Source organism: Chiloscyllium punctatum, unplaced genomic scaffold (assembly GCF_047496795.1).
Source record: "Chiloscyllium punctatum isolate Juve2018m unplaced genomic scaffold, sChiPun1.3 scaffold_191, whole genome shotgun sequence".
NCBI lineage: Eukaryota > Metazoa > Chordata > Chondrichthyes > Orectolobiformes > Hemiscylliidae > Chiloscyllium > Chiloscyllium punctatum.
In genome coordinates, this window is record NW_027309925.1 from 15,504 (window position 1) to 159,682 (window position 144,179).

A 144,179-nucleotide genomic window follows, 5' to 3' on the forward strand; every position below is an offset into this window, starting at 1 on the left:
CAACCTCACACTTGGCAGGGTTGAACTCCATCTGCCACTCCTCAGCCCAGCTCTGCATCATATATAAGTCCCTCTGCAGCCGATAACAGCCCTCCTCACTGTCCACAACTCCACCTATCTTTGTATCATCTGCAAATTTACTGACCCACCCTTCGACTCCCTCATCTAAGTCATTAATAAAAATTACAAACAGCAGAGGACCCAGAACTGATCCCTGCGGAACTCCACTTGTAACTGGACTCCATGCTGAATATTTACCATCTACCACCACTCTCTGACTTCGACCGGTTAGCCAGTTTTCTATCCAATTGGCCAAATTTCCCTCTATCCCATGCCTGCTGACTTTCCGCATAAGCCTACCATGGGGAACCTTATCAAATGCCTTACAAAAATCCATGTACACTACATCCACTGCTCTACCCTCATCCACATGCTTGGTCACCTCCTCGAAGAATTAGGACTGTGTACAACACCCCAGTACATTGATCTGTAAACCAGGAGCTGTTACCCTCCCAGCATGTAGGACTGTGTACATCACCCCAGTGCATTGATCTGTGACCCAGGATCAGTTACCCTCCCAGATGTAGGACTGTGTACCTCTCTCCAGTGCATTGATCAGTATCCCAGGAGCAGTTACCCTCCTAGCATATAGGACTGTGTACACCAACCCGGTACATTGATCTGTAACCCAGGGGCAGTTAACCTCCCAGCATGCAGGACTGTGTACACCACCCCGGTACATTGATCTGTAACCCAGGAGCAGTTACCCTCCCAGCATGCAGGTCAGTGTAAACCTCCCCAGTGCATTGATCTGTAACCCAGGAGCAGTTACCCTCCCAGCATGTAGGACTGTGTACCCCACCTCAGTGCTTTGATCTGTAACCCAGGAGCAGTTCTCCTCCCAGCATGTAGGACTGTGTACCCCACCCCAGTGCATTCATCTGTAACCAAGGAGCAGTTACCCTCCCAGCATGTAGGACTGTGTACACCACCCCAGTACATTGATCTGTGACCCAGGAGCAGTTACCCTCCCAGCATGTAGGACTGCGTACATCTCCCCAGTGCATTGATCTTTATCCCAGTAGCAGTTACCCTCCTAGCATGTAGGCCTGTGTACACCACCCCAGTACATTGATCTGTAAACCAGGAGCAGTTACCCTCCGAGCATGTCGGACAGTGTACACCACCCCAGCGCATTGATCTGTAACCGTGGAACAGTTACCCTCCCAGCTTGTAGGAATGTGTACATCTCCCCAGTGCATTGATCTGTAAACCAGGAGCAGTTACCCCCCCGGCATGTAGGACTGTGTACCCCACCCCAGTGCATTGAACTGTTACCCAGGAGCAGTTACCCTCCAAGCATGTAAGACTGTGCACACCACCCCAGTGCATTGATCTGTAACCCAGGAGCAGTTACCCTCCCAGCATGTAGGACTGTGTACACCAAACCCGGTACATTGATCTGTAACCGAGGAGCAGTTAACCTCCCAGCATGTAGGACTGTGTACACCAAACTCGGAACATTGATCTGTAACCCATGAGCAGTTACCCTCCCAGCATGTAGGACTGTGTACATCAAACCCGGTACATTGATCTGTAACCCAGGAGCAGTTACCCTCCCAGCATGTAGGACTGTGTACACCAAACTCGGAACATTGATCTGTAACCCAGGAGCAGTTACCCTTCCAGCATGTAGGACTGTGTACACCAAACCCGGTACATTGATCGGTAACACAGGAGCAGTTACCCCCCCCCCCCCCAGCATGTAGGACTGTGTACCCCACCCCAGTACATTGATCTGTAATCCAGGAGCAGTTACCCTCCCAGCATTTAGGACCGTGTACTCCCCAGTGCATTGATCTGTAACCCTGTAACAGTTACCCTCCCAGCATGTAGGACTGTGTACATCTCCCCAGTGCATTGATCTGTAAACCAGGAGCAGTTACCCCCCGGCATGTAGGACTGTGTACCCCACCCCAGTGCATTGATCTGTAACCCAGGAGCTGTTACCCTCCAAGCATGTAAGACTGTGAACACCACCCCAGTGCATTGATCTGTTAACCAGGACCAGTTACCCTCCCAGCATGTAGGACTGTGTACACCACCCCAGCAAATTGATCTGTAACCCAGGAGCAGTTACCCTCCCAGCATGTCGGATTGTATTCCCCACCCCAGTGCATTGATCTGTGATCCAGGACCAGTTACCCTCCCACGATGTAGGACTGTGTCCACCACTCCAGTGCATTGATCTGTAACCCAGGAGCAGTTACCCTCCCAGCATGTAGGACTGTGTCCACCACCCCAGTGCTTTGATCTGTGACCCAGGACCAGTTACCCTCCCAGCATGTAGGACTGTGTTCACCACCCCAGTGCATTGATCCGTAACCCAGGAGCAGTTACCCTCCCAGCATGTAGGACTGTGTACACCACCCCAGTGCATTGATCTGCATCCCAGGAGTAGGTACCCATCTATCATGTAGGACTGTGTACACTACCTCTGTACAGTGATCTGTAACCATGGAGCAGTTACCCCCCTCCCCCCCACTTCCAGCATGTAGGACAGCGTACACCACCCCAGTGCATTGATCTGTAACCCAGGAGCAGTTACACTCCCAGCATGTAGGACTGTGTACATCACCCCAGTGCATTGATCTGTAACCCTGGAACAGTTACCCTCCCAGCATGTGGGACTGCATACACCGCCCCAGTGCATTGATCTGTAACCCAGGAGCAGTTACCCTCCCAGCATGTAAGACTGTGTACACCACCCCAGTGCATTGATCTGTGACCCAGGACCAGTTACCCTCCCAGAATGTAGGACTGTGGACATCTCCCCAGTGCATTGATCTGTATCCCAGGAGCAGTTACCCATCTAGCATGTAGGACTGTGTACACAACCTCTGTACATTGGTCTGTAACCCAGGAGCAGTTACCCCCCCGCCCCCCAGCATGCAGGACTGTGTACACCACCCCAGTGCATTGATCTGTAGCCCAGGAGCAGTTACCCTCCCAGCATTTGGACTGTGTACATCACACCAGTGCATTGATCTGTAACCCAGGAGGAGTTACACTCCCAGCATGTAAGACTGTGTACACGACCACAGTGCATTGATCGGAAACCCAGGTGCAGTTACCCTTCCAGCATGTAGGACTTGTACATAAGCCCAGGACATTGATCTGTAAAACAGGAGCAGTTACCTTCCCAGCATGGAGGACTGTGTACCCGACCCTAGTGCATTTGACTGTAACCCAGGAGCAGTTACCCTCCCAGCATGTAGGACTGTGTACACCACACCAGTGCATTATTCTGTAATGCTGAAACAGTTACCTTCCCAGCATGTAAGACTGTGTACACCACCCCAGTACATTGATCTGAAACCCAGGAGAAGTTACCCTCCCACCCTGTAAGACGTTGTACATCACCCCAGTACATTGATCTGAAACCCAGGAGCAGGTCCCTCCCAGCATGTCGGACTGTGTACCCCACCCCAGTGCATTGATCTGTAACCCAGGATCAGTTACCCTCCAAGCATGTAGGGCTGCGTACACCACCCCAGTACATTGATCTGTAATCCAGGAGCAGTTACCCTCCCAGCATGTAGGACCGTGTACTCCCCAGTGCATTTATCTGTAACCCTGGAACAGTTACCCTCCCAGCATGTAGGACTGTGTACATCTCCCCAGTGCATTGATCTGTAAACCAGGAGCAGTTACCCCCCGGCATGTAGGACTGTGTACCCCACTCCAGTGCATTCATCTGTAACCCAGGAGCTGTTACCCTCCAAGCATGTAAGACTGTGAACACCACCCCAGTGCATTGATCTGTAAACCAGGACCAGTTACCCTCCCAGCATGTAGGACTGTGAACACCACCCAAGTAAATTGATCGGTAACCCAGGAGCAGTTACCCTCCCAGCATGTAGGACTGTATACCCCACCCCAGTGCATTGATCTGTGACCCAGGACCAGTTACCCTCCCACGATGTAGGACTGTGTCCACCACCACAGTGCATTGATCCGTAACCCAGGAGCAGTTACCCTCCCAGCATGTAGGACTGTGTACACCACCCCAGTGCATTGATCTGCATCCCAGGAGCAGGTACCCATCTATCATGTAGGACTGTGTACACTACCTCTGTACAGTGATCTGTAACCATGGAGCAGTTACCCCCCCCCCCCCCCCACTTCCAGCATGTAGGACAGTGTACACCACCCCAGTGCATTGATCTGTAACCCAGGAGCAGTTATACTCCCAGCATGTAGGACTGTGTACACCACCCCAGTGCATTGATCTGTAACCCTGGAACAGTTACCCTCCCAGCATGTGGGACTGCATACAACGCCCCAGTGCATTGATCTGTAACCCAGGAGCAGGTACCCATCTATCATGTAGGACTGTGTACACTACCTCTGTACAGTGATCTGTAACCATGGAGCAGTTACCCCCGCCCCCCCCCCCCACTTCCAGCATGTAAGACTGTGTACACCACCCCAGTACATTGATCTGAAAACCAGGAGCAGATACCCTCCCATCATGTAGGACTGTGTACATCACCCCAGTGCAATGATCTGTAACCCAGGAGAGTTACTCTCCCAGCATGTAGGACTGTGGGCCCCACCCCAGTGCATTGATCTGTGACCCAGGACCAGTTACCCTTCCAGAATGTAGGACTGTGGACATCTCCCCAGTGCATTGATCTGTATCCCAGGAGCAGTTACCCATCTAGCATGTAGGACTGTGTACACTACCTCTGTACATTGGTCTGTAACCCAGGAGCAGTTACCCCCCCGCCCCCCAGCATGTAGGACTGTGTACACCACCCCAGTGCATTGATCTGTAGCCCAGGAGCAGTTACCCTCCCAGCATTTGGACTGTGTACATCTCCCCTGTGCATTGATCTGTAACCCAGGAGCAGTTACCACCCTTGCACGTAGGACAGTGTACACCACCCAAGTACATTGATCTGTAATCCAGGAGCAGTTACCCTCCCAGCATGTAGGACCGTGTACTCCCCAGTGCATTGATCTGTAACCCTGGAACAGTTACCCTCCCAGCATGTAGGACTGTGTACATCTCCCCAGTGCATTGATCTGTAAACCAGGAGCAGTTACCCCCCGGCATGTAGGACTGTGTACCCCACCCCAGTGCATTGATCTGTAACCCAGGAGCTGTTACCCTCCAAGCATGTAAGACTGTGAACACCACCCCAGTGCATTGATCTGTAAACCAGGACCAGTTACCCTCCCAGCATGTAGGACTGTGAACACCACCCCAGTAAATTGATCGGTAACCCAGGAGCAGTTACCCTCCCAGCATGTAGGACTGTATACCCCACCCCAGTGCATTGATCTGTGACCCAGGACCAGTTACCCTCCCACGATGTAGGACTGTGTCCACCACCCCAGTGCATTGATCCGTAACCCAGGAGCAGTTACCCTCCCAGCATGTAGGACTGTGTACACCACCCCAGTGCATTGAACTGCATCCCAGGAGCAGGTACCCATCTATCATGTAGGACTGTGTACACTACCTCTGTACAGTGATCTGTAACCATGGAGCAGTTACCCCCCCCCCCCCACTTCCAGCATGTAGGACAGTGTACACCACCCCAGTGCATTGATCTGTAACCCAGGAGCAGTTATACTCCCAGCATGTAGGACTGTGTACACCACCCCAGTGCATTGATCTGTAACCCTGGAACAGTTACCCTCCCAGCATGTGGGACTGCATACAACGCCCCAGTGCATTGATCTGTAACCCAGGAGCAGGTACCCATCTATCATGTAGGACTGTGTACACTACCTCTGTACAGTGATCTGTAACCATGGAGCAGTTACCCCCCCCCCCCCCCCGCACTTCCAGCATGTAAGACTGTGTACACCACCCCAGTACATTGATCTGAAAACCAGGAGCAGATACCCTCCCATCATGTAGGACTGTGTACATCACCCCAGTGCATTGATCTGTAACCCAGGAGAGTTACTCTCCCAGCATGTAGGACTGTGGGCCCCACCCCAGTGCATTGATCTGTGACCCAGGACCAGTTACCCTTCCAGAATGTAGGACTGTGGACATCTCCCCAGTGCATTGATCTGTATCCCAGGAGCAGTTACCCATCTAGCATGTAGGACTGTGTACACTACCTCTGTACATTGGTCTGTAACCCAGGAGCAGTTACCCCCCCGCCCCCCAGCATGTAGGACTGTGTACACCACCCCAGTGCATTGATCTGTAGCCCAGGAGCAGTTACCCTCCCAGCATTTGGACTGTGTACATCTCCCCTGTGCATTGATCTGTAACCCAGGAGCAGTTACCACCCTTGCACGTAGGACAGTGTACACCACCCAAGTGCATTGATGTGTAACCCAGGAGCAGTTACCCTCCCGGCATGTAGGAGTGTGTACACCTCCCCAGTGCATTGATGTGTAACCCAGGAACAGTTACCCTCCCAGCATGGAGGACTGTGTATCCCACCCCAGTACATTGATCTGTAACCCAGGAGCAGTTACGCTCCCAGCATGGAGGACTGTGTACACCATCCCAGTGCATTGATCTGTAACCCAGGAGCAGTTACCCTCCTAGCATGTAGGACTGTGTACACCACCCCAGTGCATTGATCTGTAACCCAGGGTAAGTTACCCTCCCAGCATGTCGCACAGTGTACACCACCCCAGTGCATTGATCTGTAACGCTGGAGCAGTTACCCTCCCAGCATGTAAGACTGCGTACACCACCCTAGTACATTCATCTGAAAGCCAAGAGAAGTTACCCTCCCAGCATGTACGACGTTGTACATCACCCCAGTACATTGATCCGTAACCCAGGAGCAGTTACCCTCCCAGCACTTCAGACTGTGTACCCCACCCCAGTGCATTGATCTGTAACCCAGGATCAGTTACCCTCCCAGCATTTAGGACTGCGTGGCCAACCCCAGTGCATTGATATGTAACACAGTAGAAGTTACCCTCACAGCATGTAGGACTGTATACCCCACCCCAGTACATAGATCTGCAACCCAGGAGCAGTAAGCCTCCAAGCATGTACGACTGTGTATACCACCCCAGTACATTGATCTGTAAACCTGGAGCAGGTCCCCTCCCAGCATGTAGGACTGTGTACCCCTCCCAAGTGCATTGATCTGTAACACAGAGACACTTACCCTCCCAGCATGATGCACTGTGTACCCCACCCCAGTGCATTGATCTGTATCCCATGAGCAGTTACCCTCCCGGCATGTAGGACTGTGTACACCACCCCAGTGCATTGATCTGTAAATAAGGAGCAGTTACGCTCCCAGCATGTAAGACTGTGTACACCACCCCAGTGCATTGATCTGTAGAAAAGGAGCAGTTACCTTCCCAACATCTAGGACTTCGTATCTCACCCCAGTGCATTGATCTGTAACACAGGAGCAGATACCCCACCCCAGCATGTAGGGCTGTGTACACCACCGTAGTGCATTGAACTGTTAACCAGGAGAAGTTACCCCGCCCAGCATGTTGGACTGTGTACCCCACCCCAGTGCATTGATCTGTGACCCAGGAGCAGTTACCTTCCCAGCATGTAGGACTGTTTACCCCACCCCAGTGCTTTGATCTGTAACCCAGGAGCAGATACCCCCCCCCCCCCCCCAGCATGTAGGACTGTTTGCCCAACCGCAGTGCATTGATATGTAACCCAGGAGAAGTTACACTCACAGCATGTAGGACTGTATACTCCACCCCAGTACATTGATCTGTAACCCAGGAGCAGGAAGCCTCCAAGCATGTACGACTGTGTACACCACCCCAGTACATTGATCTGTAACCCAGGAGAAGTTACCCCCCGAGCATGTAGGACTGTGTTCCCCACACCAGTGCATTGATCTTTATCCCAGAAACATTAAACTCACAGCTTGAAGGACTGTGTACCACACCCCAGTGCATTGATCTGCAACCCAGGAGTAGTTACCCTCCCAGCATGTCGGACAGTGTACACCACCCCAGTGCATTGATCTGTAACGCTGGAGCAGTTACCCTCCCAGCATGTAAGACTGCGTACACCACCCTAGTACATTCATCTGAAAGCCAAGAGAAGTTACCCTCCCAGCATGTACGACGTTGTACATCACCCCAGTACATTGATCCGTAACCCAGGAGCAGTTACCCACCCAGCACTTCAGACTGTGTACCCCACCCCAGTGCATTGATCTGTAACCCAGGATCAGTTACCCTCCCAGCATTTAGGACTGCGTGGCCAACCCCAGTGCATTGATATGTAACCCCGGAGCGGTAAGCCTCCAAGCATGTAGGACTGTGTACAACACCCCAGTGCATTGATCTGTAAGCCAGGAGCAGTTAACCTCCCAGAATGTAGGACTGTGTACATCTCCCCTGTGCATTGATCTGTAACCCAGGAGCTGTTACCACCCTTGCATGTAGGACAGTGTACACCACCCAAGTGCATTGATGTGTAACCCAGGGGCAGTTACACTCCCGGCATGTAGGAGTGTGTACACCTCCCGAGTACATTGATCCGGAACCCAGGAGCAGTTACACTCCCAGCATTTCAGACTGTGTACCCCACCCCAGTGCATTGATCTGTAACCCAGGATCAGTAACCCTCCAAGCATGTAGGGCTTTGTACACCACCCCAGTGCATTGAACTGCAAACCAGGAGCAGTTACCCTCCCAGCATTTAGGACTGCGTGGCCAACATCAGTGCATTGATATGTAACCCAGGAGAAGTAACCCTCACAGCATGTAGGACTGTATACGCCACCCCAGTACATAGATCTGCAACCCAGGAACAGGAAGCCTCCAAGCATGTAGGACTGTGTACACCACCCCAGTACATTGATCTGTAACGCAGGAGCAGTTACCGCCCCAGCATTAAGGACTGTGTACCCCTCCCCAGTGCATTGATCTGTAACCCAGAAACAGTTACCCTCACAGCATGTAGGACTGTGTACCCCACCCCAGTGCATTGATCTGCAACCCATGAGCAGTTACCCTACCGGCATGTAGGACTGTGTACACCACCCCAGTGCATTGATCTGTAACCAAGGAGAAGTTACCCTCCCAGCATGTAGGGCTGTGTACACCTCCCCAGTGCATTTACCTGTTATCCATGAGCAGTTAACATCCCAGCATGTAGGACTGTGTACCCCACCCCAGCGCATTGATCTGTATCCCAGGAGCAGTTACCGTCATAGCATGTAGGACTGTGTACACCACCCCGGTACGTTGATCTGTAACCCAGGAGCAGTTACCCTCCCGGCATGTAGGACTGTGTACACCACCCCAGTGCATTGATCTGTAACGCTGGAGCAGTTACCCTCCCAGCATGTAAGACTGCATACACCACCCTAGTACATTCATCTGAAAGCCAAGAGAAGTTACCCTCCCAGCATGTACGACGTTGTACATCACCCCAGTACATTGATCCGTAACCCAGGAGCAGTTACCCTCCCAGCACTTCAGACTGTGTACCCCACCCCAGTGCATTGATCTGTAACCCAGGATCAGTTACCCTCCCAGCATTTAGGACTGCGTGGCCAACCCCAGTGCATTGATATGTAACCCAGTAGAAGTTACCCTCACAGCATGTAGGACTGTATACCCCACCCCAGTACATAGATCTGCAACCCAGGAGCAGTAAGCCTCCAAGCATGTACGACTGTGTATACCACCCCAGTACATTGAACTGTAAACCTGGAGCAGGTCCCCTCCCAGCATGTAGGACTGTGTACCCCTCCCCAGTGCATTGATCTGTAACACAGAAACAGTTACCCTCACAGCATGATGGACTGTGTACCCCACCCCAGTGCATTGATCTGTATCCCATGAGCAGTTACCCTCCCGACTTGTAGGACTGTGTACACCACCCCAGTGCATTGATCTGTAACCCAGGAGCAGTTACCCTCCCAGCATGTAAGACTGTGTACACCACCCCAGTGCATTGATCTGTAGAAAAGGAACAGTTACCTTACCAACATCTAGGACTTCGTATCTCACCCCAGTGCATTGATCTGTAACACAGGAGCAGATACCCCCCCAGCATGTAGGGCTGTGTACACCACCCGAGTGCATTGATCTGTTAACCAGGAGCAGTTAACCTCCGAACATGTAGGACTGTGTACACCACCCCAGTGCATTGATCTGTAACCCAGGAGCAGTTACCCTCCCAGCAAGTAGGACTGTGTACATCTCCCCAGTGCTTTGATCTGTATCCCAGGAGCAGTTACCGTCATAGCATGTAGGACTGTGTACACCACCCCGGTACATTGATCTGTAACCCAGGAGAAGTTACCCCGCCCAGCATGTTGGACTGTGTACCCCACCCCAGTGCATTGATCTGTGACCCAGGAGCAGTTACCTTCCCAGCATGTAGGACTTTGTACATCAGCCCAGTACATTGATCTGTAAAACAGGAGCAGTTACCCTCCCAACATGTAGGACTGTTTACCCCACCCCAGTGCTTTGATCTGTAACCCAGGAGCAGATACCCCCCCCCGCCCCAAGCATGTAGGACTGTTTGCCCAACCGCAGTGCATTGATATGTAACCCAGGAGAAGTTACACTCACAGCATGTAGGACTGTATACTCCACCCCAGTACATTGATCTGTAACCCAGGAGCAGGAAGCCTCTGAGCATGTACGACTGTGTACACCACCCCAGTACATTGATCTGTAACCCAGGAGAAGTTACCCCCCGAGCATGTAGGGCTGTGTTCGCCACACCAGTGCATTGATCTGTATCCCAGAAACATTTAACTCACAGCTTGAAGGACTGTGTACCACACCCCAGTGCATTGATCTGCAACCCAGGAGTAGTTACCCTCCCAACATGTAGGAATGTGTACACCAACCCAGTGCATTGATCAGTAAACCAGGAGCAGTTACCCTCCCAGCATGGAGGACTGTGTACACCACCCCATTACATTGATCTGAAAGCCAGGAGAAGTTACCCTCCCAGCATGTAGGACTGTGTACACCACCCCTGTGCATTGATCTGTATCCCAGGAGCAGTAACCCTCCTAGCATGTAGGACTGTGTACACCACCCCGGTACATTGATCTGTAACCCAGGAGCAGTAACCCTCCCAGCATGTAGTACAATGTACAGGACCCCAGTGCATTCATTTGTAACCCAGGAGCGTTACCCTCCCAGCATGTAGGACTGTGTACACCACCCCAGTGTATTGATCTATATACCAGGAGCAGTTACCTTCCGAACATCTAGGACATTGTATCTCAACCCAGTGCATTGATCTGTAACCCAGGAGCAGGTACCCTCCCAAAATGTAAGACTGTGTACACCACCCCGGTACATTGATCTGTAACCCAGGAGCAGTTACCCCGCCCAGCATGTAGGACTGTGTACACCACCCCAGTACATTGATCTGTAATCCAGGAGCAGTTACCCTCCCATCATGTAGGACTGAGTACCCCACCCCAGTACATAGATGTGTAAACCAGGAGCAGTTACCCTCCCAGCATGTAGGACTGCATACACCACCCCAGTACATTGATCTGCAACACAGGAGCAGTTACCCTCCCAGCATGTAGGACTGTGTACCCCACCCCAGTGCATTTGTCTGTAACCCAGCAGCAATTACCCTTCCAGCATGTAGGACTGTGTACACCACCCCAGTGCATTGATCTGTAACGCTGGAGCAGTTACCCTCCCAGCCTGTGGGACTGTGTACACCACCCAAGTTCATTGATCTGTAACCCAGGAGCAGTTACCCTCCCAGAATGTAAGACTGTGTACACCACCCAAGTACTTTGATCTGAAAGTCAGGAGAAGTTACCCTCCCAGCCTGTAGGACGTTGTACATCACCCGAGTACATTGATCCGTAACCCAGGAGCAGTTACCCTCCCAGCATTTCAGACTGTGTACCCAACCCCAGTGCATTGATCTGTATCCCAGGATCAGTAACCCTCCAAGCATGTAGGGCTTTGTACACCACCCCAGTGCATTGATCTGCAAAGCAGGAGCAGTTACCCTCCCAGCATTTAGGACTGCGTGGCCAACATCAGTGCATTGATATGTAACCCAGGAGAAGTTACCCTCACAGCATGTAGGACTGTATACCCCACCCCAGGACATAGAACTGCAACCCAGGAGCAGGAAGCCTCCAAGCATGTAGGACTGTGTACACCACCCCAGTACATTGATCTGTAACGCAGGAGCAGTTACCGCCCCAGCATTAAGGACTGTGTACCCCTCCCCAGTGCATTGATCTGTAACCCAGAAACAGTTACCCTCACAGCATGTAGGACTGTGTACCCCACCCCAGTGCATTGATCTGTAACCCATGAGCAGTTACCCTACCGGCATGTAGGACTGTGTTCACCACCACAGTGCATTGATCTGTAACAAAGGAGAAGTTACCCTCCCAGCATGTAGGGCTGTGTATACCTCCCCAGTGCATTTACCTGTTATCCATGAGCAGTTAACATCCCAGCATGTAGGACTGTGTACCCCACCCCAGTGCATTGTTCTGTATCCCAGGAGCAGTTACCGTCATAGCATGTAGGACTGTGTACACCCCCCCGGTACGTTGATCTGTAACCCAGGAGCAGTTACCCTCCCGGCATGTAGGACTGTGTACACCACCCCAGTGCATTGATTTGTAACCCAGGAGCAGTTAACCTCCCAGCATGTAAGACTGCGTACACCACCCTAGTACATTCATCTGAAAGCCAAGAGAAGTTACCCTCCCAGCATGTACGACGTTGTACATCACCCCAGTACATTGATCCGTAACCCAGGAGCAGTTACCCTCCCAGCACTTCAGACTGTGTACCCCACCCCGGTGCATTGATCTGTAACCCAGGATCAGTTACCCTCCCAGCATTTAGGACTGGGTGGCCAACCCCATTGCAGTGATATTTAACCCAGTAGAAGTTACCCTCACAGCATGTAGGACTGTATACCCCACCCCAGTACATAGATTTGCAACCCAGGAGCAGTAAGCCTCCAAGCATGTACGACTGTGTATACCACCCCGGTACATTGATCTGTAAACCTGGAGCAGGTCCCCTCCCAGCATGTAGGACTGTGTACCCCTCCCCAGTGCATTGATCTGTAACACAGAAACAGTTACCCTCCCAGCATGATGGACTGTGTACCCCACCCCAGGGCATTGATCTGTATCCCATGAGCAGTTATCCTCCCGGCATGTAGGACTGTGTACACCACCCCAGTGCATTGATCTGTAACCCAGGAGCAGTTACCCTCCCAGCATGTAGGACTGGGTACACCACCCCAGTACATTGATCTGTAACGCAGGAGCAGTTACCGCCCCAGCATTAAGGACTGTGTACCCCTCCCAAGTGCATTGATCTGTAACCCAGAAACAGTTACCCTCACAGCATGTAGGACTGTGTACCCCACCCCAGTGCATTGATCTGTAACCCATGAGCAGTTACCCTACCGGCATGTAGGACTGTGTACACCTCCCCAGTGCATTTACCTGTTATCCAAGAGCAGTTAACATCCCAGCATGTAGGACTGTGTACCCCACCTCAGTGCATTGATCTGTATCCCAGGAGCAGTTACCGTCATAGCATGTAGGACTGTGTACACCACCCCGGTACGTTGATCTGTTACCCAGGAGCAGTTACCCTCCCGGCATGTAGGACAGTGTACACCACCCCAGTGCATTGATCTGTAACCCAGGAGCAGTTACCCTCCCAGCATGTAAGACTGCGTACACCACCCTAGTACATTCATCTGAAAGCCAAGAGAAGTTACCCTCCCAGCATGTACGACGTTGTACATCACCCCAGTACATTGATCCGTAACCCAGGAGCAGTTACCCTCCCAGCACTTCAGACTGTGTACCCCACCCCAGTGCATTGATCTGTAACCCAGGATCAGTTACCCTCCCAGCATTTAGGACTGCGTGGCCAACCCCAGTGCATTGATATTTAACCCAGTAGAAGTTACCCTCACAGCATGTACGACTGTATACCCCACCCCAGTACATAGATTTGCAACCCAGGAGCAGTAAGCCTCCAAGCATGTACGACTGTGTATACCACCCCAGTACATTGATCTGTAAACCTGGAGCAGGTCCCCTCCCAGCATGTAGGACTGTGTACCCCTCCCCAGTGCATTGATCTGTAACACAGAAACAGTTACACTCCCAGCATGATGGACTGTGTACCCCACCCCAGTGCATTGATCTGTATCCCATGAGCAGTTACCCTCCCGGCATGTAGGACTGTGTACACCACCCCAGTGCATTGATCTGTAACCCAGGAGCAGTTACCCTCCCAGCATGTAGGACTGGGTACACCACCCCAGTGCATTGATCTGTAAATAAGGATCAGTTACGCTCCCAGCATGTAAGACTGTGTACACCACCCCAGTGCATTGATCTGTAGAAAAGGAGCAGTTACCTTCCCAACATCTAGGACTTTGTATCTCACCCCAGTGCATTGATCTGTAACACAGGAGCAGATACCCCCCGAGCATGTAGGGCTGTGTACACCACCCGAGTGCATTGATCTGTTAACCAGGAGCAGTTAACCTCCGAACATGTAGGACTGTGTACACCACCCCAGTGCATTGATCTGTAACCCAAGGAGCAGTTACCCTCCCAGCATTTAGGACTGTGTACATCTCCCCAGTGCATTGATCTGTATCCCAGGAGCAGTTACCGTCATAGCATGTAGGACTGTGTACACCACCCCGGTACATTGATCTGTAACCCAGGAGCAGTTACCCTCCCAGCATGTAGGACTGTGTACACCACCCCAGTACATTCATCTGTAACCCAGGAGCATTTACCCTCCCAGCATGTAGGACTGTGTACACCACCCCGGTACATTGATCTGTAACCCAGGAGCAGTTACCCTCCCAGCATGTAGGACTGTGTACAGGACCCCAGTGCGTTGATCTGTAACCCAGGAGCATTACCCTCCCAGCATGTAGGACTGTGTACACCACCCCAGTGTATTGATCTATATACCAGGAGCAGTTACCTTCCGAACATAGAGGACTTTGTATCTCAACCCAGTGCATTGATCTGTAACCCAGGAGCAGATACCCTCCCAGCATGTAAGACTGTGTACACCACCCCAGTACATTGATCTGTAATCCAGGAGCAGTTACCCTCCCATCATGTAGGACAGAGTACCCCACCCCAGTATATAGATGTGTAAACCAGGAGCAGTTACCCTCCCAGCATGTAGGACTGCATACACCACCCCAGTATATTGATCTGCAACCCAGGAGCAGTTACCCTCCCAGCATGTAGGACTGTGTACCCCACCCCAGTGTATTTGTCTGTAACCCAGCAGCAATTACCCTTCCAGCATGTAGGACTGTGTACACCACCCCAGTGCATTGATCTGTAACGCTGGAGCAGTTACCCTCCCAGCCTGTAGGACTGTGTACACCACCCCAGTTCATTGATCTGTAACCCAGGAGCAGTTAACCTCCCACCATGTAAGACTGTGTACACCACCCCAGTACTTTGATCTGAAAGCCAGGAGAAGTTACCCTCCCAGCCTGTAGGACGTTGTACATCACCCGAGTACATTGATCCGTAACCCAGGAGCAGTTACCCTCCCAGCATTTCAGACTGTGTACCCCATCCCAGTGCATTGATCTGTAACCCAGGATCAGTAACCCTCCAAGCATGTAGGGCTTTGTACACCACCCCAGTGCATTGATCTGCAAAGCAGGAGCAGTTACCCTCCCAGCATTTAGGACTGCGTGGCCAACATCAGTGCATTGATATGTAACCCAGGAGAAGTTACCCTCACAGCATGTAGGACTGTATACCCCACCCCATTACATAGATCTGCAAACCAGGAGCAGGAAGCCTCCAAGCATGTAGGACTGTGTACACCACCCCAGTACATTGATCTGTAACGCAGGAGCAGTTACCGCCCCAGCATTAAGGACTGTGTACCCCTCCCCAGTGCATTGATCTGTAACCCAGAAACAGTTACCCTCACAGCATGAAGGATTGTGTACCCCACCCCAGTGCATTGATCTGTAACCCATGAGCAGTTACTCTACCGGCATGTAGGAAAGTGTACACCACCCCAGTGCATTGATCTGTAACCAAGGAGAAGTTACCCTCCTAGCATGTAGGGCTGTGTACACCTCCCCAGTGCATTTACCTGTTATCCATGAGCAGTTAGCATCCCAGCATGTAGGACTGTGTACCCCACCCCAGTGCATTGATCTGTATCCCAGGAGCAGTTACCGTCATAGCATGTAGGACTGTGTACACCACCCCGGTACGTTGATCTGTAACCCAGGAGCAGTTACCCTCCCGGCATGTAGGACTGTGTACACCACCCCAGTGCATTGATCTGTAACCCAGGAGCAGTCACCCTCCCAGCATGTAGGGCTGTGTACCCCCCCCCCCCCGCCCAGTGCATTGATCTGTAACCCAGGAGCAGTTACCCTCCCAGCATGTAGGGCTGTGTACACCACCCAAGTGCATTGACCTGTTAACCATGAGCAGTTAACCTCCCAGAATTTCAGACTGTCTACCCCACCCCAGTGCAATGATCTGTAACCCAGGATCAGTAACCCTCCAAGCATGTAGGGCTTTGTACACCACCCCAGTGCATTGATCTGCAAACCAGGAGCAGTTACCCTCCCAGCATTTAGGACTGCGTGGCCAACATCAGTGCATTGATCTGTAACGCAGGAGCAGTTACCGCCCCAGCATTAAGGACTGTGTACCCCTCCCCAGTGCATTGATCTGTAACCCAGAAACAGTTACCCTCACAGCATGTAGGACTGTGTACCCCACCCCAGTGCATTGATCTGTAACCCATGAGCAGTTACCCTACCGGCATGTAGGACTGTGAAACCCTCCCAGTGCATTGATTTGTAACCAAGGAGAAGTTACCCTCCCAGCATGTAGGACTGTGTACCCCACCCCAGTGCATTGATCTGTATCCCAGGAGCAGCTACCGTCATAGCATGTAGGACTGTGTACACCACCCCGGTACGTTGATCTGTAACCGAGGAGCAGTTAACCTCCCGGCATGTAGGACTGTGTACACCACCCCAGTGCATTGATCTGTAACCCAGGAGCAGTTACCCTCCCAGCATGTAGGACTGTGTACACCACCCCGGTACGTTGATCTGTAACCCAGGAGCAGTTACCCCTCCCAGCATGTAGGGCTGTGTACACCACCCAAGTGCATTGACCTGTTAACCATGTGCAGTTAACCTTCCAGCATGTCGGACTGTGTACACCAACCCAGTACATTGATCTGTAACCCAGGAGCAGTTACCCTCCCAGCATGTAGGACTGTGTACGCCTCCCCAGTACATTGATCTGTAACCCAGGAGCAGTTACCCTCCTAGCATGTAGGACTGTGTACACCACCCCAGTACATGGATCTGTAACCCAGCAGCAGTTACCCTCCCAGCATGTAGGACTGTGTACGCCTCCCCAGTACATTGATCTGTAACCCAGGAGCAGTTACCCTCCTAGCATGTAGTACTGTGTACACAACCCCAGTGCATTGATCTGTAACCAAGGAGAAGTTACCCTCGAAGCATGTAGGGCTGTGTACACCTCCCCAGTGCATTGACCTGTTAACCATGAGCAGTTAACCTCCCAGCATGTAGGACTGTGTACCCCAACCCAGTGCATTGATCTGTATCCCAGGAGCAGTTACCCTCCCAGCATGTAGGACTGTGTACATGACCCCAGTGCATTGATCTGTAACCCAGGAGCAGTTACCATCCCAGCATGTAGGAATGTGAACACCACCCCCGTGTCTTGATCTATAGACCAGGAGCAGTTTCCTTCCTAACATCTCGGACTTTGTATCTCAAACCAGTGCATTGATCTGTAACCCAGGAGCAGATACCCTCCCAGCATGTAGGACTACGTACCCCACCCCAGTGCATTGATCTGTAACCCAGGAGCAGTTACCCTCCCAGCATGAAGGACTGTGTCCATCTCCCCAGAACATTGATCTGTAACCCAGGAGCAGTTACCCTCCCAGCATGTAGGACTGTGTACACCACCCCGGTACATTGATCTGTAACCCAGGAGCACTTACCCCGCCCAGCATGTAGGACGGTGTACACCACCCCAGTGCATTGATCTGTAACCCAGGAGCAGTTACGCTTCCAGCATGTAGGACTGTGTACACCACCCCAGTACATTGATCTGTAACCCAGGATCAGTTACCCTCCAAGCATGTAGGGCTGTGTACACAACCACAGTGCATTGATCTGCAAACCAGGAGCAGTTACCCTCCCAGCATTTAGGACTGTGTGGCCAACCCCAGTGCATTGATATGTAACCCAGGAGAAGTTACCCTCACAGCATGTAGGACTGTATACCCCACCCCAGTGCATTGATCTGTAAACCAGGAGCTGGTCCCCTCCCAGCATGTAGGACTGTGTACACCACCCCAGTACATTGATCTGTAACCCAGGAGCAGTTACTGCCCCAGCATGTAGGACTGTGTACCCCTCCCCAGTGCATTGATCTGTAACCCATGAGCAGTTACCCTCGCAGCATGTAAGACTGTGTACACCACCCTAGTGCATTGATCTGTAAACCAGGAGCAGTTACCTCCCAGCATGTAGGGCTGTGTACACCACCCCAGTGCATTGATCTGTTAACCAGGAGCAGTTAACCTCCGAACATGTAGGACTGTGTACACCACCCCAGTGCATTGATCTGTATCCCAGGAGCAGTTAACCTCCGAACATGTAGGACTGTGTACACCACCCCAGTGCATTGATCTGTTAACCAGGAGCAGTTAACCTCCGAACATGTAGGACTGTGTACACCACCCCAGTGCATTGATCTGTATCCCAGGAGCAGTTACCCTCCCAACATGTAGGACTGTGTACCGCACCCCAGTGCTTTGATCTGTAACCCAAGACCAGTTACCCTCCCAGCATGTAGGACTGTGTACATCTCCCCAGTGCATTGATCTGTATCCCAGGAGCAGTTACCCTCCTAGCATGTAGGACTGTGTACACCACCCCGGTACATGGATCTGTAACCCAGGAGCAGTTACCCCCCCCCCCCTCCACCAGCATGTAGGATTGTGTGCCCAACCGCAGTGCATTGATATGTAACCCAGGAGCAGTTACCCCCCAGCATGTAGGACTGGGTACACCACCCCAGTACATTGATCTGTTACCCAGGAGCAGTTACCCTCCCAGCATTTAGGACTGTGTACATGCCCCAGTGGATTGATCTGTAACCCAGCAGCAGTTACCCTCCCAGAATGTAGGACTTTATACACCACCCCAGTGTCTTGATCTATGGACGAGGAGCAGTTACCTTCCTAACATTTCGGTCTTTGTATCTCACCCAGTGCATTGATCTATAACCCAGGAGCAGATACCCTCCAAGCATGTACGACTGTGTACCCCTCCCCAGTGCATTGATCTGTAACCCAGAAACAGTTGCCCTCACAGCATGTAGGACTGTGTACCCCACCCCAGTGCATTGATCTGTAACCCATGAGCAGTTACCCTACCAGCATGTAGAACTGTGTACACCACCCCAGTGCATTGATCTGTAACCAAGGAGAAGTTACCCTCCCAGCATGTAGGGCTGTGTACACCTCCCCAGTGCATTGACCTGTTAACGATGAGCAGTTAACCTCCCAGCATGTAGGACTGTGTACCCAAACCCAGTGCATTGATCTGTATCCCAGAACAGTTACCGTCATAGCATGTAGGAATGTGTACATCAGCCCAGTACATTGATCTGTAACCCAGGAGCAGTTACCCTCCCAGCATGTAGGACTGTGTACACCACCCCAGTGCATTGATCTGTAACGCTGGAGCAGTTACCCTCCCAGCCTGTAGGACTGTGTACACCACTCAAGTTCATTGATCTGTAACCCAGGAGAAGTTACCCTCCCAGAATGTAAGACTGTGTACACCACCCCAGTACTTTGATCTGAAAGCCAGGAGAAGTTACCCTCCCAGCCTGTAGGACGTTGTACATCACCCGAGTACATTGATCCGTAACCCAGGAGCAGTTACCCTCCCAGCATTTCAGACTGTGTACCCAACCCCAGTGCATTGATCTGTATCCCAGGATCAGTAACCCTCCAAGCATGTAGGGCTTTGTACACCACCCCAGTGCATTGATCTGCAAAGCAGGAGCAGTTACCCTCCAGGCATTTAGGACTGCGTGGCCAACATCAGTCCATTGATATGTAACCCAGGAGAAGTTACCCTCACAGCATGTAGGACTGTGTACACCACCCCAGTACGTTGATCTGTAACGCAGGAGCAGTTACCGCCCCATATTAAGGACTGTTTACATCAGCCCAGTACATTGATCTGTAAAACAGGAGCAGTTACCCTCCCAACATGTAGGACTGTGCACCGCACCCCAGTGCTTTGATCTGTAACCCAAGACCAGTTACCCTCCCTGCATGTAGGACTGTGTACATCTCCCCAGTGCATTGATCTGTATCCCAGGAGCAGTTACCCTCCTAGCATGTAGGACTGTGTACACCACCCCGGTACATGGATCTGTAACCCAGGAGCAGTTACCCCCCGCTCCCACCACCAGCATGTAGGATTGTGTGCCCAACCGCAGTGCATTGATATGTAACCCAGGAGCAGTTACCCCCCAGCATGTAGGTCTGGGTACACCACCCCAGTACATTGATCTGTTACCCAGGAGCAGTTACCCTCCCAGCATGTAGGACTGTGTACACCCCCCCGGTACGTTGATCTGTAACCCAGCAGCAGTTACCCTCCCAGAATGTAGGACTTTATACACCACCCCAGTGTCTTGATCTATGGACGAGGAGCAGTTACCTTCCTAACATTTCGGACTTTGTATCTCACCCAGTGCATTGATCTATAACCCAGGAGCAGATACCCTCCAAGCTTGTACGACTGTGTACCCCTCCCCAGTGCATTGATCTGTAACCCAGAAACAGTTACCCTCACAGCATGTAGGACTGTGTACCCCACCCCAGTGCATTGATCTGTAACCCATGAGCAGTTACCCTACCAGCATGTAGAACTGTGTACACCACCCCAGTGCATTGATCTGTAACCAAGGAGAAGTTACCCTCCCAGCATGTAGGGCTGTGTACACCTCCCCAGTGCATTGACCTGTTAACCATGAGCAGTTAACCTCCCAGCATGTAGGACTGTGTACCCAAACCCAGTGCATTGATCTGTATCCCAGGAGCAGTTACCGTCATAGCATGTAGGAATGTGTACATCAGCCCAGTACATTGATCTGTAACCCAGGAGCAGTTACCCTCCCAGCATGTAGGACTGTGTACCCCACCCCAGTGCATTTGTCTGTAACCCAGCAGCAATTACCCTTCCAAGCATGTAGGACTGTGTACACCACCCCAGGACGTTGATCTGCAAAGCAGGAGCAGTTACCCTCCCAGCATTTAGGACTGCGTGGCCAACATCAGTGCATTGATATGTAACCCAGGAGAAGTAACCCTCACAGCATGTAGGACTGTATACCCCACCCCAGTACATAGAACTGCAACCCAGGAGCAGGAAGCCTCCAAGCATGTAGGACTGTGTACACCACCCCAGAACGTTGATCTGTAACGCAGGAGCAGTTACCGCCCCAGCATTAAGGACTGTGTACCCCTCCCCAGTGCATTGATCTGTAACCCAGAAACAGTTACCCTCACAGCATGTAGGACTGTGTACCCCACCCCAGTGCATTGATCTGTAACCCATGAGCAGTTACCCTACCGGCATGTAGGACTGTGTACACCACCCCAGTGCATTGATCTGTATCCCAGGAGCAGTTACCCTCCCAACATGTAGGACTGTGTATCCCACCCCAGTGCTTTGATCTGTAACCCAGGAGCATTTACCCTCCCAGCATGTAGAACTGTGTACATCTCCCCAGAGCATTGATCTGTAACCCAGGAGCAGTTACCCTCCCAGCATGTAGGACTGTGTACACCACCCCGGTACATTGATCTGTAACCCAGGAGCACTTTCCCCGCCCAGCATGTAGGACTGTGTACACCACCCCAGTGCATTGATATGTAATCCAGGAGAAGTTACACTCACAGCATGTAGGAGTATATACTCCACCCCAGTACATTGATCTGTAACCCAGGAGCAGGAAGCCTCCAAGCATGTACGACTGTGTATACCACCCCAGTACATTGATCTGTAAACCAGGAGCAGTTACCCTCCCAGCATGTAGGACTGTGTACACCACCCCAGTACATTGATCTGTAACGCAGGTGAAGTTACACCCCGAGCATGTAGGATTGTGTTCCCCACCCCAGTGCATTGATCTGTATCCCAGAAACATTTAACTCACAGCATGAAGGACTGTGTACATGACCCCAGTGCATTGATCTGTAACCCAGGAGCAGTTACCATCCCAGCATGTAGGAATGTGAACACCACCCCCGTGTCTTGATCTATAGACCAGGAGCAGTTTCCTTCCTAACATCTCGGACTTTGTATCTCAATCCAGTGCATTGATCTGTAACCCAGGAGCAGATACCCTCCCAGCATGTAGGACTACGTACCCCACCCCAGTGCATTGATCTGTAACCCAGGAGCAGTTACCCTCCCAGCATGTAGGACTGTGTCCATCTCCCCAGAACATTGATCTGTAACCCAGGAGCAGTTACCCTCCCAGCATGTAGGACTGTGTACACCACCCCGGTACATTGATCTGTAACCCAGGAGCACTTACCCCGCCCAGCATGTAGGACTGTGTACACCACCCCAGTGCATTGATCTGTAACCCAGGAGCAGTTACGCTTCCAGCATGTAGGACTGTGTACACCACCCCAGTACATTGATCTGTAACCCAGGATCAGTTACCCTCCAAGCATGTAGGGCTGTGTACACAACCACAGTGCATTGATCTGCAAACCAGGAGCAGTTACCCTCCCAGCATTTAGGACTGTGTGGCCAACCCCAGTGCATTGATATGTAACCCAGGAGAAGTTACCCTCACAGCATGTAGTACTGTATACCCCACCCCAGTGCATTGATCTGTAAACCAGGAGCTGGTCCCCTCCCAACATGTAGGACTGTGTACACCACCCCAGTACATTGATCTGTAACCCAGGAGCAGTTACTGCCCCAGCATGTAGGACTGTGTACCCCTCCCCAGTGCATTGATCTGTAACCCATGAGCAGTTACCCTCGCGGCATGTAGGACTGTGTACACCACCCCAGTGCATTGATCTGTAAACCAGGAGCAGTTACCCTCCCAGTATGTCGGACTACGTAACCACCCCAGTACATTGATCTGTAGACAAGGAGCAGTTACCTTCCCAACATCTAGGACTTTGTATCTCACCCCAGTGCATTGATCTGTAACACAGGAGCAGATACCCTCCCAGCATGTAGGGCTGTGTACACCACCCCAGTGCATTGATCTGTTAACCAGGAGCAGTTAACCTCCGAACATGTAGGACTGTGTACACCACCCCAGTGCATTGATCTGTATCCCAGAAACATTTAACTCACAGCATGAAGGACTGTGTACCCCACCCCAGTGCATTGATCTGCAAAACAGGAGCAGTTACCCTCCCAGCATGTAGGACTGTGTACATGACCCCAGTGCATGGATCTGTAACCCAGGAGCAGTTACTCTCCCAGCATGTAGGAATGTGTACACCACCCCCGTGTCTTGATCTATAGACCAGGAGCAGTTATCTTCCTAACTTCTCGGACATTGTATCTCAACCCAGTGCATTGATCTGTAACCCAGGAGCAGATACCCTCCCAGCATGTTGGACTACGTACCCCACCCCAGTGCATTGATCTGTAACCCTGGAGCAGTTACCCTCCCAGCATGTAGGACTGTGTACATCTCCCCAGAGCATTGATCTGTAACCCAGGAGCAGTTACCCTCCCAGCATGTAGGAATGTGTACACCACCCCGGTACATTGATCTGTACCTAGGAGCACTTACCCCACCCAGCATGTAGGACTGTGTACACCACCCCAGTGCATTGATCTGTAAACCAGGAGCAGTTACCACCCCAGCATGTAGGACTGTGTACACCATCCCAGTGCATTGATCTGTAACCCAGTAGCAGTTACCCTCCCGGCATGTAGGACTGTGTACACCACCCCAGTGCATTGATCTGTAAACCAGGAGCAGTTACGCTCCCAGCATGTAGGACTGTGTACACCACCCCAGTACATTGATCTGTAACCCAGGATCAGTTACCCTCCAAGCATGTAGGGCTGTGTGCACCACCCCAGTGCATTGATCTGGAAACCAGGAGCAGTTACCCTCCCAGCATTTAGGACTGTGTGGCCAACCCCAGTGCATTGATATGTAACCCAGGAGAAGTTACCCTCCCAGCATGTAGGACTGTATACCCCACCCCAGTACATTGATCTGTAACACCGGAGCAGTAAGCCTCCATGCATGTACGACTGTGTATACCACCCCAGTACATTGATCTGTAAACCAGGAGCTGGTCCCCTCCCAGCATGTAGGACTGTGTACACCACCCCAGTACATTGATCTGTAACCCAGGAGCAGTTACCGCCCCAGCATGTAGGACTGTGTACCCCTCCCCAGTGCATTGATCTGTAACCCAGAAACAGTTACCCTCACAGCATGTAGGACTGTGTACCCCACCCCAGTGCATTGATCTGTAACCCATGAGCAGTTACCCTCACGGCATGTAGGACTGTGTACACTACTCCAGTGCATTGATCTGTAAAACAGGAGCAGTTACCCTCCCAGCATGTCGGACTACGTACACCACCCCAGTACATTGATCTGTAGACAAGGAGCAGTTACCATCCCAACATCTAGGACTTTGTATCTCACCCCAGTGCATTGATCTGTAACACAGGAGCAGATACCCTCCCAGCATGTAGGGCTGTGTACACCACCCCAGTGCATTGATCTGTTAACCAGGAGCAGATAACCTGCGAACATGTAGGACTGTGTACACCACCCCAGTGCATTGATCTGTATCCCAGGAGCAGTTAACCGCCCAGCATGTAGGACTGTGTACATCAGCCCAGTACATTGATCTGTAAAACAGGAGCAGTTACCCTCCCAACATGTAGGACTGTGTACCGCACCCCAGTGCTTTGATCAGTAACCCAAGACCAGTTACCCTCCCAGCATGTAGGACTGTGTACATCTCCCCAGTGCATTGATCTGTATCCCAGGAGCAGTTACCCTCCTAGCATGTACGACTGCGTATACCACCCCAGTACATTGATCTGTTACCCAGGAGCAGTTACCCTCCCAGCAAGTAGGACTGTGTACATGCCCCAGTGGATTGTTCTGTAACCCAGGAGCAGTTACCCGCCCAGAATGTAGGACTTTATACACCACCCCAGTGTCTTGATCTATAGACCAGGAGCATTTACCTTCCTAACATCTCGGACTTTGTATCTCAACCCAGTGTTTTGATCTGTAACCCAGGAGCAGATACCTTCCCAGCATGTACGACTGTATGTACCACCCCAGTGCATTGATCTGTAACCCAGAAACAGTTACCCTCACAGCATGTAGGACTGTGTACCCCACCCCAGTGCATTGATCTGTAACCCAGGAGAAGTTACCCTCCCAGCATGTAGGGCTGTGTACACCTCCCCAGTGCATTGACCTGTTAACCATGAGCAGTTAACCTCCCAGCATGTAGGACTGTGTGCCCAACCGCAGTGCATTGATATGTAACCCAGGAGAAGTTAAGCTCCCAGCATGTAGGACTGTGTACATCAGCCCAGTACACTGATCTGTAAAACAGGAGCAGTTACCCTCCCAACATGTAGGAATGTTTACCCCACCCCAGTGCTTTGATCTGTAACTCAAGACCAGTTACCCTCCCAGCATGTAGGACTGTGTACATCTCCCCAGTGCATTGATCTGTATCCCAGGAGCAGGAAGCCTCCAAGCATGCACGACTGTGTATCCCACCCCAGTACATTGATTTGTAAGCCAGGAGCAGTTACCCCCCAGCATGTAGGACTGCGTACACCACCCCAGTACATTGATCTGTAACCCTGGAGCAGTTACCCTCCCAGCATGTAGGACTGTGTACATGCCCCAGTGGATTGATCTGTAACCCAGGAGCAGTTACCCTCCCAGAATGTAGGACTGTGTACACCACCCTAGTGTCTTGATCTATAGACCAGGAGCAGTTACCTTCCTAACATCTCGGACTTTGTCTCTCAACCCAGTGCATTGTTCTGTAACCCAGGAGCAGTTACCCTCACAGCATGTAGGACTGTGTACATCTCCCCAGAGCATTGATCTGTAACCCAGGAGCAGTTACCCCGCCCAGCATGTAGGACTGTGTACACCACCCCAGTTCATTGATATGTTAACCATGAGCAGTTAACCTCCCAGCATGTAGGACTGTGTACCCCACCCCAGTGCATTGATCTGTGACCCAGGAGCAGTTACCTTCCCAGCATGTAGGACTGTGTACACGACCCCAGTGCTTTGATCTGTAACCCAGGAGCAGTTACCCTCCCAGCATGTAGGACTACGTACACCACCCCAGTTCTTTGATCTGTAACCCAGGAGCAGATACCTTCCCAGCATGTAGGACTGTGTACACCACCCCAGTGCATTGATCTGTAACCCTGGAACAGTTACCCTCCTGGCATGTAGGACTGTGTACCCCACCCCGGTACATTGATCTGTAACCCAGGAGCAGTTACCCCCCAAGCTTGTAGGACTGTGTTCACACACCAGTGCATTGATCTGTAACCCAGGAGCAGTTACCCTCCCAGCATGTAGGTCTGTGTACCCCACCCCAGTGCATTGATCTGTAACCCAGGGGCCGTTACCCTCCCAGCATGTAGGACTGTGTACATCAGCCCAGTACATTGATCTGTAAAACAGGAGCAGTTACCCTCCCAGCATGTAGGACTGTGTACCCCACCCCAGTGCATTGATGTGTAACCCAGGAGCAGTTACCCTCCCAGTATGTAGGACTGTGTACACCACCCCAGTGCATTGATCTGTAACCCAGGAGCAGTTCCCCTCCCAGCATGTAGGACTGTGGACACCACCCCAGTGCATTGATCTGTAACCCTGGAACAGTTAACCTCCCAGCATGTAGGACTGCATACACCACCCCAGTGCATTGATCTGCAACCCAGGAGCAGTTACCGTCCCAGCACGTAAGACTGTGTACACCACCACAGTACATTGATCTGTATCCCAGGAGCAGTTACCCTCACAGCATGAAGGACTGTGTACACCACACCAGTGCATTGATGTGCAACCCAGGAGCAGTTACCCCCCCCCCGCCCCCCAGCATGTAGGACTGTGTACACCACCCCAGTGCATTGATATGTAACCCAGAAACAGTTACCCTCACAGCATGTAGGACTGTGTACATCACCCCAGTGCATTGATCTGTAACCCAGGAGCAGTCTGTCTCCAAGCATGTACGACTGTGTATACCACCGCAGTACATTGATCTGTAACCCAGGAGCTGTTAACCTCCCACCATGTCGGACTGTGAACATCACCCCAGTGCATTGATTCGTAACCCAGGAGTAGTAAGCCCCCAGCATGTAGGACTGAGTACACCACCTCGGTACATTGATCTGTAACCCAGGAGCAGTTACCCCCGACAGCATGTAGAACTGCGTACACCACCCCAGTGCATTGATCTGTAACCCAGGAGAAGTTTCCCTCCCGGCATGTAGGACTGTGTACATTACCCCAGTACATTGATCTGTAACCCAGGAGCAGTTACCCTCCCGGCATTTAGGACTGTGTACCCCACCACAGTGCATTCATCTGTAACCCAGGAGCAGTTACCCTCCCAGCATGTAGGACTGCGTACACCACCCCAGTACATTGATCTGTAACCCACGAGCAGTTACACTCCCAGACTGTAGACTGTGTACACCACCCCGGTACATTGATGTGTAACCCAGAAGCAGTTACCCCCCCCCACCCCCCCACCCCCCCCCCCGCAGCATGGAGGACTGTGTACCCCACCCCAGTGCATTGATCTGTCACCCAGGAGCAGTTACCCTCCCGGCATGTAGGTCTGTGGACACCACCCCAGTGCATTTATCCGTAACCCAGGAGCAATTACCCTCCCAGCATGTAGGACTGTGTACATTACCCCATGACATTGATCTGTAAACCAGGAGCAGTTACTCCCCCAGCATGTAAGACCGTGTACACCACCACAGTACATTGATCTGTAACCCGGGAGCAGTTTCCCTCCCGGCATGTAGGACTGTGTACCCCACCCTAGTGCATTGATCTGTAAACCAGGAGCAGTTACCCCGCAGCATGTAGGACTGTGTACCCCACCCCAGTGCTATGCTCTGTAACCCAGGAGCAGTTATCCCCCCAGCATGTAGGATTGTGTACACCACCCCAGTGCATTGATCTGTTACCCTGGAGCAGTTACCCTCCCAGCATGTAGGACTGTGTACACCACTCCTGTACATTGATCTGTAACCCAGGAGCAGTTACCCTCCCAGCATGTAGGACTAAGTACACCACCCCGGTACATTGATCTGTAACCCAGGAGCAGTTACCACCCGCAACATATAGGACTGTGTACCCCACCCCGGTACATTGATGTGTGACCCAGGGGTAGGTACCCTCCCAGCATGTAGGACTGTGTTCATCTCCCCAGTGCATTGATCTGTAACCCAGGAGCAGTTACCCTCCCAGCCTGTAGGACTGTGTACACCACTCCTGTACATTGATCTGTAACCCCGGAGCAGTTACCCTCCCAGCATGTAGGACTGAGTACAACACCCCGGTACATTGATCTGTAACCCAGGAGCAGTTACCACCCGCAAAATATAGGACTGTGTACACCACCCCAGTGCATTGATCTGTAACCCAGGAGCAGTTACCCTCCCAGCATGTAGGACGACGTACACCACCCCAGTACATTGATCTGTAAACCAGGAGCAGTTACCCTCCCAGCCTGTAGACTGTGTACACCACCCCAGTACATTGATGTGTAACCCAGGAGCAGCTACCCACCCAGCCTGTAGGACTGTGTACCCCACCCCAGTGCATTGATCTGTAACCCAGGAACAGTTAACCTCCCGGCATGTAGGACTGTGTACCCCACCCCAGTGCATTGATCTGTAACCCAGGAGAAATTACCCTCCCAGCATGTAGGACTGTGTACATTACCCCAGTACATTGATCTGTAAACTAGCAGCAGTTACTCGCCCATCATGTAGGACCGTGTACACGACCCCAGTACACTGATCTGTAACCCAGGAGCAGTTACCCTCCCGGCATGTAGGACTGTGTACCCCACCCCAGTGCATTGATCTGTAACCCAGGAGCAGTTACCCTCCCAGCATGTAGGACTGTGTACACGACCCCAGTACATTGATGTGTAACCCAGGAGCAGTTACCCCCCCGCCCCCAGCATGTAGGACTGTGTACCCCACCCCAGAGCATTGATCTGTAACCCAGGAGCAGTTACCCTCGCGGCATGTAGGACTGTGTACACCGCCCCAGTGCATTGATCTGTATCCCAGGAGCAATTACACTCCCAGCATGTAGGACTGTGTACCCCACCCCAGAGCATTGATCTGTAACCCAGGAGCAGTTACCCTCCCGGCATGTAGGACTGTGTACCCCACCCCAGTGCATTGATCTGTAACCCAGGAGCAGTTACCCTCCCAGCATGTAGGACTGTGTACACGACCCCAGTACATTGATGTGTAACCCAGGAGCAGTTACCCCCCCGCCCCCAGCATGTACGACTGTGTATACCACCCCAGTACATTGATCTGTAAACCAGGAGCTGGTCCCCTCCCAGCATGTAGGACTGTGTACATTACCTCAGTACATTGATCTGTAACCCAGGAGCAGTTACCCTCCCAGCATGTAGGACTTTGTGCACCACCCCTGTGCATTGATGTGTAACCCAGGAGCAGTTACACTCCCAGCATGGAGGACTGTGTACCCCAAACCCAGTGCATTGATTTGTAACCCAGGAGTCGTTACTCTCCCAGCATGTTGGTCTGTGTTCATCTCCCCAGTGCATTGATCTGTAACCCAGGAGCAGTTACACTCCCAGCATGTAGGACTGTGTACCCCACCCCAGTGCATTGATGGGTAACCCAGGAGTCGTTACCCTCCCAGCATGTTGGTCTGTGTTCATCTCCCCAATGCATTGATCTGTAACCCAGGAGCAGTTACCCTCCCAGCATGTAGGACTGTGTACCCCACCCCAGTGCATTGATCTGTAACCCAGGTGCAGTTACTCTCCCAGCTTGTAGGACTGTGTACACCACCCCAGTACATTGATCTGTAACCCAGGAGCAGTTAACCTCCCAGCATGTAGGACTGTGTGCACCACCCCGGTACATTGATCTATAACCCAGGAGCAGTTACCCTCGCAGTATGTAGGACTGTGTACACCACCCCAGTGCATTGATGTGTAACCCAGGAGCAGTTACACTCCCAGCATGTAGGACTGTGTACACCACTCCGGTACATTGATCTGTAACCCAGGAGCAGTTACCCTCCTAGCATGTAGGACTGTGTACACCACCCCAGTGCATTGATCTGTAACCCAGGAGCAGTTACCCTCCTAGCATGTAGGACTGTGTACACCACCCCAGTGCATTGATCTGTAACCCAGGAGCAGTTACCCTCCTAGCATGTAGGACTGTGTACACCCCCCCGGTACATTGATCTGTAACCCAGGAGCAGTTACCCTCCTAGCATGTAGGACTGTGTACACCACCCCGGTACATTGATCTGCAACCCAGGAGCAGTTCCCCTCCCAGCATGTAGGACTGTGTACATCTCCCCAGTGCATTGATCTGTAACCCAGGAGCAGTTAACCTCCCACCATGTAGGACTGTGTACACCACCCCAGTGCATTGATCTGTAACCCAGGAGCAGTTACCCTCCTAGCATGTAGGACTGTGTACACCACCCCGGTACATTGATCTGTAACCCAGGAGCAGTTCCCCTCCCAGCATGTAGGACTGTGTACATCTCCCCAGTGCATTGATCTGTAACCCAGGAGCAGTTAACCTCCCACCATGTAGGACTGTGTACACCACCCCAGTGCATTGATCTGTAACCCAGGAGCAGTTACCCTCCCACCATGTAGGACTGTGTACGCCACCCCAGTGCATTGTTCAGTAACACTGTGTTAGATCCATGCCCAGCGTGGGAAATCTGGCAGCCCATGCTGGAAGTGTCAGGATGTGCAGCTCCCACCCATTTACGGCTCCATCTCTCCATTGTTGCCCTGACAAGGGGCTGATGTGGGTCAGAACATCACTGCCAGAGAGAGATGGCAGGGGATTCAGTTTAATATCATCACATGGGAGGGTTTTGGGGTCTGGACAGAGAGGGGGAGACTGAGAGATCGTGTCATTGAAAGATGTGTTCCGAGGTTTCAGAATGGTGAAATGTAGAAACTTCGATAGCATCCTGTAATATGAGTCAGTTTTCCCAGGAAAGATGGGAAAAAGGGATTTTGGTGTGAAGTCAGTTGATCATTTGTTCTGCGCATTTGTAACTGGGAGTAGGGTCAGTATAGTCTTCAACTCATTGGTCTGAATCATACAATAATTTGTCGCAGTGCCATTTTCTTTGAGTGTGGCAGAGGGATTGTCTGTACGAGGCTGAGCTAGTTTACTGGTGCTATCTTATCGAACTCACCTCATTAACTACCCACCCCACCTCATGGTCTTCCTCTCATTCAATACTAGCCCGATTCTCCCACCCATTATTTTCCAATGTACTTTCAGGAAGTGAATCTCCCGTGCTTTCCTGGACTGGCCTCAAAGTGACTCCAGAAACATAGACATGTGATAAACTCTTCAATGGTCTCTGAAATGGCAAAGCAAGATCCTCAATTGTATCAAACTCTTCCGATGTCTTCAAGGATAAAACCAGACAGAACACCCAGCACCAGTTTCGGTATCGGAAAAGGGAATGGTAAACACAATCCTGTCGCCCCTGCAGAGACCTCCTTCCTTACTTCTGAGAGTTTGTGACAATTTTCCCACAGATTACACACAAACACCAGTAAAGAAGGAGAAACATCCACAGAAGAATCCATACACTAAACAAACAGTTTTTCCTAGCCATATCGGAAATTAAAGACAGTAAGTACCAAAAACTTTCATGTACTTTCTCCCACACGCTGGGTTCCTCAACTGTTCCAGAAATGGACCCAAAGAAGGAGGTCATACAACATATTGTGCCTCCCCCATTCTAGTTCATGTTCAAACATCTCCTCAATGCACTTATCGCATGAAATGAATATATCCGTTAATGTGAGTAACCTTGGAAAACTATAAATAGGAAGTACAGTAGTCCCTTTGGCCCATCGAGTTTGCTACCCAATTCAGTATAATGATGGCTGGCCTTTCATTTCCACACTGTACTCTTGCTCTCACCTCATCCGTTTAGTGCCTCTAAATCCTTATTTAAATTCAGTGCCTTGGCTTCTGGTGTGAGCGAATTCCCCAGGTGCCCCAGTCTCTGAGTGCAGATATTTATTCTCATCTCAATGCACAGAGTCCTGCCTGTACCCTTGTTTTAGACATATCAGCCAGGGGAATTACCATCCCTGATTCAATACTGTCACACCCTGTTAGAGTTTTATATATCTCACTGAGATCACCACTCATTTTCATAAAGTCCATGGAATACAGTCCCTGTCGCCCCAAACTCTGCTCCCACAACAAGCCTGTCATCCCAGAGAATCAGTCTGGTTATCCTTTGCTGCTCTCCCTCAATGTCAGGTTTGTCCTTTATTAGGTAAGGGGACCAAAACTGCACACAACACTGCACAGTGTTCAAGATGGGGTCCCAACTAAGCCCTGTACAGCTGCAGTAAGTCACCCTTACTCCTGGGCTCAAATCCTGAAGTGAAGGTCAATGCATCGTTTATCTTCCTAACTCCTTTCTGTTTCTGCAATATTGCTTTCAGTGACTGGTGTACAAGGAGATTCAGATCCTTTTCAATGTTACAGCTCCCCCCTTGGAGGGTCTATGTACAATGGTCAGCATGACAATGCCATTCCCAGTATTGACCTCTGGGTTGAGAACTCTCTGTGCTTCAGGGACCTTGGAGCGCTGCTCAGAAGGAAACAACAAAAAGGAGCAGACATCGCTTTATAGATCAACATGTTTCAAATATAAGCTGACAATCTATTCTTCCCACCAAAGGGCACACCGTCACCTCTACCCACCTTGTTCTCCATCTGCTACATATTTGCCCATTCACTCCACTTGTCTCAGTTACCTTGGCACTTTTTAACATCCTCCCCACCCACTCACAATCCCACATCCTTTAGAGCTTTCAAAAGGCTGGGATATATTGTATTTGATTCCTGCAATCAAATGTTTAATTGGTATTGCGAACAGCTGGGGCCTGAGCACCGATCCCTGCGGTACCTCAGCAACCTTCCTGTTAATTTTAATTTTCCAATTTATTTATTTCGTCAATCTGGGTGTCACTGGCTGGGCCAGAATTTATTTCCTGTCCCTAGTTCCCCTTGATAAGGCGGTGATGAGCTGTCTTGTTGAATTACTGCAGTCCACTTGCTGTGGATGAATGGTAACTGAATTGCTGAGGACCACTGGAGAAGGCTGAGATGGATCATCCACTCAGCATTTCTGACTGAAGATTGTTGCGAATGCATCAGCCTTATCTTAGACACTGAAGTGCTGGGCTCTTCCATCATGGAGGAAGCGGTTATTTGTGGAATCTCTTTATCCAGTGAATTGTTTAATTATCCCCAGCGTTTCTCGGCGAGAAGTGGAAGGACTGCAGAGATTACATCTGATCCGTTGCTTGTGGGATCACTTAGCTCTGTCTATCACTTATTGCTTCTGCTGTTTGGCACACATGTAGTCCTGTTTCATGCTTCACCAGGCTGACATCTCAATGTCAAGTGTGCCCGGTGCTGTTCCTGCCCTCCTGCACACTCTATTGAACCAAGGTTGATCCTCTGGCTTGATGGTAATTGTTGTGAGGGGGACATGCCAGGCCATGACGTTGTGTGGGAGTACAATTCTGCTGCTACTGATGACCCACAATACCTTATGGAAACCCAGACTTGAGCTGCTAGATCTGTTCGAAGTCTGTCTTATTTAGCACGTGGATAGTTCCACTCAAACTGATGGAGGTTATTCTCAATGTGAAGGTGTGACTTGTCTCCACAATGACTATGCCGTAGTCACTCTTACCAATATTGTCATGGGCAGATAGTTCTGCAATTGGCTGAATAAGGATGTGGTCAAGTATGTATTTTCCTCTAGTTGGTTCCTTCACCGCCTGCCACCGACCTAGTCTAGCTGTTATCTCCTTTAGGACCCGGCCCGCTCGATCAGTAATGCTGTAGCTGAGATACTCTTGGAGGTGGACATTGGAATCCCCCACCCAGAGTACATCTTGCATCCTTACCAGCGTCAGTGTTTCCTCCAAGTGTTGTTCAGCATGGAGGAATATTGATTCTTCAGTTGAGAGAGGCTGGTATGTGGTTATCAGCAGGAGGTTTCCTTTCCCATGTCTAAACTACACCGTGAGACTTCATGGGATACAGAGTCACTATTGAGGACTGTATCTCACTCTGCCGTCACATCTGCTGTGTCTGTCCTGCTTGTGAGACAGGAGATCTCCGGGGAAGGTGATGGGGTGTCTGGGACAGAGTCATACTCACAGAATCATACCTTAAATACAATGTCAGGCTGTTGCTTCACAAGTCTGTTTATTCCTATTCACTGTTTGCTGCCAGCTGTCCCATTCTAGAAACATGGCCATATATTAGCCCCAATCCACTAAGATTTAATTTTGCAAACTAGGCTTGGCGCTTTACCAAAGTTTTTTTCTGAAAATCTAAATGTATTACATTCATTGTTTCTCTTTCATTTGTCTTCCTGTCTGTTTCACAATCATAATTCCCATTTCTTAAATCAATTTTAAAGTTGTCTATGACCATTATTTTCAGTCCCAATAATTTCTCCTAATCCATTTACTTACTATGTTCTCTGTTCCGTGTACTATGTCATTTTCCCACACCAGACTTGGTTTTCCTAGTATTGTTAGAAAGTTCTGTGAAGACAGAACTGAAGTAGTGACTTCATCGTTCTGCCATTTCACTGTTTCCCATTGCCTATTCTCTGGTTTCAGGAAGCTGAACTTACTTTCTCCTACCTCTCACATTGACATGATTAAACAAGCTATTACAGTTCACTTTTCAGAAACCGATCAATTCGTGCATTCAGCTGCTCAATAATTGACCTTGCACACCATACACTCTCAGTACTATAGACTATGTGCCAACAGAAATACAGCACGATCTATATTAGTCCCATTTTCCAACATCAGGTCCATAGCCGGGAATGCCATGACACTTCCAAGTTCTCGTCCAAGCACTTTTTAACGGTTGTGAGGTTACCCATGATAACTCCCCTTTCAGCAAGTGCATTCCAGACCACAACACCTTCTGGGTGAGAAAAAAAATTAAATTCTCTCTGTACCTCAAACTCCTCACTGTAAAATTGTGCTCCCTTGTTCTTGACCCTCTGACTAAAAGAAACAACTGTTGTCTATCCACCCTGTCTATGTCCCTCATTATCTTATCCTTCTGAATCACATCCCCCTCAGCCTTCTCTGCTCCAAAGTAAACAACCCGAGCTTATCCAGTCTCTCTCCATAGCTGAAATGGTCCATCCCAGGGAACATCCTGGTGAATCTCCTCTGCACACCCTCCAGTACAATCACATCCTTCCTGTAATGTTGCTCCCAGAACTCCACACAGTATTCCATCTTGGCCTAACGAAAGCACTGTATAGCTCTTATAATCTACACACTGATTAACAAATGCTGCACCCAAGGTCCAATTCTTAACTAGCCCATTATCCTGTCCAGTCACATTCAGGGATGTGTGGAGGTGCATAGTCTAAGCTTCCCGTGCGCTGCCATTCATTGAGTACTCTCCTATCTGGTTCCTTCTTCCAAAGTGCATCTCCTCATACTTACCAGGTTTACATTCCATCTGTCAATGATCCAACCGTCTGACAATTCCTTCTGTATCTTCCTGCAAAATAAAGCCTTCCTCCTCACTGCCAACCACCCGGCCAATCATTGTATCAAACGCAAACTTACTTATCACAACTCCCACCTCCTCTACCCACCTCCCTGCAGATTCACATCTACACTTATGAGTACCACAAAAAATAAGGGACACAGCACTGATCCCTGTGGTACACCAGGGGACACTGGTCTCCAGTCACACAAACAGCCTTCTCCCACCACCCTCTGTCTCCTGACACTACGACAACTTTTGTTATAACTTGTCAAGTTATTCTTGATACTGTGAGAATACTTTATTTCTCAGTTTCTCATGTGGAACTTTGTCAAAGACCTTGCTACAAAACTAAATAAGCGACTTCCTCAAACTAATTAAATCAAATTCATTAAATGTGACTTCCCTCTGATAAAGTCATGATGATTATCGCTGATCACCCTTGCCACTCTGATTAGAGTTCGATTTTTTTCCTTCCCTGTTTTCTCCAGTAATTTTCCTATCAATGATCTAGCACTCACTTGTCTATAGTTCCCTGATCTATCTCTAACACCCTTACCATGAAGTGGAATCACATTAGCTGTTCTCCAGTCCTCTGGCACCTCCCCTATGGTCAGATTCTAATTACAATTTTCAGTCAGGGTCTTTCCTCCTTTGACCCTGACAGCAGCCTGTGATGCAACTCATCCAGACCGGGGATTGGTCCAATTTTATACCGGTCAAAGCCTCAAATTCCTGCTCATATTTTACGTAAATCTGTTCGAGAGCTTTTCAGTCCATCTTCTCGAATTCTCTACCTGACTCCTCCTTCTCCCAAGTAAAACAGATGCGAAGGTCTCATGTAACAACCTATCAATGCTCACCAGCTTCTCACACAGATTGCCCCCCTTTGGTTTCTAATGGACACTAACTGTTGGCTGATTATTCTATTCTACTTGTACATGTCGAATATCGTGGGATTCTCGCTAATCTCGCCTGTTTGCACTTCTCCATGTCCCTCTGTTATTCAGTCCCCTCGATATTTCTAAGTTTCACTGTAATCAAATTATGAAAAGCAAGATCACAAGGTGAGTTTCCCCATCAGACAATCTTGCAATTTTATGGATTAATCTGGATAATACCTTTTGCATTTCCTCTTAGTCAGTATATTATATCTTAGATTGGGACTCCAAACGGTACACAATACTTTAAGTTTAGTCTCACTAACACTCTATGCAACTGGTGCACGACATGTTCTACGTTGCAATTACATTCACATGAATGTAAACCTAATTTTAACTGTCCCGTTTGCATATATCTTTCCCAATACCTTGCGCTTTATTTTTTTCTTATGAGCTTACTGTGTGAGTTCTCAAAATATTGCTCTTGAATATCCAACTATACGTTATCCATTGGTTCCTCATTGCTTATGTCTACAAGAATCATCTTTCAAACCATTCCAAAAAGTGTTTGCTACTTATGGCTTTCATTTCGTTGATGCGTTATCATACTTCCCGGTTTTGCCATTACCTTCTATATATCTAGCAGCACGTTCTTTGTAATTGAGTCCAACAGACACCCGACTGCGGATGACAAGTTAACTGGTCTGTAGTTCACCGCTCTCTATCTTCATCCTTTCTTAAACTGTCGGATAATATTTATAAACTTCACCTTATTCAGATTAGCTAAAATGCCTTTCAGTAATGTGTAGGAAAATAACATGAAAATCCGCAATGCAATCAATATGTCCCTTGCTGCTTCATTTGAAATACTTGTATGTACTACATCTGGTCTGTCAGATTTATCAATACTCAATCTGGCTGTCTGTTCAATGAAGACCTCATCACTGACATGAATGATCTTTGACTTTACTTACACAAATCCCATGGTCTCTTGGTATTTCTGGGAGAATTTCTGGATATTCTTCCTTGAAGATGGACACAAAAATAACTGCTTCATTTCCCTGTGATTTTTCTGTTCTCTACAATAAATGATCCTGTCTGCACACTCACTGTCCCACATTTGAGCGTGTTTTTGATTTTGTTTCATACATTGACAGAAGCTTTTTAGCAGGCTTTTGCTTTTCTTTCGTTTGCATGCTTTACGTTTTTGATTTTCTTCTCAGTTTCTTGGCCATCCTTTACTGGGCCTTACAGCTCTCTGAATCCACTGGCCGACTACAACACTTGGCATTTTCCTAAGCTGCCTCCTTTGATTTAATAATTAGATGAAGGTGGGGCTGATGGGATGGCAGGTAGACACATAGGAACGTTCAAAATGGCAGTGCTGAGTTGCAAGTTTGGACTGGGATGAGATGGGGTTTGAGGAAGTGGGGAAACTGGTGAAATCCACCATGATCCCTTGTGGTTGGAGGATCCCAAGTCGGAAGATGAGGCTTTCTTCCTCCAGGCTTGTGGTGGTTAGGGAGTGGCGATGGAGCAGGCCCAGAACCCTCATGTCCTTGGCAGAGTGGGAAGGAGAGTTAAAGTGTTCAGCCACAAGACGGTGGAGTTGGTCAATGTGGCTGTCCCAGTGATATTCTCTGAAATGATCCACAAGTTGGCGTCCTGTCTCTCCAATGTAGGGAAGACTACATTGGGTGTAATGGATGCATTCGATTAGGCTTTTTGTCTCCGTTCATCACCTATCACTTTCAACCCCACGTTCATCTTCCTATCGCATTCCCAGCTACCTCCCTTTTGCCACACCCACTTCTCATTTATCCCTCAGCCCCCTTGGCCCACAAGCCTCATTCCTGATGAAAGGCTTATGCTCAAACATCTATACTCCTGCTCTTAGTATTCTGCCTGTCTATGCTTTTCCAGTACCATACTCTTCTACTCTGATCTCCAGCATCTGTAGTCTCCACTTCCTCCTCACATCTTCATGGCTTGCATGACTTAGATTTATAACGGTTACTTCAAATAAAACAAAAATTGTCGTGGACTCAATCATCATAAACGAAAACCAATGCATTATTGTCACTGGTCCCAAAAGGTCATTTACAGCAAAGTTTTCAATTAGGTCTTCTGATCATCCAACTCCAATTCCTAATTAACCTGATCTCGAGCTCGGTGCTAGACATAATATTAATACAAGCCATCTCAAACATGCTCATGAAATCCATTTTTCTCAGCATTAGCATTCAGTTTGGTTAATGCAGCTTAGATCTAATTTAAACAGTACATTATTCCTGCAGTAGCCACAAACGTGTATATCTCATTTTCCTATTTTATAACATACCCAGTATTTGTATTGCAGCTTTCACTTTGATATATAATTCCCATCAATGTTTGCTCCTCCTTGCTGTTTCTGAGCTCCACCTTATTAGATTCTGTAGAACCTGAGCGAAGTGGGCTCTGGGTAAATTAATGTTGGAGATCACCTCGCCACATCATTTATGTTCTTCTTCAGATCTCCTGTTATGCTGGTGGGGTAGAGAAGGACAATGGTCTTTCAACAATGCTGTGTATTTGCCCAGCCAGCTGAGACTGCTGTAACCTGAGTGGGGACCTTACAGCAGGCTTGTAAAGTGTTGCTGCTGCTGAACAGGGTCTTAGTGAGATCACATCTGGAGTAGTGTGTACAGATTTAATCTCCTCAATGAGGAACGGATATTGTTTCATTCGAAGCAGCTCAGAGATAGTTCCTTCAATTGATTCCTGTTATGAAGTGTTAAACTATAAGGAAAGGATGATCAGGTTGTGTTTAGAAGACCGAAAGATGACCGTATTTTTACATCGGACACCGGAAGGAGTCAGCAATCGAAGTCAATTACACAATAAATGGAGGAATCCATTCCACTTCTCCAGCTTGTTGCACAGGAACAGCAGAAGGATATTCATACCTTCGACCCTTTTACACCAGAACAGGACAAGGGTATTCAGTCCCGGAGCCTGATGTAAGGTTACAGGAGGAGGCCAATCAGCCCCTCGAGTCAAAACACTGGACCCAATGTAGGCCACGCTGCACCAGTATCCTGTTACACAGCAACAGGATCAGTCCATTCAGCATCTTCAAGTCTGTAACACAGGAACTGGAAGAGGCCACACAATGACTGGAGATTTGCTACACTGAGATAACAGGAGGTCAGTCAGCCCCTCCGATCCTTTGTAGGGGAATTGGATAAGGATACAAAGTATCAGATACTTTTTTAAAATAAGAAAGTTGGAGGTAATTCAGACACGTGTCTGTTGTGTGAGAACAGGACAAGACCAATCACTCCCTCAGTCCCATCTCAGGGAACAATCAGGAGACTGTTCAGTATCTCCAGCCTGTTATGCAAGAAAAAGAGACGACCCATCATCCCCTCAAAATGTTACACAGCAACAGGAAGATTCCATAATCCCCCAACCCTCTAACACATCAACAGGAGGAGGTCATTCTGGCCATAGAGATTAGAATATCATAAAACCAGAAAGACATCAGCTCATCGATTTTGTACACCACCAGGATGATGAATCCATGCAACCACACATACCTCTTACACAGCAATTGGAGCAGATCCTTTAAAAACTTTTGCACGTTAAACAGGAATTCAAAGAAAACGTAAAGGTTTTCAAAACGGAAGAACTTACAATAACTGTATACATTGCATTAAAACAAATCGATAAAACTATCGCAATTTACGGCAAATTATTAGAATCCGTTGTTGAGGACATTTGCAAAAGTCAAACCACAATCCATCAGAGTCAACACGGTTTTACGAAGGATCAACTGAGTATGAATTGTTTGCGTGAGTTACTTAAGGATGTAGCAAGCAAGTTAGATAGTAGGATTCTTGGAGATGGAATGTATCTGGTCTTCCTGAAGGCATCGGATATGTTGTTTATCCAAAGAGTAAGTGGTAAGATCAGAGAACATGGGTTTAGGAGTAAATTATTAGCTTGGATGGAGGATTGGTTAACCAACAAAATGCAGTCAGATGAAATAAATGTGTCATTTTCTTTTGGTAAATGCAATTTGTGGAGTACCGTAGATTTCAGTACTTATGCCTCAACTATTTGCGTTCGATATTATTACTCGGTTGATGAGATAGAAAATACTATTTTCAGAGGACACTAAGTTTGTGAGAAGATTTGTAACTCAGTGCAGGTTGCTGTGGTTCTGTTCGCCGAGCTGGGAATTTGTGTTGCAGATGTTTCGTCCCCTGTCTAGGTGACATCCTCAGTGCTTGGGAGCCTCCTGTGAAGCGCTTCTGTGATCTTTCCTCCGGCATTTGTAGTGGTTTGTATCTGCCGCTTCCGGTTGTCAGTTCCAGCTGTCCGTTGTAGTGATTGGTATATTAGGTCGAGGTCGATGTTCTTATTGATTGAATCTGTGGATGAGTGCCATGCCTCTAGGAATTCCCTGGCTGTTCTCTGTTTGGCTTGTCCTATAATATTAGTGTTTCTAATATTATTTGCTCCATCCCTGATCGTCTGCTCTTGACGCTCCAAGTGACGCCATTGCTCTCCGTACACATGTTGTGATTGGTTAGTGGTGGGATGATGTTTTGAAATGTGTATCAAGGGGACAGCCTTTATCCAAGATAAACTCATTCCTTTCGACATCGGGACCAGAAGACGATGGGAATGGTTGCCTGCCTTTGAATGAAGGAACTGTGGCTGCTGTCAGGACATGATGTACTGTGCATGGACACACGGTAACATTAACAGAGAGAGAGCTCCTTCAGTTCCTCTACCTCTCCTCATTGATATGGATACTCTGAAGATGCCATGTACACCATCGGGAATCCCACTATACTGGGAAAATAAGGATACACTCGATAGCTCCCTGCTGTGGGAGAAACAATCTATTTACCTCATCCACTATATACACCCTCCGGCACCGAATGGTGACATTGATATTGAGATAGTGGCGAATGATGGAAATGTCACCAGCTCATGCCTGGAAAGTTCCGGATCATAGAAGCTGAATGAAACTGTAACCCTAATAGCCACTGGCAGGACTGCCCTACCCCCTGGAATGAAGCTTCAGGTCGTGTCGAAGGAGGTGACACCACTCTGTGACAAGCTGTTTGTTCAGTCACGATCCCCTCACGCGTTGCTCCTCCCATAAATGGAGCTTTGGAAGCTGTTCCTGGAAAACCCGGGGTGGATACAGTAGTTCCCTTTCCCCACACACACTCACTGCCTGGTTTCAGAGCTTCCTCTCTCTGCAGCTTCTGCTCCATTTGTTGTTCATGTTACAGACCCAGATGTTGTAACCACAGTCCCCATGCTCCAGCCAGAGTTGGGTCACCAAATCCTCAGGTCTCCCTGAATGTCTGAGGCAACTTACAGCACAACCTCCAGCAAACCATCCCCAGCCACTCCACTAAATTTTCCATTACAGGCATCAGTCAATAACCTCTCGGCTACAAATGTTGTGGACCAGTCCAGATCCCACCAAAACGTTTTAAGAAGTCCGTTTATATCCAAACCTTTCCTTATTTTGAATATAGATGGGAAGTGAGCATTCCAGATACGTTGTGACTGGTCAAACCACTCGACATTAAGCAAAGTATGATCTATTAAAATGCTTTCGTTAAAATACACTCAAAGAAAAGAACATTTTGGGGCAGCTTATATGTTGGAACTCTTACACAAACATTAGATACTGTACCTTCTTGGTTTACACCGCTTGGCACAAAGATATTTTCAAATACAGATCCTTACAGCAGTTTTCCAATCCAGGAGGAAACAACATCAACAAAGATCTCAGAGAGAAAAGCAGCAGGGGATCATGTATTGAAACTTGCAACCCTTCTGGGATCCCCAGCAGCTTCTGAATGCTGCAGCTAAAATCAAAACGAGGAAACCTGGTCTGGGAGAGCTGGCCACTGCCCTTCCATTGTTACCACCGTTTTAATGAAACCTAAAGGCTTTCTCAGTTATTTATTTAAACTGTTTTCAGACAGGAGTTCTGCACCTCTGCCTTGAAAACCGCTCTTCAAAAAAACCCAAGAGAAAATAACCTTTTTACAGTGATAGTATCTTCGCGACTCCACCTTTAATAGAATTATCCATCAATATACAAAGATAGATTCATTTTAGACCTCCTTATCTACCTCTATTAGTAGACTGAAATGCATATATATTACACTGACTCTGAGCATACAAATGTTCATAACTAGATTCGATTTCAGTCATTTTACTCCTGCCACAGAATGCTTTGTCTTTCTTCATCCAAGTCTCCACAACGTGTCAAAACTTAGGTTTTCTCGCCCTGTAACCTGTATAATTTCAAATTGAATGGCAGCAATAATAAGCTCAATCGAAACAGACTGGTATTTTTCTCCTAAAACTTCTCCAAAAACTTTCAGGGGCCACGATCAGTGATAAAGATTTGTCTCATGTACGTTATTCAAAATTTAAATGCTGAAATGTTGTAACGCCAATGCCAAGCTCAAGGCCTCCTTCCCCATTGTAGAATAAATCTTTTGATGTTTCCACTGGACACTCCAACCACAAGTTACATAATGGAGCACTTCTCATCTCTCCAATAGTCCCTCTGAATGACATAGCTCCTCATGACTCAGCATAAAAGAATTATATACTTCTGTACATCTTAATGCTCTAACCTCTTTACCTGCTACTCCTGGCCTATGCCAATAAACCTTACTCTCACAGGTAAATGTTTTAAGAAGGTCTCGCAATTCTTCTCAATCTCTCACAGAAAACAAACTTTAATTTCTGAACTTAATCATCATCATCAGCAGCCATTTCAGCTTCTAACCTTGCCATTGTAACTCTCTGCTCTTGCACACGAGTTCACACGACTGCAGGAAGTGAATTGTTGAACTTCTCCAAAATAAAATTCTCTCTAAGATTGCCATAGGTTTGCTCTGATTTAATACCCTAACCCACCTTTCAAAATTGCTTTGTTTAATCCTTTCTCACAGACAAACCCAACCCCAACTCCAGCTTGTCTATCAATTCCTACAGCTTTGCCTTCAATACCTTGTATAAAACCCCAACTTCACTTCTTCCACACCCAGAGAACTCTTAGTGACTGAAAGAATCCTTATACACAACACACTGTTTAAACCAACCGAATTCAACATCTGGAACCAAAGACACTAACAGCTACCATACGCGAACATTGAACCCAATAGCCTCCTGGTGCATACTCTCCAGTGTCTGCATGAGGTTATTCTGGATTCTCTGGTTTCTTCCCACAACTCAAAGATGTGCATGTCAGATGTATTGGCCATGCTAAATTGTTTGTAGTTTTCAGGGATGTGTGGGTTAGGACCCTTTGTCGGGGTAAATGTGTAATAATAGGGTAGAGGAATGGGTCTGGGTAGGTTACTCCTCAGAGGGTTGGTGTGGACTTGTTGGGTCGAATGGCCTGTTTGTACACTGTAGGGATTGTAATTCGAAACCCAATTTGGTATTATCGATATAGAACCTGACAAGAGTCCCCAATTTACTATAGACCAACCAGACTGACTCAAACTAGTTTAAGAAGGTAGCTTGGATGCCAAACCTTTCTTATTTCAAAGGCAAATGGGAAGTGGGTGTTCCAAATGTGATTCTACTAGTCAAACCACTCAGCATTATGCAAAACACAATACATTTAAACACTCTAATGAAAATCCATACAAAATGACGAGGAATTTAGAATAACTTAACTATTGGAAACCTTAACTGAATGATGGATACAGTACCTTCTACAAATGAACTGTTCCAATTTATAAACATCAACTAAACACAGGGCAGCACCGTGGGTGGCACGGTGGCACATTGGTCAGCACTGCTGCCTCACAGCACCAGAGACCCAGGTTCAGTTCCCACCTCAGGCGACTGACTGTGTAGAGTTTGCACATACCCCCGTGTCCGTGTTGATTTCCTCTGGGTCCTCCCACAGTCCAAAACTGTGTAGGTTAGGTGAATTGGCCATGCTAAATTTCCCTTAGTGTTAGGTGAAGGGGTAAATGTAGGGGAATGGGTGTGGGTGGGTTGTTATTCGGCGGGTACTTGTTGGGCCGAAGGGCCTGTTTCCACGCTGTAAGTAATCCAATTTAATCTGACCACCCCACCCCTCCTTGGCAAAAAGGAACATTCAGACATATATTCTTGCATACAGTTCTCCAGTCCAGGAGGCAACAGTATTAAGTGATGTTTCAGAGAGAATAGCATCGAGCAATAATTTACTAAAACTTCCAACCCTTCTGGGACCCCAAGCACCTGGTAACTGTAACATCTACAAGAAAAACACTTGCCTGTGCGAGCTGGCCATTGTTACTACTATTTATTCAAAACACTAAAAAACTCATGAGTTGTTTACTTGAGCCATTTTCAGTAGGCAGTTTGACCTTTAACATCGCTTTCTAAAAAACAGGAGAAAGAAGTGACAGCATTATCATACAATTTAGATGCCTGGTCCTTTACTTAAGGGGCTACCTCGGGTTACTGATAGCAAGGTCACCTGAGATGGACAAATCCAGGTACAGACCAAGTTACAAGGATGTTTCTCATAACTTCTGTTCGCCGAGCTGGGACTTTGTGTTGCAGACGTTTCGTCCCCTGTCTAGGTGACATCCTCAGTGCTTGGGATCCTCCTGTGAAGCGCTTCTGTGATGTTTCCTCCGGCATTTATAGTGGCCTGTCTCTGCCGCTTCTGGTTGTCAGTTCCACCTGTCCATTGTAGTGATCAGAATATTGGGTCCAGGTCGATGTGCTTATTGATTGAATCTGTGGACGAGTGCCATGCCTCTAGGAATTCCCTGGCTGTTCTCTGTTTGGCTTGTCCTATAATATTAGTGTTGCCCCAGTCGAACACCAACTAGCCACGAAACGACACGACCAGCTATCCTTAGGAGCCACACACGCAGATGACAACCAACATGATTTCGATTGGGACAACAGATTCAATCAATAAGCATATCACAGAAGTGCTTCCCAGGAGGGTCCCAAGCCCTGAGGATGTCACCTACACAGAGGACGAAACGTCTGCAACACAAATTCCCAGCTCAGCGAACAGAACCACAACAGAGGACACTAACATTGGTGGGAAATTACTTTGGAATGAAGATGGAAGAGATATCAAAATAAACATGGATAGTTTGGTTGAATGGCCATAATTTGGCAATGAAAATTAAATTGGATAAGTATGGGTTATTCAAGTTGGCCAGCATCATCGGAAGGAAAATTATTAGCAAAATGTACAGAAACTTCAAAGTGGTTAGGAGCAGAGGGATATCGGTGTCCACTTACATTTCACAGGAACCCTGCATACAGGTACTGCAAGCAATGAGAAATACAAGCATAATTTCAAAGTTTATTTGGACAATGCCAGACGAGAAGGTTAGGGTTTGTGACTGTAGCTATGCAAGGCTTTCGCGAGGCTGCAAATGGAGTACAGTTTAGATGCCCTGTCTTGTGGACGGGTCCACTTATATTGGAGTTAATTCAGAAGAGTATCATTAGATTGATTCCAGAGATGAAACGGTTGTCTAATGAAGAGAAATTGAGCAGTTAAGGATGATATTCTCAAGTTTATAAGAATGAAAGGAGATCTCAATGAGATCTGCAAACTGTTAAGACTAATTGTGAATGTAGATGTGGAATGGATATTTTTTTCATGTGGTGCATTCTACAGCAAGAGCCCAGCGTATTAGGATTGAGAGATGGCAGTAAAGTGGAACAGAGGCCACAATGACACCTGCCATGCTACTATTCAATGGCGGAGCAGAGAGGACATCAGCCATGTTTGTATTCTGGGGTGGAGCAGAGATGACATCAGCCATTATTGTATTCAGTGGTGGAGCAGAGATGACATCAGCCATGATTGTATTCAATGGTGGAGCAGGGATGAAATCAGCCATGATTGTATTCAATGGCAGAGCAGGGGTGACATCAGCCATGATTGTATTCAATGGTGGAGCAGAGAGGACATCAGCCATGATTGTATTCAATGGTGGAGCAGAGATGACATCAGCCATGATTGTATTCAGTGGTGGAGCAGAGATGACATCAGCAAAGATTGTATTCAGTGGTGGAGCAGAGATGACATCAGCCATGATTGTATTCAGTGGTGGAGCAGAGATGACATCAGCCATGATTGTACTCAATGGTGGAGCAGAGATGACATCGGCCATGATTGTATTCAGTGGTGGAGCAGAGATGACATCAGCAATTATTGTATTCAATGGTGGAGCAGAGATGACATCAGCCATGATTGTATTCAATGGCGGAGCAGAGATGACATCAGCCATGATTGTATTCAATGGTGGAGCAGAGATGACATCAGCCATGATTGTATTCAGTGGTGGAGCAGAGATGACATCAGCCATGATTGTATTCTTTGGTGGAGCAGAGATGACATCAGCCATGATTGTATTCAATGGTGAAGCAGAGATGACATCAGCCATTATTGTATTCAATGGTGGAGCAGAGATGACATCAGCCATGATTGTATTCAATGGTGGAGCAGGGATGACATCAGCTATTATTGTATTCAATGGTGGAACAGAGATGACATCAGCCATTATTGTATTCAATCGTGGAGCAGAGATGACATCAGCCATTATTGTATTCAATCGTGCAGCAGAGATGACATCAGCCATGATTGTATTCAATGGTGGAGCAGAGATGACATCAGCCATGATTGTATTCAATGGTGGAGCAGGGATGACATCAGCCATTATAGTATTCACTGGTGGAGCTGAGATGACATCAGCCATTATTGTATTCAATGGTGGAGCAGGGATGACATCAGCTATTATTGTATTCAATGGTGGAGCAGAGATGACATCAGCCATTATTGTATTCAATCGTGGAGCAGGGATGACATCAGCCATGATTGTATTCAATGGCGGAGCAGAGATGACATCAGCCATGATTGTATTCAATGGTGGAGCAGAGATGACATCAGCCATTATTGTATTCAGTGGTGGAGCAGAGATGACATCAGCCATGATTGTATTCTTTGGTGGAGCAGAGATGACATCAGCCATGATTGTATTCAAAGGTGGAGCAGAGATGACATCAGCCATTATTGTATTCAATGGTGGAGCAGAGATGACATCAGCCATGATTGTATTCAATGGTGGAGCAGGGATGACATCAGCTATTATTGTATTCAATGGTGGAGCAGAGATGTCATCAGCCATTATTGTATTCAATCGTGGAGCAGAGATGACATCATCCATTATTGTATTCAATCGTGGAGCAGAGATGACATCAGCCATGATTGTATTCAATGGTGGAGCAGAGATGACATCAGCCATGATTGTATTCAATGGTGGAGCAGGGATGACATCAGCCATTATTGTATTCACTGGTGGAGCAGAGATGACATCAGCCATGATTGTATTCAATGGTGGAGCAGAGATGACATTAGCCATGATTGTATTCAGTGTTGGAGCTGGGATGACATCAGATATTATTGCATACAATGGTGGAGCAGAGATGAGATCAGCAATTATTGTATTCGATGGTGGAGCAGAGATGACATCAGCCATGATTGTATTCAGTGGTGGAGCAGGGATGACATCAGCTATTAATGTATTCAATGGTGCAGCAGAGATGACATCAGCTATTATTGTATTCAGTGGTGGAGCAGAGATGACATCACACATTATTTTATTCAATGGTGGAGCAGGGATGACATCAGCTATTATTGTATTTAATGTTGGAGCAGGGATGACATCAGCCATTATTGTATTCAATCGCGGAGCAGAGATGACATCAGCCATGCTTCTATTCAATGGAGGAGCAGAGATGACATCCGCCATGATTGTATTTAATGGTGGAGCAGGGATGACATCAGCTATTCTTGTATTCAATGGCGGAGCAGGAAAGACATCAGCCATGATTGCATTCAATGGTGGAGCAGGGATGATATCCGCCTTGATTGTATTCAATGGTGGAGCAGGAATGAAATCAGCATATATTGTATTCAATGGCGGAGCAGGGATGACATCAGCCATGATTGTATTCAGTGGTGGAGCAGAGATGACGTCAGCCATGATTGTATTCAGTAGTGGAGCAGGGATGACATCAGCCATTATTGTATTCAATTGTGGAGCAGGAATGACATCAGCCATAATTGCATTCATTGGTGGAGCAGAGATGATATCAGCCATGATTGAATTCAATGGTGGAGCAGGGATGACATCAGCCATGATTGTATTCAATGGGGGGCAGGGATGACATCAGCCTTGATTGTATTCAATGGTGGAGCAGAGATGACATCAGCCATTATTGTATTCAGTGGTGGAGCAGAGATGACATCAGCCATGATTGTATTCAGTGGTGGATAAGAGATGACATCAGCCATGATTGTATTCAATGGTGGAGCAGAGATGACATCCGCCATGATTGTATTCAATGGTGGAGCAGAGATGACATCGGCCATGATTGTATTCAGTGGTGGAGGAGAGGTGACATCAGCAATTATTGTATTCAATGGTGGAGCAGAGATGACATCAGCCATGATTGTATTCAATGGCGGAGCAGAGATGACATCAGCCATGATTGTCTTCAATGGTGGAGCAGAGATGACATCAGCCATGATTGTATTCAGTGGTGGAGCAGAGATGACATCAGCCATGATTGTATTATTTGGTAGAGCAGAGATGACATCAGCCATTATTGTATTCAATGGTGGAGCAGAGATGACATCAGCCATGATTGTATTCAATGGTGGAGCAGAGATGACATCAGCCATTATTGTATTCAATGTTGGAGCAGAGATGACATCAGCCAGAAATGTATTCAATGGTGGAGCAGGGATGACATCAGCTATTATTGTATTCAATGGTGGAGAAGAGATGACATCAGCCATTATTGTCTTCAATCGTGGAGCAGAGATGGCATCAGCCATGATTGTATTCAATGGTGGAGCAGAGATGACATCAGCCATAATTGTATTCAATGGTGGAGCAGAGATGACATCAGCCATTATTGTATTCAATGGTGGAGCAGAGATGACATCAGCAATTATTGTATTCAATGGTGTAACAGGGATGACATCAGCTATTATTGTATTCAATGGTGGAGCAGAGATGACATTAGCCATGATTGTATTCAGTGTTGGAGCAGGGATGACATCGGATATTATTGCATACAATGGTGGAGCAGAGATGAGATCAGCAATTATTGTATTCGATGGTGGAGCAGAGATGACATCAGCCATGATTGTATTCAGTGGTGGAGCAGAGATGACATCAGCTTTTAATGTATTCAATGGTGCAGCAGAGATGACATCAACTATTATTGTATTCAGTGGTGGAGCAGAGATGACATCACCCATTATTGTATTCAATGGTGGAGCAGGGATGACATCAGCTATTATTGTATTTAATGTTGGAGCAGGGATGACATCAGCCATTATTGTATTCAATCTTGGAGCAGAGATGACATCAGCCATGCTTCTATTCAATGGAGGAGCAGAGATGACATCAGCCATGATTGTAGTCAATGGTGGAGCAGGGATGTCATCAGCTATTATTGTATTCAATGGTGGAGCAGGGATGATATCAGCCATTATTGTATTCAATGGCGGAGCAGAGATGACATCAGCAATTATTTTATTCAGGGGTGGAGCAGGGATGACATCAGCTATTATTGTACTCAATGGTGGAGCAGGGATGACATCAGCCATGATTGTATTCAATGGTGGAGCAGAGATGACATCAGCTATTATTGTATTCAATGGCGGAGCAGGGATGACATCAGCCATGATTGTATTCAGTGGTGGAGCAGAGATGACATCAGCCATGATTGTATTCAATGGTGGAGCAGAGATGACATCAGCTATTACTGTATTCAATGGTGGAGCAGGAAAGACATCAGCCATGCTTCTATTCAATGGAGGAGCAGAGATGACATCAGCCATGATTGTAGTCAATGGTGGAGCAGGGATGACATCAGCTATTATTGTACTCAGTAGCGGAGCAGGAATGACATCAGCCATAATTGCATTCATTTGTGGAGCAGAGATGTCATCAGCCATGATTGAATTCAATGGTGGAGCAGGAATGACATCAGCTTTTATTGAATTCAAAGGTGGGGCAGGGATGACATCAGCCATGATTGTATTCAATGGTGGAGCAGAGATGACATCAGCCATTATTGTATTCAGTGGTGGAGCAGAGATGACATCAGCCATGATTGTATTCAGTGGTGGAGCAGAGATGACATCAGCCATGATTGTATTCAGTGGTGGAGCAGAGATGACATCAGCCATGATTGTATTCAATGGTGTAGCAGAGATGACATCGGCCATGATTGTATTCAGTGGTGGAGGAGAGATGACATCAGTCATTATTGTATTCAATGGTGGAGCAGAGATGACATCAACCATGATTGTATTCAATGGTGGAGCAGAGATGACATCAGCCATGATTGTATTCAATGGTGGAGCAGAGATGACATCAGCCATGATTGTATTCAATGGTGGAGCAGAGATGACATCGGCCATGATTGTATTCAGTGGTGGAGGAGAGATGACATCAGCAATTATTGTATTCAATGGTGGAGCAGAGATGACATCAGCCATGATTGTATTCAATGGCGGAGCAGAGATGACATCAGCCATGATTGTCTTCAATGGTGGAGCAGAGATGACATCAACCATGATTGTATTCAGTGGTGGAGCAGAGGTAACATCAGCCATGATTGTATTATTTGGTAGAGCAGAGATGACATCAGCCATTATTGTATTCAATGGTGGAGCAGAGATGACATCAGCCATTATTGTATTCAATGGTGGAGCAGAGATGACATCAGCCATTATTGTATTCAATGTTGGAGCAGAGATGACATCAGCCAGAATTGTATTCAATGGTGGAGCAGGGATGACATCAGCTATTATTGTATTCAATGGTGGAGAAGAGATGACATCAGCCATTATTGTCTTCAATCGTGGAGCAGAGATGGCATCAGCCATGATTGTATTCAATGGTGGAGCAGAGATGACATCAGCCATAATTGTATTCAATGGTGGAGCAGGGACGACATCAGCCATTATTGTATTCAATGGTGGAGCAGAGATGACATCAGTCATTATTGTATTCAATGGTGTAGCAGGGATGATAGCAGCTATTATTGTATTCAATGGTGGAACAGAGATGACATTAGCCATGATTGTATTCAGTGTTGGAGCAGGGATGACATCAGATATTATTGCATACAATGGTGGAGCAGAGATGAGATCAGCAATTATTGTATTCGATGGTGGAGCAGAGATGACATCAGCCATGATTGTATTCAGTGGTGGAGCAGAGATGACATCAGCTATTAATGTATTCAATGGTGCAGCAGAGATGACATCAACTATTATTGTATTCAGTGGTGGAGCAGAGATGACATCACCCATTATTGTATTCAATGGTGGAGCAGGGATGACATCAGCTATTATTGTATTTAATGTTGGAGCAGGGATGACATCAGCCATTATTGTATTCAATCGTGGAGCAGAGATGACATCAGCCATGATTGTAGTCAATGGTGGAGCAGGGATGTCATCAGCTATTATTGTATTCAATGGTGGAGCAGGGATGATATCAGCCATTATTGTATTCAATGGCGGAGCAGAGATGACATTAGCAATTATTTTATTCAGGGGTGGAGCAGGGATGACATCAGCTATTATTGTACTCAATGGTGGAGCAGGGATGACATCAGCCATGATTGTATTCAATGGTGGAGCAGAGATGACATCAGCTATTATTGTATTCAATGGCGGAGCAGAGATGACATCAGCCATGATTGTATTCAGTGGTGGAGCAGAGATGACATCAGCCATGATTGTATTCAATGGTGGAGCAGAGATGACATCAGCTATTATTGTATTCAATGGCGGAGCAGGAAAGACATCAGCCATGATTGCATTCAATGCTGGAGCAGGGATGATATCCGCCATGATTGTATTCAATGGTGGAGCAGGGATGAAATCAGCCATTATTGTATTCAATGGCGGAGCAGGGATGACATCAGCCATGATTGTATTCAGTGGTGGAGCAGAGATGACGTCAGCCATGATTGTATTCAGTAGTGGAGCAGGGATGACATCAGCCATTATTGTATTCAATTGTGGAGCAGGAATGACATCAGCAATGATTGTATTCAATGGTGGAGCAGGGATGACATCAGCCATTATTGTATTCAATCGTGGAGCAGAGATGACATCAGCCATGCTTCTATTCAATGGAGGAGCAGAGATGACATCAGCCATGATTGTAGTCAATGGTGGAGCAGGGATGACATCAGCCAATATTGTACTCAGTAGCGGAGCAGGAATGACATCAGCCATAATTGCATTCATTTGTGGAGCAGTGATGTCATCAGCCTTGATTGAATTCAATGGTGGAGCAGGGATGACATCAGCTTTTATTGAATTCAATGGTGGGGCAGGGATGACATCAGCCTTGATTGTATTCAATGGTGGAGCAGAGATGACATCAGCCATTATTGTATTCAGTGGTGGAGCAGAGATGACATCAGCCATGATTGTATTCAGTGGTGGAGCAGAGATGACATCAGCCATGATTGTATTCAGTGGTGGAGCAGAGATGACATCGGCCATGATTGTATTCAATGGTGGAGCAGAGATGACATCAACCATGATTGTATTCAATGGCGGAGCAGAGATGACATCAGCCATGATTGTATTCAATGGTGGAGCAGAGATGACATCAGCCATGATTGTATTCAGTGGTGGAGCAGAGATGACATCAGCCATGATTGTATTCTTTGGTGGAGCAGAGATGACATCAGTCATTATTGTATTCAATGGTGGAGCAGAGATGACATCAGCCATGATTGTATTCAATGGTGGAGCAGAGATGACATCAGCCATTATTGTATTCAATGGTGGAGCAGAGATGTCATCAGCCATGATTGTATTCAATGTTGGAGCAGAGATGACATCAGCCAGAATTGTATTCAATGGTGGAGCAGGGATGACATCAGCTATTATTGTATTCAATGGTGGAGAAGACATGACATCAGCCATTATTGTCTTCAATTGTGGAGCAGAGATGGCATCAGCCATGATTGTATTCAATGGTGGAGCAGAGATGACATCAGCCATAATTGTATTCAATGGTGGAGCAGGGATGACATCAGCCATTATTGTATTCAATGGTGGAGCAGAGATGACATCAGCCATTATTGTATTCAATGGTGTAGCAGGGATGACATCAGCTATTATTGTATTCAATGGTGGAGCAGAGATGACATTAGCCATGATTGTATTCAGTGTTGGAGCAGGGATGACATGAGATATTATTGCATACAATGGTGGAGCAGAGATGAGATCAGCAATTATTGTATTCGATGGTGAAGCAGAGATGACATCAGCCATGATTGTATTCAGTGGTGGAGCAGAGATAACATCAGCTATTAATGTATTCAAAGGTGCAGCAGAGATGACATCAACTATTATTGTATTCAGTGGTGGAGCAGAGATGACATCACCCATTATTGTATTCAATGGTGGAGCAGGGATGACATCAGCTAATATTGTATTTAATGTTGGAGCAGGGATGACATCAGCCATTATTTTATTCAATCGTGGAGCAGAGATGACATCAGCCATGCTTCTATTCAATGGAGGAGCAGAGATGACATCTGCCATGATTGTAGTCAATGGTGGAGCAGGGATGTCATCAGCTATTATTGTATTCAATGGTGGAGCAGGGATGATATCAGCCATTATTGTATTCAATGGCGGAGCAGAGATGACATCAGCAATTATTTTATTCAGGGGTGGAGCAGGGATGACATCAGCTATTATTGTACTCAATGGTGGAGCAGAGATGACATCAGCCATGATTGTATTCAATGGTGGAGCAGAGATGACATCAGCCATTATTGTATTCAATGGTGGAGCAGAGATGACATCAGCCATGATTGTATTCAATGTTGGAGCAGAGATGAGATCAGCCAGAATTGTATTCAATGGTGGAGCAGGGATGACATCAGCTATTATTGTATTCAATGGTGGAGAAGAGATGACATCAGCCATTATTGTCTTCAATCGTGGAGCAGAGATGGCATCAGCCATGATTGTATTCAATGGTGGAGCAGAGATGACATCAGCCATAATTGTATTCAATGGTGGAGCAGGGATGACATCAGCCATTATTGTATTCAATGGTGGAGCAGAGATGACATCAGCCATTATTGTATTCAATGGTGTAGCAGGGATGACATCAGCTTTTATTGTATTCAATGGTGGAGCAGAGATGACATTAGCCATGATTGTATTCAGTGTTGGAGCAGGGATGACATCAGATATTATTGCATACAATGGTGGAGCAGAGATGAGATCAGCAATTATTGTATTCGATGGTGGAGCAGAGATAACATCAGCCATGATTGTATTCAGTGGTGGAGCAGAGATGACATCAGCTATTAATGTATTCAATGGTGCAGCAGAGATGACATCAACTATTATTGTATTCAGTGGTGGAGCAGAGATGACATCACCCATTATTGTATTCAATGGTGGAGCAGGGATGACATCAGCTATTATTGTATTTAATGTTGGAGCAGGGATGACATCAGCCATTATTGTATTCAATCGTGGAGCAGAGATGACATCAGCCATGCTTCTATTCAATGGAGGAGCAGAGATGACATCAGCCATGATTGTAGTCAATGGTGGAGCAGGGATGTCATCAGCTATTATTGTATTCAATGGTGGAGCAGGGATGATATCAGCCATTGTTGTATTCAATGGCGGAGCAGAGATGACATCAGCAATTATTTTATTCAGGGGTGGAGCAGGGATGACATCAGCTATTATTGTACTCAATGTTGGAGCAGGGATGACATCAGCCATGATTGTATTCAATGGTGGAGCAGAGATGACATCAGCTATTATTGTATTCAATGGCGGAGCAGGGATGACATCAGCCATGATTGTATTCAGTGGTGGAGCAGAGATGACATCAGCCATGATTGTATTCAATGGTGGAGCAGAGATGACATCAGCTATTATTGTATTCAATGGCGGAGCAGGAAAGACATCAGCCATGATTGCATTCAATGGTGGAGCAGGGATGATATCCGCCATGATTGTATTCAATGGTGGAGCAGGGATGAAATCAGCCATTATTGTATTCAATCGTGGAGCAGAGATGACATCAGCCATGCTTCTATTCAATGGAGGAGCAGAGATGACATCAGCCATGCTTCTATTCAATGGAGGAGCAGAGATGACATCAGCCATGATTGTATTCAATGGTGGAGCAGGGATGACATCAGTTATTATTGTATTCAATGGTGGAGCAGAGATGATATCAGTCGTTATTGTATTCAATGGCGGAGCAGAGATGACATCAGCAATTATTTTATTCAGGGGTGGAGCAGGGATGACATCAGCTATTATTGTATTCATTGGTGGAGCAGGGATGACATCAGCCATGATTGTATTCAATGGTGGAGCAGAGATGACATCAGCTATTATTGTATTCAATGGTGGAACAGGGATGACATCAGCCATGATTGCATTCAGTGGTGGAGCAGAGATGACATTAGCCATGGTTGTATTCAATGGTGGAGCAGGGATGACATCAGCTATTATTGTATTTAATGTTGGAGCAGGAATGACATCAGCCATTATTGTGAATAGAATAGATAGATTGCCTACAGTCTGTAAACAGGCCCTTCGGCCCAACAAGTCCACACCGCCCCGCCGAAGATTAACCCACAATACTCCTACATCTGCCTCTTAATTAACACTACGGGCAATTTAGCATGGCCAATTCACCTGACATGCACATCTTTGGACTGTGGTAGGAAACCGGAGCACCCGGAGGAAACCCACGCAGTCACTGGGAGAACGTGCAAACTCCACACAGTCAGTCGCCTGAGGCGGGAAATGAACCCGGGTCTCCAGCGCTGTGAGGCAGCAGTGCTAACCACTGTGCCACCGTGCCGCCCACCATTATATTCAATGGTGGAGCAGAGATGACATCATCCATGATTGCATTCAATGGTGGAGCAGGGATGACATCAGCCATGATTGTATTCAATGGTGGAGCAGGGATGGCATCAGCCATTATTGTATTCAATGGTGGAGCAGTGATGACATCAGCCATTATTGTATTCAATGGTGGAGCAGGGATGACATCAGCCATGATTGTATTCAATGGTGGAGCATGGATGACATCAGCCATTATTGTATTCAATGGTGGAGCAGGGATGACATCAGCCATTTTTGTATTCAATGGTGGAGCAGGGATGACATCAGCCATTATTGAATTCAGTCGGGGAGCAGGGATGACATCAGCCATGATTGTATTCAATGGTGGAGCAGGGATGACATCAGCCATTATTGTATTCAATGGTGGAGCAGGGATGACATCAGCCATTATTGTATTCAATTGTGGAGCAGGGATGACATCAGCCATTATTGTATTCAGTCGGGGAGCAGGGATGACATCAGCCATGATTGTATTCAGTGGTGGAGCAGGCTCGAGGGGGTAAATAGACGACTGATGCCCCTTGTTCTTATTCAGCCCCTCGAATGTGTTACACAGGAATGGGGGAGGACTGGCTATCAAACAGGAAACAGGCAGTCCGGATAAATAAGTCTTAATCAGTTGGACTGATCATAAAATGTTGAGTCATATAGCGACCACCGTTGGGTCCTCAACTATTTACAATCCATATCAACGATCGGTGGGATTGAATACATGTACTGAGTTTGGCGATGTCGCGGTGATAAGGAGGAAATTACATTATCAAGAGAGGATGGAGAGCCTGCAAATAGATACAGAGTGGTAAAAACAATGGATAGTCGTTTGGCAGGTGGAATATAACTTGATATATTCTGTCATTTCATTTACAGGACTAATGGAAGGCAGTATGTTACTGAAATGAGGAGGGATTACAGGACTTAATGATACTGTGTAGTGGGGGGTTCACTCAGATCCGTTCAGACGTAGAAGCTTTTTCTCCATCCCTGATCGTCTGCTCCTTGACGCTCCAAGTGACGCCATTGCTCTCCGTACACATTTTGTGGTTGGTTAGTGGTGGGATGATGTTTTGAAATGTGTATCAAGGGGACAGCCTTTATCCAAGATAAATTCATTCCTTTCTACATGGAGACCAGAAGACAATGGGAATGGCTGCCTGCCTTTGAATGAAGGAACTGTGGCTGCTGTCAGGACATGATGTACTGTGCATGGACACACGGTAACATTAACAGAGAGAGAGCTCCTTCAGTTCCTCTACCTCTCCCCATTGATATGGGTACTCTGAAGATGCCATGTACACCATCGGGAATCCCACTGTACTGGGAAAATAAGGATACACTTGATAGCTCCCTGCTGTGGGAGAAACAATCTATTTACCTCATCCACCATATACATCCTCCTTTACCGAATGATGACATTGATATTGAGATAGTGGCGAATGATGGAAATGTCACCAGCTCATGCCTGGAAAGTTCCGGATCATAGAAGCTGAATGAAACTGTAACCCTAACAGCCACTGGCAGGACTGCCCTACCCCCTGGAATGAAGCTTCAGGTCGTGTTGAAGGAGGTGACACCACTCTGTGACCAGCTGTTTGTTCAGTCAGGATCCCCTCACGCATTGCTCCTCCCATAAATGGAGCTTTGGAAGCTGTTCCTGGAAAACCCGGGGTGGATACAGTAGTTCCCTTTCCCCCCACACACACTCACTGCCTGGTTTCAGAGCTTCCCCCCTCTGCAGCCTCTGCTCCATTTGTTGTTCATGTTACAGACCCAGATGCTGTAGCTACAGTCCCCATGCTCCATCCAGAGTTGGGTCACCAAATCCTCAGGTCTCCCTGAATGTCTGAGGAAGCTTACCCCACAACCTCCAGCAAACCATCCCCAGCCTTATCACTGAATTTTCAATTACAGGTGTCAGTCACAATCCCCTCGGCTACAAGTGTTGTTGACCAGACCAGATCCCTGAAAAATATTTTAAGAAGGCCGCTTAGACCTAAACCTTTCCTTATTTTGAATATCGATGGGAAGTGTGTGTTCCAGATATGTTGTGACTGGTCAGACCACTCAACATTAAGCAAATAAAATCTATTCAAATGCTTTAGTTAAAATACAATCAAAGAAAATACTATTTTTGGATAGCTTATATATTGGAATACTTGCACAAACAATAGATACCGTATCTTCTTGGTTTACACCGCTTGGCACAAAGATATTTTCAAATACAGATCCTTACAGCAGTTTTCCAATCCAGGGGGAAACAACATCAACAGAGATCTCAGAGAGAAAAGCAGCTGGGGATCATGTATTGAAACTACCAACCCTTCTGGGATCCCAGTAGCTTCTGAATGCTACAGCTAAAAACAAAACGAGGAAACCTGGTCTGGGAGAGCTGGCCACTGCCCTTCGATTGTTACAACCGTTTTAATTAAAACTAAAGCCTATTTCTGTTTTTTGCTTAAACTGTTTTCAGACAGGAGTTCTGCACCTCTGTCTTTAAAACCTCTCTTCAAAATAAATCGAAGAGAAAATAACCTTTATACAGTGATAGTATCCTGAGGCTCCATCTATAATAAAATAATCCATCAAAATACAAGGGTGAATTCATTTTAGACGTCCTAGTCTTCCTGTGTTAGTAGTCTGCAAAGCATATATATATTTCATTGACTGAGCATACAATTGTTCACAACTAGTTTCGATTTCAGTCATTTTAATCCTGCCGCAAAATGCCTTTGTCTTTCTTCATTCAAGTCTCCACAACATGTTAAAACTTACGTGTTCTCGCCCTGTAACCTGTATAATTTCAAATTGAATGGCAGAAATAATAAGCTCAATCGGAACAGACTGTTATTTCTCTCCCTAAACTTCTCCAAAAACATTAAGGGACCACGATCAGTGAAAAAGACTTGGCTCATGTATGTTATTTGCAATTTAAATGCTGAAATGTTGCAACACCAACCTCAAGGCCTCCTTCCCCATTGTAGAATAAATCTGTTGGTGTTTCCACTGGACACTCCAACCACACGTTACATATGGAGCACTTCTCATCTCTCCAATAGTCTTTCTGAATGGCATAGCTCCTCATGTCTCAGCATAAAAGAATTGCATGCTCATGTACCTCTTAATGCTATAACCTATTTACCTGATACTCCTGGCCTATGCCAGTAAACCTTACTTTCACAGATATATGTTTTAAGATCTCACACATTTTTCTCAATCTCTCACAGATACCAAACTTTGATTTCTGAACTCAATCATCATCACCATCAGCCATTTCAGCTTCTAATATTGCCATTGTAACTCTCTGCTCTTCCACACGAGTTCTCACGACTGCAGGAATTGTTGAGCTTCTCCAAAATAAGAATCTCTCTAACGGTGTCATAGGTTTGCTCTGTTTTTAATACCCTTACCCACCTTTCAAAATTACTTTGTTTGATCCCTTCAAACTCAATGTGCGTTTAACCAGGGACCCTTTTTTAGATTCCTGAAACACTGTTTGTCGGCTTCTGACACAACCTCATATATACTTCAGATGGCTTTCTTTGTCTCCTCATACTAGCCAGATACCTCCTCCAATAAGGATGCAAATACCTATCAGCTTGGTTTGGATCAACTAAATCCACATGGTCACTGAGCAGTACATTTGTTTAGCCACTTCCTCAAATGAAATTCAAAAGGTTTCCCCATCCTTCTCATCAAATGTAGATAATGCCTGGATGTATTTAAACAGAACCCCATTAGACCATTGGTTACAATAGGGTTGATCAACCTCACTATCCTTCTGATTCAGCCTACCATCTAACTTCATCTCCACCTTCTATGCCAACTTTCCTCTCTAATTGCTAACTTTTTAAAGTTGAAACTCTCTGCTTTTCTTCTGTCTTTTTCTCTGTTTCGCCTTCACTTCCTTTTCTTTTATTTCTACTTTTCATCATAATTCAAACTGTTTCAATTCTTTCTCATGTTCAAAGTGCCTCATTTGAAATTGAATTCTAGCCATTTCCAAAGAGTCTGATGGTGGTTCAACAAAATGTAATTGCCAATCTATAGCTGTAATTATCTCTCATTTTCTCACAGACAATCACAACCCCAACTCCAGCTTGTCTGTCAATCCCTACTGCTTTGCCTACATTCCCTTTTGTAAAACCGCCAAATCCACTTCTTCCTCACCCAGAGAACTCTTAGTGACTGAAATATTCTTTATACACAAAACACGGTTTAAACCAACCGAATTCAACATCCGGAACAAGAGGTACTAACAGCTACCATACACGACCTTTGAACCCAAAAGTCTCCCAGTGCATAATCTCCAGTGTCTGCATGAGCTTATTCTGGATTCTCTGGTTTCCTCCCACAATACAAAAATGTGCATGTCAGCTGAATTGGCCATGCTAAATTGTTTGTAGTTTCCAGGGATGTATGGGTTAGGAGCCTTTGTCGGGATAAATGTGTAATAATAGGGTAGAGGATTGGGTCTGGGTAGGTTACTCCTCGGAGTGTCGGTGTGGACTTGTTGGGTCGAATGGCCTGTTTGTACACTGTAGGGATTGAAATTCTAAACCCAATTTAGTATTATCGATTTGGAACCAGACATGACTCGTCAATTTGTAATAGACCAACTAGACTGCCTCAAAATATTTTAGGAGGGTAGCTTGGATACACACCTTTTCTTATTTTAAAGGATAGATGAGAAATGGTTGTTCCAGATGTGATGTTACTCGTCAAACTATTCACCATTAAGTAAAACACAATATATTTAAACCCTCGAATGAAAATCCATACACAGTGAAGAGGAATGTAGAATAATTTAACTATTGGAATCCTTTCCCGAATAATGGATACAGTGTCTTCTACAAATGAACTGTTCCAATATACTAACATCCCATAAACAAACCCCTTGGCAAAAAGGAACATTCAGACAGACATTCTTGCATACAGTTCTCCAATCCAGGAGGAAGCAGCATCAAGTCAGGTTTCAGAGAGAGTAGCACCTGGGGATAAGTTACTAGGCCGTTGTTACTACTATTTATTATAAACCCTAAAAGCGTTGTAAGTTATTTACTTGAGCCGTTTTCAGTCGGCAGTTTTGCCTTCAAGATCACTTATTTAAAGAAAGGAGAACTTTTTTTTTTAAAGTGACTGCATTGGCACACAATTTAGATGCCTGGTCCTTTACGTAAGGGGCTTCCTCATGTTACTGATCGCAAGGTCACCCGAGAGAGACAAATACAGGTACAGACCAAGTTACAAGGATGTGTCTCATAACTTCTGAAACACCCCTGTCCATAGACCATCTCATGGGACATACCAGGAAGTGAACAACAGCCTGACACACACCATTTCACTGTTTCGGACCTTCACAATGCCAGCACTCGATACACTAGGGAGCTAAAAGCTAAGCCCAGGGAAAGATACTGAGGAACAGAAAGATTCACATCAAAGACAGAAACAGACAGTTAATTAATTGAAAAATTCTTGTGGAAATATGGGGAAACAGACAGGACAGTGAGACTAACTGGAGAAGTGAAATCTTCGAGAGTAAACTTACAAGAATGAAAGCATTGAATACAGGCATTGTCAGATCAGCTGAAATGGTTTGTTACATCAAATTCTGAATCTGCTTCACAGAACACCACAAACAACATAAACTGGGACAAGATGACAGCCCAGCATGGAGAGCTGTGCAGACCCTGCTAGTGTGTTGCTCAGTAAACTGCACTATCTGCCCAGCATAGTGAGTATTGCAAACTTTACTATCACATGCAAACTATATTCGCATCAGATTACTGTCTATAATGGGAAGATACTGTCTATAATGTCTATAATTGATGCATGTGTGTTTGTGCATGCATGTTCATCAAAAACTGAGAGAGAGTGCGTGTTTGTGCGCGATTGGCGTGTTTGAATGTGAAACTCATTGTTTAAGAAGGAACGCACATGGAGGAACCTATTTTAAATAAGAAAAACTAGCAGGCTTTTTGTTAGTCGACTGAGAGAGAACGAGAGAAATTGCATGGACAGATGAGGTAAAGTGTTTGAGAATGTTAAAATTAAGGCATTGCCAGACACAACAGCAATATACATCGGCGTGCACATGAATGACAGATGGATGGGAGTTTGGTGTGAGTTCGAATCAGATTTGCTTTGGCAGGTTTGAAGCCGGGAGTGTGAGTCGCAGATTATTGGCTTCATTAAGACAGTATTTCATAGCTCAAGGTTCAAACAGCAGATGGACTAAACAAGTGAGATATATTCTGGAGTGGTGAGCATTTCAAGTTAGAAATGGTCAGGGCATGGTGTCAGGAATCAGCTCATTGTCAAAGGGACCTCGCACAGTGTTGACTTGTCGGCACCAGCCGCAGATATTGGCCAGGAATGGGATGGAAACAGTGGAAGGAAGTGGAGTTTGTAACCAGAACAGTAGAGAGTGACCTCCCTGCCCTTAATATTTAAATAACAAAGGCAATGATACAGTAAGTTGTAGTTCGCAGCTGGAACTGATGATGTCAACAGAGAGAAGAATGAGGAACAATACCAGTGCTGAAAGGGAGACAATAATTGAACACATTCATTGATGTCGTTAGTCGTGGTCTGTAGAGTGAATATATGGACTGAGAGTTTCAACAGGAAAATAATAGTGACAAGAAGGATAGAATATAAGAAAGAACAGTAATACAGTCATAACCGGTTAATAGAAAAAAAATCTGGACAGTGACACTTACCAGGAACACCAACGAAAGGAAAGGTGAATAAAAATATTGAATAATGAGAATAGTGTAATAAATTATCAATGATAATGACCACCAACACAATGCAGAAAGATACCAAACATAATTGGATAAACTCCTGTCTATTGATGGAACATGCCAGTCTAATGTTCCCAGATTCTGATACATTTTTGGACCAGTCTAATGTCCTCTGGTTCTGATCAATTGTTGGAACATTCCAGTCTAATGTTCTCAGATTCTGATCTCTCCTCCCCTTCTCTCTGGATCTGCTGATCCCTGTCAGTGCTGTCGGTGATGCTCCCGCTCATGTTCAGGGATAATACATTGAACAGCGCCCATTTATCTTTAAAAGATGGAAACGCTCCACTGGAATAATTAGAATCTATGGAGATTGGCATTGATCACAGTCACTGTACAAACACTGGGAATCCGAGCAAAGGCTACGGCACCTCACAACAATCAACAGACTGGAGGGTTCCCTCCAAGTTCTGGAACACTTCAATGGTCAAGGACCTTCAACCTTGGACCTACGGGTGACCAGCCTCCAAGGCGGACTTCAGGACAGGCAGCAGCGAAAAGTGGCCGAGCAGAGGCTGATAGCAAATTTCTGTAACCAAAGGGAGGACCTCAAATGGGCCCTTGGTTTAATGTCACAATACAGGTGACCACCATTGCACGATGTACACACACACACACGCACACATACAGGCACTCATCTACATACACATACACACGGACACACATGTACACAGACACGCACACAGACACTCACACACACCCTTACAGACACACACACTCTCTCACACACATGGACAATCTCTCAGAGACTTAGAGCACTCTATACTCATGCACACACATGTACACTCTCTCATTGGCACTCAAAACCCCCCACCCCAGACACGCACACACACTCCCACACTCACACATGCACACCCTCACAGGCTCTACGTCATTACACACACATATACATTCTCTCTCACACTCGCAACACCCCAACCCAGACAGACAGACAGACAGACAGATACACACACACACAGACAAAGACCCACATGCACACATATATTTTGTGGGGTGAATTTGCACTTGCAGACTTTCATTGTACTTTGCTCAAAACTGCATGAATTCATGTAAAACTCTGAACACAAAAATTTCATGGATTCATGTAAATCTCACTGTTATCCCACTTTTCAGATTAGAATCAATCTAAACATTATGGCATCGACAGAGAACACAGGGGGCTAACACTTTCAGCATATTGTCTAGCTAACACACTGTTACAGCTAACCTGAGAATGCAACATTTTTTTTAAATGTTCTGTGATTTACACATGAAAGAAGTGAAACTATAATGGTATTAGATCAGATAAAAATTCAACAGACAATCAATGTATTTTTCAATGTATAATTTCAGTCACACCACACTGTAAATGTTAGATATAAATTCTGTGCCTTAGAAGTGTGTCCTCCACTATCACCTGATGAAGGAGCGGCGCTCCGAAAGCTAGTCTGCTTCCAATTAAACCTGTTGGACTATAACCTGGTGTTGTGTGATTTTTAACTTTGTACACCCCAGTCCAACACCGGCATCTCCAAATCATGACTGAGCAAACAGATTCAATTAACCAGTTCCACACATCACTTTTCATATCACTATAAAAGAGAACAATTACTGGGTTTGGATGGAATGGATGAGGATTGCTGAGGGATGGACCAATCTTAAATCTTTTTTTTATCTTGTATACGAGAGTATTAGCAGAACACTGCAGGAGTCTATATATGTTCCACTCTGTTTATGAAAGGAGGCAGTTATAGAATAACAGATCGGCTGCATAAAGAAAGGTTGGGTGGGCAAGTTTCTAGATACCTCAATACAAAGTACGGTAATTATTGACCAGTGTGAGGCTTCTCCTGGTTTTAAGTGCCCTACCACCAAATCCTTTCATTACCTTGAGACAGAGCATTGAGACTGCTGCTCAGCAACAGGCCGAAATAATTCTGTCCCTATGGGCCTCTTACAGAGGGATAAGAGAAGGCCATTCATCCCATATTAGCTTGTTGTTACTTGAAAAGGTGGAAATCTAGAATATTGGCGCATTTTGCCAACAGAATCATTCAAAACAAAGAGATGTGTCACTGCAGCTGTATGAGGTGTTACTGGAAGGGCACCTGGAGTGCACCTGGTTGTGTTTCTGAAACTGAGAAGGGATGGACCCCCATTAGATACAGTTTAATGGCTGCTCGTAATCCACGGGTTGCTGTGTTATTTAATGTCTCGGGTCTGTTACACAAGGACAGGAGGAAGCCATGCAGCCTCTCGAGTGTGTTATAGAGGAAGAGGAGGAGGCAATTAAGCCTCTTGAGTCTATTACAGAGGGACATGAGGAGGCCATTCAGCCTCTCGAGCCTGTCACAGAGGGGCAGGAAGTGTTTATTTAACATTCAAGTCTGTTACGCATAAATATTAGTTTTAAATTAGTTTTGGAATAGGAAAGACCTGATGTAAACATTAATGTTCTAACTTTGAACAAGGCCAATTTTGAAAGTGTTAGGCGAGCCCTCTGAAAGGCTGATTGGAATACCATATTCACAGGGAAAGGGATGGTTGGAAAACGCAAGGCCATCAAAACGTGGTTTCAGAGAATCCAGAGCCAACGTGTTCCTGTTAGTGAGATGGGCAAGGCTGGTGGGTGCAGGGAGTGCTGGATGGCTAGATATATTTATGCTCTGGTCAAGGTAAGGAAGGAGGCATATGTCAGGTAAACAGAGCTGAAATCAAGTGAATCCCGAGAGGTGTATAAGGGCAGCAAGTGTACAGTCAATGGGGAAATCAGGCCAGAAAAATGTGGACATGAGATGCCTTTAGAAATAGGGTTAACGAGGCATTGAAGAAATTCTACAAATCCTTTAATGGTAAACGATTAACTAGGGGGAGAATAAGGCGTGTTAAAGATCAGTAAGGTTACCTATGTGTGGAACCACAGGAGATTAAAGGGATTAGAAACAACAATTTCACCTCAGTATTTAATGTGGAGGACGTTACAAGAGCGAGAGAATGAATAAGTATACAGTGAAACATTGAAAAGTATCTATATCACAAGGAGGTGTTTGACATTTTCAAACACGTAAAGGTGAACAAATCCCTGGGACCTGATCAGTTGTATCCCAGATGTTTGTGGGAAGCTAGGAAAGAGATTGGTCAGCATTTTGCTGATATATTTGTATCATTGATTTCCACAGGTGAGGTGTCAAAAGACTGAAGGGCTGCTAACATAGTGTAATTATTTGAGAAAGTAAGGAAAACCCAGGTAACTATAGATCACTGAGCCTGACGTCAATGGTGACTAATTTGTTGGAGGGAACTTTGATGGAAAAGATATGCATGCATTTGGAAATACAAGGACTGCAGAGGGCTTTGTACATTGGAGTTCACATCTCAGTACTCAATGTAATCTTTTGAGGAAGTGATGAAGATGATTGCTGAAGGCAGGCTAGTGGATGTTGTCTTTATGGAAATCAGTAAGAAAACCAAAATGTTCTACATGGTAGACTAGTTAACAAGGTTAGACTGCCTGGGATCCAGGGAGAGCTCAGCATTTAGATCCAAAATGTTCTTGAATATTGGAGACAGGGCTGACAGTGGACATTTGTTCAATAAACTTGGAATCATGTGACCAGTGGCGTGTCGCAAAGATCAATAGTGGGTCCACTGCCTTTTGTCACTTGTATCAATCATTTACATTTGAGTATATGAAGTATGGTCAGTAAGGTTGTAGATAATAACAAATTTGTTGGTGCAGTCGTCAGTGAAGAATGATCTCTCAGACTATAATGGGACTTTGCTGAAGTGAACCGAGGAGTGGCAGATGGGGTTTATTTTAGTGAAATGTGAGGTGTTGCATTTTGGCAAGAAAACTCAAGGCATGACATATAGGTAGGGTCCTATCGAAAGCTGCCAATAAAGGAGAACCTCATATAAACTATGAAATCCCTACAGTAAGGAAACAGGCTATTAAGCCCATCGAAGCCACACCGACCCAGTGGACAAACCCCTACCCTATCCCTCTCAGTCTGCATTTCCAATGGCTAATCCACCTCGCCTACAAATCCCTGGGTACTATACACAATTTAGCATGGCCAATCTACCCTTATCTGTATGTCTTTGTAATGTCGGAGGAAAACATAACATCCGGAGGAAACTCATGCAGACACGGGGAGACTGTGCAAACTCCACCCAGGCTGTCATTCAAGGATGGAATGAAACCCAGATCGCTGCGCTCTGACGCAGCAATGCTAGTCACTGAGCTACTGTGTCACCTGGTGGTGCAGACTCTCCGTTCCTTAAAAGTGCTGTCACAGCTAGACAACATAGTGAAGAAGGCATTTGGTGATCTTCCCTTTATTGGTGCGTGCTTTGAATCTGAACATTTTCACGACATGTTGCATCTGTACAGGACATTGGTTTGGCCACTTTTGTAAAATTGCTTTTAATTATGATTACCCTACTGTCGGAAAAATGTCAAACTTGAAAGGGTACAGAAGAGATGCGAAAGAATGTTGCAGGTGTTGGAGGATTAGAGTTACAGGGAGAGTTTGAATAGGGTGGGGCTATTTTCAAGTGTTGAGGCTGAGGGGGGACCTTAAAGAGGTTTATAAAATCATGAGAGGAATAGATAAGGTAAACAGTCAACGTCTTTTACCCAGGATAGGCGAGTCCAAATTTAGAAGACAAAGGTTTAAGGTGAGGTGGAAAGATTTAAATAGGGACATGAGGGACAACATTTTCACACAGAGACTGCTGCGTGTATGGATTGAACAGCCAAAAGAGGGGGTGGAGGCAGGTACAGTTACACCATGTAAAAGGCATTTGGATGGATACATGCATGGGAAGTGTTTAGAAGAAGATGGGCCAACTGCTGGCAAGGGGGACGAGATTAATTTCGGATATTTCGTCAGCATGGACGACTAAACTGAAGGATCTTTTTCTGTGCTGTACATCTCTGATAGTCTATTGCTTCTTGAGTGTATAACACGGGAACAGGAGGAAGCTATTCAGCTTCTGAATTCTGTCAGTCGGTTTGTTTGCTCAATTACTGAGAGTAAAATACAAAAATACATCATTCAGATTTTGATGGTGTTTTACAGAAGCAGGAGGATTGCTTTTAGTCAATGCTGTAAGAAAAGCTGTAAGGAATGTGAAGAGGCCATTCAGTCCCTCAACTCCATTCCACAGGAGCAGCAGGTGAGCACAGAGCTATTGGAGCCTGTTACTCTGGAGCAGAAGGAGGACATCTACTTTCACAAACTTGGGATCAGGAGGCAGTCACTCAACTGCTCGAAACTGGGCCACAGGGAAATCTGTAGGCTAGTGAGTTTCCATGGTCCTGTTATGCAGGAATAGGAGGAGGTACCTCACTCCCCACCAGTATGGGACACTGGGAGAGAAGGGGAGTTTGCTTGGAAAAAGAAATAAATACATGAATAAGTTGCATTCGTGGTCCATTCAATCCTGCCCCACCATTCACTAAGACCACGGCTGGTCTGATGGTAATTCCCTCATTCCATTTTACGGAGACTCCCCTCTCTGCAGCCTCTGCTCCATTTGTTCGTCATGTTGCACACCAGATGCTGGAACAACAATCAACATCACTCATCCAGAGGGTCAGATCTAAGGATGAGTCAGGATTTGAAGGGTCCAATCACAAGAATGAAAACACAAAATAAAGATATTGCCAGATTTTTAGTTCTCTCACATTCGCAATCAAACTCCCATAACCAGCTCATCCATAATACATTCAGGATGGAGCACTGTGTAGATATGGCTAGCGTACTGCTGAATACAACCCAGCAATATCCAGAATGGAACTCTGTGCAGCCCACACCAATACTTGATCTATAATCCTGGGCTAAATGTCCAGCGTGGGGAGCTGTGCAGACCCCACTTCTTCATTCATATATAAACACAGGTTGTTGCATTGTTCGGTAACACTGTATTAGATCAGTGTGGGGAAACTTGCAGCCCATGATGGAAGAGACAGGATATGCAGCTGCCATCCAGTTACAACTCCATATCTCCAATGTACCTTGAAAAGGGATGCTGCAGATGTGAAAATCATTGCAAATGGAAACAGTTGATATTCCAATATTCTGATGAAGGCGAGTATCACACAAGTATTTAAAGATGAAATAACTGAGATAATATCCGATGAGCTTTTGTGAATGTGCAAGGAAGAAAGGGGGGATGGTGATGTTATAGTGGTTGCACTATAAGCCTCCAAATCAACTATGGGAATTGAAGGAACAAAGAGGCAGGGAAACTGGTGAGAGTAGCAGAAGCAATAGGATTGTCATAATAGATTTAAAATTTCCTAACATAAACTGGGACATCCAGATGGTTAAGAACTTCAATGGAACGTAATTTGTTAAGTTTGTTCACGAAAGTTTCCCCGAGCAGTATATAAAGGGTCCTACACGGGAATGGACATACTCGACCTACTGTTGGGAAATAGGGATGAATAGGTGACGGTGGTAAAGTGGGGGAGTATTTTGAGAAAAGTGACTAGCGCTGTATTAATTTTAAAATAGTTATGGGAGGGTCAAAATTGGTCGACAGATTCAAGTCTAAATTGGAGCAAGGCATATTTTGCTGGAATTAGGCAGGTGATTGCAGGGGTTAATTGGAGTAGTTTGTTTTCAGGTTAAAGGATGTTGGGCACGAGGGAGGGCTGTAAAAGTGAGATAGCTCCAGTTCAAGGTTTATATATTCCTGTGAGGGTGAAGGGAAAATGAGGTTGGAAGAGAAAACCCTGGATGACAAGAGATATTGAGGCTCTGACCAGCAAAAAAAGGAAGCGTGCCCCAGGTGCAAGCAGCTGGAATCAAGGGAATCCCTGGAGGTACACGGGAGATATTGGAGTTTAATGAAGAAGGAAATCAGCAAGGCGAAAAGGGAGTATGAGATAGCCTTGGCTGAGAGGATTAGGGTGAATCCAAAATCACTATAGTAAAGAAAAAGAACAACGAGAGAGAGAATAGGACGCCTTGAAAACCAAAATGGGCACGTATGTATGCAACTTCAAGAGGTGGTTGAGGTCCTCAATTTCCCCTATGTGTTTATCATGTAGAAAGACATGAAGACCTGTGACCTTTGGAAGTTTAGGTGAGATATTTTAGTACTGTCCATATCACAGTAGAGCTGTTGTTGGACATATGAGAATGCACAAAGTCAGATAAATCTCTTGGTCCTGACTAGATATATCGAAGAGCACTGCAAGAGGCCAGATAAGACTGTTAAGAGTCCAAGGTCCTGGAAGACTGGGCAGTAGCAAACGTAGTGCCCTTCTTCAAGAAGGGCTGAAAATAAATGCCTGGGAAATATAGACCAGTAAGCTTCACATCTGTTTTCGGTAAACCACTTGAGAAGGTTCTGAGAAATAAGATATGCATGAATTTGGAAAGACGAAGTTTGACTTGGAGCAGTCAGCATAGCTTTGTGCGTGGCAGATCATGCCTTACAAATTTTGTTCGAGTTTTTGGCAGAAGTGACCAGGAAGGTTGACGAGGGCAGGACGGTGGACATAGTCTATATGAATTTCAGTAAGGCCTTTGATAAGGTTCCACGTGGAAGGCCGCTCGAGAAGGTTAGATCGCATGGACTCCAAGGTAAACTGGCAATTTGGCGACACAATTGATTTGAGATTATGAAGCAACTGGCTACGGTGGAGGTATGCTTGTTGGACTGGAGATCTGTGACTAGTGGAGTGCTTCAGGGGTCGGTTCTGTCCCCATTTCTGTTTGTTATCTATATCAATGATTTGGATGAGAGTGCACATGCAAGGTTAGTAAGTTTGCAGATGACACTAAAATGGGAGGCATTGTTCACAGTGAGGAAGGTTATCAGAAATTGCAGCAGTACCTTGATCAACTGGGGAAGTGGGCTGAGAAATAGCAAATGCAAGTGTGATGTCTTGCATTTTGGAAAGTCAAATTCAGGTGGGAGGTTAATGGTGAATGAGAGGGCTTTAAGGAGTGTAGTGGAACAAAAGGATGTTGGAAATCAGGTGCACGATTGTCTGAATTTGAGACGCATTTACACAGGACAGTGAAGAAGGCTGTTGGCTCACTGGCCTACATCAGAGCATTGAGTATAGAAGTTGAGACGTTATGTTGCAGTTGTACGGGGTGTTGTTAAAGTTGCATTTGGAGTATTGTGCTCAGTTTTGTTCACCTTGCCCTAGAAAGGATATTATTGGACTACAATGAATATAGGACAAATTTACAAAGATGTTTCCTGGGCTAAACGGTCTGAGTTATAGGGAGAATTTGTACAAGTTAGAATATGCATAGGGGTGAATATTTAATTTATTTTGCAAGGTTGGGGAACCAAGGACTAGAGGACAAATGTTCATGTTTGGAGAGGACAAAAATAAAAAAAGGAACCTGAGGGTCAACTTTTTTACACAAAGTGTGGTTTGCATATGGACTGAGCTGCCAGTGGAAGTGGTTGAGGTGGGTACAATAGCAACATTTAAAAGGTATTTGGCAAAATACATGGATAGGAAAGGAACAAGGGCAGGGAAATGGGCTGAGTGTGGATGTACATTTTGGTCGGCATGGAACAGCTAGGCCTAAGGGCTTGTTTCCATGCAGTAGAAATGTATGACTGTAAATATGTGCGTTTGGGGATAGAGACAGAGAGGAACAGAGTGAGAAAACATGTCATGGAAAGATATGTTCCCAAGTTTCAGAATGCTGATATGAAGACATTTCGATAGTATCATGCAATATGAGTGAATGGAATATTGCTGTGAGTTCAGGCGATGGAGAGTTTTGAATGAGCATTTGTTCTGCAACTTTGTAACTGGGAGTGAGGACAGCAGAGTCTTCGGCTCATTGAACTGTATAAAACAGTAATATGTCTCAGTATCATTTTCATTGAGTGTGACAGAGGAATTGTCTGTACGAAGCTGAGCGAGTTTCCTGGTGCAATCTTATCGAACTAACCTCATTGCATACCACCCACCTCTCATTGAATTCCAGCCCGATTCTGCCACCCATTAGGATTGGAGGTACTCACAGTCGCCAGGATTTCCCTAGATATTCCGTGTTCCCTGGCACTGGTGCCATCTTTAAAAGGCCAAGGGGTAAATGACTGAGCTTTTTCAGTTTGGAGCTGCCCTGCACAGTTTACCCCGAGCATGGCAGATAAGCGGCAATTATACCACAGTTTGTTGACGCTGCATGGTGTGCATAGTGGATGGGCTAGTACAGAGGGGGACCATTGCCTTCCCAGAGGGGGCCTTACCACCAGACCCACTGAGCATGGTCTGTGCTCACCACCCAGCTCAGTGCAGTATCTGCGGTCTGAAGAAATGTCCAGCAGTACAGGACAAGCATCAATAACCTTCCCCACTCTGTCAGGGTAAGGCTCACTGTATTCTCTCTGCTCCCGCACACTCACTGTATATCTGTTATAGCACGAACAAGGCTCATGCACCACCACTCTCACCGTCGCATGTAGCAGCTTCGCTCTCTCTCTCTCTCTCTCTCTCTCTCTCTCTCTCTCTCTCTCTCTCTCTCTCTCTCTCTCTCTCTCTCTCTCTCACACACACACACACACACCTTTGCAATATCCCCCACACAGTTAGAGAATATTCCGGAGAATACCAATTATGGAATGTTCCACACAGTGTTCCAAGTAATGCCCAGTTTCAGGAAAATGCAGTGCTCCAGTGTGTAACCACATAAGAGGAAGGAGTAGGGATGCACTTTTTCCAAATCACACACATTTTAAATCCTGTTGAGGCCATTCAGCCCTTCAAACGTGCTCTAGCATTTAATAGGTCCCGGCTGATCTGATGCTTTTCTCAGCTCCATGTTACAGAAACTTTCAGTCATTCAACCCCCTGGGTTCCTGTCACTGTCCAGACGGCATTCAGGCACTTTTACCCCAGTTTTCTTCAATCGCCTGTTTGAGGGCTTTTCCCATGGAACGCACTCTCCTAACAGTATATCCATTAATTATATACTTTCATGCAATGGTCAGCATGCTTTAAACAGACCAAACAAAAATGTACTCTTATTTTATAGTTATAGATATCCAATCACACTGTGTAATTCAGGTTATTTCACTTGACTCACCTTAAATATTAAACCAAAAACAGCTTCTAAACACGTCTTGTTATAAAATACAATTTCGAGCAGAGAACGTTTTTACCCTCAGCCGTTATCTTGACCGTTATCTGAACTGTACCACTTTCCTTGTTATGAAAGTTTCTCTTGCCCATTGTCTGTGACTGTTTCTGTGTGTAACAGTTACACTGTCTCCCACTCAGTTGGCAGGACGGCAGGTTTGTGATACAGAGGGAGGCCAACAGTTCAGGGTCAGTTCCTCACACTGACAGAGGTTACCATGAAGGGGATGCTCTCTCAACCTCACCCTATCACCCGAGTTGTGGTGACCCTCAGGTTAAACCATCATGAGTGGTCTCTCTAATGAGAGTTCTTTGGGACTCTATTCTATCAATGTTAGCATTTTAATATTTTAAAAAATATCTTTATTGAAAAATGGATTTTTAATATTATAATAAACCAATAGCAACACAACTCAAATAACTGATCAAAATTACACGCATGTGCATGTACATACAAAACAAGTTAAAAACACTAAACGCACAGAAGAAAAACAAAAATAAGCAATAAATAATGAATAAATAATGCAGCTCAGCGTAACAAAATGATAGCTCTCGTTCTTCAAGAGCATTAACTGATATCCATTTTTCTGTTCATTATTCTTCCTCTCTGGATATAAGAGTCATTAGATAATATCGTCAGGGCTCTATAAAAGCCCTTCTGAGAGTGCCAAATAAGCCTGTATCATGGTAATCCAAAAAGGTCTGCAATGTCCTATATAAATCTCTGTTTTTTGGTGCACCATGCTAGTGAAAAAGTCCAAAGGGATATTCTCGATGAAGAGCTTACATTGACCCAGTGGTGGGGGGAGGGGGCGGCGGCAGGGTTTAAGACATCCAACACAACAGAATGCTTTTCCTAGCACAGAAAGTAAGGATATTATTTCACATGTGCATCTGTGTAAAGTACCTTGTGCAGGCCCAGGAAAAGAGAAACCAGGTCCATCTCCAATTCAGTCCCCTCGACCCACTCTATCACACCTGATACAGTGCTCCAATATATATGAAGCCTGCAGCAGGACCACATGCAATGAGTAAATGTGCCTGTAGTCATTCTGCATTTCAGACATGCTGAAGATAATCCCACTTTGAATTTTAGGAGATAATCTAGGGTCAGATAGACACTTTAAAGAATTTTCAACTGCATTCAATGGATCCTATTGCAGATGAAATTCTTCGAGCATTTCCACAAATATCCTCCCATGTTTCCGAAGTGGCCTGAAGCCCCAACTCTCTCTCGCAGACATCACAAAGCTGCACAGTCTCGCCTGAGGGGACTCTCTCCAACTAATGATAAAGGGTACCGACAGAGAGTGAATTCTAAGAAATAAGCACCCTCTTCTGTCTATTGGATCTGTAAGAGTCTGTTACAAGTGTGTTTTTTTTTAAATCAAATCTCTCATCTGGAAAAGATTGAGAAGATGTCTCTACTAGCAAATCCATATGTACGAGTTATTTGATCAAATGACATCATCGTTTCTCCCTCAATTAACACTTGGTGGATCGGTGGTGAGCATTGCTGCCTCACAACAGCAGGGTCCCGGCTTTGGTTCCGGCCTTGGATGCCTGGCTGCGTGGAGTTAACATATTCACGCCGTGTCTGTGTGGGTTTCCTCCCACAGTCCAAAGATGTGCTGGTTAGATGAATTGATCATTGATAAATCACCCATAGTGATGAGTAGGTTGGGTCATTAGTCAGGGTAAATATAGGATGGTAGGGGAATGGGTCTGGGTGCGCTACTCTTCAGCGGGTCAAAGTGGATTTTCTGGGCCCAAGGGCTTGTATCCACACTGAAAGGATTCTACTAATCCTAAATCACTCAAGCAAGGCACACCCCTTGCTGCCCACAGTTTAAACCTGGAATCCATTATCCCAGGATCAAAACCCGGTATACCAATTGTAGGGGTAAGAAACATGGTTTTGGCTGTATTGCCCTCGATCTGACGCATTGTGATTCAAGCTATAACAGTATTGATAATTATTGGGTTATGACAATACTCCATAAGTGTTGTCATTTTGTCTAAGACCAGCAGACTAATAAGGGTTCACTTTGTCTGAGAGGGTTCAATATCTAATCCTATTAACGCCGAGTCCTCAGCGGCCCAGGCACTAACATGGGATAAAAAAGACCTGAATTCATAGCTTTTAATCTGGGAGATCTACTCCCCACAATCTGCGGGGTAGTTAAAATTTGGTTAGCTTGATAGAGAGTCGCTTATGGCCCCAAATGAAATAGCTAAACCAGCCATAAAGTCTCCTAAATGTCTGTCTGGGAAACATCAAAGGAAGTATTCACACAGGGAATAGTAAATGAGGAAGAACATTATTTTAAGAACAGCTATCCGACCTAGCCAAGATATTGGAGGAGCCTCCCTTCTTTGAATGTCTTGTTTAATTTTTCAAACAAATGGACATAGTTCACGTTAAATAAATGATCAAAAACGGATGTAATGAATATACTGAAATAGAGCTACCTCCCCCACCTCCCCGTCCATTTAAAAGGAAAACAGGATTTACCCTCAAAATCAGGTATTTCCCTAAGACCTCCTATAGGCATGGACTCCAATTATGTAAAATTAATCTTAAAGCTCAAAAAGGCCACAAGCAAATTAATGCATTGCATCACGTGAGCTTCCGAAATTGCGGGATTTGACAAAAATATAAGACCTTCATCTGCAAACAACATAATCTTATGTGACTTCTATCCCACTTCTGGGGCAGGTATGTTGGGATAATATTCCCAATTGTGCAGAATGCCAACGAATCCAAGATTGTTGCAGGGATGGGGAAGAGATCAACCCTTGTGTGTCATTTATGCGGGTTCAAGAAGAAAATAAAATCTCTACTTGTGAGGTAGAACTGCCTCCGGACATCCACCAGCTCTGATTCTGCACACAAATCCACTAATTATGTACATTATAACGAGGGTATTGGGGACCTTTGGACATTCTGTCCATTGTGGGGTGCATAAGACAGTTGAAATATCCTTCTACAATAATGTGCCACGATGCAAGATAACTTAATTTGGGAAATGCATCTACCAGGATTTTAAGAGGGTGCACTGGGTGGCAATAAACTTTCAAAATACTGTATTAATTCCCATAGTTCAAGGCTTTGAGGATTATGATCCTTCCATGAGTGTTTAATGCAATCTAATAATTTAAATGGAAGATTCTTACTATCCATTATGACTTTTCTCCAATTCCTAGTATTAAAAGACGCGAAATAAACCCCAATAAAGCCGCCCTGCTGTCACGTCAAATGTTCCTTGTCATCACGGTGCCTCTCCTGCAATGGAGGAACATCCACCCACTTTTTTTTTAAGTCGAGAAATTACATTTTTTCTCTTGACTGGCAGATCACTGCCGTTAATGTTTCAGGTAAACGATTTTAAGCACTTAATAATCCATAACACACTGCAGCAACATTTGAATTCGAGAGAGTTTCACATCAAATTACATATCGCTGAGCATTAATGATAAAAGACTCAGCGACCCTAAAAACTATACAAACTAAAACTAGTACAACTAATAAGCTCACAAAACTTTCCAAAGCTAAACACATTAAAAAACAATGAACGAAACAAAATCCCAAGTGCTAATGACACCTTATAGGGGAATTATCCCCCTCCCACTGGGGACGCTTACATATCCCAAAACTTTATCTTCTGCCCGCTACCAATATGGCATTCAGGGCAATTAATAACAAAAAACAGGCTTCAACTGTCCTTCGGTCGGCAGTTTGTCATCACAACTACCTTTGTAACTCCCTCCAGCTTGAGCCACACCTCAGACACAAGCAAAGAAGGAGAAAACGAGTATTATTACTAATGAAGAAGTTAAAAGTATGAACTCTACCCATCCCCGACTGCAATTTAAAACTGGTTAATACCAGAAAAATCCAACAAAATTTCTTTTAGGGAGAAACATGATTATCTAAACATCCAGCTTGCTTTAAAATGTCCACAAAGTTTTCGCTTTCTCTGGAGAGTCAGTCGAGTTCATTGATCCATTCAAAGCAATACGGAACACCACTGGGAACCATAAGGAATACTGAATCCCGAGTTCCCTTACACTACTCTTGATATCATCAAAAGATTTTCTTTCCTGAATCACTGATGCTGAAAAGTCCTGAAAGAATATAATGCTGGATCTCTCGTGAATTAAAACCATCGGAAACCACACTGAGCTTCCATCAGTCTTTGTTTATCCCTGTAACTATGTAACCGCACAAGGACAGGGCAAAGGCGTTGGTCTGAGTCTAACCGCCGCGCCATAACCCAATGAACTGTCTTCACCCATCCCTCTTCAGCTTCGAAGTGAAGGAATCACAGCAGCCAGATCAAAGCTGACCACCTACCGTCTGGCCCAGCAGATCGACGATGTGAACATTCTTCATCCTGTCCCTGTTCTCGAGGTGGTCATCTTGTTCAGTTAAGGTATGGACCTGTATTTCAAGGGGAAGGATCCTCTCCCGAGAGGAATTGATCGCAGTCTCAGTCAATGCATTTCGTCACTTGACATTGTATGTTCTGTTTCCAAGGCTGTCTAGTTGCTGCTCATGTTTTTGGAGCACGTCTGAGAGCGGTTCTAGCCACAGCTGAACTTCTGTTCAGTCATGCCTTCAATCATTTCACTTAAGTTGGTGAACTCAGTGACCAAGGCCTGGTGGATAACTTGGTCTATTGAACGAGCAGAGTGGGTTGCAGCTACAGCCTCAGGCCTGCTCGATGCTTCTGACGGGTGCACCACGTGTTGGGACTTACTCAATCCTTTCCCATGTTTTGTCATTTCCACTTGACAAAACGGGATTAGTAAAGATTCTGTCGCTCTTTTTAGTGTTGAATGTTAAGTAACTGGCTGGTATGGGGTGGGTTAGAGAACCACTTAGACTGTGCTGTGATGCAGACCCCAGTAAAACAGACCTTCCAGATCGCCACCATCTGGGCTTCCCCCTTAACATTTTATCGATATTACCATTTAGTTTTGAATTATATTCCTGGATGTTCTGGAGCAGTGTCATTTGGTACCACTGTCTACATTTACCCCCATACCGCACATTCCTGCCAATCCCCGATAATCCTTGACTCCGTTGTTATTTATGAACCTTCTGTCTATGCCTCAAAATTATTCAATATGTGGGTGGCACGGTGGCACAGTGGTTAGCACTGCTGCCTCACAGCGCTGGAGACCCGGGTTCAATTCCCGCCTCAGGCGACTGACTGTGTGGAGTTTGCACGTTCGCCCCGTGTCTGCGTGGGTTTCCTCCGGGTGCTCCGGTTTCCTCCCACAGTCCAAAGATGTGCAGGTCAGGTGAATTGGCCATGCTAAATTGCCCGTAGTGTTAGGTAAGGGGTTGATGTAGATGTAGGGGTATGGGTGGGTTCGCTTCGGCGGGGCGGTGTGGACTTGTTGGGCCGAAGGGCCTGTTTCCACACTGTAAGTAATCTAATCTAATCTGTCATCTCTGCCTACAATGCTCTGTGAGGAAGAGAGTTATGAAAGAACCAGAAAACTGAGAAAAAATAAATAAAACGCAAGATCTGAGTGTGAGATTATTTTTTCTTTGTCTCCTTATCTGAGAAAGAATATAATTACATTGGAAGCAGTTCGGAGATGTTTTACTTCACGCATTCCAGGAATGAGTACCTTGTATTATGAAGGATTTAACAGATCACTCTTGGAAAGAGAGATGATCTTATTGAAACGTACAAGACTTAGATGAGAGTGGATCAGATAGATACCCACTGAGTATAGACGAAATTTCTTGTCATTTTCACAGAATCTCTACAGTGTGGAAGCACGGCATCCCATCCATCAACTCCACACTGACCCGCCAAACAGCACCCACCGGACCTGCCCCACTACCCTATCCAAGTAACCCTGCATTTCCCATGACTAACCTACCTAACCTACACATCTCTGGGCACGATGGGCATGGCCAATCCACTCTAAGCTGCGGATCTTTGGACTGTTGGAGCATTGGGAGGAAACCCACACAGAAATCTGCAGCGAGAATGCTCAAACTCCACACATAGCGTCGCCTGAGGTTATATTGAATGCAGCTCCTTGATGATGGGAGGTAGCAGTGCTAACCAGATATCCACCATGCACATCTGTCACTTCTATTTGTTATTTGTGGCTGACTAAAGAAATCTGCCTGACTTGTTCCTGTTACTGAACCTGACAAGTCTGATAACTTTATGATCGGCCATGTCACCAACCTGGTTACATTTAAAGTTTACTAAGAGAATAGTTCATCAACTTTACTAACACCTTCCACCCGACCTCAAATTTACCTGGACAGTCTCAGACACCTCTCTACCCTTCCTAGACCTCTCCAGTTCTATCTCAGACGACCGACTCAACACGAATGTTTACTAGAAACCGAATGACTCCCACAGCTTCCTAGATTACACCTCCTCCCAGCCTGGCCCCTGTAAAAATGCCATCACAAGTTCCTAATTCCTTCGCCGCCGCTGCATCTGCTCCCAGGCGGACCAATTCCAATTCCGAACAACCCAGATGGCCTCCTTCTTCAAAGACCGCAATTTCCCCTCAGACGTGGTTGACGATGCTCTCCACCGCATCTCCTCCACTTCCCGCTCCTCCGCCCGTGAACACCGTCCCTCCAATCACCAAAAGGACAGAACCCCACTGGTCCTCACCTACCACCCCACCAACCTCCATGTCCAAAGTATCATCCTTATTCATTTCCGCCACCTCCACACAGACCCCACCACCAAGGATATATTTCCTTCCCCACTCCTATCAGTGTTCTGGAAAGACCACTCCCTCCGCGACTCCCTCGTCAGATCCACAACCCCCACCAACCCAACCATCACTCCCGGCACCTTCCCGTGTAACTGCAAGAAATGCAAAACATGCACCCACACCTCCCCTCTCACTTCCCTCCAAGGCCCCAAGGGATCCTTCCATATCCGTCAGAAATTCACCTGCACCTCCAAACACATCATTTACTGCATCCGCTGCACCCAATATGGCCTCCTCTAAATTGGGGAGACAGGCCGCCAACTTGCAGAACGTTTCAGAGAAAACTTCTGGGACACCTGCACCAACCAACCCAACTGCAGTGTGGCTGAACACTTTAACTACCCCTTTCACTCTGCCAAAGACATGCAGGTCCTTGGCGTCCTCCATCGCAAGACGGTGGCAACACGACGCCTGGAGGAAGAGCACCTCATGTTCCGCCGAGGAACCTTCCAACCACAAGGGATGAATGCAGATTTCTCCAGCTTCTTCATTTCCCCTCTCCCCACCTTTTCCCAGTCCCTCAGACTCAGCACCGCCTTCTTGAGCTACAATCATCTTCCCGACCTCTCCGCCCCCGTCCCCTCTCCGGCCTATCACCTTCACTTTAACCTCCTTCCACCTGTCGTATTCCCAACGCCCCTCCCCACAAGTCCCTCCTCCCTACCTTTTATCATAGCCTGCTTGGCACACCCTCCTCATTGCTGAAGCAGGGCATATCCTCGAACTGTCCATTCTCCTGCTCCTTTGATGCTGCCTGACCTGCTGCGCTTTTCCAGCAACACATTTTTAAGCTAAATTTTAAATTTGTTCGGAGCAGTGGAGGAGTAGGATAAAAATGAAACAGTGACACCCTCCAACCTCAGTCAGAGCAGGAATTCGGGGAAATTCAAGTGGGAATTTATTCCAGTGGAAATTCTCTTTCCCGGAAGTATGGGATGGCTGAATATTTATATTATATCGAGGCTGGCTTTGATATAATATAAAATGATTTTCCGCAAACAGGTGCATCAGGGATAATGGTGCATCGGGAGCAAAGTGCAGCTGGGAACACAATGAGATGAACCACAATCTTATTTACTGGTGGAGTAGTGTCAATGGGCTGAATGGCCCACTCATGTCCCTCAGCGCCATGTTCTGATGTTACGTTCAACACTTCGGACCTGCTTCACAAAGGCACATCGAGGCCACTCCGATGGTTCGGTGTAGTTTCGGAAAACTACTTGCAAAATCCAGGCTGGGTCAGGAGCCCACCGCCACCCCCAAGCCTTCTTTCCAGTCTTCCCCACTCTGTAACCTCTGCTCCAGATGTGGGTTATGTTACAGACTTAGATACGCTGGGTATACAGCCCCTATACCCCACCTACAGTAAACTGAAACAAATCATCTGTTGTCCCTGAATGCAACATTGTGCAACATGACTTCCAGGAAAATAACCTGTTAGTTTCCAATAGCGTAACATGTGAAATTAATAAATAGGAACAGAAGTAGGTCATTCGCCCCCTCAAGCTAGCCCTGTCATAAAATAATAACGTGGCTGATCTACTCCAGGGCTCAACTCCACTTTCTTGCTGACTCCTGTATCTCTCCACATTTCTCTGGGTTAGGGAATTCCAGATATTCACTACCTTCTGAGAGAAGGCATCACTTTGCATCTCACATTGAAATCTTTGTTCATAATTCGGTATCTATATCCTCGAGTTCGACATTCTGCCCAGGAATGGGAGCAATTTCTCAACATCTACATTCTCAAGCCCACTTTGTATCTTGTATATTTCAACAGTATCACTCTTCATTCATTTAAACCCTAATGAATAATCACCTCACCATTATAGAGATTCTGAATAACTCAACCCTTTCATCTCTGGAAGCCGGTTAATGATCCAACCTAGATACTAGCTGCATCAGCATGCTGATGTTATGTTTCATACTCAGGAAGACTCCAATCACTTTGTACTCCTCCTTTTCTGGAAGTCCTCTCCATTAAATAACAGCCAGCCTTTTGGTTCTCAGTGTCTTACACAAACTCGGATGTATATTGCACTCAGCTCCCTCCTTCAGGCTGTCAGTATAGATTGCAATAACTGATGCCATCGGACTGATATGTGTGGTGATCCAGCAGATACACCTTTATCATAAAGATCCATTAATCCTGACTCACCGATTTCTATGTGTTAACTAGTCATCATCGCATGTTAATACATTATCCGTCATCCTACGAGCTTCTGGCTTGAGTAAGATCTTTTATTTTGTAATACCCTGCGGAAAATCTCTGAAAAGTCTCTTTCTACTAGATCCCCTTTATCAAGTCCGCTTGTTATATTTTCAGGCATCTCCAGAAATCTTTGCATGATCTTACAGGGCAAAATATAATTTCCTTTTCACAAACCCTCACTGACACTGCGTGAAGCTTTTCTTAATGTCCATGCTGGCCCGGTTTCCCAATCTAAACTCACCCCATCTGCTTTCATTTGGCCCACAGGCCTCGAAATGTTTCCCATTCGTATGTTTGTCCAAATGAGTTTTAAATGTTATAGCTATATTGGCATCTACCAATCTTCCTCTGAAAGCTCATTCTATACCCGTACTACTCTGTATAAAAACACTGCCCCTGCGTCCCTTTTAAATCTTCCCCCTTTCACCTTAAACCTATGCCTCCTATGGTTGAACTCTCCCCTCCTGTGGAAAAGCCCTTGGCTATTCACTCGATCCATACCTCTCATGATTTCATAAACTTCTATAATGTCAGCCCACAACCTTCTACACTCCATCTGATACTAACTTCAAGAACAAGCATTTAAAGATAAGTGCTGCAAATTTGAAACTGTATTAAACATGACAGTAAAACAATACACAACCAAAACTTCATACTATTATCTGTTTTTCTCCATATTACAATACTGAGGCAGCATGAAACGCTTATTTAGTGCCAATAACAAGTCACACACCTGAATTCATTTGTCTAACGGGGGTGATGATCTCGACAATGAAAACGTATCTATGGCCAGATCTATATAATAAAACATAGTCAACATTCCCCCTCCTGGCCTCCCAATGATCTTCTGTGCTTGTATCTTCCTTATCTTGCACTCAATAGAGACAACCTGTTTCCCCATCGCATCTTAATTTAAACCCGTTTCACAGAATCTTCTTTTATCTTTTGCCACACCCTCTTTCCCCTGTCACCCATTCCCCAACTCTGGCTAGGGATTTAAAGCACATTTTCCAATCATTTTGAGTTCTGAAGAAGTGTCATACTAGACTTGAAACACTAATTCTGTTTCCCTGTCTCTGCAGATGCTGACAAACCTGCTGAGTTTCTCCAGAAATGAATAGGGGCACAGAACAAATTTTCAATTAAAAAATAACGATCGATACTGGAAATAAAAATACCAAAAATTGCTGGAGAAACAGAGAGCTTTGTAGAAGGTTCAATGGACCTGTAAGTTTGTATCTGCATTCACTCCAGAAGATGCTGCAACATCTTCAGCAATTTCTGTTTTTGAACAATTTCCAACGGTGAATGTCAAAGATGCCCAAACATCCTGTCGAACATGGAGCGCCGTACACTGGGAACTGAACGATAACGCAGGGTGACAAGTTCCTTGACTCTGGAACTGCATTAGGCTGGCATCACTGATACTGCAGTGCTCTGAATCATGGTCAGGGAGAAAAACAGAAGGAAACACATTCACTTCAAATACAGAAGATGGCATTACTGAAAGGAAAAGATTTAGATTCGTACCTTAAATTGATTCAGTTCAAGCAACAAATTGGAGGCGTGACTCCTAGGAAAGAATTTCAGCAGAATGATTTTATGAAAGTGGAAGTGTTACCGCATCAGAAACCAGAGTTGGTCACTGAATACAGGGCTGTTGGGTGAATGGGTCTTGGTGTGAAGTGGGGGACAGTCAGTAGAATTGAATTGTAGATATTGCAGATTAAACTGGGTTATCATCTGATGCTGTCGGTCACAGCAGCAACAGCAGAAGCAGAATTGTATTCAATGACAATCTGTAACCTTTCCCTCAGGATAATCCCTCAGTCCACCATTACCCTCAAGCCGATCTATAGTTCAGTGACGAGTGTGGGTGAACATGCCAGGGTCAGTACCATGTGTACCTTTACCTGATGACAACCCATTAAAGCTTCCGCAATTGGCTGGTTACATTCGAAACAGCAGGACTAACATCTTGTCCAGAGGCAGAAATTATACCATGAGTAACAAATCAGATCGAAGCACTGTCATCCTGCCAAATCCAAGCATAAATGTCGATGGACCATTAAACAACGTACTGGAGGAGAGGACTCCACAAATATCCCCATCCTAAGTAATGGAACAGTCCTGTACATCAGTGTAAAAGTCAAGTATGTGGTGTCTGCACTGTTCTCAGCCAGACGTGTTGAGTGGATGTTCCAACTTACCCTATCATGATGCCCACAGAATCACAGATGCCAGTCTTCAACCATTTTGACCCGCTGCACGTGAAGAAACCGCTGAACACAGTAGATACAACAAAGGCAATGGGCCCTGACCCCATTCCTGCAATGGGACTGAAGACTTGTGCTGCACAATAAGCCGTGTCACTGGGAAGCTGTTTCATTCCAGCTCCAACTCTGACATCTTCCTGGCAATGTGGAAAATTACTCAGCTATGTACAGTTTCCTAAGAAGGGAATAAATACAATCTGACAAATTACCACCCCATATGTCCCATCACGACAGTCTAATTGATGGGAGTTCTATATGACAGAGCTGTCAAGGAGCACAGAAATAACCCGCTCAGTGTGGTTTCGGATAGGTCTCCATGTGGAGATGGTGCTGTTGTGGAATTGTCATTGGATTACTAATACAGACCAGGCTCATGCTTGGGCAGCTGGTGGAAGATAAAAACAATTATTAACATATCAAGATCTAAAATCTGGTGTCAGTAATAGTGATCTTGTGTCCAATGTTGATTGTAAACATCGATTCCCTTCCCCAATGTACTTTCAGGAAGTAAATCTCTCGTGCTTTCCTGGTCTGGCCTAAAAGTGACTACAGACGCACAGATATGTGGTAAACTCTTCAATAGTCCCTGAAACGGCCAAGCAAGGCACTCAATTGTATCAACTGTTCCGAACTCTTAAAGGATATACCTGGAGAGAACACCTGGCTCCAACTTTGGTGTCGGAAAAGGGAACGGGAAACATAGTCCTGTTGACCCTGCAGAGACCTCCTTCCTAACATCTGACGGTTTGTGATAGCACTTACTGAGCTTTCCCACAGACTGTACAGGAACTTCGGGAAATGAGTACGTCACACAACACATCGAGCTTTCTCTGTGCAAGTTAATGGTCGAACATCTCCTTAATGCAGTTTTACCCAGACAATATTCATATCCCTTAATATGTTTAAACATTGTGAAATATAAAGTGAGAACTGCTGTAGTCCCTTCAGCCCATCAATTTTGCTGAGTGGGACGTATTCAAAAGCATAGGATTACGAGGAGCATGGACAGGGTGGATGGACAGCAGCTGTTCCTTTCAGTCAAAGGGGCACACTATGAAAGTGAAGAGTTTGCGGTTTAGTGAGGATTTGAGTATTGCTTTTCAGCTAGTGTGTATTGGGGTCTGAAGTACACTTCTTGAGAGAGGAGATGTCATGGCAAACTCAAAATCATTCGAAAATACACGGTTGTGCACTTGAAGTGCCTTAAGATTCACGGCTCGGCGTATTGTGTCGGAAAGTGGGCCTTATGTAGACCATGTTTTATTTCTGATAGAGTCTTTGCTTCTGTGATTGTACGGCTGCAGAAGGCCAATCAGTGAGTACCTTAAAATTGGAATTGATAGGTTTCTGAAGAATGTCTTAACAAAGTTTATAAGACAGAACTTATGATATTTTCTGAAAATATGTTAATGGTAAAATTAAGAGAAAGAAATGTGCAGCTTTCTGACAGTTTGATGTCAGATAATTGAGGACCGGGAAATAGTAGAATTATGGAACAAAAGTTTCAGTCATACCTTCACAGAGGAAAACAAAATAAAAAAGAAAACTTCCTAGCAATACTAGGGATCTTTAGTCTGGTGAGAAAAATGAAATTAGCAACTAAACAGTTTAGAGAAAGTATCGGAAAGAAATTAATGGGCGTAGACAAATTCAACAGAGATTTATGAAATGGGAATCATGTTTGAGAAAGTGGCTTTTAGCAACATTATGGAGAAGTTATCAATGTAATACGAGTGGAATCTCAGAAAGATTTTTGATAAAGCCCCAAGCCTATTGTGCGAATTCGAATCCTGAGGGACTGGGTCTAACGGATGGTCATGGGTTTAGAATGGGAGAGCTGGCAGGAAACAGTGCACAGGAATAAAACAACATTTTTTTTAAATGGAAGGCTCGGAGGATATAGCAAGGTTCGTGTCTTGGGCCCCAGCTATTCCCAATACACATCATATATTTGGTTGACGGGCTCAAATGCAATGTTCCCAAGTCTGCTGACAACACTAAACAATGTCAGCATGTGAGTTGGCGACGAAGATGCAAAAATGCTCCAAAGTGACTGAGACAAGTGAAATTACTTGGATAATACTTGGTAGATGTAGAGCAATGGGAGAGATGTGATGTTGTATACTTTAATGGAAACAATAGAATGGCAGCCTCTCATTTGAAAAGGGAATGGTTGAAAAATGTTGTTCTACAAAGGAACTAAAGCTGCATTTTCGTTTATTTCTGCACAGCCATCTGAGTACATGCAGGACAGTAAGTCTGAAGCCAGAAGTCAATACTGGGAATGGCATTGACACGCTGACCAGTGCATATAGACCCAGCAAGTGGGGAGCTGTAACATTGAAGGATGACCTTGTACCAGTCACTAAAGCAATATTGCAGGAGCAGAAAGCAGGTAGACAGATAAATGATGTATTTCACCTTCATTTCAGGGGAATTGAGTGCAGGAGTAAGAGTATCCTACTGCAGCTGTACAGGGCCTTGGTGAGACCGCATCTCGAACATTGTACAGTATTGTGTGCAGTTTTGCGCTCCTTACCCAATAAAGTACAAAGCTGACATTGAGGGAGAGCAGCGAAGGATGACCAGACTGATCTCTGGGATGACAGACTTGTTGTGGGAGCAGAGTTTTGGACGACTGGACCTGTATTCCATGGGATTTAGGAAAATCAGTGGTGATCACAGTGAAATATATAAAACTCTGACAGGGCGCGACAGATTGGAAGTTGGTTTGGATGCCTCAGACAATGGGCCACAGCATTAAGTACAGAGAGGCCACTTTGCATTGAGATGAGAATAAATGTCTTCACTCTGAGACTGACGAACTAGAGTGTTCTCTCCCAGCTCAGGCTGTGGAAACCTAGGCACTGAATATAAATAAGGATTTCTGGAAATTAAAAGGATAGCGGAGTATCGTGTGAAGATAGAAGATCAGCTATCAATCCAGCTTGTTCTCCAATAACTTACAGGAATATGGGAATCAGACAGAGGAAGGGAGCTAGCTTTCCTTTTGTTCGTCCCTGACGGGATGTGTGCAGCCCTGGTCAGGCCAGCATGTTCTGGAAAACTTGAACTGCGTGGCTGTTTCAGCTGTTCAACAGGACAGTAAAGAGTAAACTGCATTGCTGTGGGTTTGCAGTCCCACAGAGACCGGACCAGGGAAGCATAACCGATTGCCTTCTCTAAATGACATGAGGCAAACAGATAGGCTTCTGTTTAAAACAAGTGGTGATGATTTCATTTGCATTCCATCAACTTCCTTCATGAGACACCAAAAGATCATTATTCTGTCCCTCTCAATTATGAGTCAATGACTTGACCACCATGTACTGTCTGCCCATCTGACAGATTCTGTGGAGAGAGAACAAATTAACCATCTCAAGTGCAAATATTTTGTGACGGAAGCATAGTTAGAAGGGAGTTGAATCAGTTATATCTGGACTTAACAAAGGCACAAACGATAGATTATTCAGCAGTTGCACTGAGGCTGAGAAGGAGACTGAAATATCCTGATAGTGGTCTTGGTCAGGGTTGGTGAGTGGGGAGAATATGTAGAAATGTAAATCTGAATGGAGATAAAAAGATCATGGAGTTTATGAAGAGTCTGTTTTCTCCTCGGGTATTGTTGAGTAAGTTGTGAATAGTAACTTGCCAGTTATAATTTGCAAGGAATAGCATTTTTGACTGGATCTGAAACTGATGACTTCCAAAATCTAAAATTTAAATATGAACAGCAATTCAGTTCAACTCGGTTTAATGGTCAGATGGAATGACTTACTAAGAACACCAACTATAGCGAGGATGGGATAGTAACCACCTTGAATAATCCAAAGGACATCTTCGATCCGTGAGGCTAATGATATCCAAGGATGAGAAAGATAGTAAAGACCCCAGGATAAACTCCTGTCTGTTGTAATATTCCAGGCAAATGTTCTCAGATTCTGATCCATTATTGGAACATTCCAGTCTAATGTTCTCAGATTCTGATCTGTTGTTGGAACATTCCAATCTATTGTTCTCAGATTCTGATCTCTCCTCCCCCGTCTCTCGATCTGCTGATCCCTGTTAGTGCTGTCGGTGATACTCCCGCCCATAATATGGGATAATTAATAGAAGAGGCAAACCTTCCAGTGACACATTTAGGATCCACGGAGACTGACATCAATAACAGTCGCTGAACAAATAGCTCCAACCAATGCCTTTTAATTCAATGCTGTTTTATTAAAATTAAAAACAATGATGATTTTTTTTTGCATTCTAGATGAGGTATGTGAGGGTGACTGATGGAGAAAATGTTGAGGCTGGTAGATCAATTGAGTGTAACCATTCAATCTGCCTTGTACATGGGAGTAATGCCATAAGTTAATCAGAATGTAAACATGCTTCTCAATTTATAAATGGAAACATACATTCTGTAACTACTGACCAAGCATTATAATTTCAATAAAATATTAAGACAATTTTTATAGTGCATGATCTGAGGGGAATCTATGCCTGAGACAACGTGGGGTTAAAACAGACAAATGACATGGATATGTTAAGAGAGAATTGTACGTGACATGTGCAATTCAGTTTGATATTGCAGGATCAGAGAGGGCCGATGAGGACTGTGCTATTGATGCATTCGATATTAATTAACTGTGTCGAAGTGTCATTTATTGGACTTTATTTACAGTGTGATTGTGGCACTGTGGAGGAGACAGAAAACAGAGAGAATTGGGCGACATGGCAGTTCAGACTGGAGGGAGGGGCAGTAATATTCCCCAGTAATCAGTATTGGAATGTTATTCTTTATAACTCATATGAAGAACAGATTCAAGGATACTTCTAAAGTGAGGAATGAGGACTGAAATCTGTTTATTGAACACAAAATACAGGGACAAAATGATTTTCTGTCCATACCTAACTATGGAAAGTACATAGAGATAAGATATTTAAAATACACACAAGATATTGAGCTACATAAATTGAAATGGATATTACAAAACCATGGAAGTGGTGTCGTTAAAAACAATGACTGCAGATGCTGGAAACCAGATTCTGGATTCGTGGTGCTGGAAGAGCACAGCAGTTCAGGCTGCATCCAAGTAGCTATGAAATCGACGTTTCGGGCAAAAGCCCTCCATCAGGAATAAAGGCAGTGAGCCTGAAGCGTGGAGAGATAAGCTAGAGGAGGGTGGGGGTGGGGAGAAAGTAGCATAGAGTACAATGGGTGAGTGGGGGAGGGGATGAAGGTGATAGGTCAAGGAGGAGAGGGTGGAGTGGATAGGTTGAAAAGAAGATAGGCAGGTAGGACAAGTCCGGACAAGTCATGGTGACTATTACTGAGCTGGAAGTTTAGAACTAGGGTGAGGTGGGGGAAGGGGAAATGAGGAAACTGTTGAAGTCCACATTGATGCCTTGGGGTTGAAGTGTTCCACGGCGGAAGATGAGGTGTTCTTCCTCCAGGCGTCTGGTGGTGAGGGAGCGGCGGTGAAGGAGGCCAGGACTTCCATGTCCTCGGCAGAGTGGGAGGGGGAGTTTAAATGTCGGGCCACGGGGCAGTGTGGTTGATTGGTGCGGGTGTCCCGGAGATGTTCCCTAAAGCACTCTGCTAGGAGGCGCCCAGTCTCCCCAATGTAGAGGAGACCGAATCTGGAGCAACGGATACAATAAATGTTATTAGTGGATGTGCAGGTAAAACTTTGATGGATGTGGAAGGCTCCTTTCGGGCCTTGGATAGAAGTGAGGGAGGAAGTGTGGACGCAGGTTTTACAGTTCCTGCGGTGGCAGGGGAAAGTGCCAGGATGGGAGGGTGGGTTGTTTGGGGGCGTGGACCTGACCAGGTAGTCGCGAAGGGAAAGGTCTTTGCGGAAGGGAGAAAGAGGTGTGGAGGGAAATATATACCTGGTGGTGGGGTCTGTTTGGAGATGGCAGAAATGTCAGCGGATGATTTGGTTTATGCGAAGGTTGGTAGGGTGGAAGGTGGGCACCGGGGCGTTCTGTCCTTGTTACGGTTGAAAGCGTGGGGTCTGAGAGCGGAGGTGTGGGATGTAGATGAGATGTGTTGGAGGGCATCTTTAACCATGTGGGAAGGGAAATTGCGGTCTCTAAAGAAGGAGGCCATCTGGTGTGTTCTGTGGTGGAACTGGTCCTCCTGGGAGCAGATCCGGCGGAGGCGGAGGAATTGGGAAGTAGTGTGCAAACTTTATCAATCATTATTTGACCCACGGCTGAGATGCTGACTCCCCCGCTATCAGTGATCCCCCTCACTAAGATTCACTAGCACAGTATTTCAGTATCGAGGGGGGTTCTCAATTCTTGCTGCTGTTCTATTTAAATTAATCCACTTTCTCCTGGTAAAATAACAAAGCTTTTGGTCTCTTTATAACTGTCATCAACTAAGCTCTGTGATATTATTGAAGATAAATGATCTGGGACGACAGCCAGTAACAGCACAGTTCTCACAGGGTATGGCATCAGACAAAGGCCCGGCAGTCCGTGAGAATTTCTAAATAAATTTTCAAGTTTCTGTCTTTTTCTATCTCCCCTCATGTTGTCTTCTGATCTATCCAACTGTCCCTCGTTTAACACCCTTCCAATCACTCCCCGTTTCAAAATTGTCCAGTTGTACAGCTTGATGTGCAGCCATTTGTGAGAAATGGATAGAGCAGGGACAGGAATGATTGTTGTAGGTTCCGGGGTTTGGATGCTTCATTAAGGACAGGGATGGTACTAAAAGTGGGGAGGGTGGCATTGTTAATCAAAGGCAGTATTACGGTGGCAGAAAGGATGTTTGATGAAGACTCATCTACTGAGGTAGTATGGGAAGAGGTTAGAAACAAAAACGGAGAGATCACCTGTTGACAGTTCTCTATAGACCTCTGAAAAGTTCCAGAGATGCAGAGGAAAGGATTACAAAGATCACACTGGATAGGAGCAAAAGTAACAGAAGACTTTAACTTTCCAAATATTGACTGGAAACGCTAGAGCTCAATTACTTTATATGGGTCAGTTTTTGTCCAATGTGTGCAGAATGGTTTCCTGACACATTATGTCGATAGGCAAACAAGGGATGAGGCCAAATTGAATTTGGTACCGGGTAATGAACCAGACCAGGTATTAGATTTGGAGGTAGGTGAGCACCTCGGTGATAGTGACCACAATTCAGTTATGTTTACCTTAGCGATGGAAAGGGACAGGTGTATACCGCAGGGTAAGTGTTATAGCTGGGGCAAAGGCAATCATGATGCGATTAGGAAAGGTTTGAGGATGCAAAGGATGGGGAATGAAACTGCAGGGGATGGGCACAATTCAAATGTGGAGTTTTTTTCAAGGAACAGCTACTGTGTGTCCTTGATAAGTTTATATCTGTCAGGAAAGTGGGCGACACGGTGGCACGGTGGCACAGTGGTTAGCACTGCTGCCTCACAGCACCAGAGACCCGGGTTCAATTCCCGCCTCAGGCGACTGACTGTGTGGAGTTTGCACATTCTCCCCGTGTCTGCGTGGGTTTCCTCCGGGTGCTCCGGTTTCCTCCCACAGTCCAAAGATGTGCAGGTCAGGTGAATTGGCCGTGCTAAATTGCCCGTAGTGTTAGGTAATGGGTAGATGTAGGGGTATGGGTGGGTTGCGCTTCAGCGGGGCAGTGTGGACTTATTGGGCCGAAGGGCCTGTTTCCACACTGTAAGTAATCTAATCTATATTCCATACAGAAGGGTGGAGTGAGGGTGCTGTGGTTTACTGAAGAAGGTGACTCTCTTGTCAAGAGGAAGAAGGAGGCTTCCTTCTCCATGAGGTTATGCTTCCACCCCAAAAAAATCTGGTGCAGCCATGTTTTGAGCATTGTATACAGTTCTGGTCACAGCATTATCGGAAGGATGTGGATGCCTTGGAAAAGTTGAAGAGGAGATTTGCTAGAATGTAGACTGGAATGCAGGGAAGGCCTGACAGGAATGGTTGAGGGACTTGAGGCAGTTTTCATGAAAGACAAAAAGCTTGAGAGACATGCAAGATGATCAGAGGATTAGATACTTTGGAAAGTGAAAACCTTTTTCCTCGGATGATGATTGCTAGCATGAGGGGATGTAGTTTTAAATTGAGGGGTGATATATTTCAGACAGATGTCAGAAATAATTTTTTCACTCAGAGAGTAATAAGGGGAAGGAATATGCTGTCCGCCCAACAATAGAAGACTCACCAAATTTAAGGCCATTTAAATGAGTATTGAATAAACATAAGGATGAAAATGTAATAGTGTAGGTTAGGTGGGCTTCAGATTGGTTTCACAGGTCGGTGCAACATTGAGACCCGAAGGGCCTGTACTGTGCTGTAATGTTCTGTGTTCATGGACCTACAATGGCCTGAATAGCTTCCTTCTGTGATGTAACAATTCTGAGGTACTCTGGCCCACAATAAAAGCTTTATGTGCCTTGAGAGACAAGCTGGTCCTGTCAAGGACACACACTGCGCAATCATCCATCATCTCTTCCTGTTTTCTGATAAGCAGCGGCCTCAAAATATCAGTCCAAACAAAATAAATTGATTCAAATTCACGCAGTCAGGAGGACGTTCACCCGAGGGGATTTCCATCGGATGATTTAATGAATAATAAGATTTCAGAATAACACAAATAATAAAACAATATCACAACAGCAAAATAATTGTCAGCAGAGTAAAACGTACAGTTCCAAATAGTTCCAAGTTCAACATTGTCTTCTGTTTTGGTTACTTTGCTATTAGGAAGGATGTTATTGAACTGAAACTTTACAAGGTTGTTGCCAGGACTCCAGAGTCTGAGTCATAGGCAGAGGTTGGATAAGCTGGGATATTTCTCTTTAGAGCGCAGGAGACTAAGGGGGGCATGAAGTGCTTCGAGAGGCTAGTCATGGCCCACATCAGTTCAAGTCTCCCAGCCTGCCTCGATCCCCTCCAATTTTCCTACCAGTGGAGTGGGTCTATAGTGGGTATCATCTCCCTAGAACATCTGGACAACAAGGACACCTACATCAGATTCCTGCTCATTGATTATAGCTCCACCTTCAAAACCATTATTCCCCTCAGACCAATCACAAAACACCGTGACCTCAGACTCGGCTCCACCCTCTGCAACGGATCCTCAGCTTTCTGACCCACAGTCCAAAATCAGAGAAGATAGGTAACTGTGCCTCTTCCACAATAACATTCAACACGGAAATCCCAATGGATGTGTCCTCAGCCCCCTACTATACTCCCTGTACACTTACGACTGTATTGCTAAATTCAGAACGAACGCCATCTGCATGTTCACTGATGACACCATCATAGTAGAACAGATTTGCAATGATGGCAAGTCAACATACAGAACGGAAATACACGGCTTGGTGATGTGCTGAACTGAGACTAACCTCTCTTTCAACGTCGGCAGAACTAACCAACTGATCATTGACTTCAGAAAGAAAGAAGGAGAACATGCCCCCATCTGCATCAATGGAACTGAAGTTGAAAGAGTGGAAAGCATTAAGTTGCTTGGAGTGACGATAACCGACCTCCCATGTAGATGTGACAGCCGAGATGGCACAACAACGCCTCTTCTTTCTTTGGCAGCTCAGGACATTTGACATGTCCACAATGACCCTCACCAATGTCTACAAATGCACCACTGAGAGCAAACCATCTGGGTGCATAATGGCCTGGCGTGGTAATAGCCCTACCCAGCACAGTAAGAGAAATGACAGGAGGATTTGTGCATGGCCCATGCCATTATGGAAGCCAACCGCACGTCCATTGACTACATTTACATGACTTGCTGCTGCAGAAAGGCTGACAACATTATCAACGATCCATCGAACCCTGGATCTCCTGCAATCTCTTCCATCATGCAGACAATACAGAATCTTGAACACACAAACCAGCGGCTCATGAACAACATCTTCCCAGCCCATTATTAAACTGAGGAATGGACTCTCTAACTTCAAATAATGCTGATCTTACTCACATTGATCTTGGCTATTGCATGCCCTTTGTGTTGTAGCCTGTATGCCTCAGTCTAAATTTTGCCTTTCCGCTCTGATCTGTATGTACTTGCTTACTGTAGGATCGAGATTCCCTGGCTAGGGACAAAGACTCTGGAGGCAGACAGGACACAGGCACGGAGTGGACTTTAATTCAAGCAAAAACCGGTAAATGCAGGGAGAGTACCAAAGGATCTTCCTCCAATCTGGTTTTGACAGAGAAGACAATCGTTTCCTTAATCCTCAGCTCAGCAAAGCAGAGAGATCAATGATACACTACGATTTGACAGCAAAAAGACAGTATTTTATACGTTCTGCATTGCAATGATTATACACAACGTTTTCAGTTTCCCCTCTACTTCCCTTCTGCAGAACCAATCTTGTAAAACAACTGATCAATGATGGACACTCCCATGGACAGCCCGAGGTTCTTATTTGTTTTGGATGTTTAACGATTGTTGTTATCTCCAGGCTTTAGGATCTTTCTATGTTGCAATCCAAAGTTAGTGGCTGTGTTCTTTTTAGTGATACCCTACATTTTTTATCTTGAAGGATTGCATGAATTCAACTCTCCATTGAGGAGGCTATCTCTTACCAAATTCCATGATCACATTTTACATTAAAAAGTTGATTCTGTTACAAAACAGGTATTATTATTATTATTTCCACTGTTAACCGTTTTTCAGCTAACTAGACAAGACATGCCAGGCATCCCATTAAGGTTTTATAATTCTGTTCAAATCTGTCTCCATGATTATTTACCAAGTCTTTAATTACAACTTATTGCGATTGCAAATAGTTTCAAAGACACAGCTAGCTTCTTAAACATAATTTGAGTAGCTGGTTTAGTGGCTGAACACCTCCTTAATGAGATCAGAATAAATTAATTTTTGTCATGATTCTTTAAAGTGTTTGTGCTACAATTTCATTATTTCGTCTGTGTTCTATTACAAATCATCATTCTTTATCACAATATTAGCATGTTTCAGAATCTTGGGAATCAGGTTATCCTTTCTTTTGTTTGGAATAATTCTCTTCTCAAAGGTCTTTTTTTCACTTTTGCTGAAGCAATCTAATTTAAATTCTGGCTATTTTGTGGCTCTTCAGAAACAGCTAGCTGAAGTGGACTTTTACATTTCGGCCACTCCATGTCTCTAAAATAAAGGCAGCTCCAACTCTCACTACGATCTGCCAGAACTGTGTATCAACAAATAGCTTCACTCTACTTAGATACATGCGACAATGACTCCTATCAAATCAAATTAAACCAAATCATATGATCGAGAGGGAGAAATTCTCACAAAGTCAACAGACCCAGATCGAAGCTCTGTCGCATCCAGCCAAACGTTGTGATAGACGATTAAACAACCAACTGATGGAGAGGGCACCACAATTATCCATATCCTACCAATGGATCAGCTCTGCATATCAGTGTAAAAAACAAGGAAATAGTATCTGTACCGTCCTCAGCCAGGAATGTTGAGTCGATGATCCACCTCACCCTCACCATGATGCCCACAGAATCACAGATAGGAGTCTTCAAACAATTCGATTCGCTGCACGTGACAGGAAGAAACAGATTTACACAGTAGACACGACAAAGGTAATGGGCCCTGACCCCATTCCTGTAATGGGACTGAAGACTTGTGCTGCACAACAAGCCGCGTCCCTGGGGAAGCTGTTTCATTCCAGCTCCAATTCTGACATCTCCCTGGCAATGTGCAAAATTACTCAGCTATGTCCAGTTTCTAAAAGGGGAATAATTACAATCTGACAAATTACCACCCCATCAGTCCTATCATGACAGTAAAATTGATGGGAGTTATTTTTGACAGAACTGTCAAGCAGTACAGAGGTAACCAGCTCAGTGTGGTTTCCGATAGATCCCCGTGTGGAGATGGTGCTATTGTGGAAATGTCATTGGATTACTAATACAGACCAGGCTAATACGCTGGCAGTTGGTGGAAGATAAAAACTATGAATAAAGAATCGAGATCTCAAATCTGTTGTCAGTAACAGTGACCATGAAGTCAATGTCAGAATTAATTGGATAGGAACAAGACTGATAGATAAATGCATGCTGCCTTCCAGAATTGTGCTCCCTGTGTACTTTGACTTTGTGCAGTTTCTGAGTATTTATTCAAAGTTGAGTTTATTCAACATTTGACACACGTGAATGGAGGAAAATTGTGGACCGACAGCAAAGTGCTATGGAGACCACAATCAGATCAGCCATGAGCTTACTGTCTGATCGAGCAATGACAAAGTGTCTAATGACCCACTCCTGCTCCTCAGTCCTATTTCCTATGTTCCATTCAGTCCTTACAACCACCAGTACAGGAGCAGATAGAGACCACTTGCTCCAAATACCTCGTCCGCAGTAACACAGGATACCATTCAGTCACTCAACACTGTGTGGTTTGGTGTGGGTTGGAAAATGTGATGGGAAATCAAGGCTGGTTACGAAAGAGTCCTCCCATCTCTTTACAGAGAGTCTTCTCTCTGCCACTGGGGTTTCATTTGTCGGTCATATTGTAGACCCAGATTCACTGTGAATATCTGGCCCATATCTCTCCCAGAGATGGCTCACAGAATACATGTCTCTCACTGTCCTCAACATTCAATAACAGCACTTCCAGGAAAATTACAACCATTCACTTTCCAAAGACAGAATATGAGAACATAAGAAACAGGAGTAGGTAATTCGGATGCTTACGCCATTGTATGCGATCATGTCTGACCTACTGTTGGCATTAACTCCTTTTAATGCCCAATTCTTCAAACCTCTCAGCACTCCAACAGGTCAAAAATCCACCTATCTCCTCTTTAAATACTTGCAGTGATCTCGCTCCCCTAACTTTCTAGACTTGAGAATTGTTGACATTCACTACGCTCTGTGAGAATAAAACACTCTCCACACAGACACCATCACCTATTAATGTTAACAAAAGGGGTTAACTGATCTGCTCAGGTTTGAGGGATTGAGCTGGATATCAAAGCCGGATTTGATTGAAGATTTTATCCTCAGAGGCAATTAAATATCCAGAATCATGCATCCTGACTAAAATAAAAAAAAACAAGCCATGGAATTTATCAGCTTCTCAGTGTCTGTGTAGAACATAATGAGTGATTGTCCATCACCATCACGTTTCAATGCAATGACTCTTATTCTCTGATAGTGCAACAGATTAACATTCACTCAGTCCTCTTTTACCATCAGCCAGAGATTACTCTGGTGAAATCCCTTAATACTGTCTCTGTTGCAATGAGATTATTCCTTTTAAAAGAGAGAAAATCTATCCACAGTATCCCAAATACTGCCTCATCAATACTCTCAGCGATGATCACAATAATTCCTTTCCCTCACTTACTGGTCTCTGTATCTTAATTTGACATAAAAACCCATTCCTTCTCTATGCACTGCCACTGATGTGGAATTTAAAAGTTCCTTACATCTGTACGTCAGCATCAGTAACGCCAGCACCAGAGATGCCCGTGGAGATGATCATCGCTGTTGGGGAGAGACTCAGTTAGAATGATTGCACTTGAAATGGGGAATGGACACCTCCCTGAATGGAAATGAAGTTTAGGAATAAGGAAAACAGGCAGAGGAAGGGAGCTAACTTTATTTTTGTTCTTCCCTCACGTGATGTGGGCAGCCCTGGCCCGAACAGCATGTTATACCAATCTTGAACTGAGTGACTGGTTCAGCTGTTCCACAGGACAGTAAAGAGTAAAACACATTGCTGTGAGTTTGCACAGACCTGACTGGGGAAGGATAACCTATTGATTTCTTTGAAGGACATGAAGTAAGCAGATGGGCTTTTTCTCACAAATGATGACAGCTTCATTTCAATTACATTAATTTCCTTCATGACATATCAACAGATTATTATTCTGTGCCTCTAGATTATGTGCAATGACTTAAGCAGCATGCAGTGCCTGTCTGTCTGACAGATTCTGTGCAGTGAACAAGTTCCAGATGCTCAAGACCAATTATTCTGTTATTAACATGTGGTTAGAAGGTACTGGTAACGTGTGTCCAGATTTAACAAAGACACAATTGATGATTTATTCTGAAGATGCACTGACGCTGAGAATGAGATTGGGATAACACGATGATGGGATTGGACAGTATCTGTGAGTGGGGAGGATATGGAAATGTAGATCTGTGCAGGGCTCGAAGGATTATGGAGTTTGACAACAGTCTGGTTCCTCCTCGCATACTGGTGAGTAATTTGTCATGAGTAATTTGCTCGTTATAATTTGTGTGAAATGGAATATTTTATTATAAGTGAAAATGTTGATGTCCACCTTTCTAAATTTTAAATAATATGGGCAGCAATTCAGTTTAACCTGGCTTAATGAGCAGATAGAATGACTTAACAGGAACACCAACTGTAGCGAGGATGGGATAGTAACCAGCTTGAATAACCAGCAGAAAATTATAGATCCACCAAGCTAATGATATCCCAGGCTGGGAAATCCAGTAAAGACCATAAGATAAACTCCTGTCCATTGTTGGAACATTCCACTCTAAATGTCTCAGTTTCTGATCCATTGTTGGAACATTCCAGTCTAATGTCCTCCGATTCTGATCTATTGGTGGAACATTCCAGTCTAATGTTCTCAGATTATAATCTCCCCTCCCCCTCTCTCTGGAGCAGTTGATCCCTGTTAGTGCTGTCGGTGAGCTCCTGCTCATACTATGGAATATCACATTGAACCGAATCCTTAATTAATAGAAGAGGCAAATCCTCCCATGACACATTTAGGATCCCCAGAGACTGACATTAATAACATTCGCTGAACTAATAGTTCCAGTTAACCCTCATTTCAATTCAATACTATCTTATTAAACTTCAAAATAATGATTAATATTTATACATTCCGATAGGGCTATATGAGGGTGACTGAGGGAGCAAATGTTGGGGCTGGTTGGTCGACTCAATTCAATCTGCCTTGGATATGGGAGTAATACTGGAGATTTATCAGAACATGAATATGCTTCCCTGTTTATAAACTGAAGCATACATCCTGTAACTGCTGCTCAGGCTTTACAATATTAATAAAACACTCAGAGAACCTCTATCATCCATGATCTTGAAGAAAATGTCCCTTAGACTACGTGCATTTACAACAGACAACGACATTATGTTAACAGCGAATTGTACATAAGAGACAATGCGGACTGCAGATGCTGGAGAATTCAGTGTAGATAAAGTGTGGTGGGGGAACAGGCAGGGCTGGTCAACTAACAGCTGAGGAGCAAGAGAGTCAACTTTTCAGTCAGGACCCTTCTTCATGACTGGGGAGGGGGAAGAGGGCTGAGAGAAAATGGGTGGTGGGGTGAGGCTGGGAAAGGTAGGCAATACGTGGACGAAGATGAGTGGTGCCTCCAAGCATCTGGTGGTGAGGGAGCGGCGGTGAAGGAGGCCCAGGACCTCCATGTCCTCTGCAGAGTGGGAGGGGGAGTTTAAATGTTGGGCCACGGGGCGGTGTGGTTGATTGCTGCAGGTGTCCCGGAGATGTTCCCTAAAGCGCTCTGCTCGGAGGCGCCCAGTCTCCCCAATGTAGAGGAGAGCGCATCGGGAGCAACGGATACAATAAATGATATTAGTGGATGTGCAAGTAAAACTTTGATGGATGTGGAAGGCTCCTTTAGGGCCTTGGATAGAGGTGAGGGAGGAGGTGTGGGCGCAGGTTTTACAGTTCCTGCGGTGGCAGGGGAAAGTGCCAGGATGGGAGGGTGGGTTGTAGGTGGGCGTGGACCTGACCAGGTAGTCACTGAGGGAACGGTCTTTGCGGAAGGTGGAAAGGGGTGGGGGAGGGAAATATATCCCTGGTGGTGGGGTCGGTTTTGAAGTGGCGGAAATGTCGGCTGATGATTTGCCTTGCGCAGGCAGAGGGAAGAGTGGGTAAGGAGAAACTGGATAGTGATCTTGTATGACTTCATGATTTTAGGAAGAGGAAAGCCACATGTTAGAGATTTGAAATAGTGACCGGTATTTTGGGCCCAGAATTGTGCTCTGTTCACATCTCTGGTGTTCAGTATTGATATCTACTCGAGAAACGTCATAGTGCAGAGTGTGTTTACAGGATTTCTTTCCCTGATATAGTAGACTACTGATGACAGCCATTTAAACCGGAAATCATAGCCAAGCAATTAAAGGTGTTCATAGTTTATCTCAATGGCACAGCAAATGCACTCAACATCATACAGTTGAGGCTAATAACTTGTACTTTTTTTCAACGAGAAATGTCCCCTGTATAATTTGGTAATGTTAACCAGAATTTAATAAACCCATATACTTCAGATATGACCCAATATCTGGGCATGGTTTAGGCCTTGTGTAGTGGGTGGTGCCCAAGTTTCTGAGCCAGAACTCTGAATTCGATTCCAGTCCATGACTGTCTGGTAGTGCCCCTATCTCTGGAGAAGGTGGTGTGTATTCATGTCCTATGGAGGTGTATCACAGCATGTTACAACAGGCTGATGAACAAACACACAGGAGCATCATGTTGCAGCTTTAGGGGCTAATGCTGAATGATGGTAGTCTCCATATCACTGCGCCGAAAATTCTAGTTTCAAATCCCACAGAGCTGTTTCATAATATGTTTGAACAAGTTGATTAAACTTTTTTGGAATCGAGCCTTGATGGAGAATTAAGAGGTACGACTACTGAATTTGAGACTATAGACCCAGGATGACTGAAAGCACAGCCAACTGTCTTGATTGGAGTCACATTTACACTTTCTAGAGGTTTATAAAATTATGACAGGCATGGATAGGGTGAGTGGTCAAGGTTCCTTCCTGAAGAAGGGCTTATGCCCGAAACGTCAATTCTCCTGTTCCTTGGATGCTGCCTGACCGGCTGCGCTTTTCCAACAACACATTTTCAGCAAGGTTCCTTCCCCCAAAGATAGGAGAGTCTAAATTAGAAGCCAGAGGTTTAAGGTGGGAAGAGAAATATTTGAAAGACAATGAAGAACAACTTTTTTTTTCCGGCAGAGGGTGGTGCTTCTATGGAATAGACTGCCAGAGAAACTTGTGGAGGCTGGAATAATTACAGCATTTAAAAGGCTTTATGATTAGTGGGATATGGGACAAATCATGGCAAATGGGAGTGGATTAATTTTGAATAATCGGATGGCATGAACGATTTGAAGGGTTTGTTTCCCTATTGTACATCTCTTTGAATCATTGATGTCATTAATGAAGGTCTCTTTGTAATCTTTAGTTGTTTACCATTATACAAACACTGTGCACTGTACACCAAAACTTGATGTCATCCGCAAATTTTCGAAATATATCTTCTATAACTCTCATCTAAATCATTTATATAAATGACAAACAACAGTGGACTCAACGATTTTGCCTCTGGATCATAGCTTCCCACAGGCTTCCAATTCAAAAACCAACCATCCACCACCACCCTATCTCCTGCCATTAAACAGATATACACAAAACACACACGCAATCACACACACATACAGAGACACCGACGCAACTATGTCTTTAATACAAAGGTTAGATTAAAACAATGATCGAGAGTTAAAGTGAGAAGGCGGGAAAGTTGTGTTGAGAAACACACCCGATAGGATCAAAAAGCAAAGTAGACTTGATGGGCCAAATGGCCTAATTCCAATTCCCTATGCTCTGTGGCCTTAAGGTGTCAGGATTATTTTCCTAGTATGCAGTAGAAGCTAAGTTTGACAAATACCTGACTGAGCAGTCAATGGGACTGTGGGATACGTTTGAGGGGCTGAATGGTATATGTTTGTTCCTATTTGCTGTGCCATTGTTTCTGAAAAGAGTAGGTGATTTGCTGTGAGGTTAACACACTTTAATATAAAAGGGGTCTCCCATTTCCATTTGAGATAACATTGCTCCTTTCTCCTTTGGATTATGCGATCTGTGGTGTTCTCATCCCCCGAGAACAGTGAAGTCTGGGTCAGTGAGGATACTCAAGGCTGACCTTGACTGACCTTTGATGGACAGGAGGGTCAATGTTTATTGGGAACTGACAGGAAAGGGGTATTCAGCTACAATCAGACCTGCCATGATGTTTCTAAACTGAGCAGCAATTTGGAGGGGACGAATGGCCAACTGCTGTTCCTACCTTAGCCATTGTTTTGTCAATTCACCCCCAAGCCTGTTACAGAGGGAGAGAAAGATCCCATTCAGCCAGTCAGCATCCTGACAATACAGAAGGGGGAGGCCATAATACACCTCCATGAGGTTAGACAGAAATAAATGAAGTATTCAAATCATTTCATTAAATTACACAGCACAGGAGGACGCCATATAACCATCCCAGGCTGTTACGCAGGAGCAGGGGTGCTTTGGGCAGCATCAGGAAATACAGAGTAGCGATCGTTATTCATTTTGTGGTTGGCAAGCTGTAACTAGTGGAATTCTTCAGGGATCTGTGTGAGGTCATCAACAAATTATAATCCATACCAATGAATTGTATGAAGGGGATGGAGCTCAGTTTGCTCATACATCAGGATAGTCAATCAATAAGATGTCAAATGGAGACAGAGCGTCTGCAATGAGATACAGACAGGGGGAGGGCAGCACGTCTGCAATGGGATACAGATGGGGAAGGCATAGCGTCTACAGTGGAATACAGACAGGGGAAGGGTAGACCGTCTACAATATGATACAGACAGGGGGAGGGCAGAGCGTCTACAATGGGATACAGACAGGGGGAGGGCAGAGCGTCTGCAATGGGATACAGAGAGGGGGAGGGCAGAGCATCTACAATGGGATAGAGAAAGGGAGAGGGCGGATCATCTGCAATGGGATGCAGATGGGGGAGGGGCAGAGAATAAAGCAATGGCATACAGATAGAGGACAGTTTTGAGCAAACTTTCAGCAGAAAAAAAGTACATTTCTGTGATGGGAATTTTCTGTTTTGGGGAAAAGACAAAAGAGCAGAAAATTATTTAAATGCAAGGAGAATGCAGAACAGAGTGGTACAGAGGGATCTGTGTGTCTTAGTACCTGAATCACATCAAATTAACCTGAAGATGCAGCTGATGATTTGGAAGGTAAATGGAATTATTCTGTTTCGTGTAAGGGGTGTTGTGTTTGATCTTAGCGATGATTTTTGCATCAGTACAGGGCGTTGCTGAGATCACATCTGATGTATTATGTGTCGTTATAATTGCCTTAACTGATAAAAACAAAATTGCTTTAGAAACTTTTCAAGGATTTTTCTCTTTACTCATTCTTGGGATGAAGGCATTGTGTTACGAAGAAGGAACTTTTCGACCTGAGAATCAGAGATGTTTTATTGACCGTATAACATCTTGAGAAGAGTGTAGTTGGTGAATACCGGATGGATATTTCTTCTTATGTGGGAGAATAAAATTGGGGAAATAATTTAAGAACAAGTCAGGTTCAAAGAAAAAGTCATTGCACCGAAAAATTGAACTCTGATTTCCCTTCATATCTGATGCGAGACAGGCTGAGCTTTTCCAGCAATTTCTGTATTTGTTTAAGAAGAAAACATATTCATCTTAACACAGATATTGTGAAGTCATCAAACGCTTATGTTTATATTATGCAGGCACATATTAACACATCTTCAAAACAAGTAGGGCCATTTATTGTTAATGAATTGATTCGGTGTATGACAACAGCAATAATGCACTGACCTGGAGTCGAGAATGTGATGGAGTCATATAGTTCGGACAATATTCAAGGAGAGCTCACATGGTCCCGTTTGGGGCCTCATAACGTTACTGATTTAACTTACAGATAGAAAAATGTAGCCTATCTGTGAACGAATAGCCTATTGCTCCTTTTCTGTTTCCCTGCCGCTCAACACAGCACTATGTGTGAGTGAAAAAAAAGCCTAGTCGTCTTTTCCACTTATGGAGGATTCCTGATGAGGATTCATTGGAATCTCCCCACTGCCTGAAGCAAAGCAATTCAGCCAAATCCAACTGTTTCAGGAAGAAATTCCATTGTCAGAAGGTTATGCGAGATGAATAACTTCAGAAGTAATTATTCAGACTCGATATGTGAGGCGATCAGACAAGAGATTCTATGGCTGCAAATGGGAATCCAAGATGATGTATAGCCTTCTCCATTCCAGGGTCCAGGATGTCTCAGAGCGGCTGCAGAACGTTCTCACCGGGGTGGGGGAGCAGCCAGAAGTCATTGTGTACATTGGTGCAAATGACACAGGTAGAAGTAGTGATGAGGTCATGCAGAGTGATTATAGAGAGCGAGGAAAAAGGGTAAAAGTCAGGACCACGACAGTGGTAATATCCGGATAACTTCCAGTGTTCCATGCTAGTGAGGGTAAGAACAGGCGGACGTGGCAGCGGAATGCGTGGCTAAATAATTGGTACAGGAGGTCGGGATTCAGAGTTTTAGATCACTCAATCTTTTGTGGGGCAGAGGTGACGTGTTCAGGAAGGACGGGTTGTACCTGAATTGGAAGGGGACTAATATCCTGGCAGGCAGGTTTGCTAGTGCTACAAAGGAGAGTTTCAACTCGATTGGCTGGCGTGGGGGACGGCGTGGGATCCTCAACAGCAGGGTTGCAAGTGCGAGGCTGGAAGGAGATACCATAATCACAAACAGTAAAGTGCAGAGATAGGTTAGGCAGGAACATGACAGGGAGCAAGGAATGTCTGTTGGATCAAATTGCATCTATCTCAATGTAAGATGGCTGACAGGTAAGGCCGATCAACTCAGTGTGTGGATCGGTGCATGGGACTGGGAAATTATAGCCATTACAAAGAAACATGGCTAAGGGAGAGACAGGACTGGCAGCTTAATGTACCAAGGTACAGGTGCTTTATGCTAGACAGAGTTGGTGGAAGGAGGTGTGAGGGTTTCATTTTTGATTAAGGCGAGTACCACAGCCGTAATCAGAGATAAAATAACTGATGGATCATCCAGTGAGGATTTGTGGGGGAAGCTAAGAAATAAAAAGGGAATGATGATATTATTTGGGTTGTACTATAGGCCCCCAATAGTAAACGGGGAATTAGAATAATTAAAATATGTACAGAGATTGGGGAGACCTGCAGGGCCAATAGGATTGCCATAGTCGGAGATTTCAATTTTCCTAACACTGACTGAGAATTACATAGAATTAAGGACTGAGATGGGATGTATCAATTAAATGTGTTCAGAAACATTTCCTCAAGCAGGATGTAGAGGGTGCAATTCGGGAAGGGGTAAAACTTCACCTACTCTCAGAAATAGGGCAGGACAGGTGACGGAGGTGACAGTGGGGGAGCACGCTGGGACCAGTGACCATAGATTTAAAATACTTGTGGAGAAGGACAAAACTGGCCCACATATTCAATTTCTAAATTGGGGGAAAGCGAATTTTGATGGAATTAGATAGGAGCTTGTAGGGGTTGGATAGAGGAGTTTGTTTGCAGGCGAAGGGACCTCCGGCTATTGGGAGGCCTTGAAAAGTGAAATGACTGGAGTTCAAGGTCTGTATGTTCCTGTGAGGGTAAAAGGCAAGGTTGGCAGGAAGAGGGAACCCTGGATGTCCGGAGATATTGAGGCTTTGACAGTCGGAAAGGAGGTGTGGATGAGGTCCATGCAACTGGGATCAAGGGAATCCCTGGCGGTGTACAGGGAATACAGGAGTTTACCGAATAATGAAATCAGAAGGGGGAAAAGGACGTTTACAATAGCATTGTCTGAGAAGATTAGGGTGAATCCAAAGAGGTACTTTAAATATATTCAAGTTAAATGAATAACTACATGAGATGTGTCCCCACAAGGTCCAAAGTGGACATGCATGTCTAGAACCACAGGAGATGTGTGAGATTCTCAATGAATATTTCTCCTCTGTCATTACTGTGGAGAAATACATGAAGACTTGGGAGGTTAACAAAGGTAGTGGTGATATCTTGGGGTTAGTCATTATCACAGGACAGGACGTGTTGGATGCATTAGAATGTATGAAGTGGATAAATCTCCTAGTCCTAAACAGATGCATCCCAGAATGCTGCAAAAGGCTACAGAAGAAACTACGGGGACCTGCATAATATTTTTACATCATCATTAGCCGCAGGTTAGGTTATAGAATATTGAAGTGTAACAAACGTTGTGCCATTTTTCAAGAAGGGAAGCAAAGAAACATCTGGGAACTATCGACCGGGAAGCCTAACATCTGTAGTAGGTAGGTTACTTGAGAAAATTCTGAGGGATAAGATATGCACACGTTTGGAAAGACAGGGTTTGATTAGAAAAGGCTTAGTTTTTTCAATTTCCTATAGTATGGAAACAGGTTATTTGGCCCAACAATACCACACCGACCCTCTGAATAGCAACCCACCAGTCTCATCCCCCTAATCTATATTTATCCCTAACTTATGCACATAAGGCTGTGGCCAATTCAACTAACCTGTACATCTTTGGATTGTGTCAGGAAAATGAAGCTCCCAGAGCAAACCCACACAAACACTGGGAGAATGTGCAAACTCCAAAAGAGAGTCACCCGAGGCTGAAATCAAACCCGGATCCGTGGCACTATGAGGCAGCAGTGCTGACCACTGAGCCACCACTCCACCCTTGCTTTTTTTATGAACGCAGTTTAATGACACAGGGACAAAATCTATTCTACCCTTCACCAATGATGCACGTTTCAATGCCACAAACCTTGGATAATTTATTGTCCACTGAAAATGTCATCTTACTATTATTTATTATTGTTTGTTGTTAATTATTTTAATAATTATTATTAATAGATGTTTTTAGACTGGAACGATTGCATGACTTTGTGAGTGGGAGATCATGCCTCACAAATTTATTTTGAGTGCTTTGATGAAGTGACCAGGAATGTTGATGAGGGCAGCGCGGTAGACATAGACTGTATGGTTTTTTGTCAGGCCTTTGACAAGATTACTCTTGATAGGCTGGTCTGGAAGGTTAGAATCGTATGGAATCCAGAGGGAGCTGACAAATTGGATACACAATTGGCTTGATGGTAGTAAACAGAGGGTTATAAGTGGAAGGATGCTCTCGGACTGGAGACCTGTGACACATGAAATGCCTCAGGGGTCAGTGCTGAACCCATTGTTGTTTATTATCTATTTCAATGATATTCTTTAGAATGTACAAGGCATGATTAGTAAATTTGATGATGACACTAAAATTGGTGGTATTGTGGACAGTGAGGAAGGTTACCAGAAATTGCATCAGGACCTTGATCAACTGGAGAAGTGGGCTGAGGAATATGTTTTCCAAACTTAGATCAATATAGGAGTTTCATGGTGAATGGTAAGGCCTTAAGCAGTGTCGTTGAGCAGACGGTCCATGAAGTTCAGGTCCACCGTTCTCTGAAAGTGGAGTCACAGGTAGACATGGGCAATGAAGAAGGATTTTAGCTCACTGGCAGTCAACGGTCAGGACGTGGAGGAGAGAAGTTGGTAAGTTATGTTGCAGTTATACAGGATGTCGGTGAGACTGCACTTGTAGTGTTGTGTTCAATTTTGGTCCCGTTGCAATCAGAAGGATGGTTTTAAATTGAAATGTGTGCAGACGGAATTTACAAAGATGTTGCCAGGACTCAACAGTATGAGTTATAGGAAGAGGTTCGACAAGTGAGAACTTTTTTTCTTTAGAGTGTAGGACACTGAGGGGGATCTCATAGAAGTGTACAAGATTATGAGAGGCATGGATAGAGTGAATGGACTGAGCCTTTTTTCCCAGAGTTGGGTAATTGAGGACTAAACAGCATCAATTTAAGTTGAGATGGGAAGGAATAAAAGGGAAACTGATGGAAACTGTTTTACACAGAGAGTGGTACACAAAGGGAATGAGCTGTCAGCGGAAGTAGTTGAACCATTTATTTTAACAATATTTAAACGGCATTTGGACAATTACGTGGACAGGAAAGGACGACACGTGACATGTGCTAGGAAAAGAGGTTAATGTGGTTGGATATTTGTGTCAGCAAGGACCAGTTTGGGCCAAAGGGCCTCTCTCCATGCTGTAGGACTTGATGACTCCATTCGTAGAATAGCATTTGGGTCAAACTCTCATTCTTCCTTTAGTCATGAGTTCGAATAATACTTGGAAAACGTTCTTTCAAGATAACTTTGCAGAGATTTTCCTTTTCAGTTTGATATCAAACAGACGTGTGTGTGTGTGTGTGCGTGTGTGTGTGTGTGTGCGCGCGCGCGCGCGCGCGCGCGTTTCACATTATTTTTCAAAGGGAAATATTAATGTACATATTTGCAATATCCACTCGTCATTCTTCTTTCCATCATAGTTTGAGTAACTTTGCTTTGGTCATATACATGTTGTTTTAACAGATTAAAGAAATCTGTCTGACTTGTTCCTAACATTGACCCTGAGACACTCTGAGGACTATATCATTGGCCATATCACCAATCTAGTTATATATTTGTTTGTGGCTAGTGGACAAGTGGGACTAGAAAAGGAAACAGCGATCCAAACACACAGGAAATTATCGACTCAGTCAGCCTAATGTCAGTGTAGAGGAGATTGTTTGAGGGAATACTGAGGGATAGGATTTACATGCATTTAGAAAGACGAGGACTTCTTAGGAATAGTCAACATGGCTTTGTATGATAAAATCATGTCTCATTAATGTGATAGGTATTTTGAAAAAGTGACGAAGAAGATTGAGGAAGGCACTGTGATATTCATTGTTCACACAGACTTCAGCAAGGCATTTAATAAGGTTCCTCATCGTACATAGAATACTAAGGTTAGGTCATATGGAATTCAGGAAAGGCTAACCAATTGTATACAAAATTGGATTGAAGGTAATGCGTTGTTTTCCAGACTGTAGGCCTGTGGGTCGGGGTGTGCTGAAAGAATCAGTGCTGAGCTCAGTGCGTTTCATCATGTATAGAAACAACTTGTATGTGATTATCGGAGGCATGGTTGTAGGTTTACAGGTAACATCAATAAAAAAGTGGGGCAGTGGACAGTGATGATTATTTCAGAGTACAACGGTACCCTTGACAAACAAAGGGTCAAGGACTGGCAGATAGCATTTAATGAAGACATTTGTGAGTTTTTGCATTTTGGTAAGTTAAAGCAGGGTAGTGCCCTGGGGAATGTTGCTGAACAAAGAGACCTACGGATGCAGGTTCATAGTTACTTGAAAGTGCAGTAGCAGGTAGACAGAGTATTAATGTTCAGTCAGAACATTGAGTAAAGGAGATGGGGTAGCATATTACACTTCTACAGGACGTTGGTGAGGCCACGTTAAGAATACTGCGTATAATTCAGTTGGCACTGCTAAAGGATGGATGTTGCTAAGCTTGAGAGGGTGCAGAAAAAATTTACAAGGATTTTCTGGAACCTGAGGAATTGAGCTGCAGGTGAGAATGAACAGGTTGGGACTTTTCCCCCTGGACTGTTGGAGGCTGAATAGTGACATGACAGAGGCTTATAAAATCTTGAGGGCCATTTATAGTTTCAATGGCCAACATATTTTTTCCCAGTGTAGGGACTTCCAGAACTAGACGGCAGAGGTTGAAGGTGACAGGGGAAAGATTTAGACGGAACCTGAGGGGAAACTGTTTCATGCAGAGACTGGTGGGTGCACGGAAAGTGCTGTGGTGAAAGCGGGTACAATTACATGTTTAAAATATATCTGTATAGATACATAAATAGAAATGGTTCAGAGGGATACGGACCAAATGCTGGCATTGGGACTAGGTCAGGTTAGGATGCCTCATCGGCATGGAGAATTTGGACAAAAGGATGTGTTTCCATGCTGTATGACTCTCCTATTCTATCACAGAGATGAGGAAAAATGCTAAAAGGGCTTTTGAATGGGGATTCTCTTCCCCAGAAGTTTGTGGTGCCTCTCTGATTGCAAGTATTCACAGCTGAGTTAGTTAAAGATTTGACAGAGATTGCGTCATGGATAATGGGATACAGACAGGAAAGTGGGGCTGAGACCAAACCTGATCATCCACAATCTTAGTGCCTGGTGGAGATGGCTCAACGTATCTCAGGACCCACTCCTACCCGTCAGTCCCCTGTTTCTGTGTTCCATTCAGACCCTCAGACCTGCTGGATCTGAGCAGTTGGAGGCTACTTACTGCTATCGCCTGGTGCACAGAAACAGAGGAGAACATTCACTCTCTCATGACTGTCACACACGGTTTGGGAGATTTGGAAAATGTAATTGGAAAACCCAGGCTGGATATGAAAGCGGTACGTCATTTCTCTTTACAGAGCTTCCTCTCTCTGCAACTAGTGCTGCATTTGTTGGTCGACGCAAATTCACTGTGAATACAGCCCCCATACAATACCCAGAGATGGCTCAGAAAGTCCTCTGGGCTCCTTGACTGCAACATTCCATAACAGACCTTCCAGGCACCTTCCTGTAAGTAATCTAATCTAATCTAATCTAAACTAATCTAATCTAATCAATTCTAATCTAATCTATTCTAATCTAATCAAATTTTCCAATAGCAGAATGTGAGAATATCAGAAACAAAGGCAGTTCGTTCACCTCCCAATCCTGCCTTGCCTGTCACTAAGATCATGGCTTCATAGCCCTCACCTCTCTGATACATCAAAATCCGTCTCCAACCTCTATGAGCACTTCCATAGAACACAGAGCAAAGAACAGTAGAGCACAGTACAGGACATTCGACTCTCGATGTTGTACCACCCGTTTAACCTACTGTATGATAAGACTCTCCTACATGCTTCCATTCACGTTCTTCCATATGCCTATCCAAGAGTCTCTTAAGTTTCCCTCACGTAATTGACTCTACTTCCACTGTTGGCAGTGCATTCCGCACACCCACCACTCTCTGTCTCATGAACCTACTTCTGATATTTCCCCTAAACCTTCCTCCAATTACCTTAAAATTATGACCCCTTGTGATAGATATTTCTGCCCTTGGAAACAGTCGCTAACTATTCACTCTGTCTATGCCTCTCATCATCTTGCACACCTCTATCACGTCACCTGTCATCTTTCTTTCCTCCAATGAGAAAAGCCCTTGCTCCCTCAAGCTTTCTTCATAAAACTTGCCCTCCAGTCCAGGCAGCATCTTGGTAAATTTCTGTTCTAAAGCTTCCACATCCATCCGATAATGGGGTAAGCATAACTGAACACAATATTCCAAGTGTGGTCTATCCAGGGTTCTATAGATCTTCAGCATAACCTCACGGCTCTTAATCTCAAACCCCCTGCTGAGGAAAGCCAACCCACCATATCCCTTCTTAACCACACCATCAACTGGGGGAGCATATTTGAGGGATCTGTGGACACGGACCTCGAGGTCGCTCTGTCCTCCACACTGCCAAGAATCCTGTCATTAACCATGTATTCTGCATTCACATTCGAGCTTGCAGAGGGATTCAATTCACACTTTTCCAGTTTTAACTCCATCTACCACTTCTCAGCCCAGCTCTGCATCCTGTCAATGTCCCGGTGCAACCTACAAAAGCCCTCCACATTCTGTACCACTCTAACAACCTTTGTGTCATTGGCAAACTTGCTAACCCACTATTCCACACCCCCATCCAAGTCATTTATAGAAATAATAAAGAGCAGGGGTCCGAGAGCCGCTCCCTGCGTAACACCACCGGTCCCTTTCAGTGATCTAGCTCCCCTAACTCTCTGTGTAAGAGAATTCCTCACATTCACTACCCTCTATTTGAAGAAAGCATTCTCTGTTTCTACATCATGACCTATTGATATGAGCAATAGAGGGAACACAGGGGCTCAGGTAAGAGAGACTGGTCCTGAACTCAAGGCAGTATTTGACTGAGATTGGGATCAAGGAGCCTGAGGAAAATCACACTTAATGAGAATCTATTGTGACCTCTCCAGAGTTTGGAGTCATTCACGGCACAAGAGAAGATGATTGCCAGTGGTGGGCATCAATCATCTCGGCCATGGGGCATCTCTGCAGGAGATCCAAAAGATAGCTCCCTCAGCCCAGGCATCTTCTGTTGGTCAGCGGGGAATCCTGCAGTTTGGAAGGAGGCCTTTCAGCTCATTGAGTCAAAACTTAGCAGAAGTGGGGATATTCACTGAAGTTTACATAATGTTTAGAACAAGTTGTTCCTCTTCAGCTCTTGAAGCAGTCTATGTCCATGTGCAAGTAGACCTGGACAACATTCAAGGTTGTGCTATTAAAATCTGAGTAACATTCATGTTACAGCACTGTACATTTCCACAGTAAAACGAGAAGCACATTGAGCACTTCAATCTGGTTTCACAAGAATATGAGAAAGCCATTCAGCCCATCAAAACTACTGAGCAAAAAGAGGGATAGCCCATTCAGTCCCTCCTGCCTATAAAACAGGAAGAGAAGGAATCTGCTCACTCCCACACCCACTTACAAAGGATCAGAAAAGACCATTTTACTCCCGGTGTCATTAAAAAGGAACAGGAAGAGGTCATTCAGCTTCTCAAGCCACTAACACAGGAACAGGAAAGGGTCAGAGATGTTTTAACGTTGCAAACAAAAGGAGCAGGGGCTGCACAGATAGACTGTTCCAAATTGATCCACATGACTTAATTACTCATAGTACGTAAGTATTACTAAAACGTGGTTTTCTGGCATTCGAAATGAAGCCAACCTTTTTAAAGTATTTTCCAAATAATTGCTTTCAATCTCCAAGAAGGCAGACCCATGTCTCCATGGAGGTCAGAAGCTGGTGGGGAATGATTAACTCTTTCAAAATGAAGTTATAGTAGCTGCTGACAGGATTGTGCACAAAGTGACATTCAATGCAGTGTCAAACACTAACTGTACATTCAAGTGTCCCGAGTTCATTCAGAGCCTGTCGCTCTCTGTCAATCGACATGTGGCTCTGCAGATGCATGTAAACTCTCGGGAATCAATCATCCAATGAAAAGGATGGAATTTTCACACTATTCAGCTGTTTGGGACAGAATGAATGTCCGTTCATAATCATCAAGTGTCAGCTTTTTATTTTCTCAGAGCCCTTCACATTAAACACATAGTCACTGCACTCACTCTGCGTGGTCACTCACTCATCATGCCAGGGTTTAATCTGGTAAAACTTCTTTGTGCTGTCTCGGTGACAAGGAGATCATTATCAATAAAGCAGACCAAACAAATACTCTCTCAACAAAACACGACCAATGTGAAAGATGTTCGAACTCTGGTGTTTCAATTATTTTGATTGAACAGCCACATATCACTTACTTCCTGCCCCATAAGAATTCTGTTTGCGAATTGTGACCAAGGACGTCCAGGCCCTTTTCAACAATAGCATTTCCCAATCTCTCACCATTTAATAAATATAAATGTACATGATGATATTTATTGTTCACGTCTGAATCATTTTTATACCTTGTGAACAGCAATTGCCCAAACACTGATCCTGCTGCCACCCATCAATCCTTCAGTCCAGAGAAAAACAGTATTATTCTCATATCTCCATTACCAATGTTATTCCATATGGTATATATTCCTCCCCGACATACCCATGGACTCTCACATTCCCCACTCACCTGTATTCAATCAGGTCAAGCGTCTTCTAAAAACTCAAATAGTCCACTCCCATTGGTTCTCAATTGTCGATGGCACAATGCACAATCTCCACAAAAAGGTTTATCGACGACCATTTCCCTTTCCTGAATCTAGGCCGATTCTACCAAATCATATCATTATTTTGCAAGTGTCGAGTTGTCACGTTCCTTATAAAAGGTTCCAATTATTTTTTTTATTTTCTCACAGCTAACATCAAGCTATTTCGTTTTATGTTTTCCCTCTCCGTCCTGTTTTAAATGTTTATGTTTCCAACAGCTGCTTTCCAGTCTGTAGGATCCTTTCCAGAATCTATCTAGCCTTGAAGAATAATCAATAATTTTTTTCACTGGCTCTGTTTTCATCTCCTCAATACTCTGGGATGTAACTCATTAGATGCAGCAACTTGTGAAACTTCAATTCAATTACATCTCCAAAAGGATACCCTGCATTAATTCTAATTTCCTGCATTTCCTCATTTTCACCAGTCCCCCTTCTCTCTAGTATATCTGGAAGGTAGTTTCTGTACCTTCCCCTGTGGAGATGGAACCAATGCGTTCCTCTCAGCAGGCAGGTGGCTTCTGTCAGCTCGTTATATATCGGAGGACTACACTTCAGAGATGGTGGATACATTACCTACTCCTGCCTGGAAAGTTCCAGAATTAAAACAGGTAAATTCATAGTGAGAGTCAGCACAGTCGTGTCCCTGGTGTGAGGCTACAGGTTATACTGAAGGAAGGACACAGCTCAGTGAGCACCTCATGTTTGAGACAAGCTGGTTTCACACTTTACTCCTCAATGGGTCCAGCTTAGACAAATGTTCCTGGAAATCCCAGGAAGGAAAGTACAGTGCTTCGCTCCTCCTTGTTTCCAGAGCTTCCCTTCTGTGTAGTCTTCGCTCCATTTGTTTACCGTGGACCCAGACACTCTGTAAATGCAATGTCCAGTGTGCGGTCACCAGACCCTTGGGTCTCCCTGAATGAACTCAGCAGCTGACAAAACAAACCTGAGAACACCATCCACAGAAACTCCACTGACTTTCCAATGACAGCAGCAAGTCAATGCCCCACACACATGGTGCACCCATTCAGTGTTGAAAATGGCTTATTCTCCTAAGTTTCTCTTCCTGGCTGAGAAAGCGGTTGCATCTCTGTACAGTCCCACAGTAACAGTTCCTCTCTCCAAAGAAGCATTTGACACTTTAACATTACCTTTTTCTGTATCTCAGCAACTGTCAGGACAGCACCAGTATTGCCAATGGAATAGATCATCACACTCAGAGAAAAGAGACAGAGGGAACATAACTCACTTTAATCAGGGATTTACCTAAAATAGACGTGATATTTGGGAATATGGGAAAGTCAGGAATATTAAAATAGCTTCCCATTCTATTTTCCTTCAAGTCCATCATCAGCAATCCTTTTGTTTTCTTTTCCTTTGTCTCTCCCTCTCTGGACACTAGAGAATTTTATTTCAGATCTCCATTACCCACAGTTCCTTGGTTTATTTCACCTTTAATATTGTTGTTTCATGGTATGTCAGCATCACTGGCAAGGGCAGCATGTGTTATCCATCCTAATTGCCCTTGACTGTGAGGCCATTTGTCAAGACAACATGGAGCCAACCATTTTATTGTGGAACTGAAGTCGCCCTTAGTCCAGACCGGGCAATAATGTTAAGTTTCTTTACCAAAGGCTATCAATGAAATATTAAAAGAAATCCTGATTGTTTATTTTTTCCATCAGTGAAATTTCATTCCAAGTTTTGTCATTCGACTTTAAGTTCAGTCATCTGCTATGGTAGGATTTCAAACAAAGCCTTTAGAGTCATCACCTTTGCATCTGAATTACACGTGCAGTGACATTATGAATCTCATACAGAGTACCTGTTGTGAAGTACCTATAGTGATGGCAACAAGTTTGTGGTCAAAATATTTGTCACGGGTAGTGCAGTCAGAATACAACGGGAGCCGTAAATTCTGAAGTTAACAAAGGGCTAGAAGATGTTTAATTCAGCAACTGCATTGAGGCAAAGGTCGAGACTGGGGATATTATCGAGTTGGGTGTGGGCAGATTCGATGACAGATGGAATACCGAGAGTTAAAACAGTTCAGGGCAAAAGTAAGGTTGAGGTTGTGAACAGTCATGTTCCTTCTGAGATGTTTATGAGTGAAGACTCTGAAATTAATTTAAAGGAAGTTGAGTTTGTGACTGAAACTGAATAAAATACTCTACGTCTTTGAGAAATATAAGTAACAGAATTAGCAATGATTTTCACCATAGTTTATAGAATTAACAGGGATAGACTTACCAGGAACAGCAAGAATAGCGAGTATGGGGTAGTAATAATCCTCAGCTTGAATAATCCTCAGTACAGCTTCGATCCGCAACTCTAACGATGGCCAATCCTGAGAAAGTCAGTAAAGACCCAAAGCTAAACTCCCGTTCATTGTAGTGATATTCCAATGTAATATTCTCAGATTCTGATCCATTGCTGGAACATTTCAGTCTATTGTTCTGATTCACTTCCTCTCCCTCTCTCTGGAGCTGCTGATCCCTATCATGTTGAGGATCATGCTGCCCCTGATACTACGGGACAACAGGTTCAATGAAGCCCTTAATTATGGACAAGGGAAACTCTCCAGTGACACAGTTAGGGTCCATGGAGACTGACATCAATCATCGTCACTGAACAAACATCTCCAGTTAACCCATTTCACTGCATCCCGTATAGATCACAATAATACTTAGTCTGGGTGGGGTATTGACATCGCTGACTATTGGGTGAATGGCACTTCTCCAATTGTAAAGTTCGAGGTGACGGAGTAGATGATGCTTTCTCTTCACAAGCTCGATGATTCTACCGTGTTTTGGCAGGGTAGGAATTGCTGGGTTCCCGAGACCGTCTATGACTGATCACCAGGCCTGCTGCAAACTTTCGTTTTATTTATTTATGTTTAACTTTGACATTTATCTTACCATCATTTAACGGTTTCGGTGGGATTAGGCATTTTTGAGAGGCTCCTGCAGTGCCATAGATGGCGTAGATAAACTCCATTCCTTGTGGTCTTTGAAGCTGCAGCCTGGCCCTGTGGAGTGACGGCCAAGCTCTCCTAGAAGCAGGATTTATAGTTTTACCTTTTTCCAGTTATTGCTCGGGTCTCAGTAGGGTTGGAAGGCAGGAAATCTCTCCCGATTGCTGCACTCTCGCTCTGAGATTTCTCTCAGAATTGTCTTTTGATGTTCGTTCCTCCTAGATTGGAGAACTGCATGTGAGACAATCTGCTTCCTGAATTAGTTTTGTGAAAAGTGGGTGCTTATTGGATGCTGCCATTTTGGAGTAGTTACTTTATAGTAGTTAAATAATGTATTATTCTGTTATGTTTTCCAATAGAATTAAGTTATTACAAGTTGCTCCTGCTTTTGTTGTATTTTATCGACGGTGTTTGAATATATTGTATTTTGATGAATGTCGAATATTTTGAACAAGCGAATTGCATCTGAAACAGAGCATCTCATACTTACCTTTAAAATAAGAAAACGTTCGGGTTGAGACAACCTTCCTCATATATTTTCAGGTATGTCAGCTCATGTGCATCGCAAGAAGGACAGATATTCATGTTTTAATTTGATAATTACTTAATGGACAACATGTTGCAGAAATACGCGGTTTAACAGCGGACTGCGCCGAGCTGAAGGAGTGATAGCTCGATAAAGAATTATACCGGATACTCAATCCACTTCACAGATCCAGCCCAGCCACGTATAAACCTAGATAAGATAACTGCTCAGCACGGAGCACTGTGCAGACCAGTCTCAGAACAACCCAGCAATCTGTTCAGGATGGAGCACTGTGCAGACGAGGCCCAGTACAACCCAGCAATCTCTCCAGGATGGAAAACTGCATAAGTCTCACCAGGTCACTGGCTATCTGTCCAACATGGGGACCAGCACGGACCACACAGGTGCATGGATTCAGTAACCCAGATGAAACTGTCTGTCCAGCATGGGGTGATATGCAGCCCACACCAGTGTCTTGCTTTATAAACAGGTTTCTGTTCAGTATGGGTAGCTGTACAGTGACAAGCAGCGAATTGGTCGGTAAACCGGGAGCAGTTGCCCTCCCAGCATATAGAGCTGTGCACACCACCCCAGTGCATTGTTCAGTAACACTGTGTTAGATCACTGCCCAGCGTGGGGAAATTTGCAGCCCATACTGGAAGTGAAAGGATGTGAAGCTCCCATCCATTTCCAGCTCCATATCTCCATTGTGCCATGACAACGGGAGCTGTGTGTATGAAAATCACTGCCAGAGAGAGATGGTGGGGAAATCAGTTTAAATAACAACAAACAAAAGAATTTTGGGAAAAAGAGAGAGGGAGATTGAGAGAATATTTAATTGAAGATCACACGTTTCAGCATGCTGATATGAAGTTGTTTCGACAGTATCCTGCAACATGAGTCAGTATTCCCAGGATTGTTGGGTGAACCGGAAATTGGTGTGAGTTCAGATGATGGGCAGTTTTGAATGAGCATTTGTTCTACAGCTCTGTAGCTGAAAGTGGGCACAGCAGAGTCTCTGACTCATTGGGCTGAATATAACAGTAATTTATCTTTGTGTGGTTTTCAGTGTGTGTGACAGATGGTTTGTCTGCACGAGGCTGAGCTAGTTTCCTGGTATTATCGTATCTAACTCAACTCATTACCTACTCAGCCACCCCATGGTGTCCCTGTCATTCAATGCCAGCCCGATCCCACCCATCATGGCTGGAGTTACTCACGATCGCCCGGATGCCCCGATATTCCATGATCCCTGGCACTGGTGCCATCTTTTAAAGCTAATGGACCCACGATTGAGCTCTCTCAGTTTGGAGCTGCCCTGCACAGTTTACTTCGAGCATGACAGATATGGGGCAATTACACCACGGTTTGTCGACAGGGACACGGAACTCCTGGTGGATGGGCTAGTACAGAGGGGCACCATTCTCTTCCCAGAGGGGCCACACCACCAGACCCACCAAGCATGGTCTGAGCTCACCAACCAGCTCAGTGCAGTATCTGCGGTCTGAAGAAATGTTCAGCAATACAGGACAAGCTTCAATAACCTTCCCCACTCTGTCAGGATAAGGGTCACTGTATTCTCCCTGCTCCCTCACACTCACTGTATATCTGTTATACCACCGATAGCCGAACACGATTCATGGCCCACAACTCTCATTACTACATGCAAAGCCTTCTCTCTCTCTCGCCTTTGCAATGCTCCTATGTGTTGATAGAAAATTCTGAAGAATGCTGATTTTGGAATGTTCAAGTTAGTGTTCCAAATAATTCCCATTTTCAGGAAAATGACAATGCCCCAGCATGTAACACAGAAGGGGAAGGAACAAAGTTGTACAGTTTTCAAATCACATGCAATTCAAATCAACCATGAGGCCATTCAGCCCTTCAGACGTATTCTAGCATTTAAGAAGATTGTGGCTGATCTGATGCTTTTCTCAGTTCCATGTTACATGAATTTCCAGTCATTCAACCCCCTGGATTCCTCTCACTGAGCAGACAACACTCAGGCACTTTTACCCCAGTTTTCTTCAAGCGCCTGCGTGAGGGCCTTTCCCAAGTGGACGCACTCTCCCAACAATATATTCCATCAGCTTTCTCCATCTATGTAATGGTAAACACATTTTACACAGAGCGATCAAAAATCTACACCTATTTTATGGTTATCGATATCCAGTCACACTTCGTAATTCTGGTTATTTCAGTTTCTCACCTTACCGTATTCAGCCAAAGACAGAATTGAAATGCTTGTCTCATTATAAAATACAATTTCTAGCAGATGACGTTTTTACCCTCCGTCGTTATTTTGACTGTTATCTGAATTGTACCTTTATCCTTGTTATGAAAGTTTCTCTTGCCCTTTGTCTGTGACTGTTTCTGTCTGTAACAGTTACACTGTCTCCCACTCAGTTGGCTGGACGGCTGGTTTGCGATGAAGATGGAGTCCAACAGCGCCAGTTCAATTCACCACACTGACTGATGGGGACGCTGTCTCACCCTCAACCCATCACCCGAGGCGCGGTGACCCTCAGCTTAAACGACCGCAAGTGGTCTCTCTCTAATGACAGAGCAGTCTTATTGTCCCTTGGAACTCTGTTCTATCACCGTTAGCATTTTAAAATGTTTTCTAGATTACCATCTCGTTTTGCTGGATGTTGTGAAGCAGTGTCATTTTGTACGATTGTCAATATTTCCCCATGCTGCACATTCCAGCCCATTCCCTGAAAATCCTTGACTCTGTTGTTACTTATGAATCTTCTGTCTGTGCCTCAACGATATTCAATATCTCTGCCCCCAATGGTCTGCGGGGAAGAGAGTTCCAAAAACTCATAGCACTGAGAAAACAAAAAAAAAATGCCTCACCTGGGGTGTGAGGTTAATTTTTGTCTATTTCCCTGAGGTTGGATATAATTATATTGGAAGCAGTTCAGCGATGTTTCACTTCATGTATTCCAGGATGAAGGCCTTATATTATGGTTACTCATAGAAAGAGAGGTGATCTTACTGAACGTTACAAAACCTTCAGCAGAGTGTATCAGGTAGATATCGACTGTGTATTTGTATTGTCCAAACTTCTTGCCATTGTTCTAGAACCTCAACCGTGGGCATTCTACCCATCAAATCCACACTGACCCACCGAACAGCAGCCCAGCCAGACCTGCCCACAATCCTATCCATGTAACCCTGCATTTCGCAAGACTAACTCACCTAATATACACATCCCTGAGCACTATGGGCAAATTAGCATGGCCAATCCACTCTATCTGCACATTTTTAGTCTGTGGAAGGAAACACAGAGAGAATGTTCAAACTCCACATACAGGACGCCCGAGGTTGGAATTGAACCCAGCTCCTTGGAGATGTGAGTCAGCAGTGTGAAACACAGATCAACCATGCTCCTCTATGAGTTATACACATTACTTGTGTCTGACTAAAGAAATCTGCTTGACTTGTTCTTATCACTGAACCAGACCTAGTCTAAGACTTTTATCATCGGCCATATCACCAACCTGGTCACATTTCAAATGTGATGTGGGTAGTGAAGGAGTGGGACTAGAAAAGGAAACAGTGACACCCTCCAACCTCCTCAGAACCGGAGTGAGGAGAAATTCACAAAGTGGGAATTTATTCACATAGGAATTCTCCTTCCCAGAAGTATGGGATCACTGAAGCTTTATATTATCTCGAGGCTGACTTCATCTGATTTTCCAGAGACAGGTGAATCAGGGATAATGCTGCATGGAGAGAAAAGTGCAGCTGGGACCACAATGAGATGAGCCACGACCTTATTAACTGGTGGAATAGTGTCAAAGGGCCGAACGTCCCACTCATGTCCCTCAGCTTTATGTTCTGATGTTCCATTCAGCCCTTCGGACCTGCTACACAGGGGCAGATCGAGGCCACCCCGATAGTTAGGTGTAGTTTGGGAAATATAATTGGAAAATCCAGGCTGAGCCAGGTATTGACCCGCACCCCAATCCCTTTTTTCAGGTTTCCCGTCTCTAACTTCTGCTCCAGATGTGCGTCATGTTACAGATCCAGATTCGCTGTGAATACAGCCCTGTACCCGCATCCAGAGTTAGCTCAAACAAATCCTCTGCTCTCCCTGAATGCAACATTGTACAACACCATTTTCAGGAAAATAACCCGTTACTTTCCAGAAGAATAACATAAGAATGTAAGAAATAGAAACAGGAGCAGAATATTCGGCCCCTCAAGCCTGCACTCTCATTTAATAAGAACATGGCTGATCTACTTCAGGGCTCAACTCCACTTTCCCGCTAACCCCTTGGATCCCTCAACTCGCTGATATGTCAAAACCCAATCCAGCCAGTCTGTAAATACATTCAGTGACGCAGTCTCCACAACCTCTGGGTGAGGGAATTCCAGGCATTTACTACCTTCTGAAAGAAGATGTTTCTTTGCATCTCAGTTTGAAATGGATAACCCTTATTCTGTATCTACAACCGTGAGTTCGACTCTCTGCCTTGGAATTGATCCACATTCTCGAAAGCTAACTTGTCAAGACCCCTCTGCATCTTTTCCATTTCAGTAATATCACCCACATTCATTTCAACTACAATGAATAAATGCCTCACCATTTTTAGATGTACTCAATAATTAATCCCTTTCATTCCAGGAACCCGCCTAATGAACCAACCTAGTTACTTGCTGCATCAGCATGCTGACGTTATGTTTCAGACACAAAAACAATCCCATCCCTTTGCACTGTTCCTTTTGTGGGTGTCCTCTCCATTAAGTAACAGCCAGCCTTTTGGTTCTCAGTGTCATCCTCAAACTCGGATATATATTGCACTCAGCTCCGGTTTTCAGTATAGATTGTAACTAAATCTTGCATTGGACTGATATTTGTGATACAGATATATTTCATCAGGAAGATCCATTAACCCTGACAGTCCGATTTCTATATGTTAACCAACCGTCATCCCATGTTAATATATTAGCTGTCAAATTATGAGCGTCTGTCTTGTGTAGCAAGTTTTATTTCGTGAAACCTTATGAAAAATCTCGAGAAAGCCTCGTATCTACGAAATTTCCTTTATCATGTCCGCTTGTTACATTCTTAGGAATCTCCAGAAAAAAAAATTTGCATGATTTAACAGGCAAAATATAGATCGCCTTTCACAAAACCATGTTGACTATGCGTGAGGCTTTTCTAAATGTCCTGCAATTCTTTCCTTAATAATAGACTCGAGCAGATTCCCAACAATAATGTTGAGGCTAAATGGTTCCTGCTTTCAGTCTCGCTGTTTTCTTGAAAAGAGGCGCCACATTGTAGGGTCTCCAGTTTCACTGGAACATTCATGCAATCCAAGGAGTTATGAAATATTTCTCACAGGAACACCAGTCACTCTGTAACCGCCGCTTTTAAAACCATCTGTGATTTACTGCTGACCTGCGTACCCTTACTCTTATCTGTTTATTAAAAAGCCTTGTTCCTTTTGTTAGAGGCAGTTCAAGAACTTCCCTCCTATTGCTATTTTGATTATATCATTGAAATACTTACAGTGCCTTCTAATGTGAGGAATGATATAAAATTCTGGTGTAAATTATCTGTCTGTTCCGTCTAGGCATACACTCCAAACGTCCTCCTGACTTCATTTCTACCAAAGGGCACACATTCATCTTGAATTTCTTTATATACACAGAAAAGCTTGCGCTGCTTGCTTTTATATTTCTTGCCAGTTTTCTTACATCATATCCTTTCTTCCCCTTTTTCCTTGCTTTCTAGATTCATAAAGCCATATCGCGCACAACCAAACCCTTTGGTCCAACTTGTCCATGCTGACCAGGCTTTCCAAACTAAACTAGTCTCATCTGCTTGCATTTGGCCCATATGCTTCTGAACATTTCCCATTTATATGTTTATCCAAATGTCTTTTGAATGTTGTAGCTGTACTTGCATCTTCCTCTGGCAGCTCATTCCATAAGCAAATTATCCTCTGTGTGAAAACGTTGTCCATTTGTTCCTTTTAAATTTCCTCCTTTTAACCATAAAGCGACGTCATCGATGTTTGGACTCTCCTATCCTCTCAAAAAGACCTTGGCTATTCACCCTATCCATGCCTCCCATGATATTAAAACTTCTAGAATGTCACCCCTCAACACTCCATCTGATTCTAGATTCAAGAACAAGCATTTAAAGATAAGCACTGCAAATTTGTAAGAGTATTAAAAATGACAGTAAAACAGCACTCAGCCCAAACTTCATAACGTGATTTGTTTTTCTCCATGTTACAAAACTAAGGCAGCTTGCAACTCTTACTAGTGCTAATAAGACGTCAAGCAAACAAATTCCTTTGTTCAAAGGGGGTGATGATCTCTACAGGGAAAACGTATCTTTGGCCAGTTCTATGTAAAAAATGGAATTCTTATACCATACGGTCAGCATGCACCTTTAGCAGAGTGAGATGAAGGCTGGGTGTACTTTTTGGATTTGGGATCACAATGTGAATTCAGTGCAAAGGGAGAATAGTGTTTTCAATACGGTTTACTCCAAGAATGAAACTTTCCGGAGTGTGAGGTGAGTGGGAGGTCTAAGACAGCATGAATGAAGAGGCCAAGCCACACTCAGACCAGAGGCAAGGTGGCAGCACAAAACGCAGATTGATGCCAGTGCAGGGAAGGTAGACTGGATCAAAGAGCTTCAGGTGAAGTGGGGAGGGACCATAATGTGAGAGAATGTGCTCTGTAATTTGAGATGGAGAACCTGGAATCAGGAAGGGGAGAGGAGCAGGGAAAAGGATGGAACAGCAATGACAGGGGTTTCTGGGGGGGGGGGGGGCATTCAGGAAGCACAATTGAAAGTCATGCCCAGCATCTGCTTTGATCCCTGAAATAAACATCCTAAATCTGGCCCTACACTCATGCTCATCATAGTATCATTGTCAACCATGGGTGGTACATCTTCTAATCGAGTCCTTCTTTTTGAACAGAAACAACAATTTCTGAGCGTTATTAGATATCTGCTTGAATGTCTGCCCAGGTATACCCACTGACGTTCCTCTGGGTCTACTTCCACATCCCGCGTCAGATCAGATGTGAGACAGAAAGCATCAATTTAGATGTCTGGTTCTTTTCAATCATTCAGGGGGGACTTCTGCATGTAGCTGAACACATGATCAGCGGAGGCTGACTCCATTCTCCCAGTTTCTCCGTATCTGTTGTTTCTGTTTGATGACGCCACATTCCAGTGAACTGCCTGTGATGTGACCTCCTTTTCCTTCAAAACAGAAATCCGCTAATTCCGGTGGACAGGATCTTCAGCTGTGACTATCCATCTCCCACGCTTCTGTCTTCACTCCGTCCCCTCCTCGCCAGAACAATGATAGACCTCCCCTCGTCCTCACGTCTACTGTACGAGAATCCACATTCACAGAATCATCTTCCACCATTCCACCATCTCCAATGGCACAGCACGATCAAACACATCTTCCTCTCGCGACCACTGACAGCATTTCACAGAGACTATTTCTTCTGTGACACCCTCCATCATCCCGAACACTTCCCAACTCCCCATGACACATTCCCATGCAATTACAGAAGCTGCAACACATGCCCATTCACCTCTTCCATCTCCACTGTCCAAGACCCCAAACACACCTTCCAGGTGAAGGACCATTTCCCTTTTACTCTTTCAATCCGGTCTCCTGTCATTGCTGCTCACAATGCTGTCTCCTTTACATTGGGGAGACCAAACAGAGACTTGTTCGAGGACCACTTCCACTCTGTTGAAATGACCCTGAGCCTCTCATTGCTTCCCATTTCAATAACTGACCTTGCGCTCATCCTAAGATTTTGGTCCTGAGCTGCTGAAATGTTCCAATGAAACACCACCCAAGCTCGAGTAACACCTCACTATACACTTTGATGTATTACAGCCTGCAGGAGTTAATGCACAATTCCAAATTCACAGCCTGACTCCATTATGTCTGTCCTCCATTTTTCATGTATTCTACTTCCTGGCCTCCCAATGATCTCATCTGTGTCTTGTTTATCCTGCACTCAATAGAGACAACCCATGTCTGCCATCTACACTTTAATTTACACCAATTTTATATCTGTTTCTTTTTCAGCTCAATTAAAAGCCCATTCCTCTGTGCCATTGCGTCTCCACATGCTCTGTTTCCTATCATCCCTCATCCACTTTTGCCAAGGCATTAAGCAGCCCTTTTCAGTTCTGAACAAGGGCCACGCTGGACTTGAAACGCTATCTCTGTTTCTCTGTCTGGACGGATGCTGCCAGACCTGCTGAGTTTCTCCTGAAATTTCTGGTTTTGAACATGTTCAAAGGTATATGTCAAAGCTGCTCATATGTCCTGACCCACTTGGATTGCCGTACACTGGGAAGTGTAAAATAACAAAAGATGCACAAATATCTTGGTTCTGAAACTACATACGACTGGAATCATCGACACTACAGAGTTCTGAATGAAAGTCATGGAGAGAAGCAGAGTGAAGCACATTCAATTTAAACACCGAAAGTGGCATAACTGCAAGGGAAAACATTCAGATGAGTGTTAGAATTAGAATCGCTACACTGTGGAAACAGGTCCTTCAGCCCAACAAGTCCACACCCATCCTCTGAAGAGTAAACCAAGCACACCCATTTTCTTATGCTATACTTACCCCTGACTAATGAACCTAACCTGGAAATTTTTGGTTTGTGGGAGGGAACCAAAGCACTCAGAAGAATCCCACAGGGAGAATGCGCCAGCTCCATAAAGACAGTCGCTCGAGGATGGAATCGAACCTGGGTCCCTCGCGCTGTGAGGCAACAGCACTAAACACTGAGCCATGGTGCTACCTCATGGAATATGTTTTGGAGTTTTGAAAAACATGACGAGTAAGAGGTGTGACACAATAAACAAACGCTCAGAGGAATGAGAATACGAAAATGGAAGTGCTACCAGATCAGAAACCAGAGTAGCTCACGGGGTAAGGGTCAATGGGTCTCAGTATGAATTGGGCGGCAGAGAGCAGAATTGCATTGCAGAAACTGCAGCTCAAACCCGGGAATTCATGTAATAGTGTAGATCACGGTTGGTCAGAAGGAGAATTGTACTGATTTATAATCTGTAACTTTTTTCCCAGGATAATTCCTCAGTCCATTGTTCCCATTAAGCTGAATGATGTTTCAGTCACGAGTGTAGGTGAACATACCAGGGTCAGAGCCGTGTGGACCTAAAACTGATGACAACCCATTTAAACCTACCACACTTGACTACTCACATACATTGCAAACAGCAGGATTAACATCTGATAGAGAGGACGAAATGATTACAAAGCAAACAGATCAGATCGAAGCTCTGCAGTCCTGCCACAGCCAGTTAGAAATGGAGTTGAACTATGAAACAACTGACGAAAGAAGCGGATTGTGTCGCTGGGTAGGTCATCACTTATTGCCCGGAGGGTAGTTAAGAGTGAAACTCATTGCTCTGGGTCTGGAGGTACAAGTAGGCCAGAGCAGGAATGAACGGCAGTTTCCTTCCCGAAAGGGCATCTGCGAACACGATGGGTTTCCCACACAATCAGCAACTGTTTCATGATCATCATTAGACTCTTAATTCCAAATATTTATTAGATTTGAATTCCACCATTTGCTGTGGCAGTATTCGAACTCAGATCACATGAGCATTGCCTGGGTCGCTACACTAAGAGCTCAATACCACTAGGTCATTACTTTGCCATTCCCCGAAAGAATGGAACTTTGCTGCACATCAGTGTAAAAGACAGTATGCAATGTCTGCACCATCCTCAGCCAGAAGTGTTCCTTAGATGATGCCCACTGAATCACAGATGCCAGTCTCCAACCAATTCGATTCGCTGCACCTCACATGAAGAAACACAGTAGGTACGAAAAAGGCAATGGGTCCTGACACCATTCCTGCAATAGGACTGAAGACTTGTGCTGCATAACAAGCCGTGTCCCTGGGGAAACTGTTTCATTCTAGCTCCAACTCTGACATCTCCCTGACAACGTGGAAAATTCCTCATCTATGTCCAGTCCCTTAAGAGAAGAATAATTACAATCTGACCATTTACCACCCCTCAGTCCCATCACGATAGACAAAATGGTGTGAGTTATTTTTGACAGAGCTGCCAAGCAGCACAGAAATTATCTGCTCAGTGTGGTTTCCGATTGGTCCTCATGTGGAGATGGTGCTGTTGTGGAAATGTCACTGGATTACCAAACCCGACCAGGCTAATGGTCTGTCAGCTGGTGGAAGTTAACATCAACTAATAAGATAGCGAAATCTAAAATCTGCTGTCAGTAACAGTGACCTTGAAGCCAATGTCGATTGCAAACACCAATTGCCTTCCCAATGTACTTTCAGGCAGTGAATCTCCCCTGCTTTCCTGTTCTGGACGAAAAGTGCCTCCAGACGACAGACATGTAGCAAACTCTTCAACGGTCTCTAAAATGCCAAGCAAGACGTTCTATTGTATCAAACTGTTCCGAGCCCTTAATGAATAAAATTGGACAGAACACCCAGCACCATTTTCGGTATCAGAAAAGGGAATGGGAAACACAGTCCTGTTGATCCAGCAGGTGCCTCCTTCCTAACAGCTGAGAGCTTGTGACACATTTTCAGAGTTTTCCCACAGACTGCACAGAAACAGTAGGAAAGGAGTAGGTCATTCAACACATTGAGCCTCCCCCATTCTAGTTTTTGGTCTAACATCTCTTCATTTTTTTTTCACAAACACTGCATACTGTATATCCTTTGAAGTGATTAATTATTGGAACAATATGAATTAGGAACTTCAGTCCATCAATTTTGCTTTCCCATTCAATATAACGATGGTTGATCCTTTCTCCCCACACCAAACTTCTGCTGCAACCTTGTCCCTTTAGTGTCAAGAAATACTTAACGAAATTCAGTGCCTTGGCTTCCACAGGCTTGTGTAGCATAGAATTCCCAGATTCACCAGTCTGTGAGTGCAGACATTTACTCTCATCTCAATGCAGAGTGCCCTGACTGTACCTAATACTGTGGCCGCTTGTTTTAGACGTCCCAGCCAGGTGAATTATCATCCCTGTTTCCAATATATCTCTCCCTGTCAGAGTATTATATATCTCACTGAGATCTCCACTCATTTTCCTAAACCACATGGAATACAGACTCAGTCGCCCCAAACTCTGCTCCCACAACAAGTTTGTCATCCTAGAGATCAGTCTGGTCATTTTTTGCTGCTCTCCCTCAATGTCAGGTTTGTCCTTTATTAGTTAAGGAGACCAAAACTGCACACAGTACTGCACAATGTTCGAGATGGGGTCTCACCAAGGTCAAGTAGAGCTGTAATAAGAGACCCTTATGCCTTGACTCAAATTCCCCGGAAATGAAGGTCAACACATCATTTACCATCCTAACGGCTTTCAGTTGCTCCAATAATGCTTTGAGTGACTGGTGTACAGGTAGATCCAGATCCTTTTCAATGTTACATATCCTCACTTGGTGGGTCTATGTACACTGGGCAGCGTGCCAGTGCCAATCCCAGTATTGACGTCTGGCTTCAGAGTTCACTGCTGTGAATAGACTCAGAATTCGGTGAAGTAGTCAACACAAGTATGCACGTTAGTATCTTCACAGATCAACATTTTCACATCAATTCCTTTTCAAATACTGGCCTGATGTTATATTTTTCCAACCAAAATGTTCAGTGTTACGTCCATCCACATTGTTGTTCATCTGCCACGTATTTACCCATTCCCTCCACGTATCTCAATTACCTTGAACTTCTTTGCATCCGCCTCACCCAATCAATTCTCAGTTTGGTGCCATCAGCAGATTTTGAAAGATTACATTTAGTACCCTCGCGCAGATGTTTAATCTGCTTCCTGAATAGATGGGTGCCAAACATCAATTCCGGGATCATCCTGTTCATCCCAAAAAAGGAGCTGTTTATTCTGACTCACTTTTTCTTTCAGCTCTCTACCATTCTCAACCCATGCCAATATATTTGATCTCACTGTTGCACACTGTTATGGGCCAGGACTGACCACCTCGAGTCATTTCAAGGAAGTAGTACAGACTCAAACTTTGCTTGTTGCCTTAAGCAGGTGTAAGACAGATATTCCAGGAGTGACGCAGCTGGTCAAGCCACTTAGTTTTAAATAAAACAGAATTTATTTTCAAGGTTACGAAATGAAACACAAACAGAAGAGAATAGCATGCAGAATAACAATCTATCCGAAAACCCAACAGATTATCCTAAAATAATGATGTTAGCAAATTAAATTCATAAGGAGTGGGTACATGGGAAGACCAAGAACTGACTTTCAATCCAGCCGACAAAATGTAGGGCATTACTGTGCAACATGATTAGGGATGTCAATACCAAGAGGCAGCCAATTAGAAGCCATATCCATGCTACTAGTTCCACAATAAGTAGAACTAAAGTGACTATCCTCAGCTTTTGTCATTTTAAAGTTTTGTAAATAAATATTAAAAAATATTAAAAGTTGGCTACTCAACTAATCTTCCAGGTGAAGCTTTCTGGTCTTCAGTAGCACTCCACTTCTCAACTGAGAATCTGAAAATGGTCGGTAGCCATTGGGTGGTACCGTGGCACAATGGTTAGCACTGCTGCTTCACTGCGCCAGGGACCCGGGTTCAATTCCCGCCTCAGGCAACTGTCTGTGTGGAGTTTGCACATTCTCCCCGTGTCTGTGTGGGTTTCCTCTGGGTGCTCCGGTTTTCTTGCATTGTCCAAAAATGTGCCGGTTAGCTGAATTGGCCATGCTCAATTGCGCGTAGTGTTAGGTGAAGGGGTAAATGTAGGCAAATGGATCTGGATGGTTTGCTCTTTGGGGGGTTGGTGTGGACTTGTTGGGCCAAAGGGCCTGTTTCCACACTGTAAGTAATCTGTATATAAATAATCTAAGGTGTTGTTCGAAGTACTTGAAACAATCCCCATAAACACCCCATGGAAAATTCGAAAGTAAACATCAAACCCAGGTTCTTCCAGGAGAGATATCAGAGAGAGGGGGCGGGGGGATCAGCATGGACCTTCTTCTTTGGCCTGATAGCTTCATAACTGGCTGCCTGCTTTCAGTAAACAGCTAGTCTGTGAAAGATCAGTCCAAACAAATCAAAGCATAGGGTCTGCGCTGGGAGAACTGGCCACTCCCCTTTCATAAGAATAGAAGGACTAGGAGCAGGAGTAGGTCACCTGGTCCTTCTAACCTGCTTAGCCATTCTGTAACATCAAAGCTGATCGACTCGTGGACCCATATCCCCTTACCCGCACTCTCACTGTATCCGTAATTTACTTCATTGTTCAAAACATATCTATGTCAGCTGGAAAAACATTTACTGAAGTAGCGTCAACTTCTTCACTGGGCAGGGAGTTCCATAGAATCACAAGCCTCTGGTGAAGAGGTTCTTTCTCAATTCAATCCTAAATCTGCTCCCTCTAATATTGAGGTTATTCCATCTTGTCCTAGCTTCACCTGCCAGTGGAACCATCCTCTCTACTTTTTTCTTACCCTTCCCTTCACAATATTTTTTATGTTTCTATAAGATCCTCCACTCATTCTTATAAATTCCAATGAATATAATGCTGATCTACTCTGTCTCTGCTCATAAGACAACCCCCTCAACTCCAGATTCACCAGAGTTAATCTCCCCTGCACCACCTCCACTGCCAGTGCATTGCTTTGCAAGTAAGGAGGCCAAAACTGCTCACAATACTCCAGGTATGACCTCACCAGCACCCTGTACAGCTGTAACATAACCTTCCTGCTTTTAAATTCAACCCCTTTCGCAATGAAGAACAAAATACCATTTACCTTCCTAATTATTTTATGTACCTGCAGATCAACCTTCTGTGATTCATGCACAAGGACACCCAGGTCCCTCTGCACAGCAGCATGCTGCATCTTTTTACAATTCAAGTAATCATCCCTTTTACTGGTATTCCTAACAAAAAAGATTACTTCATATTTATTAACATTGTATTCCATCTGCCAGACCTTTACCTATTCATGCAATGTAGCTATTTTCCTCTGCAAAGTTTCACAGTACTCTGCACACTTTGGTCTACCGCTCATCTTCGTGCCATCTGCAAATTTTGACCAACTACGCATGCTCCCACCTCCACATCATCTATATAAATTGTGAATAATTCCAACCCCAACACTGATCCCTGAGGCACACCACTCAGCCCTGATTGCCAGCCAGGATAGCACTCATTTATACCCACTCTTTGCTTCCCGTTAGTCAACCAATCTTTTATCCATGCTAATACTTCAGCCGTTACGCCATCCATCTTTATCTTATGCAGCAGCCTACTATGTGGCACCCTGTCAAAGCCTTTTTGAAACCTAGATACACCACATCCACTGCGGCCTCGTTGTCTATCTTGCTCGTAATGTCTTCGTAGATTTCCAAAAGACTTGTTAAGCATGATCTGCCCTTCATGCATCCTCGCTGCATCTGTGCAATGGGCCGTTTTCTATCAAAATGCCTCGCTATTTCTTCCTTGATAATACAGTCAAAGCATCTTCCCCACTACGCAGATTAAGTTAACTGGTTTATAATTCCCCAACTTTAATCCACCTGCCTTTTTAAACAATGGCGTCCCATTTGCTGCTTTTCAATCTGCTGGGACTGCCCCAGAGTTCAGCAAATTTTAGAAAATTACCGCAAGTGCACTTGTTATTTCTCCTGCTATCTTTTTAGTACCCTGGGATACATTACATCAGGGCCAGGGGATTCGTCTAACCTTAGCTCCATTACTCCATTAGCTTGCCCAACGCTACCTCCTCTGTAATAATGATTGTTCACAAGTCCTCACCTACCTTCATCTCTTTGGTAATAGCAAGGACTGCAGATACTGGAAACCAGATTCTAGAGTGGAGCTGGTAAAAGCACAACAGTTCAGAGCATTCCTGATGAAAGGCTTTTGCTTAAAACGTCGATGATTCTGCTCCTCAGATGCTACCTGAACTGCTGTGCGTTACCAACACCACTCTAATCTAGAATCTTCATCTCTTCGTTGATCACTGGCATGTTATTAGTGTCGTTCACTATGAAGACTGATACAAAATACCTGTTCAATGCCTCAGCCATTTCATCATATCCTATAACTAAATGCTCCTTCTTATCCTCTCAAGGACCAACATTTAAGTTAGCCATTCATTTTCAATTTATATATTTAGGGAATCATCTGCTATCTGTTTTCATATACTGTGCTAGATTTTTTTTCTCGTGTTCTATCCTACTTTTCTTTATAGCTCTTTTCGTGGCTTTCTGTTGACCTTTAATCTTTTCCCAATCTTCGAGGTTCCTGCTGTTCTTGGCCACTTTGCATTCCATCCCTTTCAATTTGATAACCTTGCGTATTATGCTTAGGCACCCACGGCAGACTTCCCCTTTTCTCACAGTCTTTCCTTTTCACTGAATATACGTTTGATTAGATTACTTACAGTGTGGAAACAGGCCCTTCAGCCCAACAAGTCCACACCGACCTGCCGAAGCGTAACCCACATTTACCCCTTTACCTAACACTATGGGCAATTTAGCATCGCCAATTCACCTGACGTGCACATCTTTGGACTGTGGGATGAAACCGGAGCACCCGGAGGGGACCCATGCAGACACGGGGAGAATGTGCCAACTCCACACAGTCAGTCGCCTGAGTCAGGAATTGAACCCGGGTCTCTGGCGCTGTGAGGCAGCAGTGCTAACCACTGTGCCACCGTGCCTTAGGACTTTGAAAAACTACTTTGAAAATCCTCCACTGCTCGTCAACTCTCACCATAAAGTATTTGTTTCCAGTCGACTTTTGCCAATTCCTTCCTCCTATATGTTGTAGTCTCCTTCGTTTAAGCACAGGACCCTGGTATTGAATTTTATCTTGACTCTCAATCAGTGTTTTAAATTCAACCATACTGTGATCATTCCTGCCAAGTTGATTCCTAACTATGAGGTCATTAATTATTCCTGTCTCATTATACAGGACCAGATCTAGCATAGCTCTCTCCTCATTGTACGTGTTTTAATTTTCGACTTGAAAGCACTCCCAAGTAGTCAAACCCAGACTCTTTGGATTCGCTGCTAATCAGACTGCTATGAAAAAAAAACAAGGACAGCAGAACCTTGTTAAAGGAGTAGCATTGTCACAAAACTACACTTGGGACGTCATCAAAAATGTTTCTGAAAATTCAAATTCACTGCATATATTGATTCGCCATAACTTATTTCGCAGTCGGATTCTTAAATATGATTCGCCATTAATAATTTGATATTAACTTGATCCATGTTCATTACTTTCAAATTAACATAATTCTCAAAGTTCCCTGGCAAAGCATTCTGTCTTACAGACTCTTGTATTGTCCTGACTGCTTCTTTGGTGCTAAGCAGACTGTAATTCTCTGTGTCTCCCTGCCTCCTTTAGAAATATTTGGGTTACATTTGCTGCTCTCAAATCTGTCAATTCAATCATCTGGAATTTGGAAGACGGCAAGCAGAGTATCCATTATTCCCATGGCCACCTCCTTTCAGAATCAGAGATATAGATTAGCATTCAATGGGGATTTATCAGACTTCAGTGCAAATAATTTCTCCAAAACTGCTTATTTAGTGATTTGATTGTATTTCCATTCTTTCTCAGTAGACCTAGAATTGATGGGAAGCATTTTTTAAAAATTCCATCATAAAGGCAGAACTGAAGTAGATGCTTCATAGTCTGCCATTTTCCTCTTCTCCATTCGTTGGTTTTGGATTGTAAGGAAGCTACAAATATCTTCTCCAACATGTCACCTTGGTATATTGTACGTTGAGAAGATGTTACATTTCATGCTCGTTAATATATTCTTCCAAAACCCATTAGTTCCTGTCTTAAGCTGTTCAATGATTGACCTTCCACAGCCATACAATCACAGAAGCATAGACTCTGTACCATCAAAAATACAGCACGATCTATATTATTCCAAATTTCCTACATCAGACCCGTAGCCATGAATGGTGTGAGGTGACCCGTGATAACTGCCTCCCTTAGGAAGTGCATTCCAGACCCCATGACCCTCTGGGTGAAAAACAATCCCTGATTCATCTCTAAACCCCAAATCCTTCCCTTTAAATGTGTGCTCCCCTGTTCTTGGCCCTTTGACTAAAAGGAACAGCTGCTGTCTATCTACCCTGTCCATGTCCCTCGTAATCTTATCCTTCAGAATCACGTCCCCCTCAGCCTTCTCTCATTCAAACTAAACAATCCGAGCTTACCCAGCCTCTCTCCATAGCTGATATGCTCCATCGTTGGAAACATCCAGGTGAATCTCTGCACCCCTCCAGAATAATCACATACTTCCTGTAATGTGGCTCCCAGAACTCCACACAATATTCCATATTGGCCTCACCAAAGTGCTACATAGATCTTGTAATCTATGCCTCGATGAGTAAAGGTTGTACCTACTGCTTCCATTGACTTCTTACATCCCTTTTTATCCTCCTGAATGTGTGAAAAAGCTCCCTATGAGCTTTCTTGTGTGCTACAATTCATTGTTTATTCCCCACTTTGTTCCTTCTTCCAAAGTGCATCACCTCAGTTGTCAGAGTTACATTCCATCTGCCATTGATCCACCCATTTGACCATTCCATCTGTATCTTACTGTAACATAAAACCTTCCTCCTCACTGCCAACCACCTGGTCAATCTTTGTATCAACCACAGACTTACTATCACACTCCCAATCCCCCTCTACATTCACACCTGCACCATTTATGAATACCACATTTAATAAGGGACACAGCACTAATCACTGTGGTATACCAGGGGACACCGGTCTCCAGTCACACAAATAGCCTTCTACCACCACGTATTTTGTGCAAAATTTTCTTTAACACTGATCTGAAACACACTGGTGTATAGTTCCCTGCTCTATCACTACAACCCTTCCTATAAAGGGTGTTCTCCCGTCCTCGGACACCTCACCTGTGAACAGATTCTATTTAAACAATTGCATCAGCGCCTTTCATCACTTGTCTCCAATAGCTTCTTGCTATCCACCCTGTTTACATCTCTCAAGATTTTGTAGACAACAATCAAGTCCTCCCTCAACCTCCGTCTTTGTAATGAAATTAATCCTAATTTACCAAACCTCTCTTTTTATGTTGTTCTCTCCATACTAGGCAACATTCTGGTGAAAATACTCTGCCCTCTTTCCAAATCATCCAGATCCTTACAGTAATGTGGCAACCATAACTGTTCACAGTATTCCGAATGTGACCGAACCAAAGTCCTATACAACTGTAATATGGCCTGCCTACTCTTGTACACAATAGATTCCGACAGATCCCCTCCTGTTGGTGACGAGTTAACTGGTCTGTGGTTCTCCACTTCTTAAATTGTTCGAATGCATGAAGGAACTATGCTGTATGCCTTCTTCATCATTCTATCCACCTGCCACTTTCAGCGAACAATGGACCTGAACACCCAGAACTCTCTGTACATCAGGTTTCCCCAGGGTTTTTTTCCAGTTAATGTATAATTCGTTCTCGAATTGGATCTTCCAAACTCCATCACCTCACATCTGCCCTTTCTTCACCCAACTCTCCAATCTATCTACATTCAGCTGTGTTCTCTGACAGTCCCCTCAACTTTCTGCTACTCTACCAATCTTAGTTTCATCTGCAAACTTGCTAATCAGACCACCTATATCTTCCTTCAGATCATGTAAGGATATCACAACAAACAGTGGTCATAGCACGGATCCCTGTGAAACACCACACAGAACAATTGTCCATTTTGAGAAACTCCCTTCCATTACTACTCTCTGTCTACTGTTGCCCAGCCAGTTCTCTAATCCATCTAACTAGTACACCATGGACCCCTGCAACTTCACCTTCTCCATCAGTCTATCTCATCAAACGTCTTACTGAAGTCCATGTATATGACATCTACATCCCTTTCCGCACTATCAACTTTGTCATTCTTCAAAGAATGCTACTATGTTTGCTAAGATGTGACCTTCCCCGCACAAACCATGGAAGGTCTTGTGTGGAGTCCGACTTGTTTTACCCTGCAGTCATACTGGTTTTATTTCCAAAGCAGGACTTTATAAAATGCCACAATGATTGGCTGCGTACAAATTGAATGTTGTTTTGAACAAAATACAATCTATCCACAAATATAAATCTGCAAACGCAAATTAGCCCCCCAGATTTATAGGTGCGTCTGTGCGAGAGATGCGGAGTGTGTGTGTGTTTGGGGGGGGGGGGGGGGGGGGCGGGAGGGTGTTGTGCGAGTTAGAGAGAGAGGATGTGTATGTTTGTTTACATGTGTGTGCGCGAAAGATTGTGTGTGTGTGTTTAAGGATGACAGTGAGAGTCTGTGCTCACGTTAAGACACAGACAGATTTGGCAGATCCCTTTCCCCACACACACCCAGTCCGTGGTTTCAGAGCTTCCATGCTCTGCAGCCTCTGCTCCATTTGTTATTCATGTTACTGACACTGATGCTGTAACTACAGTCCCCATTCTCCATCCAGAGTTGGGTCACTAAATCCTCTGGTCTCCCTGAATGTCTGAGTCAGCTCACAGCACAACCTCCAGCAAATGATCCCCAGCCCCTCCACTAACTTTTCAATAACACGAGACAATCAGACTTCCATCCACTAAAAGTGATATATCTACTCCTTTATAATTATACTTCAGGGTTCTCCTCGTGTTTCTGACCACGTGATCAGCTGAGAGGGACAAACACAGGCGTTCAGTAGACAGGCACAGACCAAGTTTTCAAGACAAGAATCAAAGATGCTGAAACTCCCTGTCCAACATGAAGCACAACTTGGGACACACTGGGAAGTGAGCAATAACCCGAAACTCAACCCCCTGTCCATGGAGCACCGCATGGGACACACCAGCAAGTGAACAACAGCCCAGCACACACACCGCTGTCCAACATGGAGGACGACGTGGGAGACACCGGGAAGTGAACACCTGCCCTGCACACACCCGCACCTCTTCATGAAGCACCTTAAGGGACACACCAGAGAGTGAACAACAGCCCAGCACACACTCCCCTGTCCATGGAGGACCATATGGGACACAGCGGGAAGTAAACAACAGCCTGATACACACCATTACATTATTTCTCAACTTCATAATGCCAGTATTCGATACAATACACAACCAAAAACCAAGGCAAGAGAAAGATACAGATGGACAGAGACATTCACATTAAAGATAGAAACGGACAATTAAGACAAAAGCAGAGCATGTTGTTGAAATATGTGAAAAAACAAGGGAGTTGGTCTATCTGGAGCAGTAAGACCTTGGTGGGTCAGGTCACAAAAATGAGAACATTGAATAAAGGCATTGCCATATCAGCTGACCAAATTTATTCACTAAATTCTGAATTTGCCTCACAGAGCAAACGCAGAAACTATACACTGGGACAAGTACACAACCCAGCGTGGAGAGCTATGCAGACTGTGCCAGTGTATTGCTCAGTAAACTGGTCTATCTGCCCAGAATGGGGAGCTGTGCAGACTGTGCTAGTGTATTGCTCGGTAATATGGAATATCTGGCCACATGGGGAACTGTACAGACTCTGCTAGTGTATTGCTCAGTAAGGTGGACGATCTGCCCAGAATGGGGATTTGTGCAGACTATGCTCGTGTATTGCTCGGTAAGATGGACTATCTGCCCAGAATGGGGATTTGTGCAGACTATGCTAGTGTATTGCTCGGTAAGATGGACTATCTGGCCAGCGTGGGGAGCTGTATAGACTATGTTAATGTATTGCTCAGTAAGCTGGACTATCTGCCAAGCATTGCAGTATTGCAATACTTTGCCGGTATGTTGCTGCTACATTTGCACTGCGTAACTGACTAACACGGGGCAATTTGCCGCCCATACTGCGAGTGACAGTAAATGGGCTCCCACAAATTAATGTCTCTGTATCTTCATGCATCAGTTCAAGACAAGGGGTTTTATGTGTGCGTTTGTGTGTGGTTCTGGGGCAGTGTTAGATGTGAAAATTATTGTCTAAGAGAGAGCACACCTGGAGGAAATCGGTTTAAATGTGAACAACTGTAAGGGCTTGGTATAATGGACAGAGAGAGATAGTTCATGGGCAGCTGTTAATGACTTGCTTGAGAATATTAAATAAAGGCATTGCCAGACCCAATAGCATTATAGATCATTACGCACAGGAAAGATGGATGGATGGGGAGTTCTGTGTGATATCAGGTATGAGCTGTGGAGTATTCACTCAGAGTTGTTTCTGCAGGTTTGCAGCTGTGAGTGTCAGCAACAGGCGAATGCAATCTTTAAGACTGTATTTCAAAGCTCATGGTTCAAATAGCAGATGGGATTAGCCAGTGAAGTATATACCGGAATTATCAGCAGTTATAATTAGGAATGGTCAGGGTACAGTGTCAGGAATTGGTTCATGTCCAAAGGGATCACCACTGTTGTTATTTGTCTATTTCAGCTTCAGATATTGGCCAGGGATGACATGGAGTCAGAGGAAGGAAATGCAGTTTGTAACTAGAACAGAAGATAGTGACTTCAATGCTTTCAATATTTCGATAGCAAGTGCAGTGATACAACGGAGCATGATTCACAGCTGAAACTGAGCAAGTCAACATAGCAACCCATGAGTAACACTGCCAGAAGCAAGGAGGGAGAGAGTGAATTAACAATTTAGTAGTGGTTTGTCAAGTAAATATGTGGATTTAGAGTCTTAGAAGGAACAATAACAGTGGCAAGGAGGGTAGAGTCAATGAAAGAACAGTATTATTGTCAAACATGATTTATAGAATTAATGACTGAACATTGAGACTTACCAGGTACACCAACGGAAGCCAGGATTGGATAATAAATATATTGTATAATGTAAAGTGCATATTTGATCCGCCACGATAATGAACTTCCATCATAATATGTAGAAAGATGCCAAACATCCCCGTATAAACTCCTGTCCATTCTTGTGACATTCCAGTCTAATGTCCTCAGATTTTTATTCATTGTTGAAACATTCCAGACTCTTGTGCTCAGACTCTGATCTCTCCCCCAGTCTCTCTGGAGCTGCTGATTCCTGTTAACACTGTTAGTGATGCTCTCACCATACTGTGGGATAATACATTGAACGGAGCCCACTTATCATTAAAAGATGGAAACCGTCCACTGGGATAATTGCAACCCATGGAGACTAACATTAATCACAGTGACTGAACAAGCAGGTCCAGTTAACCCCTTCCTGACATCACTTTTCATATCTCAATAAAAGTGAACATTTATTCGGTGCGGGTGGAATGGATGGGCGTTGCTTAGGGATGGACCATAAATCTTTCAATATTCTTATTGTTTCTTCCGTGCATGTGGGAGTATTGCCAGAACACTGCAGGACTGTGTATATTATATACTGTTTATAAACGGCGAGAGTGAAAAAGTAACAGACCCGCTGCATAAGGTGACTGGTGGGGTAATTTCCAGAGCCAATAAACCAGTGTATATATTTATCGTCCATTTACTTTGTGTAATGTTGCTCTTGGTTTTATGTGCACTGTTGTCAAATTCTTCCATAACCTTAGGACATTATTCTGAGCATCGAGACTGCTGCGCAGGGACAGGAGGAAGTAATTCTATCCCCATGCCCCTGTTACAAAGGGACAGGGGGAGGCCATTTAGCATCGCAAGTCTGTTACAGAGGAACAGGAGGAGGCCATTCTGCTTCTTGAGCCTGTTATGCAGTAACTATCAGTTGTAAAATACTTACGGAGAAAAATATTCCTAATATAAATTTTAAAGTTGTAAGTTGACTCAGGCCAACTTTGAACGTTTTATTTTGACACTTTCAAAAGCTGCTTTGGAGAAGCTATTGGTGGGAAAGTGGGAGGCCTTCACAAATGACTTACAGAGTCTAGCGACACAATGTTCCTGCCTATGAGCAGGGTAAGGCAGGTAGGTGTAGGGAATGCCGAATGGCGAGCAGAATTGAGGCTCTGTTCAAGAAAAGGCGCAAGTATGTGATTGGTACAGACTGTAGGGATCGAGTGACTCCATCGTGGAGTACCAGGGATGTGGGCTAATGCTCAAGAGGGAAACCAGGAAGGGCAAAATAAGGACATAAGATATCTTTCGAAAATAGGGTAAGGGACATTTCAAAGCGATTCTACAACTACATTAAGGTCAAAAGAATAACTAGGGAGAGAACAGGACCCCTTAAAGATCAGCAATGTTGATTTATGTGTGGAACTACAGGAGATCGCTGAGATAATAAATAAATATTTTACATCAGTATTTACTGTGGAGTAGGATATGGAAGGTAGAGAACTTGGGGAAATGAATAGTGATATCTTGGATATTGTCTATATTACAGAAGATGAGGAGCTGGATATTTTAAAATGCATTAAGGTGGATAATCCCCTCTGACCTTTTCAGTGACTCTTGGTTAGGCATGTGGATTTTAGTACAATGAAGGGCATGAAGGTTAGTCTGACCTTAGAGTAGGATAAACTGCCGGCACAACATAAACAGCTCAAGGGCCTGTCCTGTGCTACACTGTCCTTTGATCCATGAACTGATCAAGTGTATCCCAGATCTGTTGGGAAGCTAGAGAAGTAATTGTTCGGTCTGTGGCTGAGATATGTGTATCATGGACAGTCACAGGTAAGGTTGCGCCATTGTTCAAGAACAGTTGGTACGGAAAAACCAGAAAACTGTAGACAAGTGGGACTGATGTCATTGGTGGGTAAGTTGTTGGAGGGGATTCTGAGGGACAGCATTTACTTGTGTTTAGATATGCAAATTCCGATTAGCGATATCAACATGACTTTGTGTGTGGGAAATCGTGTCCCACTAATTTGATTTAGCGTTTTGAAGAAGTGACGAATAAGATTGACAAAGGCAAAGACATAGAACTGTGGAATAGAATATAGACTATAGTAAGGCATTCGAAAGGGTTCCGCATGGCAAAGTGGTTAGCATAATGAGATCACATGGAATACAGGGAGAGTTGGAGGTAATTGACTCGAAGGATAGTAGACGAAGGAAATACTTGTGAACTGTTATATAGTTTTGGACTAGAGTTCTGTGACCAGCAGTGGACCACAAGGATCGAATGGATTTTGTCATTTCATATAAATAATTTGGATGTGAATACAGTAGTAATTGTGAGTTTGCAGATAAAACCTAAATTGGTGAGGTAGTGGACAGCACAGATGGTTAACTCAGCCTAAAACGGGACGCTGATCAGATAGGCTAAAGGTCCGAGGAGTGGCGGATGGAGTTCATGTTAGACAAACGGAAGGTGTAACATTTTGTTGAGGCAAATTGTATTAGTGCTTATAGTTAGGCTCCTGGGAAGTGTTTTCAAACAGACAGCTGCATAGAAATTATAGAAGCCCTGCAGTGTGGAACCAGGCCATTTGGCCCACCGAGTCCACACTGACCCTCCAGATAACATCTCGACCAATAAACCCAAAGCTTACCCCGGTAACTCTACATTTACCATCGACAATCCAGTGAACCTGCACATTCCTGGATACTGCGGAGTAATTTAATGAGGTCACTGAATCTAATATGGACATTTTTGGCTGTGAGAGGAAAACCAAGCACCCAGAGGAAACTCACGCACACACAGGGAAAAGGTACAAACACCGCACAGAGTATCACCAAAGGGTGGAATCGAACCCAGGTCATTGGTGTTGTAAACCAGCATTGCTCGCCACTGTGCCACTCAATGACCAGCTGTGAGAGAAACTGCATCCTCCCACTTTCTCTGGATCTGTCACATCTGTTCAAATGATGTCCAATTCCAGTGCGGTGCTTTTGACAAGCCCTCCTTTACCTTCACCTCAGGATTCACATGCTGGTGGACAGGGCCTTAAGCTGTGACTGACACATTGCCTGCTCTTCTGTCCTCACCCCTTCCCCTTCTTCCAAGTTGTCCATTAATACTGCAGCATGCAAGATAATTGCTGATCTAAAATAAAACAAAGAGCTGCATATACTGGAGATCGAAAACAAAAGCTGGTCTGATGAAGAATTCCCAAATTAAAAATTTTGACTCACTGTCTTCCTACAGAGGATTAGAAAAAGTGAATTCTGAAATGAATTCCTGATGAAGGGCTTATGACTGAAACATAGACTTTCCTGCTCCATGGCTGCGCCCTGACCCGATAAACTCTTTGAGGGCCAAACTTCCGACTTTCTTCCTTCAAATGGTACCAGACCCGATGAGTTTTGCCTGCAAACGCTTGTATATCTAATTTCCTGTTTAGAACGTACGCATTTTTTCCCTGCAGTATTGACTTCCGTACACATCTCCCACCAGTGTTTGCTGATACTTCTTGTTTATAGCCTCCAGTCAAATTGTTTCTGTGTAATCTTATTGCTGGGGTGAGATGAATTCTAGATTCAGTGATATCTTTCCTGAGGCCTTTCTTGACATCACAAAACCTCGCTGCACTTTGTTCGAACAATATATGAATTGAAAGGCAGAGAAAGATATGGGCCAAGTGCAGGGAAATGGGGTTAATGTGGACGGACATTTTGGTTGGAATGGACCAGTTTTGGCTGAATGGCCTGTCTCTGTGCATGACTGTAAATGAAAGTGGTTTTGGGGACAGACATAGAGGGTGAAATTGAGCAACAATATCTTGGAAGGACGTGTTCACAGGTTTCAGAATGCTGAGATATAGAAATTTCAATAACATCCGGCAAAATAAGCCAGTATTACGAGGAGTGATGGTGAATGGATTATAGCAATGAGTTCAGATGATGGAGAGTTGTGGATGAGGACTTGTTCTGCAGCTCTGTAACTGTAAATGGGGTCAGCAAGTCTTCAACTCGTCGGGCTGAATCTAACAATAATTTATCTTGGAGTGATTTTCATTGAATGTGACAGGGGGATTGTCTGCACGAGGCCGAGCTAGTTTCCTGGTGCTATCATATCGAACTCACCTCATTAACTACCCATCCTACCCTATGGTGTCCCTCTCATTCAATGCTAGCCCCATTCTCCCACCCATCTTGGCTGGAGGTATCCAGCATCGCCCGGATGCCCCTGGATATTCCATTATCCCTTGCACTGGTGCCACCTTTAAAAG